The sequence below is a fragment of the Chanodichthys erythropterus genome, chromosome 21 (assembly GCF_024489055.1).
Source record: "Chanodichthys erythropterus isolate Z2021 chromosome 21, ASM2448905v1, whole genome shotgun sequence".
NCBI lineage: Eukaryota > Metazoa > Chordata > Actinopteri > Cypriniformes > Xenocyprididae > Chanodichthys > Chanodichthys erythropterus.
The window spans coordinates 372,569-516,747 of NC_090241.1; the positions used below are offsets into that span (position 1 = coordinate 372,569).

At 40.4% G+C, this 144,179-nt stretch overlaps 1 protein-coding gene across 2 annotated transcripts; it reads left to right on the forward strand.

Annotated features, from left to right (window-relative positions):
• The first annotated feature begins 894 nt into the window (after nucleotides 1-894).
• zeb2b (zinc finger E-box binding homeobox 2b) lies at nucleotides 895-66,189 on the forward strand. Of its 2 annotated transcripts, none has more exons than XM_067373174.1 (10): nucleotides 895-1,058; nucleotides 1,981-2,129; nucleotides 48,111-48,374; nucleotides 50,957-51,025; nucleotides 53,382-53,576; nucleotides 54,439-54,653; nucleotides 56,703-56,811; nucleotides 56,990-58,980; nucleotides 61,103-61,283; nucleotides 64,527-66,189. In XM_067373174.1, the coding sequence occupies exons 2-10, from the start codon at nucleotides 2,057-2,059 to the stop codon at nucleotides 65,087-65,089; spliced, it is 3,660 nt and encodes a 1,219-aa protein (XP_067229275.1). In that variant the 5' UTR covers nucleotides 895-1,058; nucleotides 1,981-2,056; the 3' UTR covers nucleotides 65,090-66,189. The 2 variants fall into 2 exon arrangements, with proteins under 2 accessions (XP_067229275.1, XP_067229276.1); XM_067373175.1 differs by having other exon boundaries at nucleotides 61,103-61,205.
• Nucleotides 66,190-144,179: the final 77,990 nt, after the last annotated feature.

Here is a 144,179-nt window from a genome sequence, read left to right on the forward strand (position 1 = left end):
TTATTGTCTGAATGATTAGTGTCGGATAAACCCGAGCGCGCGCACACATCATCACAGTTTGAACAAATATAGAATAAAATGATTTAACAAAATATGTATTTATTTTAAATAATAATAATAATAATAATAATAATGATAACTATAATAATAAATTATAAAATATGATTAATAAAATTGCTTGATTTGTTTTTATTAAATGCACGGATACATACCTGATTGATTATAGATTACAGTGATGTTGAACAAAAGCACGAATCAGAGCTGATGTCTTCATTATCCGAGCAGAAGCAGTGTCTCCCTCTGAACACTTCAGCACTAAAGCGTGAATCACAGCAGAAGAAAGAATGAAAGAATGAAAGAATGCAGAGAGAGAGAGAAGCGCATTCACGCCCTCAAATGTGTCGGAATCCCTCTGAAATCTCGTCGATGCGTTTCTTTCTTTCAGCTTCGACTGGAAAATCACATGAACATCACCGCACCGTTTTGTGTTTAAAAGTCCTGAAGTCTCACCTGTATACCTGCAGACTCACCTGTCACAGGAGAGCGCGCGCTCCCGCCCTGCACGAACCTGCGCGCGCTTCCCGCGTCTCCTCTGACAGAACGGTTCCGCGCATCTGCGATTTCATCTTTTGTTTTTATTTCATCCTCTTTTATTTCTCCTGCAATCGTCGCTGAAGAGAATGTGAGAGAAAGAGAGAGAGAGAGAGAAAGAGAGAGTGAGAGTAAACGTGCACGAACTTTCTTCAAACGTTATTCGTGTCTTCCTATAAAGGTGCCTGATGCTGTGTGTGCGCGCGCGCGCTCATAAAACACACACGTTTGGCTCTATTATCCCTCCCTGTGCTGATAGGTGGCGTGTGTTTCTCTCTCTCTCGAAAAGAAAAGGAGGAAAACAGTGTCATTCGAGGCGTGTGAGCGCGTCAGTCCGAGCGCAGGTTTGAGTCCTGGAGTGTGTGAGAGGATCAGTCAGGAATAACGCGCCTCTGTTTCTCAGGCTTTATTCTGGACCCAGACACTATAACACACACAACACACACTCCTGCGGCCGAGAGCACAAGGTAAGACACACTCTTTTACCTTCACACCAGCTTTAGAACTGAACTAATGCCAAATAAAGCCGCTGTAAAGCTGCAGGATCGAGGATGCTCGTAGTTAAAGTCGAACACAAAGGTGTGCGTATTTTACCTCAGAGTTCACCTGTGCAGGTGCGCGCAGCGACTCCAACTACTTACTTAAAACTCGCATTTTATTTTAGGGAAAAAAACAGCAACGCTTGGAATTGCGTGTGTTAAGGATTTTAACATTTTTGCAAATTACTTTTTTTAAAATCTGTAATATTGCAGTGCGCGAGATGGTGATGAACACATCGCTGCAAATTCAGCTGTAAATGTATCATTTAATTGAGCTTTAAAAAAAAGAACCACATTTACAAAAACAATTTTCACATTTAATCACAAAATATATAATTTATATTAAGTAAATATAAATGCAGTTTTTAAATGTTTGATTAATTGATGATTATGAGATCATGTTTGTTTTATTTTACATGCAACTTCAGTATCTATCGATGCATATTTATTCAAGCACACAGTCATTTTCATTATATACAGACCCGATTTTACAAAGTTCAGCAAGAGCTAAAACACTCCGAAAACAATATTATTCCTAATACTGTCTGATTTAAAATGTTAGTGTTCTCGTTTTATTATAGTTCATATTTATGCCTAAAAACAATCCATAGAAAATATATCGTGATGTAAGTAAATTAGACCAATAAAAAGCAAGCAGACCCAAGTATAAATCAGTGTCTGACCTTCGAGACTCTGTTCTTCAGATGTTGCTGTTTAAATCACGCACGCACTCTGAAACTGTTATTTGGATGTCCATAAGTCAGTGCATGCGTCGCTGATCAGATGCGATCTCTCTTTCACTCATGTGTTTGTGTCTCTCTGTTCGTGTCTCGCGCTGATGGGCTGCCAGAGGGAGCGGTTCACCCTGCTGCTGTGTTCGCTCGGGTCTGAGTCCATGCAAACTGCCATCTGATCCACGTTTATCAATGCGGGAGCTGATCATGGCGGATGGCCCCCGGTGTAAGAGGCGAAAACAAGCCAACCCGCGGAGGAAAAACGGTAAGAGAGCGGCTTGAGAAAGTGTCCTGGCGCGGCGCGTAAGCGGTCGCGTTACGCGGGACGCAGAGAGATGAGAGCGGGCAGAGCAGGGTCCAGTTTAATAGAAATTGGAGTAAACGGGCAGGATGTAAATAAAGGCCATGTAGCGCTTTTTCTCTCTGTATTTTCGCTCAAGTTTGGAAATGAAAGTTTGTGCGTAATTCTCAGGAGCGTTAACCGCGTCACGTTAGATGCCTGTGGATTCTTCAGCCCTACATTTCGTTTGTTTAAGAAGCTGCTGACCGGTTGGTTAGTCTCAGAGCGTTATTCTCATTCATTCTCAGAAGCGTGGATTGGAGGTGTTTTTGTGTTCAGCTCCGTGCCTGATGACAAACACAGCTTGTTGTGAAGCACAGATGAGTTTTTATTATTATTATAAACTTGTGGTGTTTTCAGGGATGTTGTGTGTGTGTGTTGGGTGTTTTACACACACACACACACACACACTATAGTGTTTTATATAAACTAAACACGAGCATCGATAGACTGGGTTCAGCTGAACTGGGTTTGTTGGGATTAAACGCTGCGATCAGTTCAGCTCCATCTTCCTCTTTCCTTTATGAAATGTTTCATATTGATCCGCTAGAAAATCAATACGAGCACGAGAGTCTGTTCAGCCTCACGAGTGTCTTCAAGCACTCAAGTTTAAAACGCGTAATTCTGCTTTCACACTTTGAGACTAATAAAGCATTTCAAAAAATTCAAGAAATAAAATACCACAGATGCGTTTGTGTTTTTAGACACGCATGTGATTGATCTGCACGAAAATGAAACGGTTCTGAAATATTCATATGCAATGTTTGTTATTTTGGGGAGCTCGTGAACGCGCATGAGGGTGTGTGATAATACTAAATTAATTGTTTATGTAGAAATAAAAATGCTGCAGTGAAAAAAAAAAAGTGTCCTGATATGAAGTGACAGTCGATTTAAAATGAGGACAGCTGAAATATTCAGTGATGCTGCAGATGACTGTAGAGAAATGTGTGTGTTCTCACACACCTGCTGCGTTCAGCGTGTCCAGGTAAACTCAGGTGTGCGGTGAGACAAGTGCTTCAAAAATTAATTCGTTTAACCTTTTTTTTGCATGCATACATTTTTTTTTTTTTTGCATGCAACCTTTTTTTAATCTAAAAATATTGAAAATGAATCAAATTAAATTGATAAAGCAATCCAGCAAACGGACTCATGTAGCATCGAATCATTCATGCGTGTTTGTGTTTTGCGTGGCGGCGTGTGTTGAGTGTGCTGTGCTTCTGCGAGAGCTGGAGCGAGTTCAGGGCGAGGATCTGAAGCGTTCAGAGTTCGGCCGCTGGAATGGGTTCTGCTGAAGTCCGGTCCAGCTGTATGTGAGTCAGTCACAGCTGCTTCATTACCTTTATTTTGTGTACACTGTTTTTACTGTGCGATCTGCTGTGTTTTCACGAAAGCTCCGAAGCCGATGTCAGAGGTCACGCGGAAAGAGTTTTCTGTTTGTCGTGCCTGCACGTACGGGAAGTCTTTCACAAATTCAGCGCTCTCAGGAAGAGCTGGCTTCCTCTGTGTCCCGAGACAGATATTTTCACAGGTTTCCTGCAGCACAAAGCCGCGCTCCTCGTGCCGCGTTCAGCGAGCGACAGATTGATTACATCATTCCAGGTCGGGAAAAGCTCCTGCGTGGCGCGAGGAGGAGAAGTCTCTGTGTTTGATTATGGCAGCTGAGCCGTCGTTGCTGAATTAGGAGGGGGCGCTTCTGTAGCCCGGCTCTTTCATCCCCAACAATGGCAGATTCCGCCCCGTCTAAACTGTTTCTGCGCCCCCATTATGCTGCGCGGCTCCCTCGCCGCACGGCCCCTCCTCTGCCTCCTGCGTTTGGGAGGAGCGGGGCCGCTCACAGCTGATTGTCAGCTCTAATGCGTGTCACTTACGTGTGTGTAAGGTGAAGCGAGCGTGAGCACACCTTTGGTCCCCGCGCCCAGAGGAGCGCTTGAGTTTGGGAGACTCTGCGGTGAGTTCAGTGCAGCGGGTGGAAAGAGTTTCAGAGGAGGAGGATGGTGCTCTTCATCTCTTCCTCTCCTGCTCGTCCACGGCATTTCTCTGCTCATCTCTGCAGTGTGTGATTTGTACTTTCCTGTGCTCTTTCTATGTCGCGCAGCTGTCGGGTTAGAGAGGACTTGAGTAGTTTCTGCTTGCAATAATTTTTATGTTCAGGACAGAGTCAGCTGTGCTGCTGTCATTCCAGGATTTCTCAGGATTATGAAGCTGGATTAATCACGGCGATCCAGACCGTTGCGCACTTTCTGCTATCAGGGAATATCTGTCACATTTTAAGTGTCACTTTTTAAAGGTGATTCAGAATCTTTTCAAATTCAGAATTTCACATATTCTTAAATATGTTCATAAATAAATCAGTAACACTTTAGTATGGGGAACACACATGACTTTTCCCTCAATAAACTCCTAATTTGCTGTTTATGAATCGTTAGTAAGGTAGTTGTTAAGTTTAGGAATAGGGTAGGATTAAGAGTGTAAAGCATTAATATGTGCTTTTTAAGTACTAATAAACAGCCAATATTCTGGTAATATGCATGCTAATATGCAACCAGTTTAAAGACCCTAAAACAAAGTGTTAATAAACCCTTAGTAAATATTAACCTTAAAAAAAAAAAAAAAAATTCTTAGTTCCTCAATGTTTATATTCATTTTTCGTTCACTTTATAATGTGCAGGCTCATGAGTAATCAACGCCTGTCAATCAAACATGCTCCGCCCCTTGTGTTTTTTTGTTGTTGTTGAATATTTTATCTAATTTGATAATGCTGTCTGCCATCAATAAGATCTCTCCGCTGCATTCAGCACATTCTACATCATTCGGCACAGAAAATGTGAAAAACGTCAAGAGATTGTAAATGCACCGGGTTTATTCATGTCGAGTTATTATTTAATGTGACTAAATTACCTGACTGCATTAAGATTTGCCTTTGAAAGTCATTTTTAATGGTCTTGTCGGGTAGAAAAAGCTCCTTGAGGTGACAAATTCATGATTTCACTTTGCGGTGCTCCCAGTTGTACTTTATCGCTGTGGTTCTGTGAAGATATTTTGGCCTAACGGAGAGAGAGAGAGAGAGAGAGAGAGAGAGAGAGAGTCAGGCCCCCTCCTCGACCCAGAGCTCTGTGGAAATGCCTTAGGTGTGACTTCACTTTCACTCACATCACCGCTGACCCGACTGCCTTTCATATCACATCCACCGCGTCTCCACCGGTAAACATCCCCCGAGGGCCGAACAAAGAACACGGCCCTTTCTCCTTAATCACAACCCAGCCCTCTCTCTCTCTCTCTCTCTCTCTCTCTCTCTCTGCCAGCATGCAGCATTTGCATTCAGCTTCAGAAAGGCGCGCATGAAAAGAGGGAAGAGCGACAGAAGAGAAAAAAACAGAATAAAGGCAGAAGAGGGTGGGTGTCGAGAGCAAAATAACTGAGGTGTTTGTGAATGTTTGTTGGGCCTCCCCTGGTTACGGCCCTTATATAGACCCACACACACACACACACACACACACACACAGATAGTGTTACGCAGCGGCATGTTCGCTCTATTCATGGATGCACACTTAAGAGAAAATCATCTGTGTGAGGCACGGCTGCTTTAAGATGCAAGAATAGTTTGGAACAGGTGTGTGTGTGTGTGTATGTGTGTGTTTAGATAATTTAATGTGTTTGTTTTTACCTTTTTTATACTTAATGAATATAGTTTTTGGCATGATTTTTAGCCTTATCGAATGCTTCAAATGTGGACCATAGATTTCAACTGTTAGTGTTTTTGTCAATGCAGTTTTTTAGTTTGTTTCAAGTCCATCGAGATTCACTTAGAGCATTTCTTTAATAAATGAGTGATAATAAAAAAAATGTTAAAAGTTAAAAATAATTTAAACATCATTTGTATATTAAATTATATATTATTATTGTTATATAAATGTATGTATATATATATATATAATTTTTTTTTTTTTTTTTTGTACACACACACACACACACACACACACACACAATTAACTATTTTTTAATTATTTTATATGCTTTCACAGCTTAAACAGGATTGAATGGGCCTTTTGGATTTCTCTCTAGTTGGACAGTAAAGACCTGCTGCTATTTTGCTTGTTGTTACCTTTATTTATAATATATATATATATGGTATGATTTTTAGCTTTATCAAATGCTTCAAACATGCAAAAATCGAACCATTTCTACAGCTGAATTTCACAAATGCAGTCCATCGAGATTCATTTATTGAGCATGAAACATTTCTTTAATAAATGATTTATTATAAACAATGTTAAAAATTAAAAATAATTTTAATATAGTGTATGTATATATATATATATATATATATATATATATATATATATATATATATATATATATATATATACATAAATATTATAATTATTCTAGTTATATAAATTAATGTAGTTATATTATTTATATGAATATTTATATACACAAATTACATGCAAATTATATATTACATAATTTAAATATATATTACATAATTGCTTTTGCAGCTTAAACAGGAATTCTTTCTCTCAGTTTCACTCTAGTTGGACAGTAAAGATCCTATTTGTTTTTCTAGATATGAGTACTTTTGAATATATTTCTGTGAGGCGGATGCAGCTTCTCTCACACACACTGAAGGGGTTTATCTGGACTGGAGCAGAGGATGTTGCTGACAGTCTGAGTTTGTAAGGAGACGCAGCTCACCTCTGAAGCACATGAACTCTGTTCTGCTTCAGAACTTCAGCAGAGATTATCAGCCGCTGGATTTATCCTGATTTACTTCAGAAAACACCTTTGCACACTGTGAGAGAGAGCTAGATGACACTGTGCTCGCAACACCAGCGTCAGCGGTTCGATTCTGTGTGCACTGACAAAAACTCGAATGCAGGATACTGCAGAAAAACAGATGACATATTAATGAATATTCATCTCATTTGTGATTTTTCTTACTGCTGATAAGCATGTTTTTTTCAGGTGCATTTAATTTAAGTATGCACTTTTCTCCAAGAAGTGCAGTAAGAGTTTAGAGCTGTAAAAGGATTTTTGATTCTAGGAGAATTTGAGTGTTTGACACACGATTCAGGACGTTCTTCAGCTCTCTGCTCAGGAGAAAAGGCATCAGATATGGAATAGATCTCATTGGTGATTTCTCTTTCATTGTAGTCAAACTCAACCCATTGTGGATCTTGATGTGTGGCTGAAGTGTGTAGATGAGCTCTTGAGGTGTGTAACCTGTGATCCGTCAGTCTGATCCTCAGGTTTATCCTCTATAACACGAACAGCAGAGATCGTCTGTCTGTCTGAGATGAGCTTCTGTAGTTCATGTGCTCATTGTTAGATTTTAATAACTTAATGTGAGGAAAGGTAAAATAAAACATCATCCAAGATGAAGCCTTGAATCGCTCACGTCTCGTACAGCAGTGAGGGTCGACGGCTGTATCTGCTCCATGTCATTTTACAGCTTATAATGAATTTAACAGCCAACTGGCAACTAACCCACATTTTATTTACTCACCAGTTTTTACTAGCAATTAGCACAGTGCGTGTTCATTTTGGACCCTGGACGCCACTGTGTCCGCATCCTCTCACAAACAAACGTCACACTGAAGCATCTGCGCCGAAACATCGATCCGTTCGGCCGTGTGATTGTGTGCTTCTCGTCTTCATGTATCAGGCCGCAGCGTTTCAGACCGGAGAAATATCACGGCTCATTTCAGATCTCACACACGATTCATTTCCCATTGTCTCTGTTTGTGCATCATAATATTGTGTGTAAGATTTTGCATAAAAAAAAATCCTCTCAGGTGTCAACATGTTCATTTGCAGGAAGGGCTGGTGTGACTGTCGCTCTTGTGCCGCTCAGGTGTGAAAACACGCGTGTCGTCAGTTGGACACGCTGCCGTGTTCTGCAGGTTTGAGCTGTATAAATTAGCATGAGTTTGATGGCCATATTCTGCAGAAGAAAGAATGAGAGAGAGAAAGAAAGAGAGGAGACACGTTTACATCTTTCATTCTCTAGAGGTGATTCAAAACGCTGTATATATGTGTGTTATTATTTATGTTTTCTTGATAGATAGATAGATAGATAGATAGATAGATAGATAGATAGATGATAGATAGATAGATAGATAGATAGATAGATAGATAGATAGATAGATAGATAGATAGATAGATAGATAGATAGATAGATAGATAGATAGATAGATAGATAGATAGATAGATAGATAGATAGATAGATAGATATACATTTACATTTATATTTTTAAGGATTGGTTAATAAAGTCATCACACACACACACACACACACACACACAGAGGTTGTTTCTCTTTGATGATTGTCTCTTCTGGCAAGGTCAAACAATCAATAAGAGATGTGTAGATATCAGATCATGACATCAGGAACACACACACACACACACACACACCATATTTCAGTTCATTTTTTGTCAAATAGGGGAGATGAAGATTATTAAACCATCATATCAAGCTTCATCTGTTTATGAGTCTTCAGAAAAGCAGAAGTCCGCTTATTTCAGGAGTTTGATGTGTGAGATTTTGACGTCGACTTTAGTCGTATTTAGTGTTTTAATCATCTCACCATCAGCACAGACCAGGAAATTGTTGAAATTGCCGTGTTGGCTTGTTGCTGTAACCTTAGGTAAAAGTGTGCCAAGGAGACACAGAGGCACACACACACACACACACACACACACACACACACACACACACACAGGGCTGGCATGTGTGTTGCGGTTAATGGACTCTGACTGCGGATAAAGCCTCGTGCCGCAGCGGCCGTCACAGCCTCGTCTCGCCGCTGTCACACACGAATGTCAAACAAACACCTCCTCAGGTAGAGCCGGGATAATCATACAGACAGCGTGTCCTCAGCCTTTCTCAGACGCACGAACACAGGACGAGCCCCGCGGCTGCGGTTCAGAGCCTTTACCTGCCCGTCTGTGTGTGTGTGTGTGTGTGTGTTTTCATTCGCTCGCTGCATCATGTACATTAACTTGCACTGTTAATGTTTCACAGCTCACACCTGACATGATCAGCTCAGCTGCGATTTGACTCTAATCCCAGAAGAAAATGTTATTTCAGTTCAGGTTTATTTGTATATTTCTTTTCACAATGCATATTGTTTCAAAGCAGCTTTACAGAAAACTCTTGATTCATTGTTACAGTTTAGGAAGTATTCTGTTATTAGTTAATGTCGTGTGTCAGGCAACAATCACAACTTGTGCTCACAAGGTATAATATTTCAATACAAGTTTCGCATGTCGATTGAAAGTTGTCGTCATCTGAAGTCTTCGCAGTTGTTGGTGTCGCAAAATTTTCATAGCTTTAGATCCAGATTTAATCAACTTTATTTCAGATGTTTCTGTCGTTAGGAGGTCAGGTCATATAGTGAGAGTATAGAGATGTAAAGTGAACGTGGAGAACAGCTCAGCTGGAATTTGATATTTAGACTTTGGGAAACTCTGATGAGAGATTCATCAGATGATGTGCGTTCCCTTTACGAAAAACAATTGAGATATTAATTTGTGCTTTTTCTTTCCTATGTGAATGAAGCACTAGATGGTTTATGTTAGTTATTGGTGTTTTTTTCTGAGTCTCTTTGGGTCTGTTTGGAGCAGTCACACTCACAAACGTCATCAGAGCTCGTAATTAGTGAAGGGACGGCCGGTGAAAGCGTTTCTCTCAGTAATTAAAGTAATGAAATATTCATTTCTGCCTTTTCTGAGAGGAGTGGGCAGTTCTGTTACAATAGCAGACAGTCTCATGTGCAATTAGCACACACACACACACACACACACACACACACATACACACAGTCTTTTTAACCTTGTGTGTGTGTGAGTTTTATGTCCGACACAGAGGTTACCTTTTCCCAACGGTGCAAAATTGACTTGACGTAAGTGTTCATCAGTCACAGGACTCTCCCCTCGAGGTATTTGCATCAAATCAACTCAGTCGAGCTGCGAGAATCTGACAGCAGAGAGACAGACAGGCAGAGAGAGAGAGAGCTGATGGTGTGTGTGTGTGTGTGTGTGTTTGGGGTCAGAGAGCTGTAAACACGTCAGGTCACTGCGTTATAGATGTAAATTGAAGAACAATGTTGAGTTTTCATGTTTTATAAAGTCTTTCCATAGGCATAATAGTTATTTTACTGTACAAACTGTACATTCTCTCCCCTTACACACACTAGCCCTAATCCTAACCATCACAGGAAACTGTCTGCATTTCTACATTTTTAATAAAACATCATTTAGTATGATTTATAAGCATGAGGGCCAAAAAATATCCACTCAAGGACAAGGATTTCGGATATTGCCATCTTTGTGGGAACATTTTGTCCTCATAACGTAGTGTTTACCAGGACCATACACACACACACACACACACACACACACACACACACACACACACACACACACACACACACACACACACACACACACACACACACACACACACACACACACACACACACAGAATTAAAATAGCTCTTTCCTTTGTGAAAAGCGTTACAGCAGTGAGCTTCTGTTAGGTCGCTTTGGCCAAATGAAAGATGAAAAGGTTTGTGTTTGCCATGGAAATATTGCACCATTATTTTCTGGAATATTCTTCAGTGGGGCTTTAGAGAGCACAGATAAGTCCTGAAGTGTTGAAAGTTTTAGTGAATATCTGCTCCAGTTCTGTCTCTGCTACACTACAAAGACCAAATACTCCACGAGTTCAACGCAAAAAAATGCCTTAAATCCCCCAAGAGGAGAGAGAGAGAGAGAGAGAGAGAGAGAGAGAGAGAGAGCTTTATTTCTCGTATTCATCTCTCACATGAGCTCATACTGAGAGCAGAGGAGTTTCTCTCAGGTGTTTCACCAACTCTGTAACTCTGTAACACGTTTCCCCTCCTTCACTCCGCAGAACTGGACTTTGGTGTCTAAAACTCGGACGCAGAGTGTTTGTCTCTGTTTATCACAGGGACCTTAATAAAATCCGCCCTCTCCAACAAGAACGGACAAATAAAGCCCAGAAAACCCGTCTGGAATCTTCTATAAAGTCAAGGATGTTTCCACAGCCTCCGCTCCGGCAAACGCAGGGTTAACCGAATTAAACAATTTGCAAACAGATAAAGTCAGTCAGTCAGTCTAAGACTTTTTTTCCCTGATGCAAAACAATTACTAAATTACAGTACATAAAAACTGTTCTGTGTCGGTATTTATGCAATCAACATAACCAAGAAACAAAACAATTTAATGTGGAAAAATCATCATTCATCTGCATTATAATTGCCGCTTTTCCTCATGTACACGGCAGTTAATTAAAATTGTGATTAAATCCATCTCTGCCGCCTAAGATGTCTTTCCCGAAACAGGTGGTACGGAATTTAAAAGTAAAGAGAAAAAGCGTAATTAGCATTGGAAATTGAGAAATTGCCTGCAAGAATCGGTGTTAATTTCATTCTCTGATGAGGTGATTTATAACGGCGGCTCAGCCGAGGCTCATCCGCGCCTTTCCCAGCATGCACCGTGAATGTGTTTGCTAAATATTTGAAGTGTTTTAAGGCAGAGAGCTGCACATTTACCGCGGCTGATGGCTTCAAACTCTCTTACGCCACGCACTTTCAAACGTGGATTTACCAGCCAATCAAGAGAGTGTTTATCTGCCGTCTACAGCAGGAGACAATAATAACGCAGAGACGCACATAACGCCAACCGCGGCTGACTGTCACTGCCGGGAACAGAAGGACACACTGATAGACTTTCCTCTGAACTCTCACCGCTCTAATTACTCAAGCACTCGTCAGATGGAAATGCTGATTACAGAGAGATTTATATCGCCGCTCTGAGACTTTCATCCAGTTGGTTACTTGAGCCGCTGACTCTCATCATGTTGAACGAAAAGTATTTTGGACACTTAACATGTTTGGATGTCATTGTGTTAGATAACAAAATCTCAAAACTCGCTGCAACTTTATCATTTTCGCTGAACGACTGAATCAGATGATGTTTTTATGCATTTCCTTACAGTAAATAATACTGGCTTCCGTATCCAATACAACGATTTTAATTGTTTTAAGTCAATAATTCCTTTCTGGGTCACTTTAAATCTTTTTATGTAATACGTGCATGTTTATGAATGTACATATGCTCATATGAATATTTATTATTTGGGTGAAATGTGTATTTTCATTGGTAGTGCAAAATGTCTGAGTAGAAAGAAAGGATAGTTTTGACAAACTTTAGCATTTTCCTTCTGCAATTTCCTTTTTGCCTGGAGAGTTTCCTAAAACACACACACACACACACACTCAGTTTACGGTGTGTTTCTCGGCCAGCATTCGCAGCAGTGTGACGGATTGTTGCAGCTTTTTTGCAGGAGTGTGTGTGTGTGTGTGTGTGTGTGTGTGTGTGTCAGGGTGTGTTTGTAGTGGCGTGTGTTTGCTGTGTTCTGAGATTCAAGGTGCTGCTTCTGTTCAGCATGTCAAATGTAGCCCACACACAGCTCCTTATCTGCAAAGACCCCAAACGCAGCGGACACACACACACACACACACACACACACACACACATGCATCCAAGAATTTCCCTTTATTATGATTTCATCCTATTGCTCTTGGAGTCACTCGACTGCTTGGTTCACGTGTGATCTGACAGGTATTCCAGAGCGTAGTGACCCTTTACAGCCGAACATACTGCAGCTGACACACACACACTCACACACACACACACACACACACACACACACACACACACACGTTCTGCATGGATTTTGTTGTAACTGAGCTGGATGTTGTCTTTCTCTTATTTTTGAGTTGATTTGGTGCAGCATTTTGTCACAATTGTTTGCATTTTGTAATTATTAATGCAATATCCATAAATCTGTCTCGTCACTGAGATTGCAGGAATGTTTTTTATTGCTCAGGTATGCAGTAGTCCAGATCTGGACCCTGAAATGGTTTAATCTGTGCATCATTTATCATTAATTGATATATTTGTGAACAATGCATTTTCTCTCTCCACATGAAGTAATTGACTCGTCTTTACACTGTAAAGGCCCTGCGTGACACGCTGATGTGAATATATTTTCACAATCAGTCGTGAGAAAACTGTCTAACTCAGTGTTTCTGCTGCTGGATTCACATGCATAGAAAACACACTGATTGGCAAGACAATAATACAGACACAGCATTTTACATGCACAGAATACACATCTGTGAGCTGCTCAATCTAACACTGCATCAGTTTTACAAAAAAAAAAAAAATATATATATATATTTTTTTTTTTTTATCTGCATTTTCTATATTTATCAAACCACCAATCGTTAATATTTTAAGTATTCATGATTTATTATTTCTAGTTTTTAAAAGGTATTGTTTATAGGCTTTTATTATTATGGCTACAAAATAATATATTTAAGATGCATTTCTTTAAAATGCACATTACTTATTTAATTCCATAGACATCTGATTTATTTAGCTGTTCTATGATTTAATTTTACAAACATAATATTAATATATTGGTGGCTTGTACACTACCATTTAAATGTTTGGAGCTTGTTTAAAGAAATTGATACTTTTATCCATCAAGGATACATTAATAGATCAAAAGTCACAGTTAAGACATTTATAATGTTACAAAATTCTGTTCTTTTGAACTTTCTGTTCATCAAAGAATCCTGAATAATAAAAATGACGGTTTCCACAGAAATCTGAACTGTTTTCAACATTGATAATAATCATAAATGTTTCTAATCATCATATTAGAATGATTTCTGAAGGATCATGTGACACTGAAGACTGGAGTAATGATGCTGAAAATTCAGCTTTGATCACAGGAATAAATTACACTTTACTATATATTCACATAGAAAACAGCTGATTTACACTGGAATAATATTTCACTGTTTTACTGTAATTTTGATCAAATAAATGTAGCCTTGGTGAGCAGAAGAGACTCATTCAGAAGCATCTTTGCGATCCCAGACATTTAATATTTGTTTTCATGTTTGATCACCCCTAAATATTGCTTTCAAGAGTGTGTAGAATCTGAATTGTTGGCAGTCTGAATTTAATTAGCATCTGTACAGTATGATGCCCTATAGAGCCGAATCATACTGAGGACGTGACGCCGTAAAACAACTAGTGTTGAGTTCATTCTCTGGGAATGTTTCAAACGTAGTAGATGTAGGTGAGCATAATTCATCCTAATCCTGCATGAGCTCCTGTTCAGTGTGTGATAGACCGACAGACAGCGCAGAATATACCAGAGTGTGTCTGTGGAGAGAGAGAGAGAGAGAGAGAGAGAGAGAGTATTGGTGGATTTCACAGGTAACTGGATTACGTGGGCACATAATTGATCCATTTGGGGGGAAAATGACGGAGCTCTAAGCTTTGGAAATGGAGTTTATGAAACAGGCATTCGTAAATTCAAAGGAATCAATATGTCAATTTTATTACATCTTCGGGGCAGATGAGTTTTAAAAGAGGCCTGTCTTATTTTCCATGTGTGTGTTTCACACTACAGGTCTTGGGTGGCTGTTTGGTTTGATGTCAATGTTTTATTGCATACGCGAGCGTCAGGACGAGCTCGTTCCACCCGGTTTGGCCGTCTGCGAAAGCTCTGCCAGAAAAAGATGTTTGTCAGCTCTGCGAGAACGATCCCTGCGACGGAGCCTTTTAGTGCTTCGAGAAAAGACAATAAAGCATTCCTCGCTCGTCAAGCCATCCATTTATAATGCAGGAAAGTGGAGTAAGAGCATTTCTGCATTTTCATCAGTAAAATATTCACATTTCATTTACACCGTAGCGCAGCCCAACTCGGTTTTATTACTCAGCCAAGCTTCTGCTCTAATTTAAATGAATTATGCAGGCGAAAACTGATGCAAACAGACAGAAATGCGACGCTCGCTGCGGTTTTGCTTTTGTGCTGTCGAATTAAACCTGAGCGTGAGAAAGCAGGACCCTCAACCCCATGTGAAGAAGAAAAAGAAGTGAGCAGGTGGAAAAGAGAGAGAAAGAGGGAGTAATTACTCGGCCTGGTTTGCTGCCGTTTGTCGAGCACTATTATACTAGTTAATTTTCCAGCGGAAGTTGGTGATGCTTGCATTTCTCCTGCGCGTTCACTGACTGGCATCTGCTATCAATGCCTGGCAGATGTGTGTGCGAGGAGCAACCGCGAGCTCGATTATCCGTCCCGCGGCCGCAGAGCGCATGACTGCTCGTCCAGAGCACGTTTCCTGCATGCACACATGTATATGCATGCGGCTGCTGAATTAATTACATATGTTAGTGTGTCTTCTCATTCACAGATGAAAGGGGAAGGGAGGGGAGCGTATTCTCAGAGGAGAAATGCCACGACACCATCTCACTCTTTCACGCGGTCACTCCATTCGCTCGTCTCCCGACAGCACACCTTCCAGCACGTGAACCGCAAACCTGCGATAATGAGAGCAGATATTCGAGGCCTGCCTCGTTTAGAAAGCGCTTCTGATCTGTGCATCAAAACACACAAAGAGTCGTCGGCCATTTATCTGGATCGTATCGCTGAAGATCAGATCGGCAGATTTCTGCACACTGCAGCTTTTGTGATGCTGGTATTTGGTGTCGGATTGTTTGCTGTCTGTTTTGAGATACCATCAGTCGCTCTTTCAGATGGCACAAAGAGCTTATCATGGATTATTCTCTAGAAACGATCTCATCACATGCTGTGAGACGAGACTCTTCCAGGCTTGGAAGTTTGACAAGAGTCCGAGGCCTGTGGAAATTAAGCATGAGATCTCTTTAACATCTCAGTTGTCGAGTTCTCCTTCTCAGATGTTTCTCTTGACAAATGTAATGTTAGACATGTCTTCTTCAGATTCAAAAGAGTAGCAATTTGTGCTCAGATTTGCATGATTCCATGTCAGAGATCGCAGTATAAACCTTGATACTTGGATGAAGCAGCGAAATAACATGGACCTGTGTGTTTATGTGTGTGTGAGAGTGAGTGTACTTGTCTATCTAACAGGGAACCATGGTGTCATTACACATTCACTAACAAGGGACCACCGAGCAATGGGGGGACATCGTGGTCATGCTTTAAATCATGCTAAAATCAAGTAAAAAATTTGACCAAGTGGGGACCCACGGTTGTGTGTGTGTGTGTGTGTGTGTGTGTTTAAGCCCATACTCAGCAGCGCCCCTGTAGGCTGGAGCAGGAACTGTAATGTCCCATTAACACACGTCGTTCACACTTCTCTATTGTTTGAATGGCACGCTGTCCCAGAAAGGCTCTGAGACTGTAGAGCTGCTGCTTAACAGGCTGCTTAAGGAACCTTTTATTAAAACTATCAGGCCAGTTAAAGAATTTTTTAAATTATCTATCATTATTTTTTCTCTCTAATGCAAAAACATTCTAAGACAATTACTATATAAATTAACAAAATATTCAAATGTTTTTTGCAACCGAACAGGTGTCGCACCTTAGGTCAAGACTCAAATTTTTATGTTGACTTGCTGCTTTGAAAATGTTCAGCTGGCTTAATCAAATTGTGTGAACTGAATGTCTTTTAACACTGGAAATTTAGTTGAACCAACTGAAGATTTTCAACAAAACAGTCAACTCAACTTTGACCTCCACATAGAAGGCTTTTAAGTGCATTAATGTCTGTTTTTGTATGGATGGCATTTTATTTTGTTATGGGGAACAACAGTGGAATTTGAAGTGCAAGAAAAATGTGTCTGCTTAAACAGCTCATTTAGCATGTACAGTTTAACAAGTGTGGAAATGGGCATGGAATAGTGAATAAACAAAATTACTTGTTAGACTTGTTCCCCTATTAGATGGTAAAGTGTGACACCTTTTTGGTTGCTTTGCCATTTCTTACCATCACAATATTTGTTTATGGCAAAAACTGGAGTTTTAGTGTTATTATAAATATTGCTGCTACATTCAGAGATAATGAGAATGTGAAATATTGCTAAGACAAACCCAACATGTGTCACACTTTATCGTGTAACAGGGGACCTGTGTCCTTTTGTGTAGTGCTGCTTAAATTTAACATATACACTTTAACTTGTGTGGAAATCGACATTGAATGGCGAATAAAAATTGCCACTTAAAAATTGTAACATCTAAATTAACTTATTTTGTTATTATATCAATTTATACCAACAAAACTAAGTTTTTAATGTTTTAAATCAAGTAGAAATAGCTCTTTGAGGTAACAATTGCAAGTCACTGCTTTATACAGTGAACAGTGATTTTCTTAAACAAAATGTCTTTGTTCCCCTTTTAGATGGTAAAGTGTGACACTTGTTTGGTTGCTTTGAGAATGCAAAACCAGATAAGCACCAATGGAAGTGGAAAGTTCTGTGCGTGATCTACTGACAATGTGCAAATTAAACAACAGAAGCAGCCGGATCCTTTTCATAATAAACCAACGGGTGGTTTTTGGGTAGTAAATAATGGCGCAAATACCAGTTAATTGATGAGCACAAACCTTAGTAAATCACCTTAAATTATTCATTTAAATACTTTCCTCTCCATAATTTTTGTGTTTGAAAGGGAAGCTCCTACAAATGCATTTGTAATAAGGTCATCTTCAAAAACAACCCAGTCCATGCCTTTTCAGCGCTAATTTTTCACTGCAAGTCTGTAGTAAATTCTGAAAGTAGTATTTTAGCACAAAAGAGGGTTTACGCTGGTGCAAACTGTTAGTAAATCTGGCCCCAAATCTCAAAATTTTATGTTGACTGCAATGAAAATTAGGGCTGCATGATATATTGAAATAATCGGAATGTACATATTGCGATGGCGTGCGATATTAATGATTTTAATAGGCTACTTCAAAATGATGCGAAAATTCAAAGTTTTAGGTTGATGCATATTGCATAGACTGGGTAGGAGACTGTTACTTACCTGTGACTCGCTTGATGTTAAAACGAGTTATTAAGCGCAATAAGCTGTGGAAAACAAGTTATTGCAGTAACTCTTGCTGTCTGACATACATAGTTCTCTTTCGCAGCTTATTGTACTCAAACAGTCAAATACAGACACAGTTATGTATCTTAAGTGAACGTGAACAATTGGGAGAGAAATCGGATGCAAGTCAATAGTGCATTAGGTCTTAAAGTGACAGCAGCACAATACTGTAAACCTGATGTTGTCTGTCAAACAACAAGAGAAAAAATAAAATCACTTACTGTTCTTGACTGAATAACGTTTGTAGCTTTATTATAAATCAATGTATATTTAATGTAGTGTTTTAGATTTACATTTGATTTATTCAGCTGTTTGATTTAACAGTATAAATCAATTCATTATTGATTTATACTGTTGTGTGTGTGTGTGTAAGTGTGTGTGAGAGTGTTTAGACACTGTTGGTCCAGTGTGTGTGGGCTGGTTTGTCTTTTACTGTACTCTTGTGAGTCAGTAACATGTTGTACAAATGAAACACTTTTTTCACATCGACCAGAATGAAGCGCATCTTTCGCTCCCCCCGTCTGTTTGAATAGCTGAACGTCTCTCTCCTCCTTGCGTCACGATGAGTCTGAGAGAGTGTGTGTGTGTGTATACAATGACTTCACACTCATAGTACAGGCCCATGTTACTATACAACTGTAGTACTGTGGTTTACTTTTATTGTTCTGTTCTGTGCAGATCATTACATAGTAAATGACAAAAAAGAGACTATTTTTGTGTGCATTTCCTGTGAAGTGATAATTCAATTGCTGCTTGCTATGTAGTTGATTTGTCATCTCAGTGAGTGAAAACCAGTCTTATTTTATTATCATTGATATACTATTATAGTTTTTGTTAATATTTTCAGTAATTTGTGTGTGTGTGTGTGTGTGTGTGTAGTAATTGTGACTCAGGGTGGAGATGCTGTTGACCTCAGATGTGGGTTAAATGCAAATTGAATGAGAATCAGGCAGTGATAATTATGGTGGAGTGGAGAAGGGTCAGTCGAGCAAAAGAGCCGCAGCGAGACAGTCTCCTCTCGCTCTCTCTCTTCCAGACAGGAAGAAAACAGAACGACAACTACCCAGAACACCATAGCAACCACTTAGAACACATGAGCAACACCCTAGTAACCACTCAGAACATCCTAGCAACCCCTTGGAAACACTTGGCAATCAGTCAGAATGCTCCAGTATCGCGGTAGTGAGTTTTGACAGGCCCAGAATCGCTGACATGTAAAAGTTCACTCTGCCATGTCGAAACAGTCTTGCTCTCTCTGGATCAGAGTGTTATTGTCCCTCGGTGTTTATTGCACACGTCTTAAATGTCATCTCGCTGTGAGATCTCTCTGTGAGCTTTTTACAAAGGATACAGATAACACCAAATTAATCAATATCCCATTTCTCTCTCTTTCTGTCTCTCGCCGGCGCTGCCGATCGGCCGTGGATCCGTCCTCTTCACACCAGCAGCAGGTAAGCTGAAACTGATATTCACTTTACAGCTGTCGTGTTTTAATGCACACAAACACACTGCGGGTTCAGCGGAGTCTGAACGACTCTGGATAAAAGCTTTCGCCGATCACGCACACAGGTTGTGTTTTTACCTCGCGCTTAATTACTATTTATTGGCAGCTCCGCTCATCCTCTCGGCTTCTTTTTATCGCGCCTCTAAATAATTTCAGCAAATAAGACGGGCTCCTGCGTCTCAGCTTCACCCATCAAAGTTTAATCGAAGCCGCATTTTAGTTTTTGAATAAAGAACACTTAAAAAATTTAGATGCAAATTATTCTGCATTATTCATGGCCTCGTCGTCCTTGTAGATTTAAACATTTGCGAGGCCACCTTGATTTGAGTCATTACCTCGACTCGGGCTGTTCCGTCATGAATAAGGTATTTCCTACAAGTGCAGCGCTCGCCTGATGAGCTTTTAAAGTGCCTTTACACTCCGTCTGCACGCGCATGAGCGCATCCAACACGCCGGGCGAAATCCGTCTCAGGTGGCGAATCCTGGCAGTGAGTGACAGGAGAGAGAGAGTTTACTGGGATCGCTCCGCTTTAACTTTCGCGCTTCTACCTGAAAGCCAGAAGAGATCCTCAGAAATAAGCCGGCTTTGTGCGAGCAAACTCGAGAATCCCGCTCAATTTGTGCTCCCTTTGTAGCGACGAGGGGTGAAAAGCCCTTGAGAGGCACATCTGAACGCAGACAGCTCTTTTTAATTACTCCACACAGATTGTCGCAGATTATTGACTGTTACCTGTGTGGACTGACACGTGAGATCAATTGCAATTTGCTTTGCCGTTTCTTCAGATGTGGCTGGAGGATTTCTGAACGCACACGCCGAGCTTCAGAGAGGTTTTCAGAGAGATGAAGCGGTGATGATATGATTTGAAACATCCTGGCTCTTAGCATCACTTAAATCTACCTCGCAAGAACAAACTGGAGTCTTTAAATTATTCCCTTTCATCTGCACGCAAACAGCCATAAAATGATGAAATCTGCGGATCCCAGAAGCTTTTACTATTAAAGTCTAAAGCGTGGCCCAAATCTGCTGTAATGAAACGCTGTTTGTTTGTTTGTTTGCTGAGAGAGAAAACCTGTGCGCGTTAGAGAGATAGAACGAGAGAGAGAGAGAGAGTTAGTTCCTGTGGCCCCTGCAAGAAAAATAAAGTAGTTGACACAGTGTCTCGATCATCTTTACTACCCGCTGGAAGAATTAATATTTAAACATTCTAATAATGCGGCTTGCCTTGCATGCACTTTTAAGCAAAGCAACAATATTTTTCACCTGGGGTAACACAATGATTTTTCATCCTGCTGAGTGCAATTTCCCTTTCTAATGCGTCTGTGGAGCTTCCACCATTGGGCAGGCCGACTTTACTCTTTATTATTTCCCACTGAAAGAGAAAAAAATATTCATAGAGGTAAATATATTGAAATGAATTTTCGTGTCCATGAGCAAAGAAGAGCTCAGGCCGCCTTCTCTCCCAGAATGCTCCCCTCCAAAGCGGTGTAATGATTGGAAAAAAACGTTCTGCATTATCGGAGAAAGGGTGCGGAAAAATCGAAATAAACATGCTCTGAAATCGTCTGCTGTTTGAATATCCATAAAGCTGCTTTCCTTCAAAACATCATCTTTATGTATTTTCCCCACAATCGCTCCTGACAACTGGGGTGTCAAAAAATGTTTTTTGTTTGAACAAAAGGATATTACCTGGTGTTTGATTTTCTCTTTTAAAAAGCTCTGATTTGCCACTAAACAGGTGACGCACCTGCAACACACACACACACACACACACACAGAGAAAAGAAAGGACGTGTAAAAATGAGTGTGTGGAAAGGATGCGTGTGCAGATCTGCTGTGTGTCACGGAAAATGGATTCCTGAAGCCTGAAGCCTTTGTAATTGATCACAAGAATGAATTGTTGAGTTGTGTGGGCAAATTGAACAACATAAATATGAGTTATGATCTCCTCTGTTTATGTGTAGCTGTATAGTTATAGAAATAGAAAGAGGCTATGTGTGTGTGTGTGTGTGTGTGACCCAGCATCAGACCTGGACGATATGTTGAATATTCACAATATATTTTAGATTAATATGTTGCCGATACACTATGACTAGTTTGTTAATATCAATCTGACTACACAGTCCTTCCTTGACTCTAAGAGCGAGAGCAGAAATACAGTAGTGTTTTTCATTTAAACTTTCATTTAAGCAAAAACGCTGTAGAGTTTGATTCATTGGAATTGAATTTGAATCAGTTCAGACCAGACAATTCAATGAACTGATTCAAAGCACTGATTCAGTGATCTGTTTACAGGAGTGTCCATGTGGCATTTTCATTATTTATTGTTTTTTCCGTTAAAATATACACTCTTAAAAAGGGTTCCAAAAGTACCTTCCAAAATTATAAAAGTAGGGCTCCAAAAGAACCATCTTTTCCCACAGTAAAGATCCTTGGATGTTAAAGCTTCTTCATGGAATCGATACAGAACCTTTAGTTTTAAGAGTGTATGTGCATAATTATTGATGTTTTTTTATTGTGTATCATTATATTAGTGCATATTAATGAAAGAGATTAAATATAATACATCAAGATACATATTGAATATCACCAAAAGACTAGTTTGGCCCTGCGGTATGAACGCAGCAGCCTCTTTTGTCAAACCTCCGGTGAGCTTCACTAAAGCACACGCATACAAGCTTTCATGCTCTTATTGCTCTCTAGAGCTCTTCAAAGAGATGCGTTTCTCCCGCGACGTCTCACCTGATTGAAATCTAGCAGCTGCTGCGCGTCGTCTCTCATCTGTCGAGGTGGGAAAGAAACAGACGATTAGTTTCCACTTCACTCCGTCTGAGTCTCGTACGTCTCTGCGGCCTTTAGAAGAGACGCTCGTGCTAAAGGGCTCTGACACCCGCGGGCAGAACCAGGTGAAACCAGAGAAAAAACTAAACTTTACTCATCCTCATGTTGATCCAAACTCAGAGACATTCCTTGTTCTGTGGAAGACCAAAGGAGATATTTAGCAGAATGTTCACACTGCTCTTCTCCATATATAAAAAAAATAATAATAATAATAATTTTGAAGGTAAAAAAATGTTATGGTTAAGATATAAATTTTCTTACACTACACGGAGCAATTACTGTAAGAAATAATGTGGCATTTTATGTAATTTTACTGTAAAATATGCTGTTAAATATACTGGTTTTTTGAAAGTGAAAAAGTATTCTACAGCAAAAACCGTTAACTGACATTCCCAGAATTCTCTGTGACAGACATGTTTTTATTATTAATTTATTTAAATTAGGGTATTATGTTACATCATATGCTGTCAAATGAATGTTTATTGCATTATTTTATCGTCGTGTGTTTCCATGATGATTGTTTGCGCATCTTCTTCATGTTAGTATCTTCCTCAGATTGTGGAAAAGCTGCTTGTGATGATCTTTGATTCATCGTGTTACTACAACAAGCAGCATAAAGTTTCTGTTTAACATTCTGCTTAATATTTTCTTTTGTATTATGGCGTGCAACACCGAGAGGGTGAGTGAATGATTTAATTTTTGGACAGAGAGACACACAGTCCCGGGAGAACGTCCCGCCTGTCCTCTCTCTGGTGTAGTAATATGGAGAGACTCTGGAACACCTTTTTAAAACTTAATTGATTCGTGTAAAGAAGCGTCCCGCGCTGACACACTGCGTTATGATCAGGAGAGCAGCGGTCGGATGGAGCGGCCCGGCGCTGGGTGTCGGGGGGAATTACTCTGGACTGCTGGGAATGTGGGATAGACGGATGGGGATTTGCCGTGGGTCGGCCCAGATGACATTCAGACTATTAGATAAACTCATATCTAATTTAAGGCCAACTGACAACAGCAGTGCACTGGAACACGTCACACACACATGGAATGTTTGTCTACCTATTATACATAGTGTGTGTGTGTGTGCGTGTGTGTGTGTGTGTGCGTGTGTGTGCGTGTGTGTGTGCATGTGTTTTTGTGATTTATGAGGACACAAATTTGTATAATGACATTTGATATTACACTGGTATTTATTAAACATGAAATATGAGGACATTTCATGAGTCCTCATATTTAAAAACACACTAAACAATGTTTTATTAAAAATGTAGAAATGCAGACAGTTTCCTGTGATGGGTAGGGTTAGTGTAGGGGAGAGAATGTACAGTTTGTACAGTATAAAAACTATTATGCCTAAGCAGAGTCCTCACTTAGATAGCAAAACAAACTTGTGTGTGTGTGTGTGTGTGTGTGTGTGTGTGTGTGTGTGTGTGTGTGTGTGTGTGTGTGTGTGTGTGTGTGTGTGCGTGTGTGTCCATCTGGTGTAAATCGATCAGACTCATTACACACACACACACACACACACACACACACACACACACACACACACACACACACACACACACACACACACACACACAATGTTATTACTCTTTCGTATCTCAAGACACTTAATGGAGTTTCTGGATTTGTTTTATTGACGTATCAACTTTTTGTCTCAGATGTTTCTCATAAATTTCTTCAAGAATAATAAAACAGACTCAAATGAGTTAGTAGTTGTCAAACTGTGTGCAAAAAATATTTCTTCTTCAGTATTTTTTGTCTTGTTTCCAGCACATTCAACATAAAAAAAAGATATTTAATCTTGTTTTGAAGTGAGTTTATGCTTTAAAAAAAAGAAAAAAAAAAACTTGAGATGTATTTTTCTGACCTCATTGACATTTTTTTTTTCTTGTTTTAAACATGAAATCACTTCATTTTGATTGAAAAATTTGACGTAAACAAGATTTAATATCTTAATTCATTTTGCTTCTCCAATAAATGTATCTTGATTTAAGAAAACAAAAATATTAAGGAAGTTTGTTCAGAACATACAACATAGAGATGTAAAATGAATGTAGAGATTTGATGATTAATGTTTGAGTTCTTATTGGCATTTTTGATTCCAAACTTTGGTGTTTTGGCAAATCTGAGCACAGTTTTGAGAGAAGCTTCTAATTCCTACCTTATGTGTGTTTTTTTACACCAGTAAATGTTGGCCGTGCGTCAGGAGCCGTCAGTCTGAACTCAAGTGAGTGAGCGCCGGTGTGTTTTTAGATAGTTGAGCTGAGATTGAAGGACTCGAGAAGAGCTTCACGTGTGCTAATAGAGACGTGCTCTTTGAAGCATGAACTCTGTTTCTGAGAGTGAGTTTGAGACGGCGGAGAGTGACAGGGAGACGCACGCTTCAGAGAACCACGAACCACAGAAATAAAACCAGAGGAGAGGACGAGCCGAGAGCCGTCTCTCTGTGTACAGTGACCTTGATAATTGTGATGGTCATTAAAATAAGTGCTCATTATTCTTCAAGGTGCGTCTCAGCATAACACTGATCAATGTGTCTCTGTCTCACACACACACACTAATGAAACCTGTTATTGTGATTGCATCCTGCTCTGTCTTACCCACCAATCAATATTAACAGCTCGTAAAAAAACTGCGCTGAAGAGATTAGCCGCAGAAATGAGCAGAGATACTTAAACAAAGTGCATCGAGCGAGTTTAAACGTCACGTGACTTTACACCGACGGAAAGATGCAGTGTGAGTGTGATTGTGTTTGACTCGCTCCGTAACAGAGAATATCAGATTAATGAGAGCAAAAATCAAGGCTTTGAGAAAATTTACACTAGCGTTCAAAAGTTTGATATTGGGAGGATTTTCTAAATGTTTCTGAAAGAGTCTCTTCTGCTCATCAAGCTGCATTTATTTGATCAAAAATACAGTAAAACAGTGAAATATTATTCCAGTGTAAATCAGCTGTTTTCTATGTGAATATATAGTAAAGTGTAATTTATTCCTGTGATCAAAGCTGAATTTTCAGCAGTCTTCAGTGTCACATGATCCTTCAGAAATCATTCTGATATGATGATTTGATACTCAAGAAACATTTATGATTATTATCAATGTTGAAAACAGTTCAGATTTCTGTGGAAGAGGATTAGGGCCAAGCAATAATAAAAAAAACAAAACCGTCTCGAGATTAAAGTTGTTAAATTTCGAGAAAAAACTTGTTAAATTTTGAGAAAAAGTCAAAATAAAATGTTGAGAATAAACTCGTTAAATTACGAGAAAAAACTCGTTAAATTACGAGAAAAAAGTCGAGATAAAATGTTGAGAATAAAGTAATTAAATTATGAGAATAAAGTCATTAAATTACGAGAACAAATTCGTAATTTAACGAATTTGTTCTCGTAATTTAATGACTTTTTTCTCATAATTTAACAAGGTTTTTTTTTTATTATTGCTTGGCCCTAATCCTCTTCCGTATATTTCTGTGGAAATCGTCACACATTTTATTCTTCAGGATTCTTTGATGAATAGAAAGTTCAAAAGAACAGAATTAATTTGAAATAGAATCTTTTGTAACATTATAAATATCTTAATTGTCTTTACAGTAAAGACATTTTAGAAGTTTTACTTCTATCTCTCAACAGTTTTGGAAAACCACAAGCTTTATTTATCTCAGCATGTGAATTTAAATAAACGCACTTCTTTCTGGCACACAAATACTTATCATAAGCAAACTTTTCAGATTTTCCATTTTTTGCTCTCAGAAACCCATAACACACGGATAAAGTGGAATCGACCATCTTTATTGTGTATTTTATGTTAGTTAAAGCGTAAGTTTCATTGCAGTAATCAGCGTGTGCATCAGAGTCACAGATAGAGACAGTAAGGCTTCTCTCTGTCAGCCGTTCTAAAACAAGGCCTGTAATTGTGGCAGTGACCTGATCTGTGTCTGGGCGGCAGAGAATGTGTAATTATCGCTTGTTAACCAGGACGGCGCACCTGCTACACTGAAAAAGGTTTGAAGAAACAGCGCTGGCAACCTCTAGAGCTGCCAATCACAGCGAGAGAGAGAGAGAGAGAGAGAGAGAGAGAGAGAGAGAGAGGGACGGTGCGCTGCTATTCTTCCAAACACGTCTGAGCAGTTAAATGCGTCGCTGTGTTTGCTCTGCTACAATAGAGTGAACATTACCCAGCACAACTCTCATTATTACACACACACACACACACACAGGCCTCTTCCCTCCGACACACACACGCATTACCGGCTCACATTGTTGGGTTCGAATGGCGCTCCTGCATTTCTGAGATTTGCTCATTATGCGGCGTATTAAAGGCGCGAGTCAGTAATCAACCCGCACGGCGAGCCAAAGGAGAGCGCCGCCGCTTCACGTATCCCGGCAACAATGCGCGCTCCCATGAACCGCAGCGACGGGAGAAATTGTTTAGTAAATACAGGACGGATCGTGTTTTATTAAGCGGGCTGACAGCATTCACACACGCAGAGCGCTGTACCTGCCTGATAATCGCGTGCGTTCAGATATGTCGACACAATGGGAAACACGCCGGTATTCATCGGCGAGTGAAAGAACTGTAGGGAGGCAGAAAAAGAGGTCTAAAATCACTGAGCGGGAACAAGATACAACCAAGAACATGACACACGACTCACATTTTCTCTTTCCACTTGTCTTTGTTCTGTTTATTCTGGCCTGCCTGCTCAAGTTGAACGTGAAGCGTGTCAGACGCGAGAGCAGAGAGATGGAGGCTTTAAAGAGGGTTCACCTGTCAGAGCCGCCGCTCTCTGATGGCTTCACTGGAGGATGATGGGAGCGGTCAGTCGTTCATTTCTGATTCTGGTTTGTGAAACCTCACATAATGTAGTGAAGTCGGTAACGCTGCTAGTGTAGTTACTCATGTGACGCTTTGTGATTTTCTTTGGAATTAATTATGGATGCGATCCGCAGAAGTCCGAACGAGCGTTTGCTCTGAAGGCTCAGAGATCAGGACTCGATTCGAACCCCTCGGGAACGCCGCCTCTGTTTAACCGTCTGACATGTTGTCATATTGGAGAGCGGCGAAAGAAAGAAAGAAATCAATTGGCAATTAAATGCTGCACCTTGTGACGATGACAAAAGGCATTTGGTGTGGCGACGAGAGAGAGAGAGAGAGAGAGGGAGGGAGGAGAAGGTAATGAAACTCTAATGACTATTCATAAGCGATTTGCAGGCCTCTGATCCAGCTGAGTGGAAGTTGTGCCCTCTGGTCTCAGAGTCTGTCAGCTCGGCTCTCCTCAACCCTTCCCTGACATCACCGAATTACCCAGCAGGCCCCGGGGCGCGACTCAGGATGCCACTCTCTCACACATCTGCCGCACTAAAGGTGCCACCTTAGGACAAAACACACAGAACCACCAAAGTGTAAATACCTGAAATTGACAAGCGCTGATACCTTTTCCCCCGCACGTCGCCGCGCGCCACATCGCACGCTTCTCTCGGCACGACTGCACATTTTTCGGCATTTCATTCCGGGTGCGTCTTTTTTTCTGCGGGCTCTAGTACACAGGGCTTTCTTTTTGCACAGACGTGTGTGTGTGTGTGAGTGTGTCGAACTTGTGACCAATAGGTGGTAAATTAGCAGATTCTGAGAAATCTTGAAACTCTACTGCGATGCCTCTTTTTGTCTGCGTGACACCAGAAACACAGCTGCAGAAATATTCTAGGAAATAATATAGACAAAGGAAATGCACTCTGAAATTAACAACCAGAAATAGTTAATTGTGTTAGAGAAACCACTTAAAACCATTTTCACACATAGTTTCTGTGAACATGCATAAGCTCTGTTCAAAACCCTAGTGAGTGCCCTTCTTAGACAGCATTCTAGTCTAAATTAAATATCTGACTGATTTGGAACACAGGCAGCACATTAAAGGGTTAGTTCATTTCTGTCATTAATTACTCTCCCTAATGTCATTCCTCACCCGTAAGACATTCATTCATCTTCAACACAAATTAAGATATATTTGATGAAATATATTTGATATTGCCGTCCATAGGCAGCAATATAATCAACACTTTCAAGGTCCAGAAAGGAACTAAAGACATCGTTAAAACAGTCATGTGACTGCAGTGGATCAACCTTAATGTTATGAAGAGATGAGAATACTTTCTGTGCGCAAAAACAAAACAAAAATAACTTTTAACAATCTCTTCTGTCATTATCTTACGCAGGTGACGCTTCTGTGTTTACGTCAGAATGCCGGCTCAGTATTGGCCGAAGCTGATCACATGATCAACACGACACATGCGTGTGAAGCCGGCCAATAATGAATCGGCGTTCTGACATAGAAGCGCTGGACGTAAACAGTGTAAGATAATGACAGAAGAGATTGTTGAATAAAGCGGTTATTTTTGTTTTGTTTTTTTGCGCACAGAAAGTATTCTCGTCTCTTCATAACATTAAGGTTGATCCACTGCAGTCACATGACTGTTTTAACGATGTCTTTAGTTCCTTTCTGGACCTTGAAAGTGTTGATTATATTGCTGTCTATGGACAAGTCTCTCGGATTTCATCAAAAATATCTTAATTTGTGTTCTGAAGATGAACGAAGGTCTTGCGGGTGTGGAACGACATGAGGGAGAGTAATTAATGACAGAACCATCTAACCCTTTAATGTGCCGCTCTGATTGTGCTCTGAACATTGGAATCGATTCCTGTAAAATTTGACGTTATTGTTTCAGTGTATTCTGGGGATCTCCACAGATTTTGGTCAAAATCAGCATTAAAGGCAGCAGCAGATTAGTGTAGTTGCTTCTCACTGGCGTTTGTAACAGAGCTGATCTCATATTCATACAGTATGAATTAATCTAGATAAAAGCTACATCAAAACTAGAGCGGTCACGTTATGTTTCCCGTCCCCACCGCTGCATATCGACTGCGGTGTGTGATCGGCAGCACTCTGGAGTCACGTGGTTTCTCCTTCAGAACCAGACCTGCGTGTGTTAGCAGAAGCTGGCGTCGTGTTTGTGCAGGCCTGTGTCATTTCCCTCCGTCAGCTGTGGCGGTTTGTTCTGACCTCGGCCCTGAGCGAGATCTCCAGCCCGGTCACTCAGAATCAGGGGAAACTCTGAAGAATAAAACCGTTTCAGCCCAGTTTTCTCTTTCTCCCCAGAGTCCGAATTCATTTCAGCTTTCTGTTTGTCTGCTGGACCGTAAATCTCTTCAAGATCCTGTTTAAAAAAACCTCCTCAGTTCCTTCTTTTATACTGGAATAATCGGCCCTTTAAGGAGCTGTCAATGATGTCAGAGATCTGAAAACATCAGGACGAATATGACGCCCACAGCGGCCACTGACCTCTGACCTTTATATGGAGGGAAAAAGGTGACGATCTGCTCGAACTCAAGAGCTTCACAGCACTATCACTAGTGTGTGTGTGTGTGTGTGTGTGTGTGTTTATTGGGTTGCATTAGTGCTTGGTCGAGCACGTTCGCCATCAGCCATCGATGCCTACATGTGTGTGGAAGACAAATGTTTTATAATATACTATTATCTCTTTATTTATTCTTTTTATTCAATACATTATATTTAAAATCATGCACAGGTTTGTGTTGATATATTTCCTATTTAATAGGGATGTTGAGGAAGGACAAATAGAATGGCTTTTTTTTTTTGGTAATTTGGTCAATTTTAAAAGTTGGTAGTCCCAATGATGATGTCAGATGACACTCTTTATATAGAGAGCATTTAGGACAAAGGACTAAAATATATTAAAAAAAAAACAACTCTTGAATGCATGATATATTTAATATGTATTTAATATAAATATTTATGCATACTACTACTTCTACTACTAATAACAATACTCATTATACTAATTATTATTGTCATCATTAAATGCTAATAATAGTAGTAGTATGCATAAATATTTAAATTAAATACATATTAAACATATCATGAATAATAATAATAATAAGAAGAAGAATATTATTATTAATAATAATAATAATAATAATAATAATAATAATAATGTAAGTATAGTTGTTGTAGTAGCAGGACTAGTGCTGATAATTTGTCATTAGTGCTAATGAAATCTTTGCGGCTGTAGCTGATGAAGGTAATGATGGGACAATGGCATCTATCAGCCACAAGTTTAATTAGAGAACTGAAGCATTACGCTGAAATATTAATGATGCCGACTGTATTTATGAGCCCTGCGCTCATATCTGCCACACTGTTTGACCAAATCTCTCTCTCGATGTATCCCATAAGCCCTCGGGGCCTAAAACAGACCCTCACCCACATCTCACACACACAGTGGATTTTATGAGTGAGTGTGTGTGTAAGATAATCTAAAGGTCTGTCCTGTGTTCATCAGTCTTGTGTTTAGTTTACAGACTCATTTTCCGGTCACTTTTCTGTGTCGAATATGGCAAATACCTTTTATCTGTGACTGTATTCACAATATCACGTCACTCTGAGTGTCTTGCTCTCTAAAAGCAATACTGAATTGAATACGACACTCTTGGGCTGAATAAATAAATACAAATTGTACTCTATAAACCATAAAGCAGACATTTATATACATGCATCTCATAACAAGGAGTTCTTATAACTTTATTTCATGAAGAGCCTTTTCTGAAGCCTACAGGCCGTGTGTGTGTGTGTGTGTGTGTGTGTGTGTGTGTGTGTGTGTGTGTGTGTGTGGGCTGGTCCTCTGCAGAATCCCAGAAGGTTTTGCTCTCTTGCTCTGATCATGGCGTAGGCAGAAGCCTTAGAAACGTGATCTATGCACACACACACACACACACACACACACACACACACACACACACACACACACACACACACACACACACACACACACACACACACACACACACACAGAGAGAGAGAGGGCTGATGCAGGTGGGGGTTTACTGATGTATTGATTTTTATGATGGTCTCTCAGCATATCAGTCTTTGTTTAGCCAACGTGGCCTGTAAATATCCAGCACTAACCTACACGATGAAAGTTAACACATATTCAGCTTAATCTTCCATTTCTCTTCCTCCCCCTCACTCAATCTCTACTCAGCTTCGTTTCTGTCTTTTTGCTGCCGCATCTGCCCTGCTAGTATTTTCTCTATGAGCGTTTTGCAGTTGTTCTGGAACGGCTGCATTTAGATGTTTCTGCCAAATACTATGCAAAGATCCGTTCGCTGACAGTTCGACCTTCTTCCGCTCAGAATCCATCCCGGCCCAGTGAATCCTCCAGGAATTCATGACTGGAACAAGGTCAAGTGCAACTCAGAGCCGCACCTGATATGTTCCTTCTGACTGTGTTTGCATGTTTTGCATTTTATCCACGAAGCATTCGAGAAATACGTTTGACCAGTATGTTCCCAGGGAATCGAACCCACAACCTGCGGGACATCGCTGTCTTCGCTTCCTTTTGCATTTCGCCACACTTTGATAAGAGCGGGTTTGTATTGTGTTCTCCTGTGAGCCGGTCGTGTCGGGTTCGAGGGGCAGCGTTCCCTGGTGGTTTCGTTCAGAGCGCTGACAGGAAGCCGGAGGGGCTGTTGACTCACGAATCCCTCAGAGGAAAACCAATCTGACCTTCTAATGTTACAACACCTCCAATTTCCTCACTTCTGTCTGCCGCACATCTCTTGTTCTCTTAAACGGGCCACTCGGGTCCATTCAGCTAATCGGATCTTTTCCTCAATGAGTCCAATCACCTCTCTGTGCCAGCCGTAGTTGCTTGTGATTTTGCAGATGCTCGTGTTTCACATATATATACTGCTGTAGTGGCGGTGACCCAATTTGCATAGTACTACAGTGCCATATAATTGCATCCTGATACCACAGACCACTTTGTTGTGGATAATATTCACCAAAAAGCACGCATGGATGCACACCTAAAAATGCACAATGCTCAGATAGTATACCATCTATAATTGGGCTGCACTAATTATAATCTGGCACACTGTTTAGGATGGATAGTATGTGAATTGGGATGCAGCCAGTGGCTATGTTGGGAGAAGCATACTAACATGCTCTTCATCCTTATTCTGCAGTATGCAGTATCTGAATTTACCGGTGTGATCATCTCCGTTTTGACTGCTTATTTGATCATTGCTTGAAGCAGTCGTGCACTGTGTAAAAATGTCCTTTTAGACAGTGAATTATGTGCACGATTGCTTCCGCATTTAGGCCACACTACAACTTGCGACTTGTGATGTGATGTAACATGATACTGTTTGAGACGTTTATCAGTACGCATTAAGTAAGTAGTCTTCTATTGTGTTGGTGGACAGGACAGTCATGTGACTTTGACTGTCCAGTTCTGCAGTCACTCCTGTTTTAACAGACTGAGAATTTCCTGAGAATTTGAAAAGTAACATTTCTCAGTTCCTCTCATCTAGAAGTTTGAATTATTCAGATATTCAGGAAGTCTCTCGCTCGTTCTCTATCTTTCACCCTCTTTAGTGTGTGTGTGTGTGTGTGTGTGTGTAGCTGTACAAGCTAAAATTGCTTCATCATGCTAAAGTGAGGTGAGCATAAATTATTTAGTTAAACCTGAGGAAATCACTCCTCTCTCTGGGAATTTGTGTCAGTGTAGGCTGCTTAAATTTCAGACAGATGGACACTTTCTCTCCCGCTTCAGGAGCGTGTGTGTTTTCAGCTCAAAATAATGAAATAAAGACAAAAACCAACAGTGAAGATCTAATGTGAGGAAGTGCTGTCAAAATTCACTGTAGTGAATCTGTAAAACACTTTAAAGCTGAGAGTATTTATTTGCATGCATGCGATTTGACACAGATAAACCACACAGAGCTTGTAAGCGTACAAACACACACACACACACACACACACATACTCGTCCTTCCTGATGCTTGAATGCATGACTCTGCGTCTGATTTTCCCAGGAACAAAACGACGTGATAAAACACTTGTACCTCTAACCTCTCTGGCCTGAATCTATGTCTCACTGTTATCTCTCACATACAGCTCAACGCTTCATTCAATGAGCTCAGCACCCCCGCCGCTCTCGCATTGTGTTTGGTTTTTACTCAGGTTAACCACTAGTACTGTAACTCACAGTCTTAATACATTTGTAGTGTAAATGATTAAATGTAGTCATTGTTGAAAGTACTTTTGTGTTGGTAGTGTTTGTTCAGAGTAGTAGAATGTTTATCTTCATAATCTCTCATCAGAATCTGATCCGATCACAAGCATGTTTCAGAGACTCAGTGCTGTAGTGGCAGTGACCCAATTTGCATAATACTATAGTACCATAAAATCTCTTATTGGGCTATACTAATTCTAATCTCACACACTAATTAGGGTGTATTATTCCACCTTTTTTCCAAAACAACCAACAACAAAACAGCAAAAAACAACTTTTCTTTTCAGATAACATCATCATTACCTCTTATTTATCACTGAAGAAATTATTAAATGGTGGTTGAAACACCGTTCAATCAATTCTCCAGTAATAAATTCAAGTGTCTGCCTACATTTTATTTCATTGCATATTTTGTTTAGGAAAACACATTACTGAAGTAAAGTGGTTTGAAAAATTTAAAGTGTAATAGTGAATATTTACTGTATAGTTTAACTTGTATGCATTGTGTACTGTTAATGAAAAGAGCAGTTGGGTTTACTATAAAATACTCAACCAGGCTCAAAAGTGAAATGTCTATTGAGTGACACTAAAAGCATCTTCCGTTTTATCCAAATAATTATTACATTGGTTGTTGTGTGTATCGTGAAATTAAATGTTCGGTGAGTGACACTAAAAGGTTAATGCTGTATTGTGTTTGAAAAAAAAGTACCACTAAACCTAATTGATGGAGTAAACAAAAGCAAATTTGAGATAAAAATGCATTTGCTGAAGCAAACATGCCATTTTTATTGTGACTCGTGTTTCCCGGGACCAGGTGAGCTACTGAGCAAGTTTACTATGGCAGAAAAGCCACACATATGGAGCTGGTTATGTGATGCAAACGTCAAAGCCTATTAGTTTACAAATCATGAAGAAGGAATAAAGATAGTTGATGTTTTACTGCCACTAGTGTCCATTTCTGCTGGAAACTGCAGTGTATTATATGTGTAGGTACAAGTTTTGCAGAAATGTTGGTAGAAGTAATATTGGCAATATGAAAATATTACTAATTTAACTAGGTTTTAAGATGGCTAGCTAACTATGAAATTGCCCAACACACCCATTTTATTCAGGCCAAAATCACTTGAACACAATTATGACTTCTGAACTTGTACGCAGGAACTCCCCAGGAGATCTTGAAGTCAGCATGAACCTTGTTAACTAGTTAAAATGGCAGACAAGATAACACAGTGAAACATCTCGAGGAATTCTGGGAGGCAGCGTCTCCCCGTCTGTGTTTCCTGCGTTGGCGTTGGTGAGAGGTTAGGTCACATTTTCACGTGTGTTTTCAGAAGGAATGAAGTGTCGTGTGCTCGGCCCAGTGGAGGGAAACAGTTTCTCAGGGCGAGAGATGATTAACCGTTATCTCAGCACGGATTTGACGTGCACAGCTCCGCTGACTCAGGTAGAGTCTACGAACGCCGCACAGGAAATGAAATTTCTCCCCGTCCCACCAGGACGGAGTATAATCCTCTCGACACAACCAGATTAGCACTGCCGTTAATTGGTGACAGCTTCCTCTCTCTGTCAACCTGTTTACCGCAGGTGCGTGCGCTCGTCTGATTTATTTTCAAGCCATTAGAGGATAAAGCCACATTGGTGTAGTGCTTAAAGAAGCTGCGTTCTTATTTACTCTCAAATTCAGGTCTTGTAAAGGTGTGTAAATAGATGTTGTTGATTCTATTGACTCTACTGAAAGAAGAGAGGCATTTTGAACATTTTATCCTGTGAAAAAACATCTTGGCTCCGGCAGAACAGAGATATTCCAGAGCTCCAAACATCCCTGATGAGCAGCAGACAGTGTGTGTTTTACTCAGCGGGGAGGTGCAGAGGTGTTTTTTTCCCCACATGAGACGCTAGTAAAACTCATGCTTTTGTGCGTCTAATGGTCCGTTGGCACCTTGAGTTCTGTAAGAAGCCAATTTGTAGCGGTGACAGAGCTAGCGCGTGTGCGGTAAGCGCGAGGCTACCTAACCGCCTCGGTTCAAGCTGTAAAAGGCTGATTAGTTTCTTTCTGCCTTGCCGCAGCTGAGTTCCTGTCACCCACACGGCTTTCATCCTCTCACACCTTACACATACACCAGCACTGATAAGAGCCGCAGTAACAAACAGGCTCACACACACACACACACACACACACACACATAAACCAAAAAAGAAACAAGCCCATCACAAATAAAAGCTTTCAGTAGCAGCGGCCCTTTTTGTGTGTTCTCTCACCTCACGGCTTTATCCTGCTTTTCTCCAGGTCCTCAGGTGGATGTCCCTCTCCGTCCTTTAGCCGGTTATTATGAGTGTCAGTAGACAGTATTTAATAAAAATGAGCTGGTGGGAGGCCTGTGATACTGACTGTCCTCCTGAAAATAACAAAACAGCCAATGAGGTCCAACAAATGGCATACTTTTTGTAATAGGTTATATAGGCTTTGTTATAGGTGCTTTCCAGAATTTAGTTTATTCTCTAAAGATGGATGGATTCACAATCTGCCAATATATTTTTACAGCAGATATAGCAGTAGAGCAGTTTCACTCCTGAATCACATGCAGGAAACTCAGTTATGCGTTTCCTCAGCTCTAATTACCTGTTTTGCATTTGTTAATGTTGATAGCAGGAGCGTATAGTTTGGATAAAAAGGCCTCATATCTACTGCTGAAAGAGAAGAGGTTTCATTATCAGCTCTATGCGTAAAAGTCTCCGGCACTTGGAAGTTCAGGAAAGCTGGAGAAGATGAAAGGCTTTTGTTAAACATCTGCATAGTCCAGGTTTCCTGTGACCCAGTGAAACCCCTCGCCCCGACCAAAACACTCCCGTCTTCCTCTCTCTCTCTCTGTCTATCTTTCTTTGAGACAGAAAAGTAAACCCTGCTGTCGTTTGATTCTATGCCGAGATGGTGACAGGAAGCGGGAGGGGAAAACAAAAGACCTCCAGGGTGAGGGATGGAGGGAGAATTATCAGGTTGGTGACGGAAAGTGCCAGTTTGCCCGACTACTATATATTTTTTTTTTTTCTTGTTTCGGCTAGAAGTCCAAATGCAGTTTTTCTTAGCTCTGGCACAATCTGCTTCCCCCCTCCATGATGACACAGTCTCGCGTCCTTCAGCGGGCAGAGGGGTGGGGTAATTAAAGCTTTCATTATTGTGTTGCTTATCTCTCTGGAAGGAGAAACGTGAAAATCCCCAAACAAAGAAAAGCGTGTATAAGATGATTATGGTGCGGTCTAAGCACAGAAATATCGAGAGAAAAAATGGTTCCTTGCACTTTCTTAAAGCAGGAGGAGTGTGTTTATGGAGTTTGTTGGAGGATTAGATCCCTGTTGGCTTAGTTTGGAGAAAGCAAGAAGTTAGCAGTTTGGATTTTAGCTGGACTTCCATCTTGAAACTCTGTGGGGTGAATTCACTAAATGTTGGAGCCCTTTTTCATTCCAGCTTGACCAACTTTAATTGAGAAAATGTCTACTTTTTAAGCATTTTCCAAATGCATAAATGCAAATGCACAAGTCTCTGTCTCAGACTTCAATTAAGTGTTTTCAGAACAAACCTATTCTGTGTGAACGAGGCTTATTACGAATAATAACAGCATCAGTAGACATTCTTCATTCATTGCTAGTGAATTCCCTAATTTTTAGGGTTAACAGACCCGAGTGGATTTTTATTTTAATTTTTTTGGTAGCAAATTTCTGCAAGTTTATACAGAGCAAATAATGAAGGCAGTGGTTAACAAAGACTTCCGGTCTGAAAGAGGCTGCAGGGAATTCAGTTCAGACAGGAAGTGCATGGAACGGCCAAGGAGAGGGAAACCTCTGACCCGGAGACCCATCAGCTGTCTGGGAGAACACACGGATGGCTCGCAGGCGTAGACGCGGTCCCAGTGTGTGTGTGCACTTTGTGTGTGTAGAACTGCTGAGAAAGCGGGAGTCCATAATCACAATAACGTGTTTAACGTGTAAACTAGCGAGAGACGGATTATAGCTGTCCGTGGGAACTGCGAGGAGGCGACAATTCAACTGTTCACCTTTTTCTCTCCACATCCGTCCTCATAATGACCTGTCTATTCTTCCGCTGTCTTTCCTTACCTCAGGCACCTTGCCTCCATTTCTTCATTGCATTTCCCAATTAGGCTTGTACTCATTGTTAGTTTATTAGCAATGGCAGGGGCTCCACAAATGTGTTTGCTGATATTCACTTGTTAATGACCAAATTCAAACCCTATTGAACGGATACGCAGCTGTGAGAGGCCGCTAATAATAGCCTCTCTGAGACAAAAGATGAAGGAAATGGCATTACAGGGGTGTAACAATAGAACTCCATTGGTACTCTAATGGCACGGCCTTTCATTTAGAAATTGTTTCCTTTTTAAATTCTTTGAGCTGCCTGCATAAATCCCTGCGCTCAGCGGAGGCATTTCTGCAGGTCAGGAGCATGCACGTGGGAGCGCATTTGTGCACGCTCTCTCTGAAAGGTATTTCCACCTGGGGAAAGCCCTCCCCGCACATATATCCTCGCATTAGCGTGGTTTTAACGAGGCAGGTACTGTTCATTAGGGCAGAGGTAAGGGGGGAGGAAAAGTGAGAAGAACAAACAAGTCGAGGCATTTGTTCGCGGTGTAATCTACACATCAATTATCCTGCTGAGCTAATTACCACCTAGCCGTACCCCTGGTACCTGCACTTTCACAAGAAACGGCTTTCATGCCTGTGATCAAAAGAGAACGGCTCGGAGGGAAACGCTCGGAGAACTGAGCCAGAGAGGTGGACAGGACATCAAAACTTCCAGTTTTACCCACTGAACTGTGCTGCGCAACTCTCTGCGGCCCCTCCGTACACCGAAAGAGAACAGGGAACGCTCAGTTTCGCGAGGAACGTGCTTGCATTGTGGTGCACCGCTGGCAGAAAGACTAGAGCTTTGATGCTACCTTTATCCTTACCCTCACTAAAAAGTACCACGGCTAAACATTAGATTTATGCATTAGGTAGAATATTTTTAAAGTCGAGACATGGAAGTATGAAAGCGACAGATCTTTTTTTCCATATTGTGATGTACATCCAAGAAATGTAGGGCACTGACTTGGTTCTATGCATCGGTTGTTGATTGGATGGAGGTCTGGATGCAAGCTTGTGGTCAATTGTAAGAAAGGGGTGCAGTTTAAGTGCACTAAATGATTGGCGAAGTCCTGCAAATATTAATAGAGAGAAGCCTGTGGTTTTCACTAGAACATTTCAACATTTTAAAAACATTTTAGGTCAACATTTAAAACACAATAAGATCTATAACATGCATTTAGAAAACAGATTTCATGCTGACTTTATACAGGTGTATATGGTTCTGTAGTATTTCCCTGCTGAAATTAATAGCATGCATGTTGGGTTTTGTATGCTTGATCAAAGTTTTGCTGGACCAGAATGGAAATTTCACTGTTTTGTGTGACCATTTGTATCAGTGTATTTCAAACAAAATCCTTGTTACTCGATTTGACTGCAGTTTTACAGATATTTTATGATGTATTATGTAGTGTGGGTCATTGTCTCAACGTTCAGCATATGAATATGAGCATCTTTGTCATGCTAACGGCCTCCGTTCTGCAGTAAAGGTGCAGCGTGCTGTTGTGTTTAAGCAGCCCAGCTGAAGATTAGGCTTAGGAGAGGCGCATTTAGCATAAGAAAGCTTGGCGGGGGGTCCGCCAGCGTGCCGCGGGGCTGTCTGTCTCAGGTCGTTATTTGGGTTGATCTGCGCATGGGTCTTGTGTGACAGAGCGTGGGGCGATCGCAGCATCCAGCTCTAATTAAACACGTTGGTGTGTTTCTCAAAACGGCAGTGAAAAGGCAGGTGAGAGAACACGCGGCAAATCGAACGTCTTTGCGTTGCGCAACCGTCATGTATTAGTAATGTGCAGGGACGTTTTCCAAGTCGAACTCGTTTCCAGAGCTAATCGATGACAGAATATCAAGTATGTGGTTGGCAAATGGTTTGTGGTGAACATGCGTTTAAACTGACTGGTTGAGTTAAACGGCGAGCTGCTGGTGTTCGTCAGCGAGCAAGGGTTAATTGGGCTGTGTAACTGTGTCAGGTGCGTGTGGGGCATCGGTGGCCCCGTCGGGCTCTTGGGGGCCCCTGTTGTCACCAGGGCCTCATTTGCTGATTGGAGAACGGAGGTAACAGGATGAAAAGGGGCTGTTTCCTGCAGCTTGTTTGATACCTGGTGGGGAGCTTTTCAGGTGACAAAGACCCAGAGCGGTGGGGGGGGAACAGATGTGTTCTACCCTCTCATTAGCATCTGAATGAGCAGCTCAGATTGGGCTGGCCGGGGGGTTATACCTCTCACCTGGATAGTCCTGCTCTGATCTTTATACCATCTGAGGACCTCTGCCCCCCCCCGTTCCCTCTCTCCATCTGACCCCCAGCTGGGCGCTGGCAGAGTTTTATGACAGTAATCGACCTGAGCACAGATGCTTTTCCCAAAACCTGCCCTCGCACGGATTTCACCCTCTCTTTGTGCCCGGAACGCATCAGGAAAATTCGGCCCCACAATGAATGCGACCCCCCCGTGACCCCCTCGCAGAGGCCTGGAAGACGTCCAAGAGGCTGTTTTCACCCCCCGCGTGCGCACTATATTATTTTATTAATTTTCCATTCATACGGACAGAAAGGCCTCCGTATTTTACAGCATCAGGTTGATAAATGGCGTTTCCTTTTCTTCACATCTGACAGACCCAGAGAAAACAAAACAAAAAAAAGCCTCAGATTGCTCCTTCTTTGATATGTTTCACTTCTTTTTTCAGCCGAAATAAAAATAGACTCAAATGAATGAGGATTGCAGCTCTAATCATTTGATCTTAGGTGAATTTAATGAGAATTTCTGATTGTAGACTTTGGTATCGTGGCAAATTTGAGCGCAGATGTGACAATACTGTTGTCTTCTTCTCAGTCTCCATTTGCTCTCATTGCCGTCTACAGTAGGAGAAATACTTGACTTTTCTTTCCTATGGGGAAGTGCCAAAGTGTGAAGATGTTCTTCAGAAATGACCAGTTGTGTATTCCTCCCCACAACAGTCTCATTTAAACATATTTGATTTGGAGAAACTCCTGCTGACTTTCAGGTGGGACTCTGTCGGACAGAGATAAAGGTTTTCTTTCCAAAGGTTATTCTGCGCTGGACTGCGGGCCAGGAATGCGGCGCAACCTTGAGCGGCTCAAAACGCTGTTCTCAGCGTGTACTTATCTCAGTGTCCGCCTGATAGTTCACCACTGCAGAATAAGAAAGAAAATATATATGTACCGAACACAGAGCGAAGAGCTACTCTGTTCTGTGCTCGTGTAAAGACTCACTCTATTTACTTTGCTTAGCAGACGTTCCTGCTCGTATTGTGAATGATTCATCAGTGCGCATTATTCCAAAGAAAAGAAAACACACCTTACCTTTGTCTGCCATATGCTCATTCTTTATTTATATCAAAGCAAATCACAGTCAAATGATCCCGTTACTGAGTATAATTACATTTCAGATCGTGTTTAGCCATTATTACTCCAAACACACGGTAATCAGCTGTGACAGAGCTATATGTTATTGCAGCGCTCCTATTAATCTCGCACGAGGTGAAATACGTTTGCAATAGCAGGTCTGGGAAATACTGTATATAGATGTATTAATGTTTTAATCAGCAGTGGCAAAATTAATTTTGCTGCGATTGCTTACATTTGAATTTGCATGTACTTAGTGTGATTTATTTATTTTTATAGATATCTATTTTATTAAAATAGACCGTATGGCTCTTTAGCTGCTGTTTTGAAATGCAGCATGGATGTGATCACTTCTCAAGTGTGTCATGAATCTGTAGTCACGGTCACAGATCAGAATTTTCACAAGTTTTTTGTCCACAGAAATTTGCTGGAATGTTTGCCGGGAAAGTTACACAACACATGTCCTTATATAAATGGTAGGGGTGTGTGTGTGAGATGCAGAGCAGATCAAATGCATCACTCTTATTAAATAGTTTGTCTGGCTGATAACACTGCACTGTGACAGCCGCACCCACTCAACCCAACAACACGACATACTGCGGCCGTCAGCGCATTCCACTACCTGCCCGCGTGAGAGACAGACAGACAGACAGACAGACAGAGAGAGAGACAGGAGGAGAGGGGGCAGGGAAGGAGGCGTCCACCGCTCCAGTGTCTTTGTGTCTGTCTGTTGTAAAAGAGCGTTTGGGTGGGGAGGGCAGCGAGGCGTTTACCCCTGGAAGAGACCTCGAGTATTCCACCGAGAGAAGATCAACTGCATTAACAGACCTGATTACACGGCTCTCTGTGATTGGTCAATGCTGGCATTCTGCAGTCAAATATTATAATTATTCAGCTAAACGCTATCAAGTGATTTCCTACATAGCTTGTTTGGGCAGTTCATAAACGATTCATTTGAGTCACTCCACAAAATTCTCTGAATCTTTTCTTTTATTGTTTTTTGTTAAAAGCTGCTTTTCATCACTATGCTTTTGAGTCTGTTTTTCATAGATTAGAATGTTTCTAGTTCTATTAGTTGTACACGTGTTGTCAGTCTATAGTTTAGATAAAAAGGTTCTGTGTGGAACTCTAAGAACCCAAAGAGGTTCTATATAAGGAGAAATGTTGCACAATTCTTTCATGTTTAATGGTTTAATGTGGTTTTGTTTGAGCTTGTAAGTATGCTTACAAGCTCTTGAATTCATAAAATGTAATTAATATAATGAATTAAAACTAAATTCATAAAATGATCCGATGATGGGAACCGCTGAAATTTAAGGCCTGACAGAATGACTATGCTGAAACTTGAGGTGAAATCGGCCAGTTCGCAAGCCTTCACGTGACACGTTTCGTTCTTGCTGTATGAGTGTTTTTCAGGTAAACACCAGTGAAAGACTTGTGCGTCTGTGTATGTGTGTGTATGAAAGTTTTAACAGCGCTCAGAGATCTGCTGCAGTCAAATACGCACTAAAGCGATCACAGCTGAGGACTTTTTGGAGTTGCATCAATATTTGATGAGCAACCTGGTTGAAAAGAGTCGAGGAGCATTTCCACGTTCCCTCATCCTGTTCATTCACCGCGGCGGCACGTAAACGGCCCCATCTGAACATATTTAGGTGGGAAGACAGCAACAACCCCGAGAGCAGGTGTCGTTCTGTTCGTCTTTTATATTTATACACGTTTATGGAAAATATAAAGCGTGAAGCGTGCTAAACGTTCGCCTCATTCACCACTGAAACGACCGCCGCATAAAAGGCCCTTTCAGACGAGAGAAAATAAGAAATTGTGCGTCTTTGTGCGAGAGAAGTGGCGGTGTGCCGGGACTGGGGCAGAAAGCGTTTTATCCCGCTGAAGGTTTTGTGTGTATTTGGTTAGTTACGGCAATTACGGTCACTAACTGACAGCCAAACGCATGCGGGAGAGCGAACGGGCTGCCTCCGCGTGCAACACTCACTGTCGAACATCTGCTGAGAGATTTGCATATTAATTAACCCATATTAACTCTAATTATTCTGGGAAATTATCAAATAAATTAAATTTTCTAATTTTAACCTTTCCTTTGCCTGACGGATGTGAGAGCCGGAGATACCCCTGTTACCCCGCGCTCACCTGCGCAGATGCCCCTGTCCCCACGCCGACGTCTGCAGGAGGCTTACTGCCTTTTTTGAGGACAGAAGTTCAGATCTTGACTTTCCACTGCCCTAAAAATGCAGAAATACGCTTTCATTTAATGCAAAGTTTTCTATTTAAAAATAAAAATAATAATAATTTATTTGTATAGCACTTTTCATACATGGAATGCGACTCACAAGCATAAAAAAGCAAATAATACAATAGCACACAATGTCAGTTAATGCTTACATTTACAAACACTTTTACTGTGAAAAAAATACTGTATAATTTTGTTCATTTTGAAAAGTTGAAGTCAAGCCACATTTATTTATATAGCACTTTGGCTACACTTTATTTTAAGGTGTCCTTGTTACAGTGTAATTATATAATTAAGTACTGAATAATATTAATTAACATCATGTACTTACTATATGGTTGAGGGTTCGTTGCATGTAATTATGCATATTTTACTGTTATCAATACAGTAAGTACATGTAACGTTTATCAAGGACACTGTAAAATAAAGTGTTACTGTTTCAACACACATTGTTTGGTGTCATGATGTTAATGTTTATAATATCTCAACATCTTCATGTTTCATAATATAGTGCAAATACGGTTACATTTTGTGCTGATTTAAGCAATCGAGCAGTTGAGATATTATGTATCACTCTACATGAGCACACTGTATGTATATGGATAAAGTTGGAGATAATTCATATAAAAACCTACATTTTCGTTCAACAGCGAACCTACGTTTCGTTTCGTTCGACGCTCAACTTGTGCCTACTCTACAATTTCAAAAAAATGTTATATCATTACTTGATTTGGCACAAATCCCAGCAACAGTGTTCAAATCATACACAAACGTGGCACAAACACATTATTTTTAAGATGCATTGATTGGTTTTCCGTCATCTGGACTCTGTGTTTTCTGTATTGTTGGCCCTGATTTTCTCGCGTCACTCGTCCGGGGGTGGCCGGGAGGTCTTTTGTGTGCATGTTTTTTGGCTGATGGTTTGGAGGGGGGCGTCCCGGAGCAGGCACAGATGGTGGAAGCGAGCCGGGTCGGGCCAGTCCGGTCCGAGCGGCTAAACCTTCAGACTTCCCAGCCTGTTGCTGCAGCCCCGCAAAATAAATGGGACTTTAATTCAATTAGAGTCCGGCTACTGTGGCCGCCTCACGGCAGAAATTATTGAACATATCCACCCCCTTCCTGAAACGCTCCCGCCCGCCCCGTCCCGGATCCGCACACAGACACAGGAGTTGTTTTACACATCGCTGAGTTTCTCCATTCATTGGCCTCTCAAAGCTGCTTCACTCTCTCACTCGTCTTTTGTTCGCTCTCGGCTGCTGCCCTTCTGTCCCTTTCTCTTCACCGCACCACCCCCTTTCCTTTTCTTTCACTCTTTCTTTTTTCTTGAGGCGTTGTGGGGTTGAACCCCCATATCATCCTGGTTTTGCACAGATTCTTGTTGTTGATAAGCGTTATAGTTAGAAAGATTGTCTCAAACTGTGTCTCAGTATCAATTCAAACATTTCTCATCAAATGATCTGAGCTGATCTCCACATTCATTTTATTTCTCTAAACTCTCAGAATGAGCAAAAACATTTTCCTTTGGGATTGCATTGACAACCAATGGAAACAATTAAAAACAGACTTGCAAATTCCCTCTGGAGAAGAAAAAATACTGCTTTTGTTGAGATAAAAATGATATATTTATAAAGTGGGTAAATTTGGTAACACTTTACAATAAGGTCCCAATAGATTAACTACCAATAAGTGATACATTTGTTGCAGTTTTTATTAATCTTTGTCAACGTTAGTTAATAATAAAAACACAACTGTTCGTTGTCAGCTCAGGTCCATTAAATAAATAATATACGGATTGTAAGAAACATGATGTGTTTATCAAAATAAGCATATTTTTATCTTGCAAGCTAATTTTTTTTGGTTTTGTTTCCATGAATTACTCTATTAGTAAATTATGAAATTAACATTAACTAAGATTAATAAATGCTTTTTCATTGTTAGTTCATGTTAACTAATATAGTTCAATAATGTTATAAAGTGTTACCAAAAATAGTTTTAGAAAAAATAGACAGATTATCATTGGCTTTTGGATTCACAAAGTAAAGTTCAGGGAGAATGTGAGTGTTGAAGCTGGTCGTTCAGGTGATCTGCATGTGTGAGGCGGCATGCCGAGGGCCGTTATCTTGCAGCACGGTTCATGTCTCCTCCCATCAGCCCTGATGACACGAGTGTGTAGGTTTACCTGCGGGGAGTCTGTCACCTCCACACACACACACACACACATGAGCTCGTCTCGAGGCTCATCTACAGGCCGGGCTCCAGAGAAACCCACCCTGGAGCTCTGAACGCCTCAGACTCGTGTGGATTACTGGACTGAATGAAACGTCAGAGGAAAAGAAAGCAGGATACTTTGTGTTTTTTTGGGGGGGGGCTTCACTTTGAAGCCTTTTCTTGCAGTCGACATGAGAAATAATTGGATTTTAAAGACATTTTCCAGCATGGAGCTCTTTCTTTAAGGACAAACAGGCAGAATTTATTGTTTTCTTGATGCGGGATCTCCTACTCAAACAGGTCGAGGTGAGACATATCAAACAGATTGTCATGTTTTCTTTACACAACTGATAGTTTAATTTATGCCAGATGATATTAGGTGGAAAGACATTCTCATTTTACAGAGAATTTGTTTTTGTGTTGTTTTGTATTTGTGTTCAAAGCCAACAGTACTCAAGCTTGCATCATGCAAAGTTTTATCAACCCTTCAGTCAACCGACCTTCCTAGAAACAGTTCTGTAGCTGGTTTTGACTCACTTTGAACAAGTTGCTCTCATCTATAGTCGTGTAAATGCGTGTCGTGCGCACAGAAAGCCACCGTCGGAATCAATACCGTCTCGAGCGGCCCTGCGATTATCAGCCGTAGAAATGACAGGCCTGTCTGCGAGCGGCGCGTAGGTTAAGCCCAGCATTAACGGTGACTGGGGCAATTAGGAATGTCATTTTAATTATCTGTGGCATCGGAGTGAGAGATGTTCCTTTTATTTGTTTGAAATCAAAAGCAGAGGAGCAGGTAGCATCGACGGCAGAATGGCAGCCGTAATCGCCTTTGTTCCCTTTGACACTCGCAGAAGACGCCGACGAATAGAGAGTGTCATCAGAGGACAACTTAGCCGGCAAGTAAACATTATCGCTTCTTTGTGTCTGCGCTCTGGAAACACAAAAGACTGATTAGAGATGAGGTGAGGAATCACTGTAATGGCTGCCGTGACATTAGCAGGTTGGAATTATTGTGTTGAAGAGCACAATACCGGCGTCTGTCAGCCAAACAATGCGCTCGCTCTGGAGTTTTTACTCCATCTGAAGTTCCACCCAACCCATCATTATTTATCGGCCTTTTCAAATCTTCCAGCAGCGAGTACAAAGTTGATGGATTGTGTTTTTAACTTCTCAAGATGTCATTTCTACTTTGTAGAAGCGCTCTCTCTCTCTCTCTCTCTTGCTGCTCTGTCTTTCTCTCCTTCTGTCGCTGATATTCATTTTACATAACCTGTTCATGAGCACATGCTTATTATTAGTTTTAAGAACTTATTTTAACACCCAAAGTCATTTAAAGCAGTGTCTTTATGCCATCACAATTCCCTCTGATGCGTCAGAAGTTATTTAAGTCCACGCTAAAAGTTTGGGGTCAGTAAGATTTTTCAATCTGAAAGAAGATTCTTCTGCTTTTATTTGATCAAAAATACGGTAAAACGGTGAAATATTATTGCAGTGTAAATCAGCTGTTTTCTATGTGAATATATAGTAAAGTGTCATTTATTCCTGTGATCAAAGCTGAATTTTCAGCATCATTACTCCAGTCTTCAGTGTCACATGATCCTTCAGAAATCATTCTGATATGATGATTTGAAACATTTATGATTATTATCAATGTTGAAAACAGTTCAGATTTCTGTGGAAACCGTCATACACTACCATTTCTACCATTTTTAAAGTATAATGGCAAAAATGGCAATCATTTGAAATAAATTGTGCTAGTAAATGAACTGTATTTCAGTAGCTGTGCGATGCAGCACAGAATCGTGAATTTAGGACATGGTCCTGTCCCGGACGTCAGATGTTTCTGATCTGTGTCCAGCAGGTTAAAGTGGCTCTTATTTTCGCTTTTTCTGTGGTCACGCTAGCGGAAGTCTGTGCAGAAATCTTGCGTCCGGTGGCTGAGCGTGTGAAGGCTGTTGTGAATGTAAATGTGTTGAAGGTATATCTGGACCACACATCAAGTTTGAATGTCTCACTTATTCTTTTGGCTTTTCTATTCTTATGTCTTCCCTCCCTCTTTCTCCTTCTCTTTCCGTGGGTTCTTTCTCTCACAGAGAGCATTACTCAGTCTGAACTTGCCTAAACCCTTGTGGTCACACCTCTTGAAAAGGTTTTGTTTCCCCTGTCAATTGGTATTCAGCCCAGGTCACATGCGCACACACATACACCGTTTTCATTTTAATTTGCACCTGTTGTGCAGTTGTTCAGGAGGCAAGTGCAGACCAGTGGATTAGCCAAAGATCATGTTAGGAACAGATATGCCTAGTGTAATCTTTTTGTCCACAGGGGAATGTTAAGATAGACTGTGCTGTGAGTGTGTGTGTGTGTGTGTGTGTGTGTGTGCTCGCTCTCACTAAAATTAAACAATACACAAATGAAAATAAAATCTGCATGGAAGGCCTTCCTTTATTAAGTCTTTCTTAGCTTATAATCAGTTATATCTAAAAAATGATGAGATCACGATCAGCTGATTGATAGTTTGTGTTATAATCTGTAACACTGATCATCTGTGTGTGTTTTTGACAGTGTTGGACTATGAGAACGTGGTAGAAACCGGATCAGAGACGGAAGAAGAAGACAGACTTCTGGTGTCGGAGGAGGACGGCCTGCTCAACGGGGCGGGGAGTCCGGTCAGCCTTGTCAATCATGAGTCGGTGGCCCCGCCCTCCCCGGCCCTGGGTCACACCCTGCTGAGGAAGACTTTGGATGATGAAGATGATATGAAGGACAGCGGAATAGAGAACGTTTGGAACGAGAACGAGTTGCTGAGTGCATCAGTCGACGGTACCGGTGAGCTCCGCCCTCTTCCTTTTCTAAAACACGCCCCTTCCGTTGAAGACACGCCCCTCCGCTAGATATTGCTCTCGGCTCTCTTTAATTATCGCGTGTGTTTCCGTCTGTAATCGTCGGAGCCGCATTCGGCCCGGTTTGCAGAGCATCATCGGTAATTGCAGTAATAGCAGAGCGTCCGTGTAAACGCGGCTCCCGGTTTCCTCCTGCAAGCATCATTGGTGCGGGAGGCGCAGTCAGAGACGCAGAGAGATAAATACTCTTAATGAGGGAGAGAGGTAATCATTAAGGGAGGCCAGGCTGCTGCTCAAGTCATTAAGAATCTTAAATGAAATTTTTATTTTTATGATAGCCATTTACATGTGTAATAAGAGTCAATGATTCTTAGAAGCGTATGACAGAAACATAGGAGTGTGAGAGCCCATGGAAGACAGACCATCTAAATGAGCACTTCTTCGCTATTCATTTCTGCTAATGAACTAGCTGTGCACAGAGCCGAGAGAAAGAGGGGGCGTTCGGGAGTCTAAAAATTTAATACGCCCCCGAAAAAAAGCCGGGCTTGTGGCGTTAGGAATACTACGAAGGCTGATTTTCCTTCAACAGAGCAGCCGGCTTCATTATTTACAGCCCGTCGCCGCGGAGAATCCGTGCCTTTCCGCGGGTCTCTAGTCCGGGGTTTCTCACGGTTCTTTGAACTAAAGACTGTTTGAGATGCCAAAGAAGAGCATAGAAATAGCATAAGACATTGCAAATCAAACCAAGATCCAATATATTATTATTATTATTATTGTATTATTATTTGAATTAAATTTTTACATTTTATTTTACATTTTAATAACTTTTTGTTTTCATATTTTTTATTATAATATTAAGTGTATATAGTTTTTATTCATTTTCATTTCAAATTTAGTTTTAGTTGTTACAGTACTTCAACAAAAATTACAAAATGTTAAATAATAATAATAATTTTATTTCAGTTAACTATTATTATAGAAATAGTAATAATAATAAGTTTAAGTATTTTTTATAATTTTTTTTTTTATTATTATAAGTAACAGTTTTTTATTATTTGTTTTGGTAATAACCCTGCCTCACACTCTCAATCAACCACAGTCCTGTATTTGCAATTATTTGCTGATTTATTGTTTTTGTATATATTATGTAAAGAAACTCTGATAGTCAGTGATAAAGTTGTTGTCACTATTTTCAACATGATGCCACAAATGCTGTTGATAGAGCTTAACTCCTATTGAACCCGGAACATTCCTTTAATTTGATAAACCCTCTTGGAGCCGGAATGTCTGTGATTCCGCTGTGTTGCAATTCCATGATGTGTGTGTGTGTGTGTGTTGTGATAAAAACCACGGCCATGTTTCTGCGCTGCTGGTGACGTTCATTAGCTCCAGAGGAAGAAGCCAAAGTCTCTCTCTCTTTCTCTATTTTCTGCTCTCCTTCCAAACTTGTGGGCACTTTCCTTCTGTGTTTCTGTCTTTTTTCTCGCGTTTGGTGCCGGCGTGTCTGCACTGGTACCTCAGCGCATAGCTCTGTCCTGAGATAAGCTCAGCTCGCTCTCCCTCGCTCTTTTCTTGTCTGTTTGCTCCGGTCAGTCAGATTGCTGCTCTGGTGTCGTCCTTGACTCGCTCTCATCTCCCATAATGCCCTTCACTAGTGTGTGACAGTGTTATCACTGACAGAAACTTGAAATAAATCACCTGGCTTCCTCGCCGCCCATTACTTTTTGTTTTTCCTCTCCCCTTTCTCGGACCCTCGGAGAGTCCAGACGGGAGCCGTGTGTTTTCGGAGAGCCCGTGCAGACGTGGATGTTTTGAGAGTAAACCGTAGGATGGAGTGAAATCATCGGGAGGAATAGATTCAGCACAGGTTTACTCACACACCACCTCAAAACTGATTTATCAGCCTGAGACGAGAGCTCAACTCCCTCGACTCTCCAGACTCTGTGTGTGAGGAGCGCGAGCCCACCTCCGACCGGAACGTTTGCCCTGTGAAGAATCCAAACTGTGGATTCCAGTAAAAACTCAAATATATAGTCAGTGTGTGTCAGTATTATATATGTCTGTCATCTGAGTCATTACCGGATGATCTCAGGTACCTTCATGTTTGACAGCCAGTGCAGGAACAGGTGAAAACAGAGATAGATGATGGCAGGATAATGATCCCGAAGGCAGAGAGTTCAAGTGTGTGTTTTCTGCATTTGTGTTTCTCATGATGTCAGTGGTTTAATTAGAGACTCAGTGTTTAGTTTCTGTGCCAGAGACACGGAGCAGCAGCGGATCAGTGAACTGAAGATCAGAAGACACATCCTCTCTCTCTCTCTCTCTCTCTCTCTCTGTTTGCTTGTTCAGGTGGATGGAACATTCTTGAGCTGATCTCTGAGTTTGCTCTAGCTTGTTTCCCAGCGCGCTCGGCTCGTTCCACCGCTGTGTGTGCGTGTGATTGTTGTCAGTGTAAATAAGTGGGTCGTTTTGAGTCCTGAGATGCAGAACAAGATGTTTTCCGTCCAGATGCAGTGTGTCAGTGTGCTAATAGACTCGCCTCTCTTCCTGTCTGTCTCTCGTTCACAGATGAACTGAAGGGAGACTATGACACTATGGGGCCTGATGCCACTTTGCAGCCAGTTGGGAACGGTACAGGTGAGTCACAGGAGTGTGCTGATTCACTTGACCTTTTTAAAGAGGTCATAATATTCCAACAAAGTCTTGATGTTGTTTTTGTGCTCTTCTAGATTGAATGTTGATTATTCTCCTCATATTCTCCATTGTTCAGCTCCTCTCTTCCCAGTCTGTCAGTAACGCTCTGTTTAGTTCCTGTCTCTATGAAGCCCCTCCTTCTGAAAAGCACAATGTGCTCTGATTGGTCAGCTGGAACAGTGTGTTGTGATTGGTGTTTGGGAAATGTCCCGCCCCTTACCATAACCGCCAGTTTCAACACACTACTAACTACCTCAACCAGGCCCCGCCCCTTTATTCTGCGCATTAATTATTTAAATGAGGACCATTGTGAAGAAAACTCAAGGAACGCTGACACTGATATAGAGAAGAACTGGAACTTTGCAGAGCTTTTTCATGCTCAAACAGCAACAATAAAGAAAGATGAAGATGGAAAAAAGCAGAATAGATCCTCTTTAATGGTGTTATCAGTGTTTGAAAAGCAGAACTGTATTGATATTGGCGTGTCTGTGATGCAGCATTTCATACACAAAAACTCATTGTTATTCTGAATACTCTCCACTGCTGAGAAATTCTGGAAACAAATGCACATCAACGGTGTAGTTTAACTTGATTTGAATCCACAATCTTCCAAATGATTCTGTTTGACATCATCACACACAAGGGTTTTTCTTTTTTTTATTATTATGAGAAACATTGTTAGGCCATGTTTGAGCCGTCACTGGTGATGTACTTCAGGAGGAAGGATGTGTAGTTTTAATAAAGCTTTCTAATGTTAGACACACACTCCAGAGATAAACAGCGGCCCACGATCCTCCTCTGCGGGGAGGGACGTTCTCGGCTCGAGCGACAGAAGGAAAACATTAGGATGTTGACTTTAGAGTGCTTTCTTCTGCGAGCGTGAACTTCCCCAAATCGCATTTCAGGCCAAAATCTAATTTGTGCGTAAACTCGATTTGTTTAGATCATGTAAGCCGCAAAACCCACAACAGCGAGGAGCTAAACGTGTTCATTTGTCGGGCCGCGGCGCTCACGCGTGTTCACGTGAATGATAGCGAGGCAGGTCTAGTAATGAGAGAGGAGGGAAATCATTTGCTCTGTTAAATAATGTTAAAGGGCTGCCGGCTCTCTGACATTTTCAAGACATTTTTGACAGCGACACAGTCCAGCGGCTCGACCTTTGCACAAATGAGACGATAAAATGTTTACTGTCAGACAAACCTCACCACAGAGTTTATACCTTACACAAGCTCATCCTAATTAAAAGGTAGCTTATAAAACTCAAGCCCAACATGCGCATAATATTTAACTTGTCTGACGAACGTGTCAGAGCTATTTATTCTCTGTTAGATAATATTCTGTTATATGATAACATAAAACACCTTCAGTTTCCTGTATCTGCTCTTGTAGGGAATAATTATTACTCTGCCTTTGTATCTATAGTGTACATACACTTATTTTTACAATGTGTTTTGATGCTCAGGTGATGCTTTTTCATAGCTCGGTACTGAGTTATGTTTCGGTGATTCTCCTAAAATTCCTGAGGAGAAATAAAAATGCACCCAAATAATTCACTAGTTGTCATCCAGTATAGAGCAATAAAACGAATACAGAGCAGCTCGGCTCGTTCGATGAGAGATGCTTCATACTGAGATCTTTTACTTTTGATTGCTGACTTTGATATGTTGGAAAGTCTGAGCGCAGTTGTTAAGATCTCTTCTGAAACTCTAGAAAAGACCCAAGTCTTTTTCTCAGGAATGCTACATTTGCTCTCTATTCATGTACATTGCTGTCTAGGAGAAACAGCTGAGAAATTGAAGAGATTTCATGTGTGATTTTTGTTTTTGTGGACATTTTCGTTCACTTTTTAAATGGCAAAAAAAAAATTATAATAATATAATTCATGCATCTTCACATCAAAATTTCTCTCATTTCTAAAAAGTAATTATCAGAATCTGCCCAGTTAGGAATTTGATTAGATAACCAGGAAGTGATGTTGGGATACATTGTTTCTCCTCCTTGTCTGACTGTCTCTAATACATTTAAAAGTAGAAAAAAAGGGTTTATCGTTAAAAGCTTTCCCACAATTCGAATGGTTCTCCCGTTAGATTAAGTCATATTTCTTATTTTAGTGGCCATTAGGTGGCTAGATAAGGCAGTAATTTAGACGTATCCCTCCCAGAACGTTTCTCTAATGTTCCTGCGTTCTTTTTTATCACAGCTGCTGCCGCATGTTTCTGTTACCTTTCAGTGCACCATATTTTTCACATGCAAGCAAGAATGCAGGTTATATTTAAACGCTTTCTCTCTGTGTCTCTAGTGAAGAGCGTTCACTGCGCTACTGAGTTTGAGGACTTCTTCGGGAAGCGTAAACTGGTGGACAGTGAAAGTCATGTGGTCAGCATTGCCGAATACCTCCAGAGAGGAGACACAGCCATCATCTACCCCGAGGCACCAGAGGAACTCTCCCGATCCCGCCTCGCCACGCCCGAAGCCAACGGACACGAGGAGAACGGTGAGAATGCGGGGCAGCTGTTGCTGCCGTCTGATTGGCTGGATGCCGGAGTGTTTACCTTTAGAGCGAGGTGCAGCTGTCCGAGTGGTGAAATCATAAACCCTAAATTTCCCGTCCCGAGGGGGGCAACCGGGGCATTACGGCGCATACCTCTCTTATGAAGAACGTGTGAAAAATTAGATGTGCGAGCCACCAGAAGCGATTACAACAGAGAGAACACAACTGGCCCCGAACGCCGTCAGCTATCGCACTGTGCTTCAGTTCAAACCAGTGTAAACAACGGCTTTTGGCCAGTTAGGGTTAGCAGCAGTTTATAGTCCAAAGAAGTCAAGGCTAATTCTGCGTTTACCATCAAGATATTTAGCATTGGACATCAAGTGGCGACAACAAAACTGCACAAAATATTGTTTAAATGTAATGTTACCATAAACGGCGTAGAACCATCAATGTGCAAAATATAAGAAGGTTTTTAAATTAATGTTTCTACAGGGCAGGGTGTTATTGGCCAATGCCAATCATCTTATAATTGGCCGAATATAATCCAGATTAATTGGCCTGGCTGACATATCTGTCTATCACTAGCACATTCTCATATAAAGGGTGGAAAATAGTGTGTTACATTTCTCCCATCACATAAAGCCCATGAGCAAAACTCAGCAAATCGTGTGAATTTGAGTGCACTTACTGCGTGTGTTCATGCATTGGCGCGAGTGTGTGTATGGGTGGCGGTGCCAACCTTGACGACGGCACACAGTGGAGCAGATTGTACAGATACCTCCTCATACCACCCTGGGCACAGCGCCCATTCGCTGCCATTGATTTGCTGACCTTTTGGCCCGCTGCCCCTCTCTCTCTGCTGCAGACCTGCCACCTGGAACTCCAGATGCTTTCGCCCAACTGTTGACCTGCCCCTACTGCGACCGGGGCTACAAACGCTTGACTTCCCTAAAGGAACACATCAAGTACCGGCACGAGAAAAACGAGGAGAACTTCGCCTGCCCTCTGTGTAGCTACACGTTTGGTTACCGCACTCAGCTGGAGAGACATATGGCCACACACAAGCCAGGACGAGATCAGGTGAGCCGCACTTCCTCTCTCTCGCTCTCCCTCGCTCTCCCTCGCTCTATATCTAATGTGCTGTATTTCCTCTGAGAAAAGATATCATTTTGATTGGCAATCATTATTAATTTTTCATGGCATTTTGAAGATGCAGATCTTTTAATGGTTATAGCCTTAATTGAGGTCTAAATGGTTTTTTGATGGCCTTCTCTGATATGATTCTGCAGTCTTATATTCACGATCGAATGACTATGTTAATTTCCAATTTAGAAATTGTATCCGCTCTTTAGGTTTTCTTTTTTATGTTCTTTAAGAATCAGTTTCTCCGCAGTGACAGAGTAACACATCATAATTTCCATGTGCGTAAATGATAAATGTAAGTCAAGCGTTTTATCTCGTAACAATCTGTTGCAGCATTATTTACACACATTTTATGAGTCGTTATGGCTGTCGTGTCAAACATAAGATGCATTCCCCCGTGTAAACAGGTAGATACGCTGGGTGTAGATAAAGCAGGTCTATGTAAAACAATCTCTTTGTGGATCTCTCCAGAGACTAAGCCACTTAAAAGTTATCTTCACAACTCAAAGCGTAGTGTGACATCAGAACCGCTCCTGTAATCATCCGAGATGAGGTGCAGCAGCTCTTTTATCTCTCAGACATGACGTTCTTACTAGAACAGAATGATTTGATACACGATGAGCTGCCAACTTCTTCACCTGATGCCACGGGCCGCTCAAAACATGAACAGATGGCCCATTCTGCACCCGTGACCTCTCTAATCCACAAATTACTTCCTATTTGTTGGTCTTTGTTTGTGTGCTTCGTCTTGAAAGACTTTCCTGTTGAAAATCTGCCGTTGTCTAAAACTCTGAAAGCCAGTGAAATCGGTCCGTGATGTTCAGGAGATACAGTCGAGCGCTCTACGTGTGTACGTGCGATAAAGCTGACTCTTACTCGCTAAGCACAATAGTATGCAAATACCCAATCAAATGCTCCGCCCACATCGTGCTTGACACACTTAGCGCGAGAGTATCACACCGGGTGGAAAAATCCCTCTCCTCTCGCTGCTGCCAGTCACAATTAAACCGACAGAGTGACTGTATCATATCGAGGGCGATGGCAGGACTAAAACCTGCCTCCATCCTCAGAGGGAAGGTGGGGGGCGTAAAGCAGCTGTTGCTGTTTGTTTATGCGACTCAGCAACATATGAGCGAATGGTGGGGTCCCTCCCCGCCGTGGGCCGCACGGCTCCCCGCTTGATGTTTGAAGGTTGCCGCTGTTTGAACAATCCTCCCTGTGTCCTGTGCTTTATGCCATCTGTCTCCAGCGGAATGCGGGCCTCTCTCTCCCCACCAGTTGTCGGAGCCGATCATGGGCGGCGCTCACAGGCCTTTTGTGTTCCTCTGCCCGTTCGACATACTCACCTCCCACTCTGAATTAATTGTGCTCGCTTGGTGCGCTCTCTGCTTCTCCGCACTGACGCCCGTATTGTTGTTGTTGTTACTGTTATTATATTTTGATTTTCGAGGCTCTGCTTTGAATTGCAAATGCGAGAGGTGCAGCGCTCATGTTCTACCTTTGAACAGCAAATGAAGTGCCTGCCTACAAGCCGCATTCACGCATTATTAAAGAGACGTTTGAAGCCTTTAAACAGTCTACAAATTTGAGTCCAATTATGAAATTGCAACATTTATGTGAGCCCACCTTTTTGCGTAATGAACTCTTTGCTCAGGTATCTGAAGGATGTGTTGGTTAAATATGCAAGATTTATTTGGAACGATTATGCTAAATTAGATGAAGTGGATCATTTCTGCTTCCCTAATGAGGAAAAAAGTCTTGAAAACAGGATTCTTTTTGTTCTTTTTTTCGCTGCCAATGCAGCGTTTCTGGCTCTAGAGTCAGGAAATGAAAAGGTATGAATCCGTCTGTTATCGCTGCTCAAATGCACCCAACCCAACGGGAGCCATTTGGCCCGTCATGAAATTATTCACTGAAATCTTGCCTGTTGTGTGTGACTGTGTGTTTGTGCAAGAGAAGCTCATGTGAATATTTTCTCATCCACAGCACCAGATTCTCAACCAGGGCTCTGGCAACCGCAAGTTCAAATGCACTGAATGTGGCAAGGCCTTCAAATACAAACACCATCTAAAGGAGCACCTGCGGATACACAGTGGTACGTCCTTTTCTTTCTTTCATTACCCGTTAGCCTTAGTTCAGAATGTTTCTGATTCTGCTTCAGAATGAATTGGTTCTCCCAGCCAACTCTTCACGAGAAGTTTTATTGGATGACAAGAGGGTACATGCTCATTACTTCTTGATGTGATCAAATTCTTTGTCTCTCTTCACTGTAGGTGAGAAGCCATACGAATGTCCAAACTGTAAGAAGAGATTCTCACACTCCGGGTCCTACAGTTCACACATAAGCAGCAAGAAATGCATCGGACTGATCGCCATCAACGGCAGAGTGAGGAACAACCTGAAGACGGGTTCATCTCCAACCTCTGCGTCCTCCTCCCCTACGAACACTGCCATTTCACAGCTACGACACAAACTGGAGAATGGCAAACCACTCGGCCTGCAAGACCAGTCCAACCACCTCAACATCAAATCTGAACCACTGGACTTCAACGACTATAAGCTGATGATGGCCTCCCATGGCTACGGTACGGGCAGCCCTTTCCTGAATGGTGGTGTTAGGGGAGGCAGCCCACTGGGTTTTCATAACTCCCAGAGTCCCCTTCAGCACCTGGGAATGGGTATGGAGGCGCAAATGCTGGGATACCCATCACTGGGAAACAACCTGAGCGAGGTACAGAAGGTCCTGCAGATCGTGGACAACACAGTTTGTCGACAAAAGATGGACTGCAAGCCAGAGGAGATCTCCAAGTTGAAGGCGTACATGAAGGAGTTGGGTTCCCACATAGAGGAACAGAAGCAAGGACTCACCTCTCCCGGGGGACCCCAGAACTCTCTTCCACTCATCAGCCACAACGGCGCCACCAAGAGCATCATAGACTACACGCTTGAGAAGGTCAACGAAGCCAAAGCCTGCCTTCAGAGCTTGACTACGGACTCTAAGAGGCAAATTAGCAATATCAAGAAAGAGAAGGCAAATCATATGTTAGATATAGGTATAGAGGACAAGACGCATGAGAACAATAATCTAATGTTTACACCGTTTTCCTGCCAGTATTGCAAAGAGACTTTTCCCGGTCCCATTCCCCTGCACCAGCACGAGCGTTACCTTTGCAAGATGAACGAGGAGATAAAGGCAGTGCTTCAGCCCGCTCAGAACGCCACGACCAACAAAGCCGGCTTTTTCGCTGAGAAACATGGCCTTTTGCACCCCTCCGTCATCCCTGATAAGGGCGTCAACGGCCCTATCAGCCCCTACAAGGACCACATGTCAGTGCTGAAAGCTTATTTCGCCATGAACATGGACCCCAACTCGGAAGAACTACTGAAAATCTCCATAGCGGTCGGCCTTCCACAGGAGTTCGTGAAAGAGTGGTTTGAGCAGAGGAAAGTCTTTCAGTATGCTAATTCCAGGACTCCTCCTTTAGACAGGAACCACGTGGAGTCCGGTCATCCTCACACACCCACTAAAGACTCTTTAGGAATTCGCTCTCCAGTGTCCCTGGTCAAAGGTACTGACCGTATCACACCCCCCTCCATCCCTGAGCTTCATAACAACATTAACAACTGCGACACCCCACTCAGGCTCTCCAAAAACTCCCAGTTCTCCAACCACAAGCAGCTGGGGGATAAGCTGGACCACTCCAGAAGCAACACCCCATCTCCCCTTAACTTGTCGTCCGCCTCCTCCAAAAACTCCCACACTAGCTCTTACACACCCAACAGCTTCACCTCCGAGGACCTGCAGGCCGAACCTCTTGACCTCTCGTTGCCAAAGCTCATGAAGGAGCCAAAGCACATCTTGACTGTGAAAAGCCGACCCAAGCTCAGCAGCACCCCTACTGACCATAACCACGTGGTGACGCCCCGCGAGCATGCAGACGAGCCGCTCAACTTGGCTTATCTCTCTAAGAAGGAGTTTGGCAGCCCCAATGCAAACAGCAACCTGGACAAAAGCTCGAGCCCCTTGTTTGGTCTGAACCCCTTCGCTGCCAAACCCCTGTACACCTCCTTGCCGCCCCAAAGCGCATTTCCACCCCCTACGTTCATGCCGCCGGTGCAAGCCAGTCTCCCGGGGCTGAGACCCTACCCCAGCCTCGACCAGATAAGCTTCTTGCCGCACATGGCCTACACGTACGCGGCAGGGGCGGCCAGCTTTGCCGAGATGCAGCAGAGGAGAAAATACCAGCGGAAGCCAGGGTTCCAGGTAAATAACGGACTCTCTCTTTCATAAACCCTCAGGCCTTGTGTTTCTTTTTTCTAGCCCTCTGGTGAGTGGCGCTCGGCTTCATTCAGACACTAATTAAAAGCCACTCAGAGAGAGAGAGAGAGAGGGGAGCTCACCTCACGCCCAGCGGCAGATGAGGCGGTGAGAGAGATCCGTGGTTTCTGTGGTAGATGTCAATGCCTCTAGTGCCGTACGCCGGATCTTTTAGCGGTGATGGTTAATGTTGCCAGCCCTCGAGTGGCTCGTTCAAGATACAGAGAGCAGGAAACGTCAAAGAGGCAGGTGTTCGGAGGACTAGTGTAGATACGCCTGTGGCACTGCTGCTCTTTTTCCCATTTCAGGTGTGAGACAAATTAGAGACATTGAGAGTCAGTCAACCTAAGACATATCTCTTTATTCCTACCCCCTTTTTTCATTTTGCTCCTTTTCCTCCTCTATATTTCTACAGCAAGAAAAGCTCAAATGAGTTTGAGCATAAAGATTAATAATGCACACTCCCCATGTTCATTACAGCTCAGCGCTGAGGGCTGTTTAACATCGGGGAAACCATTCTGATAAAAAAGTATTAATAATGTTTCCTATTCTAAGTTATTAAATTAGATTTTAAAAATACAGCTAAGGGCATTTAGCTCAAATTGATTGCGGAACGATAGCGCAGAGCTTTTTAAAAGAGAGTGCGCGGAAGTATTGTCAGTCCAGAGCCGGCTGTCCTTAATGAGGGCATCGTCGCTGCAGTTTTGGCCATTTCGTGCCCCTCTTGATTTAATCATTACCGTTTGAAATTAGAGGACTGTGGCAATATTCCCTACTAAGACTCTCTTCTTATTATTAGCTTCTAATGTAATAATATTTTTTCCCCATTAATTTAAGTTTAAGCCTATCGGGGTAATCTCTGCTCAGATAAATACTGCGCTAACACCCTTTCATGTATGAAATTAAACCAAATTTGAATGCAAATATATGGAATAAGGTGTGATTAAGAAGAGAGAAAGGCCTCATTTGCAATATCCTGCCTTTACATGTTTTTTTTTTTTTTTTCTTTTCTTTGCTTTTTTCAGGTCACAAACATTTCAATGTTTAATTTTTAAGACTACTACCCTAGTTTTAGCTGAGAAATGCATATCATTCATATGTTAAATACACTCTAAAAAATGCTGGGTTAAAAACAACCCAAGTTGGGTTGAAAATGGACAAACCCAGCAATTGGGTTGTTTTAACCCAGCGGAAGGGTTAAATGTTTGCCCAACCTGCTGGGTAGTTTTATTTAACTCAACTATTGTTTAAAAATTACTATATTGCTTAAAATTAACCCAAAGTATGTTGGAAATGAACATTTATTAATGTTCAATGAATAATTATTAAACCATAAACATTTATTAAATTGCTTATTAATAAATTTATATTAATAAAATATTAAAGCTTTTTAATAAACATTCACCTTTTGTCTATTATTGTTGTCTCTAATTGCATCTGGTTTTTAATTTCCCAACTATTTTGGGTTCATTTTAAGATAGCCATATAGCAATTTTTAAATAATAGTTGTTTTAAATAAAAATAGCAGGTTGGGCAAACATTTAACCCAACTACTGGGTTTGTCCATTTTCAACCCAACTTGGGTTGTTTTTAACCCAGCATTTTTTAGAGTGTATTAATCATTTTATGCAAAAATATATATATATGAATAAAAGATGAAACAAGTAAGTTCTCTGTTGATCTGTTCTATTGTTTAAAAATTGTTTATTTTATTTTGGCATATAATAGATTTCCAGAAAAATATTACTGTTTAATATGAACAGTTTTCATTAGAAATAATCATTAAAAATACAAATAAATTATATAATTCGATCCTTTTGTATTATATTATATTATATTATATTATATTATATTATATTATATTATATTATATTATATTATATTATATTATATTATATTATATTATATTATATTATATTATATTATATTTCATGTTTGTTGTATTTTGCGTATGCTTATTTGTGATTGCTATTTTTATTATTGTTGCACCATAGATTGAACCGTATTGTGTGATGACGATAGCAGTAATAATGAACTCAAGGCGCTGACGATCGTTGTCTCTTTCCAGAGCGAGCTTCTTGACGGGCCGGCAGATTATCTGAGCAGTCTAGATGATATGGCCGACCCTGAGGCCTGTCTGTCCAGGAAGAAGATTAAGAAAACAGAAAGTGGTATGTACGCGTGTGACCTTTGCGACAAAACATTCCAGAAGAGCAGTTCCCTCCTCAGACACAAATATGAACACACAGGTATATATACTGTTCTAGACACCATCATTTAATAACTGTCTGTCTAACTCCAGAATATTCACGCTGCTTCTTGTTTTCTTTCTTTCGCTCTGTCTTTTTTCCACTACCTTAATCATGTTTTATTTTTTCCCTTTTTAAGTAAAAACTAACATGTTTCTCTCCTGTTGACAGTCAGTGAGAGTATTTGTAAATGTAATTAATGTGGCAAAACATGACACTGACTTTACACTAAATTAACATAATTTAATAATAAAACAAAATTATACAGTTAGAAAAAACAAACAAAGAACAAAAAGCTGGACTGAATAATCTCTGGAATTGAAGCTGGTTGAATGTCTGGGAGTCAAACGAGAGCAAAACCTTTGACATTTCCACTGTCAGTAGAGGCTACATTCACAACACACTTTTCTTTTCCCCATGACACGATGTTTGGATGGCTGTATGAACAGGAAAAATTGCATTCCATGTGTGGAATAAATTGGTAGTGTTTTTGCAAAATGACTTTGATTAAAAAAAAAAAAAAATGTTTTTTTTGTCAGTCTAACTTGACACATATACTCGTGTACTTGATTTACACAACATCAATACAATAATTTACAAATGTATGCACTATGTTAAGTATTACACAGAAAAGTGCAACAATAAATTTGTTTAAATATATATTTTACATTAGGTCTCTACAGTGGCAGCAGAATACACAGATTTGTGCAGTAGATCAGGATTGGGCGCTTTGGTTTGCGGTGTGAATGTAGCCTGACACCACGTCTACATCAAACGTGACTGATACAGCAATCTTTTCTCATTCAAAATGCATATTTTCCAAATGTAAATTATTTTCAACAGAAATCCATTTGTATGAAAACTGATTTTCTCTTGGGTTATCTTAAAAAAAAATGCTGTAGATCTGGTGTTACAGTCACAATCTCTTCCAGAGATCGGCCAGTGTGAATAAAAGAGTGAAATATAAGTGCATTAGAGGAGGAGAGTAACTGCACACACACACACACACACACACACACACAGTTTCTTTCTCTTGCATCACCGTTTACAGTCAGTCTGGAAGGACATGGGAATGAATCCATTGACGTGAATACATCTGTTTCCTCTCTCTCTCTCTCTCTCTCTCTCTCTCTCTGCGAGTGGGTGATCATGTTTTACGGCGGTGCGTTCCTGTGCTGTTTGCGGTCAGCTCTTGTCCAGCTGCGTGTGTCGCAGTGCAAATGTGAGGTTCAGACTGGGCGATATAGCTAAAACAATTATATTGCAGTATTTTTCTGCCTTTGATGATATTCAATATGCATTTTGATATTTAAGTATTTGCTTTTTCTTTTTATTAATTCAATCAGAGGAAGCGTCATAAAAGGATACATTGGAAATGTTTAATGCAAGCAGTAAATTCCTGAAAATCTAGTCAAAATAATCAAGGCATGTTTTCACTAAACACAGGCAAGAACTAAATTTCACTTTCATTTATATACATTAATATAACAATTCATAAAAATAATTAACCATTTTAATATATGAAAAATTCAAATTCATAGAAATAATGTATATTTCATATATTTAAAGAAATGTAATGTTCAATTAGGAAGTGCATTAAAATATACACAATGTTTATATCGCCTGAAAAGTCATTTCACTGCAAAAAATGACGTTTTCCTTTGATTTGAGATATTTTATCTGACCACATTAGTTCTTGTTTTAAGCACAAACAAGTATTTTATTTTTTTCCAGAAAAAAATGATATCTTAGTATCTTCAGTCATTTTGCTTCAGTAAATGTATCTTGATTTAAGAATATTTGTGCTGAAAACACTATTTTGCAGTGAACTGTCACATTGTTTCAGAAGATTTGCTCCATTTTTTAAATATTTTCCCTGTATTTGGTTTAATGCTCCAAAAAAAAAAAAAAAAAAAACAATGAAAAGAAATAAATCCGAAAATTAAAATTCACTCATAATAATTAACCTGTATGACTTTATTTCAGAAATTCCTCAAAACATGATCAAATCAATTCTTAACACTCTTAAATCAACACATTTATTTGAAAAGCAAAATGACTTAGGATGTTAAGTCTTGATTTCTGAAAAGAATGATCAAAATTAAATGACTTTACACAAATATCTGCCAATGAGGTCAGAAGAATACTTCCCTTTAAATGAAGTTTCTTTTTCTGACCCCAGTGACAGATATTTCCTCTTCTTTTCAGCACAAAGTGTTTTTTCCCCCTTAGAAAACAAGACTTAATATCCAAAGTCCGAAATTTTTTCGCAGTGCACAAATACTGAATATATCGGCCATGACTAGTTCAGACACACCGCCTCGACATGCACATCTTCAGAAATTAATCATTTACCACTACAGCTGATTTTCAGTGGCATTTTTCCCAGTTTCTACCCGTACAGAAACACAGAGCGTAGTGCATGTTGAATGTGAATCAATTAAAAATAAAAAATAGATTAGTATGAATAGTTATAGATGTTATTTTTTACAATCAAGTTAAACAAAAAAAGCAAAAGTAGCTGTAAAAGATGCAGAAATATTCCAGCACGTAAACATTCAGCTAAAATGCATTTTATTCAGTCCAGTCATCATGTTGATTTATACTGTTTTCCATCACAGAAATCTCTTCGTATGATCACAGACGGGTCACTACAGCGTCCACAGAGACTCTCCGCTGGCCCGAAGACAATATGATGAAACACATCAAATATTATTAAAAAAAAAAACATATCTTTTTATCACTTTTAGCCTCGAGCAAGCGTTCATTTCTGACCGCGGTGTCTCCCCTCGCTCTTTCCCTCTTTCCTTCACACCGTATCTCTCTCTCTTCTCAGCTCTTTCCTCATGACGTCAGGTCGTGACACGTCACCCGCGCCGTCTCCGAGATATAAGAGTTACGCGGCAGGAAACCGCGTCTGTTTGTTTGTTCCTGCGCCGCGGCTCTGTGTTTGTTTGGTTTGCGATGGTTTATTTATGTTGCAGTGTTGTAGCGCCGCGGCCCTGCGCCGCTTCACGCTTCACTTCTGTGAGGGAATGTTACAGAGTAAATACACAGAGACGGCAGCGCGTCGAGCAGAACTGCAACCAGAGAAGGCAAACATTCATAACACTGAACTGCATCGGATTATTTTGGCTTGTTTTTCATCTGAGCCGTTTATTTGATGTTTGTTTGGGCTGGTGCGAGGACGCGTGTGTGTGCGCCGACTCACGCCGCGTGTTCTGTCGTTGTGTGTCTCCGCAGGTAAACGGCCGCACCAGTGTCAGATCTGCAAGAAAGCCTTCAAACACAAGCACCACCTGATCGAACACAGCCGCCTGCACTCCGGAGAGAAGCCCTACCAGTGCGACAAGTGCGGCAAGCGCTTCTCGCACTCGGGCTCGTACTCGCAGCACATGAACCACAGATACTCGTACTGCAAGAGGGAGGCCGAGGAGCGGGAGGCGGCCGAGCGGGAAGCCCGGGAAAAGGGTCACCTGGAGCCCACGGAGCTGCTGCTGAACCGGGCCTACCTGCAGGGCATCGCTCCGCCCGGATACCCGGAGCACCCGGAGAGAGAGCCCATCCTCCGGGACGGCCTGAACGGGAGCATACGGGAGCGTCTGAAGGAGGTGGAGGGAGCGTTCGTGAAGATGGGCCGGCGGGACGACGAGTTCGAGGAGGAGGAAGAGGAGAGCGAAAACAAAAGCATGGACACGGACGCCGACACCATGAGGGACGAGGAGGAGAACGGCGAGCACTCCATGGACGAGAGCTCCGTGGACGGGAAGACCGAATCCAAGTCGGATCACGAGGACGGCGTGTAGTTCGGGGGACGGGTGTGTACCAAGCTGCATTATGCAAAAATGAAGAAGAAGAAGAAGAAGAAAAAAAGGAAAATAAAATAAATGAAGTTTTAAAAATTGTACAGTATTAAGGCCTAAAATATGTGTGGTGCTACCATCCTAAAATCATGTGTTCCATAGTATTTATAGCACAAAAAACTAGTAACTTGTACAAAAATTGCACTCTGCTTCTATAATCACTACGAGAAGGATGAAATTATTTGCCATGTATATTTATACAGTGTTAAAAAAGCGGTTTCTGCCCTCGCCACACACTCTTTTAGGCCTGGTCACCTGATCACGTGAAGGACCGTGACAGTATTCCGTTTGTTGGAGTCTTAAAGAGACTGTTTGGAGAGAGAACGGAGGGACGAAGCCTTCGGAAGGTTGTTGCCTTATATGCAAACCTGTTAATCAGCGCGTTTCAAAAGTGCCAACCCTGTTCAGTGTTAGAGGAGAGCGGCTCTCCCTCTCTCCGGACGAATCCGACGCTCAGCACGTTCGCTCCGTTCGCACAGCAGCTCTTTCGTTTACAACGACCTTTGTGCAATTTCGTTCTCAGTATTACACCAAACCGGTTTGCAATGACAGAATTGCATCCTTTTATTTGTAGGTTTAAATAACATCTTATTTATGTGGCCCATTTTGTATCTCCTGATTTTATTTATTTCATACTGTACAGTACAGTATTATAGTTCTTCAATAAATAGATCTATTTTAGTAAAATGGAACCTGGAGTTGATGAGAGCATTTATTGTGTTTAAAACATTAATTGTGAAATGCAAATTTCATTTTTGTTTTTTGTTTTTTTGTTTTTTTTGTTTTTCTCTTTTATTTTCCAGTTACTGGAAATTCCAAAATTTGGGAACTTTTGATACAATCTTGTGAGAACACTGTATTTTCAACTGCGAAACAGAAAAGAGATCCACTTTCATGTGTTTTTGAAGTGGAATAGGGACAGTTGAAATTAATGTATGATATCATGACTGAAAACACACCAATCTTTCCTGAAATGTCTTTGTAAGAGTATTATGGACTTTTTAATTTGTAATTTCTCTTGGAAATGACCATGCTCAAATAAAAGTAGCCAAATTAAAGAACTTTTCAAGAACGAGTGTGTGTGAGTGTGAGCAGATGGATTGAAGCGTGGTCCGTATATTCATGTGTTTTTGTTTTAGAGGACACCATTATAATCTCGCCGCTTTGACTCCGTGAGCGCGGCGGAAATTTCACCTTCCAAAGGTGATTCACAGGCTCCGTCATTAGATATTCCTGCAACTTCACAGCCGCTGAAGGCCGGGCAGGTTTTCAATGAACTCTTCAAATAAAGAGCAGAGAACCTGTCGAACAAAGAGAGAGAGAGAGAGAAAGAGAGAGCTTAAAGTGTCTTGAGCGTTCCTACAGCATATGCATATGAAAGAACAGATCAAACACTCTCTCACACACACACACACACACACACACTGAAGACGATCCATATCTCTCTCCTGACCGCACCTGATCAATTGAGTTTGCAAATGACAAAAAGGACTAAAAAGTCTGCTGAAGATGAAGATGCCACATCACAACGGCTTTCATCTCTTCAGGTTTCACTTTCTGCTCTTTATTGACTGTTTTTACAATGTTGAAAAACGCTTGAGATTTAAACAGAGAGAAAACTGGTTAATTCAAATAATAATAATAATAATAGTAATACTCAGTTAGTACTTATGATGTTTATACATTAAAAATGACATGCATAGATCAGAATGGGGCTAATTTTCACAGTTTTCAGTGAATATTTCTCAGTATTGTTTGTATATAGATATATTTTGAAAAAATCAATATAGTCTTGACTGCAAAAAAATAAAAAAATAAAACTGCTGGACATTTCCAGAATTATTACTCATTGAAAAAAAAAAAAGTGATAAAAAGAAAAAAGATAAAATGAAATTAGACTTGACGGATCGCTCTGGTCTCCCACATACAGTATATTTACATTAAACTATATAATTAGGATAAAAAGAAGCTTTTGTGCCTCAGGTTATAGTTCAGCATGACATATTTGGCGTTCATAGAGTGTTTCTAGAATAATTCTCATTTGTTCATTATAATTCAATGATTCACAAGAAAAAGGTCAAAAGGTCAGTATCCTATATTTGTGTTGAACAGCTTTTCACTGATGACTTTTTTCAGTTGTGTTTTTGTTATTTTCACGTTTGACGTCTGTATAATATTCACTTCACATTCACGTGATGAAGCAGCACACACACACACACACACACACACACACACACACACACACACACACACACACACACACACACACACTTTAACCATTCAGTGGGTGATGTTACATCCAAACCACCGTGAGTGACGACCTTTGACCCTTACCCATATATATTTAATTTTTTAAGATTTATTTTTTCTAAAAAATTTAAACTCTGGTCCTTGATATCAGTTGACTCTGACAACACTCACCTGTAGTTTTATATGACTGTCTGTCATTGTGTTCTTTATTAATGACAACATGGATTGAGAGCGGCTGATGAGAGAGATGGAACAGCATCATTCATGCATCACACTGTTAATAAATAGAGCTATTACAAATGAAAGGCCTTCATAATTCTGTGAATCACTCAAATATAACGACCCTGAACAGTCACACAGTGTGTGTGTGTGTGTGTGTGTGTGTGTGTGTTGGCGGGTGTGTTGGTATGTTTGGAGTTTCTGCTGTCTGATGATTCACTGCTGCTCTTTCAGCGACTGTACGGAGAGGCAGACAGCACTGTTTCTCCCTGTCTCTCTCTCTCATGAGCTCATATTGCTGTTGGCTCCTCGTTCCCTCAAACATCTTTCTCCTGCACGGCTTAAATCTTCCATTGCGAAAACAAATGCCACTCTCACAGATAATATAACAGCTCTCTCTCTCACACACACACACACAGTATTACTGTACACACATTTACACTGACAACATATTGTCATCCTATCGGTATCAGTCAATATTAATGCTTTTAAATTATAATATGTTTTTTTTTATTTTTTTATTTTTATAATAATTATACTGTACATAAAAAAGGTTTCAAAAGAAAGGTTATTTTCATTAAAATAATATATTATATATATGGTAGCGCTGTGCAATAAGGTTTAATTTGTTAACAAAATATATTATTCAGATCATTAGGCTTCATGAACGAACAATAAAAGACTTTTCCAGATTTAATTATCTTGGTTAATGTTAATTTAAAAATACTATTGGTCATTGTTAATTCATATTTGTTCTAAAACGTATTTTTATGACTTGTTTTTTAATCACTGTTAAACACTGAGTACTAGCATACGTGGAAATCATCATTAAACGAGATTCAAACATGCTGTGAAGTTACTGTATTCATAACCATGTGCATAAAAGACCATTTATTACCACATATTAAAGTTAATGGAAATATATAAAATTAAACAAATTAAACACACTTTCAGGTCACTTTTAGGTTAATATTGAATATATATTTGATTCATTCATTTAAACTGATTCAAAAAGAACACACACACACTGTTAATCAAACGTTTGATCATTTGTCTCTGACGTGTGTCACATGATTTAGTGATGACATCATCGTTTCATAGTTTCACGACTTTACTGTGATGTGGAAAATAATAATAAAGTATACATTTATATAAAAATAAATATATTTTACACTATATTGAACAAGGTTCATAAAAAATAATTCTGACATGTTATTTAACAGAGTCAACATTTCTGATTTAACCTCAAGTTTTGCTGGACTCATACTTTTGACCTAACTCAATTATTCATGTCTCCCATATGCTGCCTGTACGATTCTCTCTGTGTGTGTGTGTGTGTGTGTGTGTGTGTGTGTGTGTGTGTGTGTGTGTGTGTGTGTGTGTGTGTGTGTGTGTGTGTGTGTGTGTGTGTGTGTGTGTGTGTGTGTGTGTGTGTGTGTGTGTGTGTGTGTGTGTGTGTGTGTGTGTGTGTGTGTGTGTGTGTGTGAGTGTGTGTGTGTCTGTGTGTGTGCGTGTGTGTGTGTGTGTGTGTGTGTGTGTGTGTGTAGGGCCTGGCACTCACAAAGAGATATGATTCAATGTCGTACAGTCAGACAGACAGACAGATGAGCAGCGAGAGGCCAACAGCTGCTCCGCCCAGAGAGAAACACACACACACACACACACACACACACACACACACTTAGTACACAAATCATATAAACTACACAATACCAGCGGATTAATCCACATAATCTAAACAAATTAATAATGACACAAAATGCAAATATATAAACAAAGCAAAAAAATAAAAATAAAAAATCTAAATCACAGACTCTACACAAACAAAAATAAAGTATATTAGTGTAGTATGGTGCTGCCGGTTACCCAGCATGCTTTGTGGTTGGGTCTGATTACAGGCAGAGACTGAAGTGGGTTTGCAGGTGAGATTTTTGCTCGTGAAAGGTCCAGAAGTGTGTGCAACACGTTGTGTATTTGTGTTGAGCCGCACTCCCAGAGGTGTAGTGCTGACTGTGTTTAAACTGATGAGTATATTTAATCAATCAATCAATCAGTTTGAGAAGTTAATATAGGTGAATTGTTATTTACGTATTACATGAATAGGTCAGTTCTTATGTCTTTATCTTAGAAGGAACATTTTCATGAACTTTGACCCCACCAGTAGTTACCTTTTAACCTTTATTTATTGACACACCAGCATACACATGCACACATTTACATCTGCTTAAACACACACCATCACACACACACACACACACTCACACACACCTACAGTAACAGCCTATTTTGGCTATTCGTTTAAAAAGAGGAGAAAGGTAATTATAGGTTTTGCCAGCACGTTTTATGGAGTCTTTGATATGCAGAAACACAGATTTGAGCGGCAGGCAGCAGGTTGTGTGTGTGTGTGTGTGTGTGTGTGTGTGTGCAGCTGAGTGCTGATTAGATGCCTGATCAGGGCTCTGACTGCAGGGTCTCAGCTGGGGTCCAGGAACATCCTTCATTACGCGTTTCCAGGGGAGTGGATTGTGCTCGCGTGGCGGCCTGTCGCAGGGGTTATAATCATATCTGTTTAGATTAGCGGTCAGTTATCCTGACAGAGATCCTCCTCCCATTCATAGCGTGTTCATATACCCTGACAAACAGTCAAAGCAGCGAAACTCAGTTTGGCCCAGGACAGAGCCCTGATGCACACCGTACCACTGCACACGCTAATGCGGCTGATTCGCTCATGTGACTCCACAGCTGTCTGTCAGGATAAATATGCAACAGTTTAACAGTCAGTAATTTAGATTTAACGTCCTCATACTTGCTCTTTAACTTGTTCAGTGTTTATAGGCTGACTCTAAAGCACTGCTGCCAATTCTCTTGCATAAACGTGTGTGTGTGTGTGTGTGTATTATACGAGCAGGCTGTTTATAATAGACTCGTCACCGTTGCCCCTCACAGTATAATAATTGCATGTTCTGGACTCAAATGCAAAGCCGAACGCGATCAGACCTGTTCCAGGGACATGGAAACCTATGCCTTTTTTTTTTCATCTTTCCTTCTATATGTAATTTTTTAAGGCAAGCATTCACACACAGCCGTTGGGGATTAGGCCTAATGACAGAAGTTAATTATATTAAGTGTAATTTTTAAAAACAGTTCGTGAACTGCAAATTATAGTTAAGAGCCCCTTTAATGCTCCTCGTGTTAATTACATGTCTTAATATTGCATAAAAAATAAAGGATCCAAGGAAAAAAAGAGGCGGAGAGAAAAACAATTTGTGAGTACATTAGTTTCATTCATCACTCTGTTTAAAGTGTTTGTACCGCTTTTATTTAGAGACTTTATTGTGAGACTAAAATTACACAGTTTTCATACCTGAAGAGTGCATGAAATCATATGAAAATGCAATCACAGTAATTTTACACTTGCTGCACAATATAGGTGCATAGCCAGTTCATGATTATTTGCATCGTTTTCATTTTTATAATCTCATAACCTCAATCTGATGTGAATTTTCTTAATTTGATTTAGAAGATATCCAAAGTGACCTTTGCCTTACTTTTGATAGGACAGTTTGTGGAGAAACAACTGGAGAGGGATCATAGTGTATGTTCCTGGTATTGTAAATGATTTTTCAGCATGTTATTTTAAAACAAAAACATTTGAGTGTAAACTGTTCAACATCGGAAATGATTTTCCTTTTCAGCTGATGTCATCAATCCGTCTCATTCTTTAACTCTGTTAAAGAGTTGCATTCTCATGCTAAACATGGCCAAAACACGTTTCAAAACACGAGATGTAGTATTTCTGTGCCAAATCCACTACTTCCAGTTTCGGGACATGATTCGGAGAGGTTTTTTTTTTTTTTTGAGTGTGTCCTGTATGACAGAGAGCAGAATTCCTTGTACAGGCACTTCTCCCTGATAAGCGTGCACACACACACACACACACACACACACACACACACAGAGCGAGATCACGCCCATCAACGCGCTTCATTCAGGATATGGAAGCCGAGAGATTTTTCAACAATGGCTGTGTCCCAATTCAGGGGCTGCACCCTTTGAAGGCTGCATACATCATGGAGGCAGTCTCATTTAAGAAAAATAAGCGTTAGATTGCAAAGTAAGAAAGAAATGACAGGATTTTACACCTCACAATGAATATCAGTCAATTTTATTACAGTTACTTTTCTTAAATAAGACATCCTTGATGAAGTATTCAGCCTTCAAATGCGACCTCCGGAGGACACAGCCTCCGAAATGAGACGCAGCTCCTGTAAACAAAGGAGTGTGTTTTTGGTTGTGAGGGAAAGATTACCTTTTTCAGCTTCCCAAAGAACCCAGCGTTAAGGGAACAGAGGATGAAGTTTGTTTTTCCGGAGCAGCAATGGAGTTGTGCACAAATGTTTGTCTGTTCCTGGGATTTCGGTGATGAACAAGTCATAACAAAACTAAAGACTTTTCGGAGATATGAAGGATGCATTGTTACTCTAGATGTACTCGAGAGTAACATGAGATTGGCAGAAACTGTGTGATACTTCCCTTTAAAATGTGAACGTTCATGTTGGATTTTACAAACACAAAATCCAATAACTGCATGACATCAGAGTCAGCGTTTGGTCTAAGTAACGTGCCGACACAGACGCCACACTTCTCTCTGTAAAGCGCATGTCTCGTCCGCTCAACCCGAAACATTCTCAAACGATATTCGGTCAGCCTTTGTTATTTGACTCGTATGGCAGCAAAACTCCACGTCTCTGTCATTCGTGTGAAACAGAAACTGACACTACAAGTCTAGGAGTTCATTAGCCTTCTCATAATTATCCTCCAGGCTCTTTGGAGAGATTTCCTTTTTTTTACTGATCGGTTATGAAGTTCAGCTCTTGAGAGGCAAAGAGACTCTTGACTCGCTCAATTGAAATAAAAGAGGGAGAAAAAGGTCCTGGCCATTTTGTTGCTTTGAAACCTTAATCTAGAAAAATTCAACTTTCCTTTATCCTTTAATACCAGATCAAAGAGCAGAGAGTGAACCGATTCAAACCCGTCCATTATGGAGGAAACAGCAGAAGGGCTTTGAGAAAGTGTGAAACGTCCTCACACAAAAGAAAAGGTTTGGAGGCTCAATTACTCACTTATTCACCGGCCTAATTTTATGCGCGCTTCATTTGCATGTCATTTTTGAGGGCGAGGCAGAAATTTCGCCTGGTAATTACCCTGCAAATACATTAACGACCCGAGAGCCACGCATCCATCTACGTGCGGCCGCTGGTGTCACGGCGGCCAGCGGTCAGAGTGCCATGATCTTTTTGATGTTGTTTTTTTTCTTTTTTTCTTTTGGAATTGCTGCAATCAGTCGAAAGATTTGTGATATGTTAAAAAGACTCGGGACAGATTCAGCGTTTACCTCCTGGGGAGCGCAACTTCAAATGCCTCGCTTTAAGACCTAACTCACCGTCTCCTGTACGGCCTCCATCTTTGAAGACCTGTGAAATGTGATCTTTCAGATCTGGACCAAGTCCAGGACTGTCATGTCTCTGCCTTGACATTTCAGACGGTTTCTTGTGGAAATGTTTGTTTGCGCTCGTTTAATTATTTCATTTCAGTGCAAACGGCGATTTGGCAAGAAGCCGCGTATCGATTATGAAAGAAGGCAGGGTGATTAAACAGCCGAATTGGTGTGTGAAAATGAAAAAATAAATAAATAAATAAACAGGAGAAAAGAGAGAGGAAAAAACCAGCAGCTTTTCCTCAGGAGTCAGAGACCACCCTCGGCTCGCTCACTTGTAATCATCTCAGAATTTGCTCAGAAACACTTGCGAACTTGTGTGGGAGTTGTTTTTACTTCATTAAAAGCAGAGTCTAGAGCCCACGAGATCTCTCACGCTGCAGAAACCAACCCTCACCACGAGAAAAACAACCGGGAAAAATACAACCACATCCTGGAATTCTTTTAGAAGCTGACGAATAAGGAATCCTGAGAGGAATGGCTGCCGAGGGAGGCTGCTGATTGGTTATTTGTGCTTGGGGGACAGACTTTGATTGGTGGTTCAGAGCTTTGTGTCTCACCTTTATAGTCATCTCATTACTAACACAGAGAATCATGGGACATGTTCACACATTTAACCTCATTCATTTAAATATGCATAAAAAAAAAAAAAAAATATATATATATATATATATATATAGAGAGAGAGAGAGAGAGAGAGAGAGAGAGAGAGAGAGAGAGAGAGAGAGAGAGCATTTGAGCATTTTCAATTGACCAGCGCAATTAATTATTTAATTATGGTGATCTCTTGCTCGACTCATTATTTGATGAGGCTTTAGCTACTTTCCATTGAAAATAGTTGTCAACACTGCTGCACTCACTGATTTAAACATACAACTTCAGATCATGTGACAAATGTAGCGAGGTCATGTGACAATGATTGTAGCATACTGCTCTCTAAAACAGTCTGGCCTCCTGCTGTCACTTACTGTTTCTTGAAGAAGTATTCCATTATTAATATAGTCTCAGTCAGGAATAGCTAGTTAGCAGGCTGACGAGACGCACTCTGGATTATGGATCAGCAGCAAAGAACAAAAAGGAAACAGATGAACAGAAAAGATGAAGATTTTATTCTGCGACAGAATCCACTGAATGACGACACGAACTCAACACATGCAGGTATTTCACTGAAGCTCGTGCAGCTGCTTGTGTTTGTGTCAGAGTTTGGTGCTTAAACATACTTTCAAACTAAACTGTGTTTTCCAGCATTGTGTATAATCCGCATGGAGAAGGAAAGGGTTGCCCCACATTTGACAAATAGTGATTCTTGTACATGGATTTGATGAGTGTCTCTGGCCAATGACTGAAAATAAGAGTGATTGAATGTTGTTATTAGCATCCATCCATCCACCCATCCATCCATCCATCCACCCACCCACCCACGTATCCATCCATCCATCCATCCATCCATCCATCCATCCATCCATCCACCCACGTATCCATCCATCCATCCATCCATCCATCCATCCATCCATCCATCCATCCATCCATCCATCCATCCACCCATGTATCCATCCATCCACCCACGTATCCATCCATCCATCCATCCATCCACCCACGTATCTATCCATCCATCCATCCATCCATCCATCCACCCATGTATCCATCCATCCACCCACGTATCCATCCATCCATCCATCCACCCACGTATCTATCCATCCATCCATCCATCCATCCACCCATGTATCCATCCATCCATCCAGCCACGTATCCATCCATCCATCCAGCCACGTATCCATCCATCCATCCATCCATCCACCCACGTATCCATCCATCCATCCATCCACCCACGTATCCATCCATCCATCCATCCATCCATCCACCCATGTATCCATCCATCCACCCACGTATCCATCCATCCATCCATCCATCCACCCACGTATCTATCCATCCATCCATCCACCCACGTATCCATCCATCCATCCATCCACCCACGTATCCATCCATCCATCCATCCATCCACCCACGTATCCATCCATCCATCCATCCACCCACGTATCCATCCATCCATCCATCCATCCACCCACGTATCCATCCATCCATCCATCCATCCACCCACGTATCCATCCATCCATCCATCCATCCACCCACGTATCCATCCATCCATCCATCCATCCACCCACGTATCTATCCATCCATCCATCCACCCACGTATCCATCCATCCATCCATCCACCCACGTATCCATCCATCCATCCATCCATCCACCCACGTATCCATCCATCCATCCATCCACCCACGTATCCATCCATCCATCCATCCATCCACCCATGTATCCATCCATCCACCCACGTATCCATCCATCCATCCATCCACCCATGTATCCATCCATCCACCCACGTATCCATCCATCCATCCATCCACCCACGTATCCATCCATCCATCCATCCACCCATGTATCCATCCATCCACCCACGTATCCATCCATCCATCCATCCACCCACGTATCTATCCATCCATCCATCCACCCATGTATCCATTCATCCAGCCACGTATCCATCCATCCATCCAGCCACGTATCCATCCATCCATCCATCCATCCATCCACCCACGTATCCATCCATCCACCCACATATCCATCCATCCATCCATCCACCCACGTATCTATCCATCCATCCATCCATCCATCCATCCACCCACGTATCCATCCATCCATCCATCCACCCACGTATCTATCCATCCATCCATCCATCCATCCACCCATGTATCCATTCATCCAGCCACGTATCCATCCATCCATCCACCCACGTATCCATCCATCCATCCACCCATGTATCCATCCATCCACCCACGTATCCATCCATCCATCCACCCACGTATCCATCCATCCATCCACCCATGTATCCATCCATCCACCCACGTATCCATCCATCCATCCATCCAGCCACGTATCCATCCGTCCATCCATCCATCCACCCATGTATCCATCCATCCACCCACGTATCCATCCATCCATCCATCCAGCCACGTATCCATCCATCCATCCATCCATCCATCCATCCATCCATCCATCCATCCATCCATCCACCCACATATTCATCCACCCATGTATCCATCCATCCATCCATCCACCCACATATTCATCCACCCATGTATCCATCCATCCATCCATCCAGCCACGTATCCATCCATCCATCCATCCATCCACCCATGTATCCATCCATCCACCCACGTATCCATCCATCCATCCATCCAGCCACGTATCCATCCATCCATCCATCCATCCATCCATCCATCCATCCATCCATCCATCCATCCATCCACCCACATATTCATCCACCCATGTATCCATCCATCCATCCATCCACCCACATATTCATCCACCCATGTATCCATCCATCCATCCATCCACCCACATATTCATCCACCCATGTATCCATCCATCCATCCATCCACCCACATATTCATCCACCCATGTATCCATCCATCCATCCATCCATCCATCCATCCATCCACCCACCCACATATTCATCCACCCATGTATCCATCCATCCACCCACATATTCATCCACCCATGTATCCATCCATTTAACCACCTATCATCCATCCATCCATCCACCCATCGATCCATCCATCCATCCATCCATCCATCCATCCATCCATCCATCCATCCATCCATCCATCCATCCACCCACATATTCATCCAGCCATGTATCCATCCATCCATCCATCCATCCATCCATCCATCCATCCACCCACATATTCATCCACCCATGTATCCATCCATTTAACCACCTATCATCCATCCATCCATCCATCCACCCACGTATCCATCCATCGATCCATCCATCCATCCATCCATCCATCCATCCATCCACCCACATATTCATCCACCCATGTATCCATCCATTTAACTACCTATCATCCATCCATCCATCCATCCATCCATCCACCCACGTATCCACCCACCCATCATCCATCCATCCATGTTAACTGCATAGACTGAATAGTAAAATTACGAGCAAAAGTGATTTAGCAGTTTACCAGAGCAAACCTGAAACCCATTTTTTAGGACACAACTACCTAGCTGAAATCTAGTGAAGTAGAGGAATTATTTTATGAGACAAAACTGCATCTTGAGCAGATCTCCTTCTAGTTCTCTGTTTTTGCAGTAACATTGATCAGTGTTTAAACCTCACAAAAACTATCTAGCGTCTAAACTTTTGTACCTGATTAAATGGGTCAGGTCAAATGTGATTTGACTGGACATTTGATGATGACGACGACGACGACTTGTTGACCTCAACATTGGTCAGTCTTTCTCCTTGAGATGGTCATGGGTGACTCAAATGCTTGTGCCCAGAGGGACAACCAGTCAAAGTCACAGTATTCGTACGGGTGGCAGGTCACTTCCAGTGTGGCCGAAGGGAAGCTCTAGTCTTGCATCCATATGTGCCTTTATGAGGTTTATCTGGTCATGTGCTGTTAGAGCAAACCTGACATGACCTGACATGATGTCTCGCTGCACCTGACCAATGGGCATGTCTGATCCGTGTTACATGTCTCATGATTACAGCCCATGACCCGTCTGACATCCGTAAGACCCTCGTAAACCCACAAACTGCCAGCGTAAGATCATCCTGTCTTGTTGAAGTACAGCCCGACCCATGACGCGTGCCAACCTAGGATGATGAGAGAATTTAATGTCCTGCGACATGAATATGGATTCAGAAAGTGTTTAGAGCAGATTAAAATTTCCTTTCATTTTTATTTTCTTTGATCCATCTTAATCTGGTTGGAATATTACTTCTCAAGGTTCTTAGGTTGTGTCCCATCTGTGACGATATGCATTTTAATCTACTGTGAAATCTAATAAGATCAAAACTTATGAAACTGTCTTTTGACGGCATCTCAAGCATCTTCTCGATCAGAGGTCAGTGAGGTCTCACAGATTATTGCGTTATTTCATAAGATGAATCCATTAAAAAAAACGAATCACTCCTGATCTGTTGTACCTTCATTAAAAACGGATCACTTAATCATTTCAGTGAAAAACAGCAGCAGAAATAAGATAAAGTTTGTCTAGATGAAATGAGGATTAAAATAAATCATTTGTATTATGTTTTGACTACAATACAGTAATAGCAATGAATCACAGTGTTTGTGCAGCAGTATGTGAGTGTTAAAGTTTTAGCCTTTGAGGCGCTTTATTCTGAGTTTTGCCTTGATTTCTGTCAAATGTGTTCGAGAATCACTATTAAATAGAAAAGGCCAAACACAATTAGGCTTTCAAATATATGCAAAGAAGAAGTCCAATCAGATTTCAGTATGCAGATACTGTATCATGATGACATTATCGCTGTCCGTTACATCATGCTGGAATCTGATCAATGATTCAATGAATCAAGATTTTAATCTTACATTTAATCTGACATTTCTTTAGCAAATGCATTTCAGTAATGAACATTTTGAGAGAAATGTGCTTATTGTCATAAATAATGCCACAATGCATGAAAAATTCCTTACATGTTTTCATGAGAATTAACTTCTTACAATCCGTTCAGTAGTAACACCAGCGAAATCTCTCGGAAACACAGAACTTTGACTGTTCGGTTCATCAGTTTTGGGGGTAACACTTTAGAATACTGATCCTTCATTAATGAATAACTACATAAGAAACAAATGAGTAATGCATTATTAACTCTCTAGTAACTACTGAAGTCACTGTAAACTTTTGAGGTTTTTGTAAAGTATTGGATAGTAATAACTCAAGAGTTACTATATAACTCTAAAGTAACTACTTCTTATTCGGGTCAGTATTGTAAAGTGAAGATCATAGTAACCCACTAGTAATTACTCAAGTGTTACCAAATATATCATAAGGAATTACTGTAAAAAAACATCAAAAGTTTACAAAGACTTTCGTAGTTACTATCATGTTATCATGTTTTTCACTTTAGAATACTGATCCAAATAATTAGTAATTCCTTCTTAAGTATTTAGTAATACTTCAGTCATTACTAGTGGGTTACCAAGGCCTTTACTTTACAATTAATTACACATTATGCATCATTCATGTTAATTATGAACCTGTATATAGTAGTTCTTAGTAGTTCTCTGGGAGGAATGAAAAAAACAGTAGTTACTGATTAGTTAATAGTGAACTACCACCTACAACTGAGCACTATTACTTACTAATTCATTAATCAGAGTTTCTTGTTAGTTAATAGTAGTTACTAGAGTGTTAATAATGCATTACTCATTTGTTCCTGTGTAGTTATTCATTAATGAAGGATCAGTATTCTAAAGTGTTACCGTTTTGGGTGATGGAGATATCTGGTGAAGTATCAGATGTGAGGAAGTCAGTCTAATAGTCCTGAGAATAGCAGACTTTAAAAAGATGCTGTTAATTTGTATTTTCTCTCTTGTCTCCGATGGGAAGACACTGAGGACTGCAGAATTGGAGTCAGAGTACAGAGCGCTGAAACCGCGGTGCCCGAATCCACTTAAAGAGCCACTCACGCCTTTAATATGTAAATGAAAGGTATGCAAAGATCTGATGCTTTTATTAAAGAAATCTGCCCCGAGGCTCACGGCCGCCCCACTGCTGCGAAACGCAGTTACACGCTGAAATAAACAGTTGTTAAAAAGGATCACATGAGTTTGTATCTGGGAAGATGAAAAGCTAATTGACATGAATAATTTATCGTGATGCGATATTTTATATAAATGAAATAGGAGAGAGAGTGAAAGCAAATATTTCACATATTAGCAGGACTTAGGAATATTCATAAGAAATGATCTGGGTGTATTGCTGCCGCGCTTTAATCTGCTGTCTGAAGGTCAATGAACTACATTCACCGGTTGACACACGGCGAACTTTCAAGAGCTATTAGAGATCCATAAATGATTCAAGCACAGAGCCGTAACACACCGCTGAATAAAATCGTCTCATTTACCTTCATAAAGGTCTTTGAGTGCTTCTATTATACCTACACACACACACACTGATGGAGGTGAGGATTGACTGATTTAGTCGTCTACGTCTTTAAAGACCAGAGAGATAAAATCACATCAGTGAGTAGCTGAGAAAATGATTAGTTTTATCAAATGTGATTTGACAAGATGTGAGGAATGATAAAATAATCTTTATTCAGGTCTCAGCCTGTTGTTGTCAGAGCCACTTTATATCCGAGATCTGAAGTGAATTTTGCTGTTTCATAATTAATGGCATGTAGAGTTTTTCTGGAGCTCAATCAGTAGATCGTGGCACTGGCAATGACAAGGTCATGGGTTTGATTCCTAGATTAAATATATAGCTTGACTGCAATGTAAGTTGCTGTGGATAAAAGCATCTCCCAAATGCATTGTCGTTATTTGGTTATTCTTGAATTTTATTCATAAAGAAATTGGCCAGGTGAACATCCTTCAAAAAACAACATATTTTAATCCAACTTTAACCACGAACAATCTGATCGGTTGATGTGAATGTTGTTCCAGGATCATCATTCTAGCTGTTAGTCACTACAGATCTCGTCATCAGGCATGACTTCTGGGATTTGAACCTACAACCTTTTGGTTATTAGTCAACAACCCATTTCCACTGTTGAAGCCAAGCTGAAGTGTGCTTTTGTGTCACTGACGACATGTTTGGATTTTCTTTACTTGTGTTTTCTCTTCACGTTTTATTCTTAAATAATTGACAACAGGTTCAGCTCCTGTAACCTGTGGTTTAGTGCTCATGGGAATCTTTTCTGGGATTTGATCTTAGATCCTTTAAGTTACCAGCCAATCACTTTACATATTTCCATTGTTGAAGCTGAGCTGAAGTTTGCCATCGCATTATTAACAGCATATAGACTTAGACTTTTTTTAGAGTTTGCAGTTGTTCTCATGGGAATCACTTCTGCGACTTTAAATGTGGATTGAGTCACCATGCACACATCCAGACTTCAGAGCATTAGGCTGATGTCAGGAGGAAATGACACGTCTAAATTGACCATCAGAAGTGTCCATCTCAGATGAAGGAGTCTATTCTTCTCCAGGAGCGATGGCTTGGACAAAGGCGACTCTTATGGTGCTGAACTTTTGACAGCTCTGCTCCGCTTCTCCAGATGCATTGGTGGCGGCGTTGCAGTGGGTGAATTCCTCGCATTTCTGTGTGTTTGCTGCACTGACGTTCCTCTGTAAGTGTGTCTTTGTTCAGGCCCTCCCATGGAGTGCCCTCCTCAACCCCAGACCCTTGCCCTGCAATGCTTCTAAAACTATTCACCTCCATCCCCCTCGTGAATGACGGGTCTTTGCGCTTTTGATGGATGAGGGTCTCCTCTTCACCCACGGTGTGGTTTGGAAAGCAGGGATGGATGGTGTCATTATGCATCACATCTCTGTGGAAGATGCTCAGGGAATGTGACGTTCCGTAGGCGACTATCGTGTTGAACTCTAATGGAGTCCTGCATGAAATCGGGGATCGTTTGCAAACGTAGAGCGTGTTTGTTGACGTGGGCGTTTGGGGAATCCTTGCAATTCACCATGACGTGATTCGAGAAGTCTCAGGCCACCAGAAACTGACCAACTCCAGCCCGTGGAGACGTGGAGAATCTCACTGGACTTGGAAATGGATTCTTATTTAAACGTCTGCAGTCTCTGGACTGGAACACAATTAGAGAATGGAGAACATTAACACTCGCATAATTAATTCTTCTTTTTTTTTCTCAGAAAAGACATTTTAATTCTGAGTGACTATCAAATTATCCAAGTGTAAGATATTTTAGGAAAGACAGAAGTGGTGTTTTTGAGCCGATCTACTCTCTTTTATCGCAAACGGCAACTCCTTTCTGCAGTGTTTCAGCAATCATTTACTCAAGTTCTGTCGGCATTAACTCTCCCTCAAGTTATTTCTTGTTACTTTATGCAGCTACAGTTTACACTGACCGCAACGATCCTGCTCTAAAAAGAACAAAAAGGCATCATTACAGTATCTCAATGCAACACTTTTAAAAGTGTGACTGCAAGTGAGATTTGAGAGGAATATAATGAGTGAAAAGCAATTAAATTTGGTTCTGTTCGTCAACAATGAAATGACTTGCATAACACCTACAATGTATGAAGCTTTTCTGGAACTTAGCATGTTTTTGTATGGAAAAGAGCTGCATGAAGATTATTTGCAAATTCTCCTTGTTTTTGTTCCACAGGGAAAAAATCCTCAGCTCTGTTTCAAAGAGAGCAAGAAAACACAAAGTTCTGTTGGTGTCACGTATTGCAAAACTCCTCGGTTCAATGCTTTTGGCCGTGTTGCAAGTTTTGCAATCGTTTATTACGGCTTTTCTTTTCCGTTTATCCGAGTTATTTATAAAATGTTTTTGTGGCTCCGTTTTAATTTTCCCGTGTCTGGCCGCATAGCATTCCATTAACGTGCGGTAATTCGTAAATATGAACGTGTGTCTGGTGACGAGGTTCTCAGCTAAACAGAAGTGATCGCGTGTGACAGGAAGGAGCCTCAGTCATTCACCCGGCCCTTATCCCATCAAATGCTTTTCACATCAAGACAATATTGGAGCTGAGCGCTGCGAGCACGGCGAGGTCTGTGAGCTAATGCAGGGTGAAGCCATGCCATCTCCCCCCTGAGCTCTTTGTGTCCTGTGCCCACCGTGGCACCGTATGGGTCCCGTATGGGCTTTTACAGATGCACGCCCCATCCTCGGAGAAAAGGAGGTGCCGTGTGTTCGTCTGTGTGTAGACATGGATAATTCAGGGCTGATCTCTCGGCGCTGCGGTAATGAGGGTGATTTAAAGAATGTTCGCACATCTCCGAGCGCTGATAAATGTTATTATTCATGCACAGGTGCTGCTGCGAGCAGCCTCTGAATGATAATTAAGATAATCTGTCTCTTTCTTCCCACTCGCCTTTCACACGAATCACTTTGTTCTGCACTTTCTCCGCTCTCAATAGCAGGCGCTGCGGCGGCCCGTCTCTGGCCCGTTCTATTGTCTCGTGCCTTTTCCAGCACAAAACCTCACCAAACAACTGGGACTAAACGTAGATTTCCCTCGAGCTCTTCCTCTGTAGAATACGTGCCAGGCTGAATTCAAGTCAAATGAAGAAAGTGAGCAGTCCTGCGGGACTGAGACTGCCATATCTTGTGTACATAGCGCTGGGATACGTTCGGATCGCTTGTCCTGCGTGTGTGTATCTTATTTTACTGTGCGTTAAGATTTCAGAGAAGAAACGAGCCTTCAAGCAGTGGAACACTGCGCTCGCAACACCAAGGTCATGGGTTCGATTCCCAGGGAATGCATGAACTGATAAAATGTGTAGCTCGAAAGCAATATAAAAAGCATCTACCAAATGCATAAATGCAACTGTAAAAATGTTGTGAGGAAAGTTTGATGGGAAAGCAGCTCAGATAATTTGCATGATTTTGAAGTTCATTTGCTAGACTTGATCTCAGACATTGTTGAGATCATTTCTGAAACTTTAGAAGGGACACATGTGAGATTCTTGGGTCTGTTTCTCAGGATAACAACCTCTCTTTTATTTCATTGCATTCTAGGAGAAACGACTGAGATATTAATAAGATCTCATTTGTGATTTTGCTTTCCTGTGGGTTCAGATCTACAAACGAACCAACGTCCTTGCTGCTTACAGCACACAAAAGAGCAAAAGCTAATTGCATGTGTCTGTCTAGAACCATTTTGTCCAATGCTTGAGTGCATTTAGCATTAACTAACACCAGTGTGTGTGTGTGTGTTTAGCTCGAAAGGTTAGAGTATGTGAAGGGTTTGTGTGTAATTACCTGAAGTACAAAGGCTCTTCCCAGAGGCCCAGCGAATGGAAGTGTCTACTGTCAAACACCCTCATTAGAAAGCAGCTCCATATCATTAATCTAAATGAAAAGTCTCCTGCAGACCTCAGCTGAACAGGTTTGTAAACAATTAAGTTAAACCTAAATAGACCTGTCAAAGTTTAACAGGGTTCATAGGTTCTCGGGAAAGCTTGGAGAGCGAGACAGCCACTCTTTCCCTGTGAGAAGGTTTCTTTATGTGTAGTTCATGGGAAATTAAGAGCGTTTTCAGACCAGATTTCTTCTTGCAGTCTTGTTTTGGCTTGCTGTTTGTCTGTAATTCAAAGTGCAGAACACATCATTTAGATGTTTATGCATTTTTATGGAATAATTCGGAAATATCCAGGCTTTTGCAATCTCAAAGCATGTAAGCAGGACACTCTCAGAACTTCTCAGATGGGATCTGTGCTCCACCGTCCGAAACATTGCTTTTGTCAGGTCTTGTTTTTGTGTTTGCTGTGTGAGCGGTGACGATGTGGTTGTGTTTAAGTGCGACTACAGCTGTGTCATCTCAACACGACGCCTGTTTACAGGAGCCGCTCTACAGCAGACGGACGCAGTTAATCCTCTCTGCTTTTGTGTGCAAATGAGTTGTTTTGTTTATCTTTGGTTAAGTTTGATTTGCTGTGTCTGTGTGCTGATGTTGAGTTGAGTAAGCGTGTGTTCTCTGCTCTCAAGAGGGGAACGTGAGCACCGGGAAAAGCTTTTCTCCAGCTGGTTTTCATGTTCTCAAACCTACAGCTGACCGGATAAACTGACAATGCTACTGTGAGTTAGACACTTAGGAACATCAGCGGACAACCCAAGCTGCAGTTCGCATGAAGAATCGTCAGACTTTATCTAATGCATCTAGCTTGATTTTGTGTATTGCTTCATTCTCAAATGTGTCAGAATGCAATTTGATTTCCCATTTGAGTAGCCCCAGTCGCCTCAGTACGTCTGTTCTTGTATTGCTCACCATAACTGTAACTTTCCTCAGTAAAACCCAGATTTTTTTTCCTTCTGAAAGCGGTAAATGACATATATTTAAAGCATACCTTCTGGCTACCGTATGCCCTGAAATGTCTTTAATAAGGATGAAAGAGCTACTAGTAAAGCTCTGCTTTTAAATTAGAAATGACCCACTGCAGTACTAACTTCACCAAGGTTAGAATTAAACACACACATCCATCTTTTCTGATGTCGGCAGTTAAAATCCTGATTATAGCAGCGTCAGAATCATCAAATCCCAGTAAAACTCTCCACCGGTTCTGCATGTGGATCTTCAGGTCTCATTCTGTTCACATTCACAGTGAATATTAGCGCTCTACTGTACAAACCTCACCAGATATGCCCAGCATATTTAGTATGTATAATAATAAATGTTTCAGTAGTATTCAAACAGTAGCTGCTTCAGTGGTTTCATGATGCGTGTTTAATTTAGCATTTTTACATTTCAGCATTTTTTATCTAATTTTGAATAGCATTTTCTTTTCAGTGTTCAAAGAATGTGACGGATTGGAACACATATGATGTAGTTCATTTGTCACATTGGAAAAGGAAGCATGTGTGTTTTAGAGATTAATAACAAGGTTTGGTGTTACAGAAGCTCTTTGGGATCTTTTCTTCACTCTCGTGCATCAAGTTAAACGTGATGGTTATCTCAGTGTGGTGCGGTGAGTCCGTCTGTGTGTGATTTAGGCAACACTGAGATGTTTACTGAATTGTGTGCTGGAGCTGAGCGGTGCCAGGTGTGTGTGTGTGTGTGTGTGTGTGTGTGTGTGTGTGTGCTATGGCTTTAATGCAGGGAAACCCACTTCACCTACTGACAGCCTAACCACAAACCTCAGAATCAAAAACAGGCAGAGAAACGTTCATCAAGACAAACTTTCATGTTGCTCTGACAAAGATTGCCTGAAAGTTAAGGAAAAAAGAAAAAAAAAAAAGAAAAAAAACTTGAAGTTTTACATTTGTCTTATGAACTCATAATACTTAAAAACAAGTATCTATGGATGATTGAATGGATGGATTGATTGATTATAGATGATTATAGATGGATGGATGAATTATGGATGGATTCATAATAGATGGATTATAGATGGATGATTAGATGATGGATGGATTGATTATAGATGATTATAGATGGATGGATTGATTATGGATGGATGGATTGATGGATGGATTATGGATTGATTATGGATGGATTATAGATGGATGATTGGATGGATGGATGGATGGATGGATGGATGGATGGATTGATTATAGATGAATTATAGATGGATAGATTGATTATAGATGGATGGATGGATGGATGGATGGATGGATGGACTGATTGATTTTTAAATTCTGGTCCAGTTAAGTTTGTACAGTCACGGTTTGTTGATTTGCACAGTGTCATATCCTCGTCTCACCTCTGAAGTCAGAGCGGCCGCGGTCCGTGATAAACGTGTGCTGGTTTTCCATCCTAAGCACAGGCGTTTCAAAAGCCTAATCAGGATCATTTTCAAAGGCTCCAGAACAGAGAAATGTCTTTGTTTCTGAGTGAAATGTGGGCTTCTCCAAACGTCTCTGCGCACAGGATGTCCCGGAGACTCTTCTTGGCAGCGCTGGGTAAAAATAGGGGGGTTTCATCTGGTTTAACTCAGGCATCTGCACTGGTTTGGGAGGCTCTTTTGTTCTGGAGTTTTGATTGAAACTTAGAAAGCGCAGGAAATGCAAAGACTCCTGGATGGGACGATGTGCGCTGACGTGATTGGATCGCCGGTGCAGACTCGTGGGCTCGACCACATGAAAGGCCCGCAGATGGAGGGCTGTTCTGGAGCCGTTCAAGAGACACGCCCGCTTCTAAAGCTCATAGGTTCAGCCTCCGTGTCGCCGGCCGCAAGATGCCTTTTATTAATGGCTCTCATAATCACATTCGGGCCTGGTTTTATTCTCTTGCGTCTGTTCTTCAATTGTCTGTCTTCTGCTACATCAGTTTTTGATGAGAAAAAGTGTAAACCCCCCTAAACATTATAACCCTTTTTTTCATTGAGAAACCATTTAAATGCTAAATACAGACTCTTATTACTTTACCAGCACAGAGAAGTTCGGTTGCTTTGCTCACTGTTTGTGAAGTTATCACCACGAGCCGCATATTTGTGGACTTTAACCTTGTATAGACTTAAATCAGGTTAAAGCGCCATCAGATCTGTTCTCTGAGGTTATTCATCAGCTGCGAGGAACTGTCTCGGATGTCTGCTAATCACACAGCTCCGTTTGAAACCTCTCATGGTTGAAGTGTTGAAGATATTAGTCATTATTAAAGTTAACCTGATCTTTGACTAATTTACTTAACAGTTAAGAAATGAAACGTACATGAAAACAGCTCTGAAATAACGTTATAGTGGTTCTAGTGTTTCTGTGAGATCCGTCATGAATCTGGTACAAAACCAAGTGAGCTGCTGTATAATTTACTGTGGTAAGTGACACCGGAGACTGATTTCAATAGTTTGGTTTTAGGACGTTGCTGATGTAATTACCTTACAGTACAAATGTGAGAAATTATAAAAATGCTATAGTAAAATCTTATTATTTGATTAACTGAAAGTTACATTCTCATATACAATGAAAAACTAAATGGCTTAACATGGCATTATGTGTAATTTTACTTAAAAATTTTTTCAAAAAGTTCTGCTTTTTACAAGAAAAAAAATTTACAGTGGAAAACAGCAAAAGGTCATTCCCAGCATCACATATGATTATACTTTATATAAATGGTTGTTTCTTCTCATTTTCGTCATCACTTATTATACATTGCACGTTGCATGACATTTTCTGTTAATATTTCTATTAATATTTCTTGCATTATTTTAGTGTCATACGTTTGTCATTTAGTGTATAGCCTGATGGTGTTTTGTCTTTAAAGGGTTATTTCACCCAAAAATGAAAATAATGTAATTAATTACTCACCCTCATGTCGTTCCACACCCGTAAGATCATCTTCAGAACACAAATTAAGATATTTTAGATATTAGATATTATATATTGATATAAGATATTATATAAATCCGATGGCTCAGTGAGGCCTGCATAGCCAGCAATGACATTTCCTCTCTCAAGATCCATTAATGTACTAAAAACATATTTAAATCAGTTCATGTGAGTACAGTGGTTCAATATTAATATTATAAAGCCACGAGAATATTTTTTGTGTAAAAAAAACAACAACAAAAAACGACTTACTGAACAATATCTCATGATGGGCTGATATTAAAACACTGCTTCGGAGCTTTACGAATCAAATCAGTGATTCGGAGCGCCAAAGTCACGTGACTTCAGCAGTTTAGCCATTTCATAGGAGATCCAAATCACTGATTCGATTCGTAAAGCTCCGAAGCAGTGTTTTGAAATCAGCTCATAATGAGATTTTTTGTTTTGTTTTTTTTCTTTTACACCAAAAATATTCTCGTGGCTTTATTAATATAAATAATATTAATATTGAACCACTGTACTCACATGAACTGATTTAAATATGTTTTTAGTACATTAATGGATCTTGAGAGAGGAACTGTCATTGCTGGCTATGCAGGCCTCACCATCGGATTTCATCAAAAATATCTTAATTTGTGTTCCGAAGATTAACGAAGGTCTTAAGGGTGTGGAATAGCATGAGGGTGAGTAATAAATGACAGAATTTTCATTTTTGGGTGAACTAACCCTTTAAGTATTGGACATGTTTTACAACCAGGTTTTCTGACGTAAAAATTAGATTTTAGTAGTTCAAGAGGATTGGTATATTAACATTATTTCACTTAATGAAGTATATGATCATAAGTTGTAAAATATATAGGCACCAATATGTCATTGTGGAACACATTATTCCCATATCAGAGATTTTCTGGCAACCACAGCTGCCATTTTTATTTTTTCAGTATAAATTTCACCCAGATTTTTTTTTTACAGTGCATTTTTTTTCTGTATTTTTACACACTTTTACAGACATAAAAGTGAGCATGAAACAGAAGTTGCGCTAGTCTTTTCTTCTCTATAGTGCCGTATATCCGAGTGAAACGCTTCTGGAACAAAAACAAATGATTTAGTCTGTGGGGAATTGATTGGATGGTTGTGGTTTGCTATTGGTGGATCTCATGTGAGTGACAGGTTGCCCCGCCCTCATCATCAGAGAAGAGAAGAGATGCTGCAAGAGGAAGATATTCTGATTCAAGATTATCAGAACATGAATGTAACACAATGACGATAAATCATTTAGAACAAACACTGCAATAAAAAATTCCATAAAAAAACGAGAATTGTCCATTTAGATTTCACGGTGCCTTTAAACAATAAACATTCTTGTGTTCTCTAAGAATAGATGCAAAACTGATTTGGTGAAATTTGTCCAAAAGAAGGAATCTCTTTCTCCTCAGTGCTCTCTAGGTTTTGGAAGCGAGCCTGTGTGTTTAACACAAACCCTCTCCGCCCTCCTCTGCTCTCTGCTTTGGAAATCCTCCTGATTTAACTGTAATGATTTTCTTTCAAACCATGGTTTTGTCTGACTTCCAGCCGTCGATTGACTCATCTTGAGCCCAGTAAAGCCACTGTCACTTCATATTCAGCCTTCCGTAATATTGGAATAACAAACAGCAAACGCACGGCACAAAGACACTCTAATGAAAATGCTATAATTGACTGTGTTGTGGGACTTTATCATTAGTTGGGGCTTGATTTGGAGGCATAATCTGCTTTTGCTGGTGGCAGCCTCTGTACTAGCGGGTGAGCGTGCTAATAAAGTAGCGAGCGCTAATGCACTTGTAATGGTCGTGTTTGAAAGCTGGAAGCTTTATCATTGTGTTGCACAAGAGCCAACAAATCTAAAACCTTTAACAAGAAATAATTAGGATCTATTTAAACTATGCGACGCTGACCATATTCTTAAGACGCGGCTAAGCTTGTTAACCACCGCGGATACAATTAAAGGCTTTAAGCCTGCTAAACTTAACCAAGAGTTTTATTACCTGAAAACTGATTATCGTTGCGCTAGTTTGTTGCTCGCAAAGCTGCAAAGTTTCCGTCGGTGACATTAACAGATGCCGTTGCATCATATGATGTTTACCAGATCGTTAGTCAATGTACATTCAAATAGATAGAAATGTCAAGAAACTTTGATTCATATATTTTCATACGTATTCGTATCTACATGGACTAGTGATCTGCTAAGCATTAGGCGGCGTAATATTTGTTAATGGCTTATTAATGAAAGTTATGAAGTGTTACGCAAGTTCTTTGCATAATGGCACACATTTTAAAGAATCTAATTAAGAAACAGATCGTTATGACTCTAAATTCTGATTGGAAGCCGCTGTGAAATGCAGATAAACACAAACACGCTATATTGATGTGGTAAACAGCTACACTTACACTAATGAACTATATTAATTGGTGGAAGAATTGTTCATGTAATTTATTGGACATTGGTGTATTTTATCATATCAGTTTCATAAAGGCAAGAAGGGTTTATCAGGGATTTACGGAGATGATTTATTGCTTTATTTTGAAATTACATGAAATCTTTTGTTTTGTATGTTCATTCTTACACCTTTAGAAAGTGTAATGCATTAAAACATCATTTCCACAACCATCAGTTTTAGAATCTGCAAAGATTATAATGCATTTTTAGGAAAATATGTATTATACATAAAGACTTATCAAAGCAATAATCTACCAGAGGCTGTGCATTACATGGATTTTAGCAGAGTTAAGAGTGACTGTTGCTTTATTTTGACATGATGTTTGCTGTGTGCAGTCCAGTGAATCTGTCAGCGGGTGACTTTAACTCTTCAGCAGACGGTGTGTGTTCGTCCCGTACAGACAGAGATGAAGCTAAAATTAGTTCAGTCTGCGTATTGTAACGTGTTCCGCCACTCTCTTTAATTTCTTCACAGAGTTTAACATTAAAAATCAGGTCAACCTTTAAGATTTATGCGCAGAAGAAATTAATGGTATGCTATTTTTACGCTGAAGATCGACTGTTAATTTGATATGACCTCAGTCAAAGGCGCTGAAACAACAAACTCTCTACTTCCAAAGACAAACGCGGGTCCCCAGCGCCAGTGAACGGATCTGACGGCCGGGTTCTTATCTACACACACACACTCTTACACACGCTCACACACAAACCTATACGCTGCTGTTTGTTACATGGACCACATTCCTGCAGCTCATGGCGTTTGCAACACCAAGGTCATAGGTTCAATTCCCAGGGAATGCATGAACTGATGATAGCATGTAAAGGTCGAATGCAATGCAATAATGAATGCAATGAAATGCACAGATTGTAAGCAGAAGTTTTGAAGAATCACAGTGAGCATCACAGGGGGAATCAACCCACAACAACAGTTTATAAGAACCCAATTCCACAGGAAAACCGCAGACTTGGCAACCCTGAGTATATGGGTTTATGACAACATTAGGGTGAATTAATTATTGTGTTAACGCTTTACTTGAAGCCTTTATATATCATGCATTATAAAGTATTTTTAATGCATTAATTATGCTTTAACTTAAAATGCTTTGAATAATCTCGTGAATAACACAGTTATAACACATTATTATCTTTAACATTAGTGAACTGCATTAGTTAACATGAACTAACAGTGAACAATACTTAATTAATATTAGTTAATGTTACTTATTTACTAATACAATTGGTCAAAAATGCAAAAAAAGGTTGTATCTGTGAATTAGTGCACTGTGAACTAACATTAACAAAGAGTAACAAATGCTGTACAAATATATTGTTCATTGTTTGATCATGTTAATTAATGAGATCTTATTGAAAAGTGTCCTGCTGACCCATTCATTCTTACAGCTTTAGAAAGTGTAATACATTAAAACACAATTTCCACAGCAAACATTTTCAGGGAATCTGCAAAGATTATAATGCACTTCAACTTTGGTTAGAATTATGAAAATATACTGTGCATTACCATACCTTTATAATTTATTAAACAAAGGCTTCAAGAAAAGTGTTTTTAATGAAGTGTTAACAAACACACAAGCCAAAAATAGCGTGTCCTTCACTGCTGTCTCTAAACAAGAGGGGCTTTTCCCCTTCATTGCTCTATTTCTGCTCTCTTTCGGCTGCGTCTGCGTTCAAAGGGCCGCACGCTTTAGAGCGACTCCTTCAGCAGATCAAAACGCCTCCATCTGAAGCCTGCCGGTGGATGTCGAGCTCCCTGAGGAAGTCTCTCTCTCCCATAATTCCTCATGGTTTGATGTAGGTCACCTCAGCCCTGCTCTCCTCCCTCTTCATTCTAACCGGACAGGTTGACCTTTGCCCTTTGACTCTTGACCTGAGCGAGGCTCCTCCAGGTCTTCTGTGCGTGTGGAGAGCTGTCGCGGCTGTAATTAGCTCAGATTTATGAGCGCTGAGCAGCACTATTTAGCCATATCTCTCGCTCTTAATCACCAAACATTTGTCCAGCATATTCTTCTACATGTCATATATTGATACATATTTAATGAAAAGCGTGTCTTCTCATTACAGTCGTACGTGGCGTTTCTTTCAGAAGGAGAGCGGAGGAGAGTGTTTGCTGTGAGAGAGAAGCGAAGCAGGATGGAAATAACAAACACAGAAATAGTCAAACCTGTCTCTGTATTATCTGCAGTACTAACACACAGTTCATTTATGGTTACATTATTTGCCATGGGGAAATGAACCTCATTACCATTACATATGATTTACTTTTTTGTTAATTAGATTATCTTTATGTAATATGATTCAAACAGACACTCTGAAAAAATGTTGAGCTAAAATGAACCCAAGTTGGGTTAAAAATTGGGTTGTTTTGACCATTCAACTATTGTATAAAAATTACCACTTTATTATATATTATATTGCTTGCTTAAAATGAACCCAAAATAGGTTGGAAATTAACATTGATTAATATGTTTAGTACATGAATATTTATTAATAATTTTAAGAAATAATAAATAAACAATAAACATTTATTAATTTGCTTATTAATAAATGTTCACCTTTTGATTATTATTGTTGGCTCTAATAATTATGTGTCTGATTTTTAATTTTCAACCTGTTTTGGGTTCATTTTATGCCTGACATATAGTCATTTTAAACAATAGTTGGTCAAAACAACTCAATTGCTGGGTTTTGACAATATTCAACCCAACTTGGGTTGTTTTTATCCCAGTGCAGTAATACAAATCATGCAAATATTTATTTTTGCTTAAATTAGCATAAATTAAACAGTACTTTTCACATTCCAGGAATGAGAATTTTTAAAAAAAATTATTATAATATTTATTGTTGCTGTTAATAATAATAATAATAATTTACTAGGGGTGAAATGTGCCGTGATATTCTTGACATTCACCGGTGGGGTCAGTCAAACGCAGATCTGTCTCAGGAACGAGGCAGAATATTCACAGTAATGAATGAAGCGCGTCCGTCACGAGCGTTAGACGCACAGAAGTAAATTAATGACGGCAGTCTGAACACGTCAGCTCTGTTCTCCTGTTTGCTGAAGATTCCTTACTGGAGGCCACCTAATTATTCACAATAATGCTTAATTAATATGCACAAAAGACGTGTGCTCCACAAAAAATGTTGTTGATGATTTTTAATTTTCCAAATGATCTTCATCAGTGCGCTGTTAATTATTTGACCATTTTAGGAAGCGGCGGCCCTTTCACTGCTCTGCGGCGAAAAGACAAGGACAGAATTGATTATTAATGCACGACAATAAACCAGACAAATCAAGAACGCAACCTTATCTGAGCCGCAGCCATTGTCGGAAAATTGTTTGTCTGAAAACATTTGGTTGCCAGATTTCCTTAAACAACGATTCTACAGTGACACGAGCTCATTAATAGTTGAATAATAATTCTGATTGGACGATTTATTGAGATGCTGAATCTGAGTCCGGGATCATGGCGGTTTCTCCCAGAATTCCCTGCTGCGTGAATACACAGCGTTTAATCAGGCGGCCGCAGGTTTAAAGCTCACCTCCCTCTGAATCTTCATTCCCCGAGTCTTTAACTCTGATTGTGAAAGCCTGAGCTGACCGGAGCAGATGAAGACGGCTTTAGAAGATTTCCCTCCACCTTCCCGTTCACTCTTTAAACGCTGATCCTATTGAGTTCCCAGAATCCTCAGTCCTGACCACAGCAGAAACACAGCAAGAGCGGAAACTAAAAATACATCAATACAAAACAGTTGTGAGGAACACTGGAAAGGAAGGAGCTGGAGCAAGGCCTTCGTCTGAATTCATTCATGCTGGGTTGAACATCTTCATATTTGTCTAAACATGTTGGATAAAATATCAAACTCACAGCATATAAATCCTTTTATATAACAGGGCATGTTAAATATGTTAATCATTTCTGGTTGTGTGGATTAATGAAGCAATGAAGAAGTGAAATTCTTCCATAAATTAAAGTAGAAACGAATATTGATTTATTAAGAAGTTAGAGAGAGAGAAAAAAAAAGTTGCTGCCTTACATTTTTAAGTACAATGAACTTGGATGTTTAAGCAATTTCAACTTAAATTACATTAAACTGGTTTTAAAAATGAGTTGAATCTTGTATAACTAAAAGTTGAAAATTGCTTATCTTATTTTGTTGAGTTAAAAAAAACATGTTGTCATAACTTATTGATCTTTTTTACAGTGTATAGCATTGACTCATTTGTATTTATTTTTCATTAATATTCTGACACACACACACACACACACACACACACACACACACACACACACACACACACACACACACACAAACACACACACACACACACACACACACACACACACACACACACACACACACACACACACACACACACACACACACACACACACACACACACACACACACACACACACACACACACACACACACACACACACACACACACACACACACAAACACACACACACACACACACACAAACACAATACCGGTCAAAAGTTTGGAAACATTATTTTTTTTTACGTTTTTGAACAAAGTCCCTTCTGCTCATTAAGGCTGCATTTATTTCATAATAAATACAGAAAAAAACAATAATATTGTGAAATATTATTACAATTTAAAATGAGGGTTTTCTATTTTAATATACTTCAAAATATAATTTATTTCTGTGATCAAAGCTGAATTTTCAGCATCATTACTCTAGTCTTCAGTTAGTTACAAAAGATTTCTATTTTAAATAAATGCTATTTTTTTTTTTTTTTTTACTTTTTATTCATCAATGAATCCTGAAAAAGCATCACAGGTTATAAAATAACATTTCCAACATTGATAATAAATCATCATATCAGAATGATTTCTGAAGGATCATGTGACACTGAAGACGATGCTGAAAATTCAGCTTTGATCACAGGAATAAATTACACTTTACTATATATTCACATAGAAAACAATTATTTTAAATTGTAATAATATTTAACAATATTATTGTTTTTTCTGTATTTATTATGAAATAATACATATTATACATACATAGTATATATATAATATATAATTTATATTATATAAATTAAAATAATAAATAACATATTAAATAATAAAAATACATTAAAAAAGGGGGAGTACTTCCTGAAATCTGAACGGTGTTATTTGTGTGTCCCTCTGCTGAAGGTTCATCTGCACAGGACTGAATCAGTTGTATTTATCTGGAGGTGTATGAAGGATTTGATGTAGACTCGAGCTGTTGGGTTTTCTCTCCTGCATCTTGGAGGCAGATGTTCTCTCTATTTAAGGTTAGGATGAAGTCTCGCTTGGCTGGAGTCTGTGTGCAGGCCAGACCACAGGCCTGCAGATCCAGGATTCGGCATGTCTCATCAAAGCGGCGTGCCAAGGCCTCGCTCCGCTCTCTGATTGGCTGCTGTCAGAAGGTTTGGCGCTCTCCGCCCTGCAGCAGTAATTTGCCTTGCAGGGATCACCACACTTTGATTAAAAAACATCACTTCTGCTTTAATCCGTCCAGGCAAGCTGCTGAAATCTAGGTACGCAGAGAAACTCCGGATCAAACCAGAGCGCAGCAGTGAATGTGTGGACGCGACCTGCGGACGTGTTGTTTTCTTCCTCGCTAAGGTCGGTAAAATCAAAAACAGCGTCTCTTACTGCGAGAATAAAAGGCTCAGGATGGAGAACGAGCGAAGGGTCTTTTCAGGTCTGAATCTCCAGCCCAAAAAACACGACAATAGAAAACTCCACAGGCCTGACCCTCGAACTAAAGACGTGCGTTTGTTCATTTTCACTTCTTGGCCGACAGATCAACCAGGAACTGAAGATGAAGCGAGCTATGCTTTGTTCATTTACTTGTCTCTTGCATTATATCTTAATGCTTTTTTAGCATCACATAATTTGAGTTGCACATAATAGGCCATATAATGCAGTTTATCAAAGTCTTGAGTCTAGATTTTCCTGCGTGAATGTTGATTATTCTCCTCATATTCTCCATTGTTCAGCTCCTCTCTTCCCAGTCTGTCAGTAACGCTCTGTTTAGTTCCTGTCTCTATGAAGCCCCTCCTTCTGAAAAGCACAATGTGCTCTGATTGGTTGGCTGGAGCAGTGTGTTGTGATTGGTGTTTGGGAAATGTCCCGCCCCTTACCATAAGCGCCAGTTTCAACACACTACTAACTACCTCAACCAGGCCCCGCCCCTTTATTCTGCGCATTCATTATTTAAATAAGAAATATTGTGAGGAAAACTCAAGAAACGCTGACACTGATATAGAGAAGACCTGGAACTTTCTGGAGATTTTTCATGATCAAATACACTAAAGAAATGGAAAACAGCAAAACTGATCCTCTTGAATCATTAAAAAATGAATCTGTATACCTATTTCAATGCAAGAATGATTCTTTGTGTCCCCTAATTTAGTCTTGAACTCTTGCCCTATTTAGGTACGTTTACACGACAATGAAACGCTGAAAACAGAGTTTTTCCTTTGAGTTTTCTGCGTACATACGACACCATTGTTAAAATCATCCCCATTCACACGGATCCGCAAAAACCACTAAAAACGCTGTATTCTGCTGCCAGGCCATTAGATGGCGATGAAACACTGTGGACTGAGCATGTAGTACGCGTGTGCATGACGTCATCTTTCGCGTTTTTGTTGTTTACACGGAGACTTGCAACTTGCACTTTGACCCCCATTTTTAAAAGTTTGTGTTTTTAGGCCACCAAAATTTTCCGGCTGTCGTCGTGTAAATGAACGGCCAAAACTCATTAAAAGTTTTAGGTTTTTAGCTGAAGACGGTGTCGTGTAAACGGCCCCTCAGACATGTTCAAATGTTACCAAATGCTGCTTTCTGAAATGTTCTGAAGTTGAAAACCACAGGTTTCGCTATAAATGTGTTTCCAAGATCACTGCCACTTCGCACGTATGCCCATATGGAAGAGAGGAAGAAAAAGATTTTGTAAACATTTATGAACTTCAGACTGACAGAAGATTATGTTCTCTGGGAAACACACTCATACACACTCTGATCTCAACACACACACACACACACACACACACACACACACACTGCCTGTTGTTGATTCAAACAGGTACATTTGGATGGAAACCTCCAGATGGATTTGAAAGTCATCAAATTATAAAAGCAGTGCAGATATGATGTTCTATCAAGCACAAAATATATTTTGCAGTTATTCAGTGGCAATATTCAGGAACGGGATTTTCAACATTTTCCATTTCCTTTCTCTCTCCCTCTCTTCTCAACAAGAAGAACAGATGGAGAGAGAGAGAGTGATGCAAGCTTCTCGCCCAGAGTCCTTTGCAGCTCATTTTCAGATGGTAATTTGCCTTAACCAAAGCAAACTCAAAGAGTGTAAGTAAGTGATTATTTGCATGGCTGACACTCATGCAGCGGCCCGTGGCTCCCTGACAACTCTCTGTCCGGTCTCGGAGAAAAACAGAAACGCTTTAAGCAACCGGAGGTGAAAATGTGAGGTGATTTTCAATGCTGCTCTCTTTGAAGTCTGTTTGTATTTAGACACATGCATAAAACACAGAAAAAGCCTCTGCACAGGCAATCTTTAACCCTTATTTGCATCACTCCATGATACACTGCAAGAGAAGCGTCGAACAAATGCTGATCAAATCATCATTTCAAGAAGAAAAATTCAACTTCTTGCATCTTTTTGTGGGAATGTGTGGAACATGCAGGCCTGTCTCGGGAGACGGCGCCGTTTGAGTCTGAAAGTGTCACACTAAGTCTATCATTTAATATATAATTGTAAGTATAATGTATAACTCATTACATGTATAATTTATGAATGAATTTTTTGGGGGGGGGGGGTTTATATAGTTTTTTTTTTTTTTTTTGACAGATCAATAAATGAATGAATAATTACCTCATGACATTTCTCTTTAAAACATGTTCTGTGCCAACTGTGCTGCATTCAAAACGTTTCAGGGCTAAAAGTGCAGCATCCTGTGTTACATTAATAGTTATTTTTGTGAGGCATATCAAAACAAATAAATAAATAATAAATAAATAAATGAACATTTTCACAATTGTGCTCACACAGAAACATGTATAAATAATGTATGTGAATGTGTGCGGACAAATGTAATTATGTTTGCATTTCAGATCATCTTTGAGAAGGAATTTGGAAAAATGTTCAGACTAACAAAAAAGTCATTCACAACTGTGTGTGTGTGTGTGTTTCGAACCTATCGTTCTTAACAGAATCAGTAACGATGAACAATGTGATCAATGCGGGTTTAAAGTGCATTAAAGCAGCTTTGGCTTTGGCTCTGCTGCTCCACACAAAGAGTTTTTCCGGTTGGGCCGAACAATACGCCACTCTCTCTCTCGTCTGTCTGACATGGCCATTTATCAATCAGCGGCGGCCACATTGACAAGTGCTAATTTAATAGAGACTGACCTGGCTGACAGGAAACCCCACGGACGCACAATACAAAGCCATTCATCAGCCACGGCTCGACTGCGGCGCTCTGTGTGTCTTTCTCTCGCAGGTTCAGGAAGCTGCTCGTCCACATCCGCAGGAAAGTTGAGTGCGATACTCGGAAAGGTCATGATCCACTGGACCACTCTGAAGATTATAACCGAGTAAAAAGAAAGTTTTCTGAGTGAGTCAGTGAGTGTGTGAACATATATAACTATGGCTCACACTATAAATACAGCTGTGTTGTATTGTACGCAGTGTAATGCAGTAACACATCTGATTAAAAATCCCAGAATCCTCCACTGGAGCGGGAAACAGCAGCAGTGTCTGTGTGTCCTCACATACGTCTCCAAAGTGTGATAGATTCAAAGGGACGTAAGCAAAGGGTTATGACCAGCACACATCGGATTGTCAGGACAGACTTACGGAAGCTTTGATCATGGACAACTACAGACTGAAGAAGTCAAAGGATTCTTCCTTTTGCCAGAGGCGATTTGGTACAGCGAGAGAGAGAGAGGCATACGGAAACCCTCACGAGTGAAAAGAAGAGACGCTTTCACTGAAGGCCTGGAGAACAGAGGGCTGATTCCCCGAGCCGCCCGCAAATCAGCTCTCCACGGGAGAGACGGAGGGAGAGGATGGAAACAGACAGACAGGAGCTGAAAGGAGAGTGTGCGATCTGCGCTCGTGCGCCACATCAAGCGCCGCCGCGGCTTTGAACCAATCAGAGAGCGCAGGATGCGGCGGCCCCGTCAATTCCCACAGTATGGGCGGCACGAAGGTACACAAAGGTGCTGTCACGCATTTGATGCTATTAAAGGGAGGAATAATTTAAGGCAACGAGAAAGAAAGAAAGAAACGGAGGCAGAGAAAAGCAACACAATACCTATTCTTAAACGGAGAGCTTTCAAATTCACTTCTTATTGTTGCTGAAGGAATATATAACTTTGTCAATATGAAGCAGAGATTTAGATTCATATTGGCTGAAAAATAAGACCGATGGATGATTGCTTTTTTATTCAGAGTATTATGTAATAATGAACTGTGCACAATTTTAAGAAAGTAAATAAATTAAACTTGATTTTAAGCTCTGTTTGGACGATTGTGGTTGCACAGAACGTCATTTTGTTTGTGAATGAGATGAATGTAATGAGATTTGACAGCTGTGATGGAGGGGAACATTTTCAGCTAACAGATGCTTCAATTTCATTCTGTTCCTCAAACAAAACAACCGTATGATTTCAGAAGTCATGGGATATAGAGTAAAAGTTATGAACCACTTTTATGGTGCTTTTTCAGCAGTGAAAATTACTACCAAAAGACCAGTGAGAACACTTTATTTTGATAGTCCACTTGAGATATTCTACTGTCTATAATGCCGCTTTTCCACTGCGTGGTTCGCCGAACAAATGATATTGCGGTGGCTGTTACCGACTATTTAAATCTAGCAGGTTTGGTGTCTCGTGTTTCAAATCCAATGATGACGATTCTCTCTGACCAATCAGTGATTTGGGTTTTTACACGTCACATTTAGTATCGGTACGTACCATGAATTGAAAAAGCGCCATAAGTGACTTTTTTCAGTCATTAGAGTATTAGTAGACTGCTTAATATCTGCTAACACTTTATTTTTCTGCTCCCAACAGACATAATCCGTTTTACCACCCTCGGGCCGAACGGTTCTAAGAACGGTGAGAAACGGATCCAGTTGTAATATTGGGCTTGCCTGCGTCCCAATGTCCATACTATACATCCTAAATAGTATGTGAGATTAAACTAAGTGTGTATGTTGAAAAGAGTACGCCAATAGTCCCCGGATGGTCTACTATTTCCGGTAGATTTTCGAAGTGTGGATCCGTGCACACTATAAAGGCTAATATTGCCCGTTGGAGGAGGATTCAGTTCAGAACTACAAACACGAGTAAAAAGTGTTAAAAACTACAAAACATGGCGGATATGCGCGATCGACGCTGAGAGGTTTGAGTGGCTAATAATAAGTTCAGCCTGATAGAAAATATTTATTTAATGTTATGTGTTATTTTTCATCTGCAAATACCAATGTGGACTTTTATAAATATCCAAATGGCCATTAACTTTTAAATGCATCATTATGCATTAATATGAGGAGAATTCTCCACATGAAAGACCAACGTGCTGCATTTCTCTCCGATACGGCAGGAAATTAGCTAAATGAAATGTGGAGGATGTAAGATGATTGGCAGGTCACTTTACGGAGACAGGATGCGACAGAGAGAAAAGACGCAATCGTATGACATGATAGTATGTCCCAAAGCATCCCTGCATCCCAATGTCCATACTATCCACCCTAAATAGCATTGAATATTACTAGTGTCACATACTATTTAGGATGGATAGTATGCACATTGAGACGCAGGCCTTGTCTACTCTTTTGCTACACACTCAAAAGTAAGTACTTTTTGTTCACAGAAAGAGTACATACTTTTAGGGCGTAGTATAAATTTTGAATAATTTTTTTCTTTATGTTTTAATAACAAACCTTTTCTCGCCTTGATTTAGATTTGTGTTACACAAACTCTTGGTTTAAGATAGAGATGAACGGAATTAGCATCTGTACAAATCACAACCATAGAGACTAATAACACACCCTACTCTCAATTATAACAAAACAAGAAACAGAAGAAAAAAAGTAAGTTTCCAGATCATTTCACTTAATGGCAGAACTTTCCTCTCTCTGAGCCGCTGTAGATGTGTGAGTTCTGGAGGCCATGATATTTTCATGAACACGAGGGAAGAGGATTCGCGTGATATGATGCTCTCGGTCCCTTGACAGGCTAGACTTACATTTGAAAGAAAACTCTTTTATGACGAGAACAACAGCAACAACAAAAAATAAAATAAACATGTTGTAATATTTGAAGGAAATGGCTGTTTTATTAGAAAAAAAGAGGAGCAAATGAAGTCTAAATTAAAGAAAGGAAGAAATAAGAGCGAGGGTTTGATGTGTGAGTGATGATGTTGAAGGTTATTGTGAGTGTTTATAGACGGCAGTGATATTACTGCTGTAAACACACACCCTCACTTACTGAAACTATGTACACAGTGAAAAATTTAACATGTTATGCATATTTTATCATACTGTGCTTTTCCTCTCGAGACCCACATGAACACGATCAGAGATTATGATGGGATTTTGTCTGTCCAAGGTCTCTCGCTCTCTCTTTACTTAGAAAGAGAAGGAATGTTCTGTGTTCAATACAAGCCTATCAACAACATTTGTGACATGCTGTCAATCACAGGAGATCATTTTAAATCAGCTCCGCAGACGTCTTTTACAGTAACACTCTTTTCTGGAGGGTCTACAAGCAGAAATGCAAAGCTTGTCTTTAGTTAAAGTGCCCCAATCATTACTTTAAGGCAGCAGCTATTTGCACTAAAGTGATAGATGCTTTACTTGGTGATAGATTTTAAAACATGAGTGGACCAATCAGACATTGGTGGGCGGAGCTAGTGTAATTAGCGTTTGTCAACAAGGGATGATATTTGCACTTATTTTAAAGGCTCCTAATTTAGTTTTAGAGTATCCAAAAATAGGTTTACATACATCCAATACCAAAAAAAAAAAAAAAGAAAAAGAAAATCTTTAATTTTCTCATAATATACATTAGCACATCACCTCATTTCACAAAGAGTCTGAAAACGGTTTGATCAAGGATTCGGTCTCTCTACACCCCGCCTTTCTGAGAGCTGGCTCTGCTCTGATTGGTCAGACGGCCCAGTCTGTAGTGATTGGTCGACTGCTTACAGTGCATGTCAGAAATTAAATGTCCATTAGCATATCTGATTTTCGCAACATGTTCTCCAACCAATACGACCATATAGGTCGTTTGTCACTTCCCTGAAATACGACCCATAGGAGCGTTTACTAAAGTGGCGCCCCTATCGACAACAGGACACTTTCATTTTAATTCATGAAATATGACCCATAGGAGCATTTGCTTTCATTTTAATGCATTGTTCCCTTTTATCTGCATCAGGTTTCAGGTTTTGCGTAGCTCAGCTGGTAGAGCATTGCAATAACAATATGCAATCATGTGATCATGTGTGTAAATGCACTATAAATCACTAAGGTGAGGTTTAGGGATGGGGTAGGTGTAGTCATTAATAAAATTTAATTTTTGTAAATGGAAATAGGAGAAATAGTGTAAAAAGTCCACACACTGCATTTAAATGAACACACATTTTGATTGGTAATGGTAATTTTTACGCCCACTAGAGGGCGCATGACTTCAAAACGTAAATATAGGTCGTAATAAGGTGCTTGAAAAATGACCTATAGGGTCGTTGTTTTTGGAGGACAGTTTGGATTTTCAGCTCTTCCTCAGGATTTGATAAACAGTGATACGAACAGTAACAATTTTATTCCAGCACGAGTCTCAGCCTTTTGAAATGCAGAAAACAGCGTCTTCTCGACACGAACCAAACTCTTCCAGTCTCAGATACAACTACAGTGATTGAGGGCGGGGCAAAGAGACGCTGTTCAGCCAATGAAAACCATAGAATGGCTTTATGCAAATTGTTGATGACTAATTTTGGCAGTTCAGAATCGATTCTTTCTTCATCAATAACTTTATTTGTCGTGCACTTTGATCTTCAACGCTTTACATTCACACAGGGCCACTTTAAAGATTAAGAATTAGACAGTGAGCAAAGTTTGTTCCATGCAAACAGTTCTCTTGCACGTATCATACAAAAAGATATTTACCAGACTAATGTGAATATAAGGTCAGTGTTTTATAACACTAGTGGCCTGTAAACACAGGCTTAGCTCTTGTGGCTGTACATTTGAAACATGTATCAGTGGACATCAGACACCAGCCTGTGTTGAAGCTTGACTTCATGGTTCCAGCCGGTCTGAAAGCCCTCCGACATCCGGCTCACGGAGCAAAGATCTGTTAAAGTTCGTAAGTAATGGAGCGGAATCTGTGTGTCTGTGTATAAAGCTCAGTCGGCTAAAATCAATGAGCGTTTTGATTGGTTGCAGCTCAGGGACGATGTCAGATTATTACCAATAAAGAGAATTAGATCAAATGATTTTTGACTTTGAAATTTATCTTTAATCCAATCACAGATAAAGTCATCAGCGAAATTGCTGTTGATTAATAAATGAGATATTTGGTGGCATTCGTCCTAAGTGCCTCGCTCGGCTGCGAACGATCTGTTTTATTACTCAGTCAAACCTACTGATTTCATTTTCAAATGACTATTGAGTGAAAGTCTCGGTGGAGCGAGTCGACAGCACCATCAGTAATACCTTTCTGCACACGTCCTGTCTCGTACAGCGCCGATGCTTCCGCAGAGAGACATCCATCTTTTGATCCGCTTTATAAAAGAGTGTGTGGTATTCCCTACGTCCTGGGGACCAAATGTCTCCAAATGACATGTGGACTCTGCAGAAACCATCATTCTCATAGTCATCTTGCCTTTTGTCATCTGCACATCCATTAAGCGCAGCATTTCTGTTTCGCTGTTCGGCTTCTCGCTAATTGTGTGATGCATTTGTGTTCGGTGTTTTGGCCGGAGATCTTCATTTGCATGTCTTCGTTTCTCCGTGGTTTGTTAAGGAACTGAAAAAAACGAACATTTTCTCCTCAAACACAACTAATTAGAGTCCAACAGACGCCTCAGCCCCGCGTGACTCGGCCGGGATGTAAATTGTGGACACGTCTGCTGTCGTTCCCACTGTTTTTGCCGTTTCATCAGAAGCCTCTCTAATTAAGCGCAACTTATAGACGTCTTTTTTAAGCGCGTAAGGTGGCGTGATGGGTCTGATTCCTCGAGTGGAAACTCTGTTTGTGGAAAAAGTGTCATTTTAACCTTCTGGAATAAAATAATTGGGAGGAGGAACAGAAAAGTTTGCTTTTGTGGCCTTTCCCAGCCACCCACTCATCTCTCGCTAAAACACGTCCTCGACGAAACCCGTTTGATGATGAGCTCTAGTCATTACCTGGTCTGGACGGCCCCCTCCGGAGATGACTTTGAACGACTATCTCCAAGGCCTAATTAGAAATACGGCCATCCTTTTGTCAGCGCTCACCTAGAGCTGCGGAGATCAGCTCGTGCATGTTAAAAAGCTGCGACCGCCTCACTTTGTCACGACCTTTAGCTGAATTACAGCGTCGAGTGTAAATGACGCGGCGGCGTACGGACCGGTAACAGACGCGTTCTCAAAGATGATTCTGGAAAGGCTATTTTCTGCCGCTCAGCGTGAGCCCAGTAAACATTACAATCCATCAGAGAGAACGAGAAAAAAAAAGAGGGTTTGTTTTCACACTTAAAGGAGAGTGTTCTTAACTTAATCACCACCTTGTTTCGCTACATTTGCATACATTTGCATATTAATTGGACTACAGATTAAAATTGGTTTTGTAATTTTAATTAACTGTCCACAAAGGTATATGATTAGAACTGTTTAAAATACAGGCTGACAGAGCGAGCAGGAGAGGCGCCGGGGCCCGTCCTCTTCCGTGGAGGTGGATTACTTTCAGGGAATGCCTGTTTTATGATAGTTATTTTTAATCTTTACTAGATTATGCAGCTAAAGTGGCTGGGTGGGGGCGAGAGGGAGGAGCGGACGGGCTATCAAAATCATTCTCATTTTTCAGCGCTCATTTGCCGTTCTGTTGATTTGCCATACTCGACAAAAGTCCTTTGTAGCATTTCCTGATTGCAAATTAAGAGGCCAGGCTCTAAGTATAAAGAACAGAATTTTGATTTAGTGCATAAGTAACCAAATTATGCAAATGTGTTTATAAGTGCAGTAAAGCATTGAGGAATAAACAGCCGCGGTGTCCTTGCCGGTTTACCTTGAGAAACCTTCTTCTCTTAAAGAACCCTTAAAATCAAAATGTGACTGTCGGGCTGCTAGATCTCAGCTCATCTGTATGGTTTTACAGGCATTTAAACTGTACGATCTTTATCTTCTGGGAAAATGGGCCAAAAGTGCCTCAGCTAACATGGAACGTTCTGGCAAGGTTATGAATAAATGTTAATAGAACATCCGTTCAGAGTTATCTAGTCTTTAATACTGTCCTCAAAACATTAGCACAAAAACATTATGCATACATCAATCATGGAGCATTTTTCTGAAATGTTTTAGTTGGACGTCCATCTAACATTTTTTAAATGTTGCTTTAGAACGTTCAGAAAACATACAAAAGTAACGTTCCCATAATGTTTGAAGAACGATACAATGGAATGTTCACTTAACGTTCAGATAACCAATAACATATGTTTTTAAAACATTTTAAACACAGGACATTTTGAACGTCGAGAGACCCACTTAACTACTGCACTTACATCAAAAATAAGTACAATGTATTGAGGTGGACACGAATACGGATAAGGTTAGGGACAGGTTTGGTGGTAAGGTGTAAGAGATGGGTCAACAGTGTAATTATGAATTTAATTACAGATGTAAGAACAATGTAAAAACATGTATGTACACAATAAGTGCATTGTATCAAAATATTAATTTAAATGTAAGTACGTAGTAGTTAAGGCTACCTAATATAAAGTGGGACCTAACATTTTTAATAACTAAATGAGAACATAAGCAAAACGTCTTCTTAAAACGTTCTTGGCTGGGCCACTGGATAAAAACATCGGTAACACTTTATAATAACTGCACGCTATGAAGCATCAGTTAAGCATTAGTAAATAGTTAATTCATCACTTATAAAGCAATAATAGACATTAGTAAGCCATTTATAAATACAGCTATAAATGCTTTATTCTTGATTTATAAGCATATCTATAATTTGTTTAATAATTGTATTTTCATACAATTAATCAATTTATCATTTCTAAATTAAGTATTACATTATTTACAAACCATTAATTTAGTTTAAAATTTTAAAGTTAGTACTGAGGTAGTTTTGACACTAGGAATATGTGTTAATAAAGCATTTATTAACACACCAAGTAACTAATACTATATGTGTAAAGAATAAGATGCATAAATGTACATTTAAATATTTTATTAATCATTTACTTACACTTCCTAAATGATCTTATGAACCACTGACAGCTCCTGAATAACTGGTTTGTGAATAATGTAATACATAATATAGAAATTATAAATTGAATATTAATAAAGTATGAAAATACAATGATTAAACTCATTATAGATATGCTTATAAATCAGGAATAAAGCATTTATAGCTGTATTTGTAAATGGCTTATTAATGTCTTTTAATGTTTTATAAATGATGAATTGACTATTTACTAATGCTTCATAGCGTGAGTTATTATAAAGTGTTATCAAGACATCTGCTAAATGAATAAATATATGCTTAGCTGACAATATAATATAGGCAAACAACTCCACAGCAACGAGTAAGTAGGACTGCTTAAGTAGGACACCAACGGCAGTGTTTATTAGAGTAGAGGATTGCCTTTTCATGAACAACAGTATAGACTTTAACATCATGGACTCATCGATGTGTTGATAAAAATATCAATGCTTTTGGTTAGAACAACAGCATTAAACAAATGCCATTCACAGCCATGGATTTGACTGAAACAATACAACAAGACCAAATATAGGACGGGACTTGATTTTATTGGATGGGATTTTATTTTATAGTAAAAATAAGAGGAAAATACTTTGGTGGAAGAATATGAAGTATCTTTGTATGAAGTGCAACGTGCATTGAATAATCAAGACACATTTAAGTCATTATTGCTCTTTTTCCAGAAGCTCGGAAAACGTATGGAAAACCTAAATCTGCTCCTTACAGGCTCTGAGGTCATCGAGACTCTGTAACCTACAGCCAGTGAGCTCCAACGCCAAAGCTTTCCACCTTCAAAGACTGGAAGAGACCTCAGAGTTTCTCCTTCTGAACTGTTCTCGCATGTCAGAGGCTCAATTTTCTGATGCAATTACACTAAAGTCAGACAATCACGCAGGAGAATTCAGATGAAATACAATATTACTGTAGCATGTCTTTGGTGTGGTCAGGGAAGTTTTTGGAAAGACATTTGGAAACATTTTTCTCATAAAACACTTAACTATTTAAGCGATAGGATCGAGTTTCCGAACACAGACTTCACCTCGCTTTCCGTGAGCAGTTATTTCACCTTCACTTTCATGTACTGTATCTATCGGTCTATCGTCATATCTATTTATCTATCTCACAGTTGTTGTGATGATGGATTCTTCAGACTGTCTGCTGGGAAGTGCATGAAGAAACTTGTGTGTTTTATATTTCCCTCAAATTGCATCTTCTTGGATTACTAAGCTGTCCTAATAGGTCCAACCTGTGCTGCGCGTCTCTTTCCCGGTGCCTTCGTGTGTAAAGACCCACCATGATGTGAAGTTACATGCAATTCCAAGATCTCTGCCTCACGTTCATCTCAGCCGAACCGGCAGCTCTTCAGATGCGGTTTCAGTTCTCCTGCTACTGACTTCAGCGGGCTTCTCTTTCTCAATCTCTCTCGCTTGAGTTTCTTCTCCCTAATTGACCAAAGCTGAGGATGTCAGGATCACTGTTTCTCCGCCATGAGCACTTCTGTCTCATTAAAACCCCTTCGCTGAAGCTGATGAGATGCAATGCAAGGAGCTGAAATTCCTTCATTGATTCTGTCTATAATCACTCTGAGAGGAACTATGAAGCTAGACTCTTTGCTCTCTTATTTCTCTTTGTTAACATCAGTTAGCTACACGAACTGAGCATGGTTAAACTTTATTTTGATGGTCTAAGTAACTTTGCAACTACATGTCAAATAACTTTCATGAGAGTATTAGTAGACTGTTAGGCGAGGGTTCGAGTTAGTAACGACTGTACGGAGCAGTTTAATAACATGGTGAGGAAGAAAATGTTTTTGCTGTAGATTTTTCCCTGTGTTCCTGCATGACTGATTCTCCTCCTGGATGTCAGAGACGAGAGTGTAAAACATCTTCTACAGACTCAACCTTCCTGTAGCGATTAACCTGAAACCCGCCTGCGGATCCGACAGCCGAGAGACAGACAGGAAGGCCATTGTGTCTGTCTGTATAGGTGGCAGGTGATGGATATTTCTCCACTTTATGCCGCGCTATTATCATAAATAAAACGCTCCATAAGCACAACCTTTTGCTCGCTAATGGAATTTGTCAACATGAAAGAGTCGTATTGTTCCCGTGGCTTCTCCGTTCAGCGGTCCAGTGCCAAATCCTTCGCCCGTCTCCTGCCAGCGTTTCGCGTTAACACCAGGAGCTCAGGGAATCGCACGGCATAATGAAATTATCTCGGCGCAAACAAATAAGGTCAGAGACTCAAGGAGACGCGCATTAGAACCCGATTCTGCTAATTAAACGGCAGGTTCGTCTGCGCATCTGCAAGAGGAGCACATCCCAGCAATCATTTTTATGGATAATTCGCTTTTTATCGGTGATATAAATGCAGGGGCGTCCAATCCTGCTCCTCCGAGGTCAGCTCCAGTCAAACACACCTGATCAAGCTCTTACAGACAGATGAGGAGTGTTGAGGAAAGCTGGACTCTGCAGGACAGCGTTTGTAGAAATGACTCCACTTGAAGCTAAACTGTGCTATTACAGAGACACATCTGATCCAAAACATGGAAAGTATCATCCTTTTTATTACTATTATTCATTTTTCACCTTCTCTTTGACCCTCAGAATTGATTAATATTTAATAATAAATATACAATATTTAATGCATATTTATGTTGAAACATGCCATTAAAGTAAAATTAATTTGAATATAAAAATATTTAAATAGATCTAATTAATATATATTTTTAATTTTATTTAACCTTTAGTTAACCAGGAAAGGTCCCACTGAGTTACAGTAACTCTTCTCTTTGGCCAAGACAGGCAGCCAAAAGTTTCACTACATAAGAGACAGGACATAAATTACTTAATACACCACAAATCTCTATACAATACTATAAAACAAAACAAGACATTAACGTCAGCAAATACAAACATAGAATTGTATAAGATACCTAATTAAAAACAATTGCACTGTTCAGTCAGAGATGACTTCAAAAGGTTTTTAAAAGTATTAATAGATGGAAGCGATACTAGATTTAAAGTATTTTGGAGTTCATTCCAGGCATTTGGTGCATATGATGAGAAAGCTTTTTGACCAATGGCTGTTTTTGTTGATGGAATAATGAATAGTATTTTCTTTGACGACCTTGTCCTGTAAACACTATTTTGGTAGATTAGCAAATTTGAAATATAGACGGGTAATTTAGCCATTAGTGCTTTAGCAATAAAAATCAATATATGGATTTTCCTTCTAAAATATAAAAATATGAATACATACATTTAATATAATATTTAGTGTACAAAATATAATAGTGTGTGAAATATTACATTTAATATAAATGAATGTGATATATATATATAATATATATTATTTAATGCACATATTTCATTAAAAATATTTAATATAAAATTAATTTTAATATAAAAATTATTTAAGTAAATACATTTAACATATATATATATATATAATGTATTTACTTAAATATTAATTTAAGTAATTTATATTAATTTAAATATTAATATGTTATATTACATTTAATATAAAATTAATAATATATTAAATGTTATATTTTAATGTAAATATATGAATAAATATATAATATTTACATTAAAATATTACATTTAATATAAAATTAATTTTGAGAAATATATTTAATATATGTAATGTACATATTAATATTAAATTATTACAATTAATCTAAAATTACTGTGAATAATATAAAATTTATATATTTTAGTATATTACATTTAATCTAAAATTAATATGAATATATAATAAATAAATATATTTTATATATGTATATATATATATATATATATATATATATATATATATATAATGCAGGCATTTCTTTTAAAATATTAATGTTTATATTAAAATAACACATTTAATATAATAGTTTTTCTGTTGTATGTTTTAGTCTTGTAACCGGGCTTTGCTGCAGGTTTTCCGTCGGATCAGTATCATTTCATTCAGTGTGTGACGTCAGAGAGCTGCAGAAGCTCAGAACGAGTCGTTTGATCAGTTCAGCTTCACTAAACGTCGAGATCTGAAAGTTTCAGGATGCTTCACAGTACATCACGTTTTGTTTCTCAAAATATAAAGTAACATCCCTGTGATTCTCTCAAAACGGTGAACTCCAGGCCTGAAGCGTGATCTGTATAACACACTTTTATCAGTTTCTCCGGTGAATTTCACGTGTTTTAATGGAGGTAATTGTTTTAATGGGAATCTCAGCCCTGGAGCCTCTTCGTCCCAAAACGGCTGTTTAACCACAACCTTATCAGACACAATTAGCTTTACCTTTACATTTCTTTCTGCTGCTCTCACGCATGTTATTACTCCGGCTGCCGTGGCCGCTCTTTTATAATTATTGACCATGACTTATTGTAATTAGTTTATTTAAGCTGAACAGAGAGGAAGGTGGAAGAGCAGCCGCGGAGCCCGAGGCGAGGTTTCCCCGCCGTCTTTATCAGCACCTGCCCGATCACACCACGACAGCTCGTGTTGACTGAATAAATGCTTTGTCAGCAGAAGTACTTTGTTTTTTTCTGGTTATTGTGTTATTACACGGCTGACATTCAGCAAGAAGACAAAGTCCCGCAGCGAGGGGTATCAATAAATCTGACAGACGGCTCTGAAGACCACCTATGTGCCGTGATAACAGCCTCACGGGGACCAGCCAGCACAAATCATATTTCAGCTCAGATCTCCACATCCACATGAACTCCAGATGCTTTCGGGGCCAGTAATGAAACATCCGTCTTCCGGCTTTTATCCGTCCAAAAGTTCAGACTCTGTCATTATTTACTCACATTCCGAACCTGAATGTCTTCCGTGGATCTACAGCAGCAGTCGGAGCTTTGTGTGAGAAACAGAGCTAAATTTGAGTTGAGTTCAATCACGGATAATCTTTGAGTCATGTGAAAGGCTTTTCTGGCTGTAATTGCACAGGCCTGTTCTGTTTTTAGATGACTTTTGAGGAGTGTATAACCTATGGAAACGATTGCATTTAGCATGTTGGCTGAATCATGGCAAAGAAATGCGGTTTTGTGCGAGTTTGCAGTGCAGTGAATGTGAAGAGAGTGAAAGACTGAACAGCTGAACATCTGTGACCGTACTGAAGACATTTACAGCACTCTTTTCATATATAATAAATATATTTCAGATGTGGATGGGTGCGACTGAACTCTCAGGTCTGTGTTTGCGCTCAGCACTGAGGAGCTTTGGATCAGAGCGAGTTTCTCCTCAAACCCTGACACTAATGACACATAAACGGCTCGGAGACCATCATCTTATGGGATAAGTGTGTATGTGTGTGTTATTGAGTGCAGGGCTTTCGTTCACTCTTCAAAAAATGATTCAGCAAAGAAGCCGTTCTTATCAAGAACCTTCGTTCACTGAATGAGCTGCAGAAAGTCCTGCTCAGTATCAGTGCTTTGGTTTCTGTCACCACATCATAGACGGTTTTCTACAAAACTACAGAATAAAAAGTTATTTGCAAAACTTAATATCCATGTTCAAAAAAGATTTAAAGTGCCCCGCTATGCTTTTTCAAATATCTTCTTTCATGTAAAGCTGTTTGAGAATGTAAAGTTTTAAAGGTGAAAGTGCAGATAAAAGAATCGATTCTGAACTGAAACGAGTCGTTTGTAATTCAGTCTGTGTAAGGTTTGTAACTCATTTGCATAATGCCCGCCTCTGGTCTTCATTGGCTGATCAGCGTCTCTTTGCCCCGCCCTCAATCACTGTAGTTGTGTCTGAGACTGGAAGAGTTTGGTTCGTGTCGTTCGTGTCGAGAAGACTTTCATGAGATTGATCTGACGCCATCGTTACTGTTCGAATCACAAGAGCTGAAATTCAGATATGATAATGAGTGTTTGGTTTCTGACCAATCAGAGCAGAGCAGCTCTCAGAAAGGCGGGGTTTAGAGAGACTGAATCTTCGAATGAAACATTTTCCGACACTGAGAGAAAAGAGCTGATGCTGCAGTGGATGTTATGAGAGAATGAAAGTGTTTTTGATCTTGGATGAATGTGAACCGGTTGTAGGAGACGAGAAACAACATTAGGAGCTTTTAAAATATAATAGGGGCATTAAGTGCAACATCGGTGATGTGCGGATGATTATTTATCCAGTTTGTAAAAAAATAAGTAATGCACATAGTCTAAAGAGGAAAATGTATGTTCAAAATCAGAAATATGCAATATATATATTTTTTTTTTGTAATGAAGTATGCTATTTTGAGTCTCGATTTGTCCTTTTAGCTGTTGATGGTGGATGAATGTCTGGTTATGGTTTATAGATGATTCTGTGTGTGATGCATGTAAGATGTTTTTGATTGATAGTTGCATCACATCTCTTTCTGGTGTCCTTGTATCATGTGCAATTTACTACTAGTAAGTGATTTCACAACATTGTTAACATGTTGTTTATGTCTTGTGTTTTGCTGTCAGTACAGTGTGTATCCATTGGAAGTGCAAACTAATCTGGAAGACAAGTAACTCTCTCTCTCTCTATATATATAAATAATTTTTTATAGCTTCTACTATGGCATCAGACTCTAAAACTTAGTTTTGTTCTTTCTTAAACCTTTATTTTTAAGAGTGCACAGCTCTAAACTCTGCTCTGGGATTTGATTGTTTTTCTATCTGAGATGAAAGACATTAGGATAATATTGAGATGAGTTTATGAGAGGAACGGTCAGAGATCAATAGGTCAGATGTTTTGTTAATGAAAGTGGGTTAGAAGCTCCCTCTGAACAAAACAAAAATTCAAATCCATTTTTTTTATTTCACAAGCTGATATAAAGATATTCTTTCATTTCCAAATTCAGGTCAAATTGCATCATAAAATATTTAACCTCGGAATAAGTACATAAGCTGTACAATCCTCGGAACAGAGGCGTCAGATATATGGGCATTCCAGGTATCCATAAAAGGGGAATATTCAAATGAGGGAACATTAGAATATTAAATCTTGATTTATTTATGCGAGTGCCATTAGGGGTTATCATCTGGATCAGCAAACAATTTTTCAGGGGTTGAGATTTTTATGTAGTAGCAGACACATTTAGCACCCAAAACATCCTGGCCGATTTCCGCCCATAAAAATGGCAGCCGATATTATAATGCAAATCCCTTATGGGAAAATACCTGCGCGATGCCTGCATATAAATGATGTGGCATTGTACCTCGCTCGCTCTCTCTCACCTTATTACTGAATTACGGAGAGCTGCGAGAGAGGGGTGAGGGGGAAAGGTGATGATGGATTCTTTGTGGATGACACGGAAAAGCATTATGAAGCCCCCGTTTGTCAGGCCAACATTAAGGGCTAATTTTGAAAATCTAGCGTGCAGTCAATTTCCTCCGGCCCGAGGGTGAAAGGTAGCGCGGTGACAGGAGGGCTAATTTCACCCTCCTTATTTACCTCTATGCATCATTTCTGAGCGCTGCGCTGACACCCCGACGCCCGCTTTAAAAATGACACCACTGCCACCACACGCCCGGATATTAACGACGACACGCCGCCTGTGTGTGTGTGTGTGTGTGTGTGTGTAGCGGCGGCATCGAGGAGAAAAAGGTAAACCTGGCAAATCTATCATTTTAATAACAGCAAGCAAGGTTAATGTAGTTTACCTTACACAGGGGGTGTATAAAGGGCCGTAATCTAGCAGCCAAAACGCCGAGATGTGATTTTAAACAGACACGCTCTGCCCCGCGACACACATGGCTGCTCTGATGGCTGTTTGTTGTGTAGCGCGCAACAGAAAAATCAAAGTCTTAATGCTATTGTGTGCCCGTAACCATCTGTCAAAGCCACACGGAGATGAGAGCGAGATTACCCAGAATAAACAGGAATGCCGGAGCGTCGGTGAGACCCTGGGGCGAAAAGACAAGACGAAGAATCGAAGAGGGAGGGAAACGCTTCATGAAGGGACATCAAAGCCATTGTGATTCAAGGACCGTCGGTGTTCGTAACGCCACCAATCTAACACACAGACACCACGATGACCACGATGATGATGACGAAAGGGTATTTTCATCGGTAGAAACTTTTCCCTTCGAGACGCCAGCATTCAGCAGATCCCGAGGCCGTGGTGAGCGTGAGAGAGCAGTTCCTGAGGTGGAGAATCTGTGTAAATTTACCGTGAAGTCTCTGGAAGTGCTATTCAAGTGGGAGATTTTCCCTTTAAACCCTCATTCGGAGAGGATGCAAACCAACAAACTGCAGCTGCCGCGAAGAGAACAACACGACAATCTCTCAGAAAACTCCTCTCAAATATTCTTCTCTAATTAACCTGATTCCACGCGCTGCTTCTAGAGGTCGTTTAAACACTTTAATGAGATTAATGAAATCACCAGAGCAGTTATAAACCTGGATGTTCAGTGTTTAGCGTTCAGCTCAGATTCTGTCAAACCTCCACCTGAGAGACGAAACCCTGTGCAAATGATTTTCTTAGTTTGTATTTTGTTTTTGTCTTTTCTAGCATGAGTACATCTAAACATGCTTAAATCAAGATACATTTACCGGAGAAGCAAAATGATCTGAAAAATATAGTAAAGTATAATAAGGTATAATTATTGCACATATAGTGTCAGATACTCAAGAAAACAACATGCCTGGGCCGTTTCATCTGTTTCGCCATTATTCAGGTAGACATCAGTTGCATTTTCATTGCATTATGAGCAGTGGTTTGAATGCACAAAATCTAGCTCGTGTTGCATTTTCATTTTTCTACTTGCGTAGAGTATGTTCGAGGACTGTATCATTAGCTCAGCGGCGTGCAAATGTCAAAGTCTAATGCGCTTTGTGTGCAGAATGCTGTTTGTATGATGCACTTCTGAGGTTCATTTAAGTAGGGATGCTGAAGACTGCTGCCTATATGCAGCCTATGGCAGCTCCTCGTGTGTGTGTGTGTGTGTGTGTGTGTGTGTGTGTGTTCATGAGCAGTGATGTCAGTATGTGAGGGACAGCATGTGCCCTGTTTGCTGCTCGACTCCTGTCAGGCTGAAAGCACTTCCTGTGTCGCTGCTCTCTCAGGTCATGTTTGAACTAAATAACCATCAGTCAAACTCTTGCCCTCTCTGCTCCTGCTCTCCGTGAACAACACCTCTTCTCCTCTGATCTGTCCGTCACTACACACATCCATGAACCTGATCTACAGTGCGTGAGAACTAAAGTCTCTCCATCGTCGTGTTTCATCTTCTGTTGCATTTATTACAAAATTGAAAGCTGTGCTGAAAATCCTTGTGTTCTCGGTCAAGAAAAGACCAACCTTTTGAATTGCTCATGAATCTCTCATTATGACATTATCACCATATTTCTGCTATATTTTGACGTTGTTATACCCTGTGTGAGCACAGTCACTAAGTTTTAGTCCAATGCAATTACATTAACTATCTTTTTTGGGGAAAATAAGATCCAATCTGGGTCAAAATGATCGGAAAACAAAGTAAGGGTCACTAAAGTTACAGTTATGCACTTCCAATGGAAGAAAATGGACCAGGCAGTAAAACATTAAAATACACTCTTACAAAAGTCGTTCCCTTAAGCAGCAGAGCATTTCACTCCAAATATAACTTCTGTCATTGTTTACTCCCCTCATGTTGCTCCAAACATGTTTTTTAACATGGAAGCCATGCTAATGTCATGGGCTCGATTCCCAGGGAATGCATGAACTGTGTACCTTGAGTCACTTTGGATCAGTGTTAATTTCATCATTTTCGTCATTATTTCCGTCAACGACATTTCTTTCACAGACAAAAACAAGAAGATAACTAAATAACAAGACAAAAACTAAGACAAAAATCTACTGACTTTTTTGTCAACTAATAACAAACTAGACGAAAGTGTTAGGGATGGTTTGGGAAGAGATCCAGTCAGAATGATGTCAGGACGCCTGCGCTGTAGATGTGCTCATTTGAATTGAAGTGTGCTGACCTACCGGCAGGACTTAAGGTGGCATGCACTTATGTCTCATAAAACATGTAAATGTAAATGTCTGGGAGAAAGAGAAGAGCAGATATATGGGTAAATCTGAAAAAGCACGACAACACAAAAGAGAGCTCCAATCACTCCGGTTTTCACACCCGAAGACAACTACGAGTCCTGAAATTAACTCTCTTTCGCTCGTTTCGCTCCTGAATGGAAAATACATTAAAAAGTACTGATGTAAATGGTTGGTTGTCTTAAGAAAACGTAAACAGTTGTGAGAATATCGGATGTGTATCAGTTCATTGGATCAGTGCATTCGCTCTTAAAGTGACAGCAGCCTAATAAACCTGCTGCCGTCTGTGCACTTAATATTAATCAAACGACCGAGAAAATCACTTACTGCTCTTTAGTAGCTTTAATAAGGATTAATTACACAAAATATATCTGCTTGAAAGAATAATGTTGTATGCAAGTTGTTATAAAGAATGCATATATCATTCAGTGAAAAGAAGACCATAAAGAAGTGGTATTATTTAATTTTACGATAATGTTTTTTCACTGGCAGTTAAAATCTGTGTCTGTAAAAATTTGAATGTCATTCATATTATGTTTTCTCCAGGACTATGAATTACAATTTAACTAAACCCATTAGATTTTAGTCAACAAAATTTACTGTAGATTTTGTCTAAAATCTTATGAAATTTAGTCGATTAAAACTAAAACAATTCAGATGACTAAAATATGACTAAAACTAAATAAAAATTTGTTGTCAAAATGTAAAAAAAAAGCATCTGCAAAATGCATACATTTAGAAAAATACATTAGCACAAAATACGTAATTTACATGTTGCACACTCCGCAGAAATGACATCAGAAACACACAAGCAGAAGAAGTTCATCCTGGAAGAGTTTAGACACTTTACAGCTCAAATAATGAACAGTTTTTGCAAAAACACAAGCCTGACATTTAAACCTCTGGAACGCTGACCGGCAGACACCTCTGGAGCTGTAAATGTTATTACAAACTGAGGTACGTGTTAAATGATTATTGTAGTAATCAACATAATGCCACAAGTGCCGTCGATAGAGTTGTAGTTATATTGAAGTCGGCACAGAGTGTTTGGGGCCGTCTCAGTCCCTCGGCCACACGAGGTCCGTCCTCCTGTACAGCGGCCCTTTAATGAGCTGTCCAAATCTGCTTATTAAACTCATTTTATATGATATTCCATTGTAAATAATGGTTGAATTTGGAAACACACCTCTTGGGTACGACATAAAGCAGAATATTTAATCGTACTCCTGCAAATGAAAGGACACATTTTAAATGTGTTTTAATGAGTTTGTAGGTTTGTGCGCTCGTGCAGTCCATAATTACTGCATTATTTGGCTGCGGCGACTGACACATCCTTCTCACGGAGAGGGGGTCCGGCGACGAACCGCAGGACTGTGACATAAAGGAGAGGAGGTGAAGTTTGAGCCGATGGTGATGGGGGAGACAGCTTCGGTTACCTTGACAACACATTTATTTATGGCTGCCTGAGATGACATGTGGTAATGTTCCATACCTGCTGACGGGGGGGTGATGGGGGGGTCTCCTGTTTCAGCCTCAGTTGACAATTAAGACCTGGGTGACTGTAGCCGGGGGTTAATACTGCTCATTAAAAGAACTAGGTCATTAGCAGGGAATCAGGGCTCTTAAGGCAGCACAAGGATGGGGGGGGGGGTTGTGTGTGTGTGTGTGTGTGTGTGCACAGAGTCAAATCTGCATCTCCATGAACACGACTCTTACATTAATTAACCTCCCTTTTCCTGGTTGAGGAAAAAAATCTGTTATCATATATTCACATGGCTGTACACCAATTAATTGCAAAGAAAAAAGAAGGCAGTTTACCGTCATCCCAGCGGTCGCCCTGTCTGCCTGCGCAGGAGATCCATTATTCCAGGGAAGGAGAGGAGACGTGGAAAAAAAGGGAGCGAAAGAAAAAAGTCTAATGTGTATGATGAGTAAAATGAGGATCGGGGCCGAGTCAGGGGGGGAACGCGGGAATAAAAGCCTCGGAAATGAAAATAAATAATCTTGGCTAATACCTCACCTTAGGAGAGCAGGCGGGGCCGCAGCCAATCAGAGCGCTTCGGAAACACCTTCACCGACGTTACGCACACACACACTCTGACCTTCAGCGCAGAGGCTTAGAGAAGACGGCCGTGATCTGCACACACACACTCACACTCACACACACATACACACACACACACACACACACACACTCACACACATACACACACACACACACACACACACACACACACACACACACACACACACACACACACACACACACGGCCCTCAGGAGACCAGAGGCCATGTTCCTCACTGAGAAACAACATCAGAGCATCACACACAGATAGACGACTCGCTCATCTCTGGATGTCAGTTAGAGCTGAGCAGAGACCACACACACACACACACACACACACACACACACACACACACACACACACACACACACACACACACACACACACACACACAGAACTAAACATATAATCCAGTGTACTTGTAAAGTCCAATGTAACATGTTTCAGTAGTGTGATGTTCCTGTAAAGCTCAGTTCAGCGTTTGCTCTTCATCCCAGAATGTTCCTGTACAGTCCAGTAAAATCTAAACTACATGCTGAAGAAAACCACTGCATTGACCTTTACAGAAACACTCTGCACTGGAATGAACAGAAACATGCACTCAGAGATGGCCACAAATACATCAAAAGTTACAAATTACAAATACTTGCTCATCAAATGTATCAAAAACACAAAACAAAAACCACTGGTGTCAGAAATGCATTAAAATACAAGTTATTCGAAAATACAAAAATACATACAACATTTAAAAAGCAATCATTTAAACAAGTGCAAGAGACCATTACAGTAAAGATACAACACATGTAGTTCGTTACACATAAAACAACTTATAAAACAACATATTGTCTAATCCTAACCCTAGACACTAAAAAATAATCACATGCAAGCATTATCCCGGATGAAGTCTCCTGAGTGCATGTGAATACTCAAGACGGGCATTTAGACATAATTTGTCAGGCGTCGAGTTATTTTTCACTGCTTAATAACTCTTTTTAACATCAAGCATGTTTCTTCATCGCTCTCACACTTTAAGCAGTTCTGCATCACATGTATATTGTCATACAGCCCTGCCCTACACGAGGATGGCTCAAGCTATTTCACCGACGGCAGTGAAGATTTACTGCTAAAAACGCTGATATTTAGCAGCTAAAAAAATAATTTTGTCCATTTAAACAAAAGTAGATAAGTTAGCTAACGTTAACCAGCAAGCTAACGTATCTCGTCAGCTAGCAAGTAAATTTACATGTTCTAGAACAGTACAGCTATTTGCTAATTACTCTATTCTTATAATGACATTCAGTGAGCAATATCTGATAGTATTTTTACAACATGATTTACCTTAAAGTGGTGATTGATTATGATTTCACTTTTTTAACTTTAGTTAGTGTGTAATGTTGCTGTTTGATCATAAACATCATCTGCAAAGTTACGACACTCAAAGTTCAATGCAAAGAGATATTTTCTTTTACAGAAAACGCTTTTTTAAACGGTAGGGACTACAACGAGTTTCTTCCTGGATTGGTGACATCACTAACCCTAAAATTTACATAAACCCCGCCCCCAAGAACACACAACAAAGGGGGCGTGGCCATGTTGGGCTGCTTTAGAGAAGAGGAAGAGTTGTTGTAGTCGAGTGTTGTTGTCATGCCGTCATTTTACGCCGGACTGCTTCACAAACGAGGGTCAATTCAACACAAAAGATGAACATGACGGCACATGCTAGTGGATGAGTTGATCAACTCCACAGCAACTACATCAATTTATCCACTAACCATTCAGAAACGTCTAAAAGTTGTAACTTCTTCCTGAGTCTCTCCATCAGTGTCGACTCCGGTTTGAACAATGTAAGGCTGAACACTTTCCTCATTTTGGCTGCGTGAGATTCTCCAGCTTTGTTGTTGTTGAGCTGTTAAAGCTCCGCCCTCTTCTGGAAAGCGGAGCTCATTTGCATTTAAAGGGACACACACAAAAACTGTGTGTTTTTGCTCACACCCAAATAGGGGCAAATTTGACAAGCTATAATAAATGATCTGTGGGGGATTTTGAGCTGAAACTTCACACACACATTCTGGAGACACCAGAGACTGATATTACATCTTGTGAAATGGGCATTATAGGTTTGCTTTAACACAGTTTGCACTGAGCACCAAAGCAGCTTCTTTCCTTGTTTGTTCCAATTGGATCCATCCATAGTTGGATTATGGGATAGTTCACCCAAAAAATGAAAATTCTGTCAAGAAAGAAACTCATACAGGTTTGGAACAACTCAAGTAAATGATGACAGTTTTTGTTTCTGGGTGAACTATCCCTTTAAGACTCATATGGTTAATCTGCCCATGGATCCAACAGAATGTGATTTTTGTGCATCTATCCAAAATCTGTGATTTATTACTCCTATTAACACTGGTGAAGAAAGTTCTTGTAGTATTTGAGAATAAAATGACATATTTGATTAAGTATTTTAAATATTTCAAATACAAAATACAGTCTCTCAAAGTATTTATTTACAAATAACATCTGATTAAGCTTTTGTCCAGCAAAATACAAATGACAAAATACTCAAGTAATAAAGTAATTAAAGCTGCTGTCCGCAACTTTTTTGTGTTCAAAATTTACTAAAATTATATAATGAGAATGTACAACATGAATCCATCTTCCAAACGGTGTTTTTGTCTTATCCTGAATCATTATGGTACACTTATAATAAGTGTTTATATTCAGAGTATATTCATCACAGTAACTGCGTGACTCGCCATAGACATACACGAGAAAAGTAGATGTTAGTAGACAATGTTCTTCCGCAAGACGCGTGCAGTTCTGTTTATTAACCGCTAGAGGGCCAAAAATTGCGGACAGCAGCTTTAAATACGTATTTTAAATACATTCAATTGAAATACAGCCCATTTCTGCATGCACTACTTCTGCATTGTCTTTTTCTTTGACACCTCATTCACTTTGACAGTGACTTTGTGTTTTGCAGAAACATGGGAATGAACAGCAAACACTGCACTGGGATTTACAGCAGCTGTACAAAACAACTTAATACTGAATGCTCTGGACTTTACAGAAACTCTGAAGTGGGTGTTAAAGAAAACTAGGTGGTAATGAAAATCAGTGCAGTAGGTTTCATTACACGCATGAGGTTGTTTTCGTAGAGTTTTTGCAGTGTGTTTCTGTCAAGCCCAGTGCATTCTTTAAAATCCTAGTGTTTCTGTAAACTCCAGTACAGGGTTTCCTTGTACAGTCCAGTGTTTCTGTGCAGAGAGCGGATCAGTGTGTTTTTGTCTCTTCAACTCCTGTTTGTAATTTGACTCTTTGACCTTCTGATTCAGATCAAAGCTCGGCCGTCTGTCCAACTGCTCTCGTCTCACTCACTGCTCCAGTTTGACTCTGTCGCCTGACCTTGCTCAGGGAGAGATAATTGGCTTCTTCCGATTAAAATTCAGCAAATCACTCCAAAGAAATATTTTTTCCCCCTTATTTATTATCTCTGTTCTCCCAGATGAGTTTCCATGTCCATGTCATTATCTGAGGACACACCTCTGGATGACTATTGATGGATCCGTTATAATGTTTACCAATAATTATTCGATGGAGGGAGTGACTGGATTAGTAAGATTACACCTTCTTCAAACACACAAACCATATAATATTCACCTCCTCAGTTCTCTTCCAGGAGCTTTATAGATTTAAGCGCTGATTTTTCATCCACGTAGCACAGTTGTGAGATGGAACGATCCAAACTTAAAAGATATAATACGTCATTTTGTCATGCATATTTAATGTGTTATCAGTTTCCTGAGGTAAGAGCCAAATCGAGACACGCGAGTCTCTGCTTTCTAAGGACTGTAAAAAGTATCTGAGGATTTTTCTTCTTTCATCTGTTTAGTTAATGCTTGATTAAGATCGACGTATCCCCTGATCATGCTTTATTTCTGTCATATTGTTTTTATGAGTACAAATATGATGAAATTCTCTCCAAAATTGAAGTAATACTCTACTGTAGTCCACTTTTACCTCACAGGAACTTTTCACAGTGAAGTCTGCTGGTGAATTTTGTTTACTCTCTCTATAATGAATAAAAACTCTGCAACTATCTGTGGAATAATCACAGGCTGCTGTAACTCGTCTGTAATAACCAGCGCTCTGAGTGTGTGTGTGTGTGTGTGTGTGTGTGTTTAACGAGCTACAGGAGAGACTAAAATAAGGGATTTGCTCAATTAAGCAATAGCGAGTGAGCTGAGAGACACCTGTGCGTACAGGAAGCTGTTTCTCTGTGTGTGTGTGTGTGTGTGTGTGTATAGAAATCACGGCTGATTACCTTCACGAGTGCGTCTCTTCCCCTACCTGTGCTGCTCACTGACACACGCTCAAAAACAGCTCATTAACTCATCAGTGTCTGGGAAATAACACACGCGTGTTTACAGACTGTGTGACTGCTCTAATGTGGGCAGAAAAACACAGATCAGGGTTTGTCAGGACATCAGGAGGGAGAGACAGCCTGAAACAGACAGAAATCACCTCTTTAATGAAGAAGCGATATTCATCCCACTGGAAATGATTTACCTTTAGGACGGCCCATGGTGATAAAATCCAGTGGGGTATTTTGGATCTGCTCTAGTATTTTAAATAACCCATTTGGGGCATTTTTGTCACTTTCGGAGGCTTTTCACCCCTGAGGCCTGGCTTATTTCGAACCTTGAGCCTCACATTTACATTTATTCATTTGGCAAAGCATCTCACATACAATAGATGTGATCAGTTAATGTGTTCCTGGGAATCGAACCCATGACCCTGGTGTTGAAAGAGCCATCCATTACTGCTGAGCTTCAGAAACACTGTGAAAAACGTGTGAAACAAAGATGTTGTGGTAGAATCTGCCATTAAACAGCCGATTTTAGAGCTTTTAGCAAAATTAGGAAACATGCACACAAAAGTAAAAGGTACATTGTGTACATTTATAACATTTAAAACCCTCGTGACAACCTGCCCCGATGCAAGTCCAATTTCAGTTCAAATCTAACTTCATTATATTGTGACGCGTCATGTTTGAAATGTATGTCAGTGTGGCTTTATCATAAAAGAAATAATAATTAACATTCTTAGTTATTTTTGTGTACTTAAAGTACAGCTTCAGTGTGTGACAACTAGCCCCAGTCTCCCATACACCACAAAAAGAGAGTGATAATGTGACAAATATATTTAAAATGATTAATTACTATTGCAGAAAATGATGTATAATGGTTGAATGATTATTCTTGAGCACAGCCGGAAGAAAAAGAGACACGCAGTAAAGTTTGCAAACCATCGAATTTAAATGTATTAAATGGCAGAAATCCAGAAAAATGAGTAGGAAACCTCTCAATGGAGCACAAAATACAAAATAAAGGAAAACTCCAGAAGAGAGAGCTGGAACAAACATAATATAACATGGTTAAATTGTCAGTTTTTCATTGTAGAGGTTACTGGAGACATGAAACACATAGAGAAGAATAACTTCATTGGGATATTGTGATCAAAGACCGACTCTGCATCTCTACAAAACAAAAACAAAAAAAAGGTGTTTTTAACATTTTCTCCAATATATTAACTAAAGATGGACCTGAAGGTAGTAGTTGGAATGACCCATTTAATCCTATCATTAATATCCCAGGTAATGGTGGATTATGTGGAAATAATAAACGGTTGTGAGTCTGCTGTATATGAATTGTGTTTTTCAGTCATTATCAGCCTGATAGCAGGTCTAAATGACTTCTGCCATCCACCTTTTCTCCATGTCTTCCCTCACAGCTCCTGTCACGAGCGATGAAGACTCCCACGCCTTTGGATGTTTTTTGAATGTCTACTAGAAGAAAGTTGGAGTGCCGTGCATCCTCTTAAGACCAAGTGTCTGTGTGAAGTCAGAAAACATCAATGGTGAGTTCAAGAATTTTCAGGACTGTGAAGTCAAACCCGCTCATAGTACGGCAGCGATGGCGCGTCCAATCAAAAGACTTGAATTCTATTTGTTTCGTTTCAAGGGATCGTGATGAAGGTCTCATTGAAGTGGACGGATCGGGGAAAGCGCGCTTTCATGACAATGTCTTCGGCGGGACTTTTCCATGTGAGCAGGTACGCCGAGTCTCACGCGCCGAGTCTGTTTCAAATGTGGAACGAGAGGGAGCGAGTGCTCTCAAAAGCAGAATCTTAGAGGAGATTGAAATAATGGCTCTCAGCTCTTAAAGGGAAGAGCTCATTTTAGGTTAATACGGTAAGCCTGTTGGACCCAATTACTGAAGGTGCTTTTCCATTGTCATCTGGTATTTCTCCTTGAGCAGATTAGCCGTCAGCACAAAAACTCACAGTATCCAGGATTTGGTTCTTTTCTCTGATCTGGCTAAAATGAAGCACTTTCCAGAGAAAAGAGGAGCAAACCGACCCAGTGCAGTGGTCTCATTAGAGTTTGCCGACTGAAATCTGTTGTATAACACACGTAGTAGCTGTGCTTCCATCCATGTTGGAACGTCGCATAAAAAATGGTTGGAAATGATGCACATAAATTCTAAAAACGTGCATTAACAAAATCTACACGCTCAATTGGGGTGGATAATTCTTTTATCTGATAAGAAGACATGCTCATAAACTATGATGGAAACACAGTAACCAAATAAATCGCAACAACAAACCCATGTGACTTTGCCTCAGCAGAGGCTCTGATTGGATAACTGGACAAACCAGCATCTCAAATGTTGGTTTGGTGGTTCTGAAGTTTGTCATAGTCTGTCATCAGAATGATTTGGTTTAATTACCTGATGATTTTGTTCTCTTGAACACATGGGATGGAAACGCTGCTTTATTTGCTGATGTTTTATGCAATATTCCAATTTTGTGCATTAGTTAAATTCACAACTTTGCATGGAAACACAGCTAGTTTAATGATTGAATCACAGGCACCACTGCTTACTGAATTATTTTGCTCCTAAAAAAAATATTTTTTTTTCCCTTAGTGTGAAGAGCATTTTATGATCTAAAAAACAGTTTTCCACTATAAAGAACCTTTATTTTTAAGAGTGTGTTTAAAGGGTTAGTTCACCCAAAAAATGAAAATAATGTCATTAATTACTCACCCTCATGTTGTTCCACACCTGTAGAACCTTCGTTCATCTTCAGAACACAAATTAAGATATTTTTGATGAAATCCGATGGCTCAGTGAGGCCTGCATAGCCAGCAATGACATTTCCTCTCTCAAGATCCATTAATGTACTAAAAACATATTTAAATCAGGTCATGTGAGTACAGTGGTTCAATATTAATATTATAAAGCAATGACAATATTTTTTGTGTGCCAAAAAAACAATATAATGACTTATTTAGTGATGGACGATTTCAAAACATTGCTTCAGGAAGATTCGGAGCGTTATGAATCAGCGTGTCGAATCAGCGGTTCAGAGCGCCAAAGTCACGTGATTTCAGCAGTTTGACACGCAATCTGAATCATGATTCGACACAAAAGATTCATAACGCTCCGAATGAATCGGCCATCACTAAATCTTTTTAAAATCGGCCATCACTATATAAGTCGTTATTTTATTTTATTTTTGTGCACCAAAAATATTCTCGTCACTTTATAATATTAATATTGAACCACTGTACTCACATGAACTGATTTAAATATGTTTTTAGTACATTAATGGATCTTGAGAGAGGAACTGTCATTGCTGGCTGTGCAGGCCTCACGGATTTCATCAAAAATATCTTAATTTGTGTTCTGAAGATGAACGAAGGTCTTACGGGTGTGGAACGACATGAAGGTGAGTAATTAATGACATTATTTTCATTTTTGGGTGAACTAACCCTTTAAAGTCATCTGGGTCATATTTTCTGTAAGTGTGTGTAGTTTTGAGGATGACGGCACAACCTGCCCTTGTTGGCATCTGTCTAATCTGACTAGATTCAACCTGGATGACCTTTGACATTAACAACTAAAGATCCTAAAATTTTCCCCCCTCGCTTTTAAAAGTTGATGAGTATATTTATATCCTTGTGAGGCATTTAGCATCATTTTTTCCTTGCTTGCATCCCACTAATTGAGAAGTGCTGATTTAAAACATCAGAAAATCCGTTAGGACTGAGTGATGAGACTGATGTTGGCCTGTTTATGTAGTCAGGTATAAATGTGTAAAGTATCCGCACCTTTCCTGACAGGTTCCTTACCGTTCCGCAGATCCCTTCTTTCTCCTCAGCTCGTCTATCTCTCTGTTTTCCTCTGCGCTCAGCACTTCCTGTGAACCGTCACCTAGCCCCGACCGCAACACATTTCTCTTTGTTACCGTCTCTGCCGCGCTCTCCGCCCCTCCTTTCTCGACAAACTGCCTGGAGTGTGCATCGTTCACGGGTCATTACTTTTCAAAGAAATTTAAGCACGGAATGCCATTTAATTTTTCCGAATGTATTCTGTCATTAGAGATCTTAGCTGTCAGAGTGATACCATTTTTGGTGTGATGTGTTTGTTGCCTCATTTCTTTTAATTTTACCTCCATTAGCTTAATTCTTTTTTAATATTTTCATCTAACGAACTTTACAGTTCATTTTGTTTGAGTGTGTGCTAAGCGAGTTTTATGAAGCAGGCAGTTGGCTTTTCCCATTTGTGGGGCGGCAGCGAAGGCGCCCGGTGCTTCTGTCAGCTTATTTTTGGCACCTTAGCTTGCGGTTCTGCTTCTGTGCCTTGATTATACAAGCAAACAACTGCATGAAGTTCATTAAAAATAAGCAGCAGCTAATTAACCTGAACTTCAGACAAACCGCCACTGTCATCCAAGATCAGTTTGGACCATATTGAATTGTTAAAGATTTGCACAACCCCCCCCCCCCCCCCCACACACACACACACACACAAACACACACACACATGCACACGCGTTTGCAAACTCTTTGTCTTGATGTCTTTACTGAAGCCAGCGACGCAGCCGTGAACGCTCGCAGTGTGGGCAGCGCTGATTAGCTTAGCTGGGCATGCTAGCGGCACTTTTCCCCCGCCGTGTTTATCTCTGCTGAGCTGATGGGCCGCTGCGGTGTAATGGTGTGTTCAAGCGTCTCGGCCTCATAAAGGTTGTTTTGTACCCTTCTGTTGAGAGGTATCGACATTTACATGCCGCATGTTTGACATTTCTCCCGGGCCTCAGCGTCCATCTCGACTCACCGAACGAGAGCGTGCATTTGATGTGGCCTTGACTCGCCAATGAAGTTTATCTAAAACGCTCCTGTGTTTACCCAGAGGTCGAGAGATACTCCATTAGCGAAACCCTCAAGCCTTTTGTTCATGTAATTTGCTTAATTACTTCGTATCAGCAGACATTGGAGATATGTTTCACCGTTCAGATCCTCAGGGAGCGTTCTGTCCGTATTTATTTTATTATCTATCTTTCGTTATCATATTTTAACCATTCTCCATCTCACGTGTCCGGCGGTATTAGCAGCTGGAGAGAGAGAGAGAGAGAGAAATGGAAGGGAAAGGAATTAGCAGGGAGTGAATTAAAATTTCCCCAAAAACAGCAGTGATCAGAGCAAGCAGGTGATAGAACGCACACATAAACACACATTCACACACATGTGGGGCAAATGAGAGAGGGAAATGGAGAAGGCCGTTGGGGAGACGGCAGCAGAGTCAAGCTATTGGATTACTGTCCCCAGTGAATCACTCCTCAACAATCTCTGTCTCTCTCTCTCTCTGGTTAATTACTGGGATTTTGGGTTGTTCCTCCATGGGGCTTGTGACTGTGTTTGTCTGCAGGGTGGGTTTAGGGAGGTCTCGACACCCTCCTCTCACTCCTATATGATCTCTGTCTCCGTTATATTCCTTCTGAGACTGTTCGGAGTCACAGGGCCAAACTCAGATTGAATTCTCTTCACCTTGAGTCTCAGACATAAACACACACTGTTCACAGACTGTTTGATGTGCACATGGGTCACACTTTATTTCAATGGTCCTCTTTAGATATTCTACTAACTGTAAGTAACTACATGTCACCTAACTCTCATTAGAGTATTAGAAGACTGTTAATTTAGGGTTAGGTGTTAGGGTTCAGGTTAGTAGAATAAGTTGACATGTAGTTACTTATAGTTAGTAAAATGTCTAAAGTGGATTATCAAAATAAAATGTTACCTATAGAACAGTCCACCGGGAAGTTGTGCTTTAGGTTCCTGCTATAATCCTGAGGAACATTTGCCAAGTTTGCCAGGTTCATTAAGAAACACTCAAGTCACACCAACTCAAATCATACATATTCAAACACACCTCAACACACACAAAAAACTCTGAAACCACACTAAATAAAAACACTACCCAGATCACACCCAGCCAAGCCACTCCCACATCAACACTCCTTAAGCCACACCCAGACAAACCTACCTTAAACCCCATCCAATCAAAACAACCAAGAACACAGCCACACCCACTCAAACTTCACCCGCATATATAGTTCTCAAACCACACACACTCAAATCAAACATACTCAGACTCACCTCAAACCACATCCACAGAAAAACGCCAGCCACACCCAGTCAAAACACTACCCAGGCCACACCCATCAGAGCTAAACCCACATAAACACTCCCCAAGCCCCACCCACATCAAACCACACACACACACACACCCAAGCCACGCCCACATAAACAATCCTCAAGCCACACCCAGTCAAAACACTACCCAGGCCACACCCATCAGAGCTAAACCCACATAAACACTCCCCAAGCCCCACCCACATCAAACCACACACACACACACACCCAAGCCACGCCCACATAAACAATCCTCAAGCCACACCCAGTCAAAACACTACCCAGGCCACACCCATCAGAGCTAAACCCACATAAACACTCCCCAAGCCCCACCCACATCAAACCACACACACACACACACCCAAGCCACGCCCACATAAACAATCCTCAAGCCACACCCAGTCAAAACATTACCCAGGCCACACCCATCAGAGCTAAACCCACATAAACACTCCCCAAGCCCCACCCACATCAAACCACACACACACACACACACCCAAGCCACGCCCACATAAACAATCCTCAAGCCACACCCAGTCAAAACATTACCTAGACCACACCCATTAAAGCTAAACACTCCCCAAGCCCCACCGATGTAAACATTTCTCAAGCCGCAAACAATCCTTAAGTCACACCTACTCAAAATACTACAAAGATCACACCCATATAAACTCTCATCAAGCCACACCCACTTAAAACTTCTCAAACCAACCAACTCACACATACTCAGACACACCTTAAACCACACCCACACAAAACTGCATCAAGCCTACCCAATCAAAATGCCACACAGATCACAGCCATCCAAACTACACCCACATAAAGACACCTCAAACCACACCCACATAAAGACACCTCAAACCACACCCACCCAAGCCACACCCACATTAAGACACCTCAAACCACACCCAACCAAGCCACACCCACATAAAGACACCTCAAACCACATCCACCCAAACCACACCCACATAAAGACACCTCAAACCACACCCACCAAGCCACACCCACATAAAGACACCTCAAACCACACCCACATAAAGACACCTCAAACCACACCCACCCAAACCACACCCACATAAAGACACCTCAAACCCCACCCACCCAAACCACACCCACATAAAGACACCTCAAACCACACCCACCAAGCCACACCCACATAAAGACACCTCAAACCACACCCACCCAAACCACACCCACATAAAGACACCTCAAACCACACCCACCAAGCCACACCCACATAAAAACACCTCAAACCACATTCGCACAAAAACTCATCAAACTACACCCAGTTAAATCGTTAGCCAGATCACACCCACATAAACACTTCTCAAACCACATTAATTTAAATACTGATCAGGCCACACCCATTTATATACAACTAATACCACAAGTCATAGGCACAGCAGCGTTTTCTCCAGCAGTGCTGCTTCTGTTTACAGGCCCATGATGAGAATGCATCTTTTGGTAAGGTGTCAGAGGAGCAGTAGCATATTCAGCTGCTGCACAGATTTGTATTGTGTTTGTTTAATTTCAAGGTGCTTCACACAAACACTCAGTCACTGTGACACACGTCACATCTAAAGTAATGTGAGATGCCAATAAAGTAACGTTATTATGCGTTACAGCCCAGGTTGTAAATTATGATGAAATTTCACATCTCCTCCAGTTAATGCAGACGTATATTGAGCTAATTCAAGACAGAATAAAAATGACTGTTATTATCTTCGAATAAAAGTTGGGCTGACGCTATGTGAGACATCTCATAATTATCAGGACCCTCATATCCATTTAACCGGCGCTGATATGAAGGAAAGCAGCCGCTGAATGACAGTGAGTTCATTTAGAAAGACCATCAGCTAAATGACACTCATGCGACGATCAGTAACCTGCCAGCGTGTCCCTGCGGAGGGATGACAGGTGCTCGCCTGGAACATTAAAGCACACGCTAGGACGCACGTGTGCTTAACAGGAGCGATATGATCGCACACTCTCATGTGTAATGGCTCCTCGTTTTCAATGCATAATATCACTTAGCGCCATATCGATAATAATAGTGAGGTTTCAGAGCCGGTTTGGGGAGGCTTTCGCCATTATGAATTCTCAAATTCTACAATAATGGTGGATTTTCAGAGTCAATTTACAAGTTCGTCTACCACAGAGAACTGAGTGTTATGCTATTAGATATTATTTCTGCTGCTACAGTGTTTGGTACTATACAAACGCTCAGTACTGGATAGGAAGGCGGCTATAGAGCGATACACCTAAAGAAGCTACAAGTTAGTGTGTATTTAGCTTTATTTGATTTATATATTTATTTAAATCATATTTAATTACCAAATTCACCAAACAGAGAAGCTCAGCAGGGACTGTTCACTCCCACACATTGCATGAAATACAATTGAGTTTCCCTACACTCTCAAACTACTTGTATATATTTAAACATTTTGCAATAAACTTCAAATATATTGTTTTTATACTTGTTACCAAAAACTATAAAGTCAGTAGTTTTTTGTAATTTTGACAAAATGTATAATTGCATGTTTGGTCAAAATTGAGGTACAACAAAAGAGAAAACGGAGCTGAAGGTGCGTTGCATGCCATGTTGTAATTACGGGATTTCAACTTGTAAAAAGTGTTCACATCCTCATAGAGCTTGTCATCACAACTTGTAAGCTGGGAATTTGAGAGATCCTACGTGTACCACGTGATCATAATCACTGTACCACCCAGGTACCATCCCAAGCATGTGGCGAGGCCCAGTGTGACTTGGAGGAATCTGGGCCCTCCTTGGTAGGTCCCCCAGTCCGTTCAGGGGGTTCCCCCACTGTCCGTTCGGGATCGCTTTCCAGGAGGCTCAGGGGGTTCCCCCACTGTCCGTTCGGGATCGCTTTCCAGGAGGCTCAGGGGGTTCCCCCACTGTCCGTTCGGGATCGCTTTCCAGGAGGCTCAGGGGGTTCCCCCACTGTCCGTTCGGGATCGCTTTCCAGGAGGCTCAGGGGGTTCCCCCACTGTCCGTTCGGGATCGCTATCCAGGAGGCTCAGGGGGTTCCCCCACTGTCCGTTCGGGATCTCTATCCAGGAGGCTCAGGGGGTTCCCCCACTGTCCGTTCGGGATCGCTATCCAGGAGGCTCAGGGGGTTCCCCCACTGTCCGTTCGGGATCGCTATCCAGGAGGCTCAGGGGGTTCCCCCACTGTCCGTTCGGGATCGCTATCCAGGAGGCTCAGGGGGTTCCCCCACTGTCCGTTCGGGATCGCTATCCAGGAGGCTCAGGGGGTTCCTCCACTGTCCGTCCGGGATCGCTTTCCAGGAGGCTCAGGGGGTTCCTCCACTGTCCGTCCGGGATCGCTTTCCAGGAGGCTCAGGGGGTTCCCCCACTGTCCGTTCGGGATCGCTTTCCAGGAGGCTCAGGGGGTTCCCCCACTGTCCGTTCGGGATCGCTTTCCAGGAGGCTCAGGGGGTTCCCCCACTGTCCGTTCGGGATCGCTTTCCAGGAGGCTCAGGGGGTTCCCCCACTGTCCGTTCGGGATCGCTTTCCAGGAGGCTCAGGGGGTTCCCCCACTGTCCGTTCGGGATCGCTTTCCAGGAGGCTCAGGGGGTTCCACCACTGTCCGTTCGGGATCGCTATCCAGGAGGCTCAGGGGGTTCCCCCACTGTCCGTTCGGGATCTCTATCCAGGAGGCTCAGGGGGTTCCCCCACTGTCCGTTCGGGATCGCTATCCAGGAGGCTCAGGGGGTTCCCCCACTGTCCGTTCGGGATCGCTATCCAGGAGGCTCAGGGGGTTCCTCCACTGTCCGTCCGGGATCGCTTTCCAGGAGGCTCAGGGGGTTCCTCCACTGTCCGTCCGGGATCGCTTTCCAGGAGGCTCAGGGGGTTCCCCCACTGTCCGTCCGGGATCGCTTTCCAGGAGGCTCAGGGGGTTCCCCCACTGTCCGTTCGGGATCGCTTTCCAGGAGGCTCAGGGGGTTCCCCCACTGTCCGTTCGGGATCGCTATCCAGGAGGCTCAGGGGGTTCCCCCACTGTCCGTTCGGGATCGCTATCCAGGAGGCTCAGGGGGTTCCCCCACTGTCCGTTCGGGATCGCTATCCAGGAGGCTCAGGGGGTTCCTCCACTGTCCGTTCGGGATCGCTTTCCAGGAGGCTCAGGGGGTTCCCCCACTGTCCGTTCGGGATCGCTATCCAGGAGGCTCAGGGGGTTCCCCCACTGTCCGTTCGGGATCGCTATCCAGGAGGCTCAGGGGGTTCCCCCACTGTCCGTTCGGGATCGCTATCCAGGAGGCTCAGGGGGTTCCCCCACTGCCCCCTAAAATGTGGGGCCTAATGTGGTCACACCAGTTGCACCACCCTAAGGACTGACGTCTTTGGACGTGAACAGCTCTGAGTAGAACATCACCTGTTGTCATCGCAAAATTATGGTAATGTTTGATTTAATTGAATCAGATCAATTAAATCAAAAATGTTTTACTCAGTTTCACTGTTGACATAGTTGCTGCATTCTGCCTTTGTAGGATAAAAGCTTTACAGTGATGAAATAGTAACAAAATACATATATTCACAGACATTCATATATCTAAGCAAAAGCAGAATAACAACTAAAAATGGAACATATTGTTCTTGTAGCTCAGCTGGTAAAGCATGGCATTGGCAACGGCAGGGTCGTGGGTTCGATTCCCAGTAATCATATATACTAATAAAATGTGGCCTACACCTTTAAAACACTGTAAGATGCTTTGTATAAAAGCATACGCCAAATGCATAAGCGTATGTTTCTCATCCTGATAGAGAAAAGAGAGATGTTTAAAAAAGAAAAAAGACGCATCATTTGGAGGGCGTCTGACAGTACAGTATGACGCTGTATAAACCCTAAACATGTTGTTTTAATAATACAATAACGTGTGCATTACAATAAGCAATTTTAATTCCATCTGCTAAGTATGACAACATTAGCATATCCATTTAATTAGCGGCGCGCGTTAAAGTCGTCCCGCGTTAATCACCTTCCTGAATGTGCCTCTGTCTCTCTCACGGCAACTTTCTCTTTTATTTTTATCTAACGAGATGTTTTTCTCTCTTCTGAGGCAGAATAAAGGTGTTTGTTATGACGGTTATATTTCTGTTCTCAGTTCAGTAATCATCCGCGCCGTCTCTGCATGAACTGTGATTTCACTAAACAAAATCATCGGCTAAATCTATTCAAACACTCACATTAATGGGCTGGATTTGAATGGATTTTCATATTAAGGCTCATAGATTCTGTCAGCAATTTATTAATTGCAACAGAGGCATCATTGTTTGCCATTTTGACACCGGCTCAATTAGAGCACTATTTAGAGTTAATTAGATTATTCTGAAAGAAATGAGATTTATTGTCCGAAAAGAAACAACATGAAAGTTCATCTTACAAAAGAGCGGCAGTGATATTCGCAATAAAATCCCATTGCGTGCTCTTCATCTTTCTTTCTGCCTGTTTCTCTCACTCTCTCTCTCAAACACACACACACACACACACACACTGAGTGCGTCTCTTATCTTTAGTATAAATGCATGTGAAATGAATACGGCTCTTGAAAATGGAAGCTGCTTCACTTCAGTAAATGTGTCTTTAGAGATGAATGACAATCTTATTTGATGCCTCTTTGGAGGAGTGGAAACTTCTCATTTAAGTATTTAATGTAGGAAAAAGTGAATGCAATGTTCTTTTCTACATTTTTTTTTTTTTTTTTTTTTGTGCAATTCATGCAAAATAATAGCAGGAGTTTCTGGGTGATGTTATCCATATTTGCAAGAATTTGTACCTGAAAGATACACATACATTTTTAGTACATTTGGATAGACACTGAAACTATAAACACTGTCAGCATCTATAACACATTTCAAGTAAATGAGGTAAATATGTTTAACACCAATAGATTATTTCATTCATCTTATTTGTTATACATGCAATGAAAACCAGCTTATGAAACAAATACTAGATGAACTTCAAAAGAATTGGATCCTGCCAATATGTAGATATTTTAGGCAATATCCTACAAACGTTCATGTGATTGAACGAGACTTAATGAATATGCACTAATAACATCATGTGTAAATCTGTGTTCTGTGTGAAGTCCTACTGTGTAAACTTTGTCTTTGTGTCTGTGTAAAGTCTGATCTTGGTTACACAGAGACGGGGTCTTCACCTCTCAATCCATTAAGCTTCACCTGAAACACTGCGTTTCTCCATCGGAGTCTCACTGCCCTCCTGCAGTTTATTCAATAATACATGAGGACTCATGAATTATTCCTCCAGCTGGATTACAGGTTATTAGAACTAAAAGACATGCATGTTTTGCAAGGAATTAGTAATGTGTGTTTGGTTTAAAAGGGTAAAAAGAGCTTGTCCTGAAAGCAGCAAGCAATCAAACTTTGATGTGAAATATCACCGCAGGTCTCTCACTTCCTCTTTCAGCACATAACATTTGCTCAGATCTCTTCTGAGTCCATCTGTGGAGTTTTAAAAGGGTTATTACTATGATAGACGGATGCATCACACTCATACTGTATTTCGTTTTTTAAATTGTGCATCCCCCCCCCCCCCCCCCATATGAGCCATTGGCTTTTTAACACATCACACCAAACATTCTTGCACAGCTTATGTTGTGTTTGCAAGACAAAACATAGTATGTGTATATAATATATGACAGATAAACACCATTGCAACGACATTTCAGCTGTTGATGTGTTTGACACACATCGATGTGACATTTGACTTGCAGACTCAAACATCAACGCATTTGCTGGAGCTCGTACTAGTAACATCTAGAGCAGCAGATCTCGACTGGTTTTGATTCAGGACTGTACAGTGGCGACCTAAACTAATCGTAGGGGTCACGACCCACTGGTTGAGAAGAGATTAATGACGTACTCCATGTTTTTTCTAACGTTAAAACAGAACAACAATTCCCTCTAGTTATCTCTGGGTTCCTCAACACATCTGTGTCCACCCACAGAAGAATCTCAGGGAAACGCTTCATCTCTCTCTGCTGTGTGTCGGGTGGGTGTTTCTACTGTCTGTTAGTTACTCATTAGATTTCTCTCACTCTTTCTCCTTCAAATAAGTGACACACTTTTTCACAGGCCCCGTTCGTCTCATCCAGAGCCATTCCTCATTTCTACACTTCTGTGTTTTTCATTTGGATTCTCACCGGCCACAAACCCAGAGGAGCCGGAGAAGTGCTCGCCGCCACCAAGAGAGGCTGTTTTACATTAAAAATGCTTTTGAGCTGAGGTAACATCATGCTTTAATAATGTACAACACCAGACTGCACGGAGCAAAATACATTTTTAATTACTAAAGTGACTAATATCTAAGGTTCTGCTTTGAGGTTTTTGTTTCATTAAATATTCACGTGTTATTTTTTATTCAAACTCATGCATCTGAGCCGCACACCTGGAGATTTTCTGCACACACTGCCACGTTTACACACGTGCTAAACACGCAACACACCTCTCAGGACCGGCGACACAGATGAACACCGAGACCTGCTCGAGGAGCTCCGCTGTCGTTGACTCTTCGCCGTCCACAATCCCCTGAAACAAGAAATCAGCTAAACACATGACAGGAAACCCTCAGTAACATGTTCTACCTCCCGATATCATGTTCACGTGAGCCGTGAGCCGCTCATCAAGGTGCCATTCCAGCTTAAAAGATGTCTCGCTCAAACGTCTGAGCGGAGAAATGAAAGCGCTTCGTGTCGTGATGTTCTTATTACCTTCAAAGAGAACAAAGAGTCGTCTGTGAACCTGGAGCAGGTGAGGAAGATTAAACACGCTTAATCTCTAATATTCGGCCGATTAGCGTAAAGTGAATTCCTGGTTTTAAGGGGACGGGATTAGACATGGAAACTCTTGCTGTAGGGGAGATTAGAGCTGCTCTCGTTTTGTCCCACATATGAATCCCAGACCTGTGCGACTCAGGCCGGATCTGACAGAAAACCCCCGAAGCACTGGAGACTACAGACTTCATTTTTTGATCTTAAAACATACGTACGTTTAACGAATGTAAACATATGCATTCAAGCACTGCACAATCCGACTGAGAAAATAGTTACTTCAAGTTGCTTATTTTTCTCCTATTGATCAGATTGTTTCAGGTCTAAACTGCTTTCAATCCGATTCAAATTTAATTCGAGCTTAATCAGGTGTTTTTCAGTCTGATTGAGCATCAATCCCATTACTGCCATTACATGTAAATGTAGCTATTGCACTATATTATAATTCTTTTGAAGTCATTAAATTTAGTTTTATTCACTCTCAAATCATCATGTTCAAACTTGGCACATCGTGGTTTGTTTAGATAAATAGTGAGAATTTCTCAGAATCGCCATTTTTTAAATATAATAAAATAGTCACACTATTTGAAAAAAAAAAAAAGATGTTCTTCTCAGTGTTTTTGTCTAAACATTCATAAATCAAGATGCATTTATTGGAGAAGCAAAATGCCTGAAGATAAGAAGAAAAATTAGTCAAAATTAAATTTAGTTTTTGCTTAAAGACAAAAACAAATGTCTGCCAATGGGGTCAAAAAACAAAACAAAACCCTTAATTCAAAAGAAAAACTATTATTTTTCTGACCCCTTTAGCAGATATTTTTAACTGTTTTTAAGAAATAACACAATTTTGACACATTTTTGTTCTTATTTTCAGTCATTTTGCTTCTCTGTTTAGATGTTCACAGAATGTTTATTCATTGCATCATTAACATCATTTATACATTCACATTCACATACAGTCAAATCCAACTTTTAAAATAGGAGAAATAACACTTTACAATAAGGTTCCTTTTGTTTATATTAGTTAATGCATTAACTAACACTAACTAACAATAAGCAATACATTTGTTACAGTACTTATCTTACTGTAACTCTTAAAGGGCACCTATAATATACAGTAAGTCTCTGGTGTCTCCAGAATGTGTGTGTGAAGTTTCAGCTCAAAGTCCCCAACAGATCATTTATTATAGCTTGTCAAATTTGGATGTGAACAAAAAAACGCCGTTTTTGTGTGTGTCCCTTTAAATGCAAATGAGCTCCGCTTTCCAGAAGAGGGCGGAGCTTTAACAGCTCAACAACAACAAAGCTGGAGAATCTCACGCAGCCAAAATGAGGAAAGTGTTCAGCCTTACATTGTTCAAACCGGAGTCGACACTGATGGAGAGACTCAGGAAGAAGTTACAACTTTTAGACGTTTCTGAATGGTTAGTGGATAAATTGATGTAGTTGCTGTGGAGTTGATTCAACTCATCCACTAGCATGTGCCGTCATGTTCATCTTTTGTGTTGAATCGACCCTCGTTTGTGAAGCAGTCCGGCGTAAAATGACGGCATGTCAACAACACTCGACTACAACAACTCTTCCTCTTCTCTAAAGCAGCCCAACATGGCCCCGCCCCCTTTGTTGTGTGTTCTCGGGGGCGGGGTTTATGTAAATTATAGGGTTTGTGATGTCACTAACCCAGGTAGAAGCTCGTTGTAGTCCCTACCAGCCTTAAAAGGTGATTTCTGTAAAAGAAAATATCTCTCTTTGCATTGAACTTTGAGTGTCGTAACTGTGCAGATGTTGTTTATGCTCAAACAGCGACATTACACACTAAATAAAAAAAGTAAAAGAAAGGCAAATCATAATCAACCATCTCTTTAACTAACTCAAACACTTGGTAGAGTTAGTTAATAAAAACACAAGTGTTACTGAAACAGTTGTAAAGAGGTAAATCTGTGTCAATGGATCAGATGCAGTAGAGGAATAGTTTAACTCTGTGTCGTGAATATCAAAGTGTTCTCGTCATACTCTCTTCCCGGCCCAACAAACAGAATAAAAGTGTGTTACGCGGATCTGAATGAGTTTTAAATGAGAATCGCATGAAAGATCATTATCTAATAATCAATTATGTATCTACAATCCCCTGTGTTCAGATGGACAAATTAAAAGAGTGATCTGAGCTTCATATGAACATATCAGGAGATTTCTAGTAAAACTTTGATCTGTCCGTTCAGACCTGCTCAGCTGAGGCTCACAAAACTATCTGAACATGCAAACTTCATATAATCATGCTGAAATAATGACTGCATTGAATTACAGTCTCTTTAAAGGCTCTCCAATTAACTGCTATAAATAACGATGTTTTGCTTTTGAGGGCAGCACCATGAATCCAGAGAACGAACACGAGTGCCTCTCTCGAAACCTTCACCTCGCTGGCGTCCTGTAATGAGAGTGTGAAACAATGTTTACGGCCGTCCTTGAACTCCAGTCAGTGTCGTGTGATTTTCATTAAAGGTGACAAGAACATAAATGAGTCCAGATGAGTTTGAGTCTTGTTTAGAGACCACCAACTTCGTCAGTCTCTCGTTAATAAAGAAGCAGGCGTTCCAGCGAATGTGGCGAGAGTCTTTGAGGAGAAGAGTTTGACTCGAGTTTTCATCCGGGACGTTCGTTGTCTCGCTTTGAATATTGGGGGGCACTGAAATTATTATTTTTTTATGTGATTTAGTTAATAAAATATGTTTAAACAATTATTTATTAATTAAATTCACTACTGTAATTAACACTTGTGTTCATCAAGGACGCATAAAAAAGAATTTAACTTGAGCGCAAAATTGAAATATTGCATAAAACATTTGCGAATAAAGCAGCGTTTCCATCCCATGTGTTCAAGAGAACAAAATCATCACTCCCTGGAAAATGGTGCAAAATGTAAAAAGTCGGGCTCTTTCTCCTCCATCATAAATGAGTTTGTCTCAGAGCGTCAGACGAAACACAATAAACGCTGTCATGTGATCTTGCGTTCGGATGCTGGTGTTTGGGAACACAATCGTGTGAAACGCTTCTGGAGGAATTAAACCAAATCATTCTGATGACAGACTTTGACTCCGTTGTTTCAGAAGAGACTGTCCTCCTCCGAAAAATGACCCTATAGGTCGTTTTTCAAGCACCTTATTACGACTTATATTTACATTTTGAAGTCATGCGCCCTCTAGCTGGTGTAAAAATAATGTCGTGTTACGTCTGTCGTCATGAAATGATGTATGACTGTCGTTACCAATCAAAATGCGTGTTCATTTAAATGCAGTGTGTGGACTTTTTACACCATTTCTTCTACTTCCATTTAGCAAAACTAATTTATTTATTAACGACTACACCCCTAAACCTACCCTTAGTGATTTATAGTGCATACACACTTTATGAGCACATGCGTTCCCTGGGATCGAACCCATGATCGCATATTGTTATATATTGCAATGCTCTACCATTTGAGCTACAAGAAACCTGAAATATGACGCAGATAAAAGGGAACAATGCATTAAAATGAAAGTGTCCTGTTGTCGATAGGGGCGCAACTTTAGCAAACGCTCCTATGGGTCGTATTTCAGGGAAGTGACAAACGACCTATATAGGCGTATTGGTTGGAGAACATGTTGTTTCAGAACCACCAAACCAACATTTGAGATGCTGCAATGCCATTGGTCTGCTGGTTAGTCCAGTTATCCAATCACAGCCTCTGCTGAGGCCAAGTCATGTGAGGTTTTGAGGGATTTATTCAGTAAACGTATTTCCATCATAGTTTGTGCATGTCTTCTTATTGGATAAAACATTTATCTGCCTCAATTGAACGCATACGTTTTTATGCAAATTTTTTAGAATTTATGGAGTTTCCATCCAGCGTTAATTTATAAAATATCCCAACATTTTTATAACAATAGGTAGATAAAAACATAACTATTGACAGTAAAGAGATTTATAATGTTACAAAAGATTTCATTAGAGCTTTTAGATGTATTTTAGGCTATAATTGTGTTGCATTCGACTATTCTAGTCAGTGTCATTATTTTATTTTTTATGTTTATTGTATTTATTCTGTGGATACATATACTTTTACATAAATTTTAACCTTTTATTATTAATATTATTTTCAGTCTGTGTGCAAGATTCTCTTCAGTCTCTGGATAAACTGAAACACTGAGGAAAAGAACTTCAAAGTGAATGAAAGCGGTCAAATGAAAACCAGATCTGTCCACAGGTATTTCCTTTGTTTAGCTGCAGAATCATCTGCGGTTTGAGAGTCAATCAGGAGGAATAGCTTCCTCAAATTTATGATTACATTTATTTACTCAGCTATTTTTAAAAGCTTATATTTGGACATATATTTCATACTTGTGGCAGCATGTTATGATTAAAGACAAATCAAGCTTTATTCAAAGAATTTCAGCATTGAGTTTTTCTGCTAAATTGAACCAAGAGCAAACCATAAAGGAATATTTCACTCTAATAAGGTTAAGCTGGAGCTTCTCGTGTGGAAGAGTAGCATGAACATCATGGAAATGTGTTTTATGCTGTCGGATCGGAATCAGTACAAACCTGTTCCATCTCTCTCTCTCTGGCTTTTACATTTTCATGTCTTGTTTTCCGTCTGTCGCATCACAGATGGACTGAAGTCACAAACTTGCAGCCGGAGCTCCGTCCAGAACGTTCCAGAATGTGCCCAGATTTACCTGACCAGACTCGCTGGAGACAGAGAGTTTATAAATGTTCGGAGGAATCACGTCCATCTGCCACGAACCACAGCGTTTCCACACACTTCACACCACAGACCTGTTCTGTTTTTAATGGCTCAGGAGATGGACTTTCATTACTCGTTCTTTCTTTTAAAATAAGAACAGATGCACATGATTCAAAGCTTATTGTGAAATGAAATACTCAGGTGAGTCTCTAGCCGTGATCATTTGATCAAATCATCATATCAGAATGATTTCTGAAGGATCATGTGACACTGAAGATGCTGAAAATTCAGCTTTGATCACAGGAATAAATTACACTTTACTATATATTCACATAGAAAACAGCTGATTTACACTGGAATAATATTTCACAGTTTTACTGTATTTTTGATCAAATAAATGCAGCTTGATGAGCAGAAGAGACTCTTTCAGAAAAATCTCTCTGACACCAAACTTTAATTGCAGCATTTCTCATGTTCATTAGGATCATTTGTGTTTCATCTTCTATCAATTGTGTCAAAACGTGTCTGAATGAATAAATATAAATCTAACAGCACCTGAACATCTGAACTGAATCAATCACACGTGAAACACGGGTGACAGAGGCATTCCTAACATGTTTCCTGACATCTCAGAAGCGCTCGGATTCAGGGCGATCTGTCCGTACGTCTCAAACTCTCAGGTTAGTCTCAAACAGCTTGAACACACAAACACACTGACAGTAATGCTGAAGTGCCAGAAAATCACTCTCGTCTCAACCACGCATGTGTGTGTTTCCCGTGAGGTGTTCCGGACATGCTGGCAGTCAGGCTCCGATATCACCTTCTCCTGACCGGAATTTCGGCATTCCCTGTTGAGACTTTTCCATCTGTTTCCCACAGTGAACACACACACACACACACACACACACACACACACACTGGTGTGGAATCTGCTTAGAGAAGCTCCATTGAGCTCCAGTGTCCTTAAACGCAGTCGGACACACACAACTGCTGAAATTCACTTTCCATATTCAGCGTATGAAACTGAGGCACATTTCTTGATTTGGCTGATTGCAAAATGAAACAGTTAATATAGTTACAACTACTGTATATGAATGTAAGATAACTATATTATTGCACAGCTCTAACCTGTTAAATGCGACAATCAGACATGAAGATATTAAGATATTATAAACGTAAACATCATGATTTTCTGTAAAGGTGTGTTGTAAAACGTGCTATATACAAATAAATTTGACTTGACATTAATGAAAAATGGTTAACACTTCACAGTAAGGTCCATTTGCTAACATTAGTTAACGACATCAGTTTACATGAAAACTCGGGAAGTATCTACTAATCTTAATGTTAATTTCTAATTTACTATTATATTATTATTTATTTCATGGACTTGATCCAGCATGAACTATCAATGAACAGTTGTGTTTTCATTAACGGACATTAACAAAGATTAATAAATACTGTATTTCTTACTGTTAGTTAATGTTCACTAATGAATCTTATTGTTACTGAAACATCGAGAAGCATCTTCCTGGACCGCATTTCTAGGACTCTAGCAATGATTTAGTTGTTTAATTGATTGTTTAATTTGTATATTGTCCTAACCAACCCCTAGCCCTAAACCTACCCGTTGGTAACCCTGTTTAATTATTCAAACTAGATGGTCCTAGAACTGCAGTCCTGAAACTGCCGCGGTCCTAAAAGTGCTGGAAAAATCTGCTGCAGATCTTTATTCATATTTGTGCACATTCTAGTTAATATTACTGCAGTTTTACGCCTGAGTGTGTAGATCTGCCTGTCAGTGTGTGTGTGTGTGTGTGTGTGATCTGCTGTCAGTGTGTCAGGTGTTTGTTCTGAGACTCAGAGGTGTTTGAGTGAACACAGAGAGTTTAAAGACCTGTGTGTGTCTCTGTGTTCAGGTGAGCAGGTGAGACTCACAGACAGGAGTGTGTTTGTGCATGTGTCTGTGTGTGTGTGTAACCCTGAGGGCCGCCTGAGGGTGTGTGTGACTGCTGACAGCTGCTTCTCATATACACACACACACACACACTCTCTCTCTCTCGCTGCAGTGCATAACAAATTACACGTAATAAGGTTCCTCTCACACACTCATTCCAACATTCACATCCAAATTTCAATTTAGTTTCTAATGTTGGA

Bases quoted from the DNA above. Each gene is read 5' to 3' on its own strand.
- zeb2b (XM_067373174.1), top strand. From the start codon at position 2,057: ATGCGGGAGCTGATCATGGCGGATGGCCCCCGGTGTAAGAGGCGAAAA. The intron at 51,026-53,381 runs GTGAGTCACAGG...CTGTGTCTCTAG, and splicing joins GCCAGTTGGGAACGGTACAG to TGAAGAGCGTTCACTGCGCT. The intron at 61,284-64,526 runs GTATATATACTG...GTGTCTCCGCAG, and splicing joins ACACAAATATGAACACACAG to GTAAACGGCCGCACCAGTGT.